A 144,179-nucleotide genomic window follows, 5' to 3' on the forward strand; every position below is an offset into this window, starting at 1 on the left:
CCAACTGCTACCAATGAATCATCTTTGATACTTCACACCATCACTGAATCGGGAAGGAACTCAACCTTATGACCATCTCCAAGGTGAGTGATTTGGTAAAATAAGAGGATATTGGAGCTTAGATTTGGAACATAGAGTACATTTTTGAATTCCCCATCTTCCATTTCGACATGTCCTTTCCCTTCAACTTCCATCTTTGCATCATCTCTGACGAAGATGTGTGGTACCTGGGACTGCTTCAATGAAGAAAAGTCTTCCCTTGAAGAACCCATGTGGTAAGAGGCACCTGAGTCAAGTAACCATTCCGAAGAAGAATTTGTGTTGGCCATAAGTGCTTGACCTTTACCCTTTCAAGAGTTAGGAGTAGAATCCTTGGAAGTACTTGGCACTTGAATCTTATTCTTCTTGAGTAGATTTTCTAACTCGTCAATTCTTTTTGTTTTGCAATGATGCTCGTCATGATTTGGCTTTTTTCTAGTATGCACAAAAGAGTTTGTCCTTCTTGTCATTAGTTCCTTTCTTATTTGAAGAAGAACTGCCTTGTTGAGAGGAGTCATGTTGTGTCTTAGATTGTGTTTTCTACTTCCACTGCTTCTTCTTCTTATTGCCTTTTCCCCCTTGACTAGATTTATGATCATCACAAGCCACTAAGGCTTTGGTCTTAGATGACTTGAGAAGGCCAAAATCCACCAAGTAAGATTGTACAACAATCAACATGTCTGCAAATCCATCAAAGGAAGGTTTTTGGTAAGCAGATCCCATGGTTAACTTGTGAGTATTAAAACTTGAAACAAAGTTGGCATACTCAATAGGTAGCTTCTTCGGGATGTGATGTATCAACCTATCATACTTTATGAGATTTCCACAATCATTTAGAAGTGCCCTATACTCATTGACTTTGATGATATAATATTGAATTGTGTCATAATTCTTAGGATCTAAGAGAAGTAGATCATCCTCAATCTGAAATCCCTTTTCTTCATCCACTTTACCATACAACTGTTCAAGTTTATCCCAAGCTTCCTTAGATTCTGAACAATTTTTAATGTGAAAGAGAAGATCGCCATGTACAAAACTCTTAATTACACCTAAAGCTTGTTGATCTTGACTTGTCCAATCAATGAGTTCTTTAGCATCGGTAGGTTTGGTAATTGTACCATCAACATACAAACTATATCCTTTTTCCATTAATCTACTCCATGCAATATCTTTCCATGTAGAATAGTTACGTGAAGTTAGAGGAGGACATTTAAAACCCATGATGCAAAAATGAAAGAGCACAATAGAGAGACACAAAAACACTGTACACACCCCCCCTTTTCAATCAATCAAAAGACCCCCCCAAAAGAGATGCTTTGGCAGTTTATAAGTAGTGCGTTTACAATGGGCCACTTGTCAAAATGAACAAAGTAGACTTTCTAATTTTTCTTTTACAACTGCCTTATGAGGCTTAAATCTGTCACTTAAGAACTGTAGCTTAGTTTTACAACAATTCTAAAAAAGAATGAAAGCTTAAAATGCCAAAGAAGGCCTAATTCTGAAAGTGAGAAATTTGTCCACACAACCCTAGAATCTAACTTCAAATCTGGAAATTAGATGAAAAAATGCGCACTTTCAAAAAAAATGAAACCTGAAAAGGTGACCAAATGTGCCTGTACGGAGCTTCTGAAGTTGCAAAATGCAAGATTATGTAGGTACAGTCACCAAAAAATGCAAATTCTTCAAAATTGGTTCACCAAAACTAGAAAAAAACAACACAACTAGAAAATTCAAAAAATTCTACCTAATTTCAAAAAAAATTGTACCTAAATTGGAGTTCGGATGTCCAAGTTACGACCTCACGAAGTTAGGCTCCAAACTGAAAAGCAATCTAGAGACGGATCTAGAGGAGAAACTGTGTAGTTAAATTTGATGGTCAAATGGTCATCAATGCAGTTGAAAAATGCCCTAGAATGACATCTAGATGGGCATCAAATTTAGGCTCTTAAGATGATGACATTAGCAAGAAAAAGTCTGCATGTGCTGACATGGCAAGCTGACTAGGACTATCGTGCTATATAGATATGATGATGTGTTAGTCCTTTGATGATGTGTCAATGTGAGGCTGATTTCCATTGGATGACATGGCACTACTAAATTGGTTGACATGGCGAAGCTTGTACTGCCAGAAAAGGGTTGCGTGTCAAGGTGGGACATGCGCAGATTTCTACAAATTTTGCCACATGGCACCATAATATGTTGACAAAGATCAAACTTTTGTTGCTAAGATTTTGCCACAAAATGTTTTAGCGCGCCAAATTCGGTGGTTGATGTTGGGATTCTGCAGAATGATCCCACATGCAATGGGTAAGCGGTGAAGGGGCCATTTATAAAATAGTCCACCACAACACCAATAGAAAATGAGCTCTGACTGGTTGAGGTTTATGCAGCACTAGTGAAAAGAACCGTCGATTGAAGAGTTTGTCTGCTGGCTGCCCAAATTTTACCTGTTACTGGGCTGATTTTGTGGGATTCTCCAAAAATGATGTATTTCATAGGTACGACCTCTGATGATCGGTAGAGGTACAGCTCATGCTTTCAAATTTAAATTAAACCCTGTGAAAATGAATTAAATAATCCACTGTGCAGGGCGGGAGCTCATAGCTTGATACTGCACAAAAATGGCCGAAGGGCTTAAAAAAATTTTGAAAAAATATATTTGAAATAATGACGGAAAAAAATATTCCAAAAATTAGCAGAGAAATTCAGATTCCAAAATAAATTCATAAAATCTACAAGAGATCATACCCATATCGCAAATTGGACCTCCGAGTTTCGATTTGCAAAAAAAATTTCCTCAAGATCGACTTTGAGCCAAGGTAGGCGTGCTTATAGTCAATTTTCATCGGTTCAGTGTTCTGGATGCAATGGAGAGGTTAAATCTGGTGTTGGACGCTCCTAATTTTTGTAGCACTCCGAATGCGAGCTAAGGTGATGAAACAAGCAAGAGGACTCGAACAGCTTGTGAAGAGAAAGTCTCCAAGTTGCTTTGATACCATGTAAGAATTTTCCTAAGGGCAAAATTCACCCAAGAACTAAGAACTCAAACATAAGCACACAGTAGACCAAGAGAGAGTATGATCAGAATAACAATGGTTAAAATCATTTTAGGGACTTAGGGTAAAATTAGACTATGCAAACAAATTTTTAGAAGGTACCCAACAAGTAATAAAAGAGGATTTTAAAAGGATTTTCCTACATATTCATTTTTTAGAAAGGGGCATGCTATGCAAACATAAACCCAATGCTTTCTAGGGCAACACTTAGTGAAGTAGATATTAGGGTGACTCTAGGGATAATAGAAATTCAAAACACCAAAACCTAATTTTCACAAAAGGAACCTAGAACATTCACTTAGAGATATATTTAGATAAACCTAAAGTGAAAACAAGACCAATGGTAAGAATGGAAATTTTGATGCTAAAAGTGAAGAAGGTATTGTCCTAGGCTATTCCACAAGGAGAAAAGCTTATAAATGTTTAAATACTAAAACTAACAAAGTTTTGAAAAGTGAAAATGTGAAATTTGATTAATATACAAAAGTACATGAAGCTAAACCTACAAAAGAACCTAAAGATTATAAATCTTTTTTATACTATCGATAGTGAATGTCAAGCTACATTCAAGAACTAAGTTATAGTCAGGAGTTGAGTTGTAGAATGAAGCAAAGATGCTAAATCACCCTCATAGAGAAGCACATGATGATTATGAAGTTGAAAGCACTATTGAAGAAAATAGAGTGGAACCAAGATTGTCAAAGTATGTTAAACGACATCACCCTGCAACACATATTATTGGAGATAAAGAGGCTAGAACTATGATAAGAAATAAGTTGATAAATGATATATGTTTGTTGAACATGCATGAACATAAAATAGTTAGGGATGCACTACAGAGTGATGACTGGGATAAAGCCATGCCATAAAAAATTGAGAAAATAGAGAAGAACAAAACTTGGTCACTTGTACCCAGACCAGAGAACAAGAATGTTATTGGTACCAAGTGGGTGTTCAGAGATAAGTTAGATGAAAATGGTGAAGTCACAAGAAATAAGGCAAGACTAGTTGGCAAAGGGTATGCTCAAGAAGAAGGAATAGACTATGGAGAAACATTTTCCCCTATTGCAAGACTAAAAGGAGTAATAACTCTAATTTCTTACTCTATACACAAAGGTTTCAAAGTTTACCAAATGGATGTAAAATTTGCATCTTTGAATGGTATATTAGAGAAATAGGTTTACATTGAATGTAATATCCAGATCACTATAACTAATCTTAAAATTGTCACGTTTGAAGTTTTTTGGGTAGTATAGATAAGCCAAATTAGTGGATGGATGTTTGGCATCATAGTATTGAAAAAGGGGACATCATTCAATATAAGTCATACTATGTAGTATGGTGAAACAAGTTATATTGTATGGTGATTGTAGAGGGTGGTATGAGGTATAGCTATGGTTTTATGGTGACCTAGGAGGTCATGCAGTGAATGACTAAGTTGGTCATATGGTGGACTAAATGAGATGTGGGAAGTTGTACGGTAGGTGTAGACACTAAAATAAGAATGCTATATCATAGAATAAAGATGGCCATATGGTGGTAGTAATGGAGGTCATATAGTAGGAGGGTGGAGGCCATCTAGAATTAGGTACTAAATTTGTAGATGATAGAATGTGTAGAAAATGCAAGAGAAACACAAAATACTTTATTCATTCAACACAAGAGACTTGATCATATTAAACATAACAACTCCAATTTTCAATATTATAGTTCTCTAATTTTCTAGATCTGAGTGAAGTGTTACAAGCAACAAAATAGGGTGAAGATTGAATACCACCAAAACTAGAATAGCCAAGTAGGGAAGATCTTCCACTTTCGGAATGGAAAACAAAAGAGAATTCCAACTAGAATTTGCAATACAAAGAAATAATCCAAAATGCATATGTAAAGACTACCTACAAGCCATATTTAACTACCCATTAGGAAAAAAATTTGACGGTGTACAAAGATGGTTGACGGTGATACAATTTACAGAAATAAAATTAAAATGGGTTTGACATATATTAAATCAATTAGCCCATTAACAATAGTTCGATAAATAATTTATTTTATAATGGGAACATCACAATCCTCTCATTCCAAATTTTTTTGGAGAATGTACTTGCCCTCCCACATCACATTGGCCAATGGAAAAAAATTTTAATGCACCAAATATTCCTTCACTATACAATTCTAAAGGGTCTTCTCACATACTTCAATGATCTCAACTAGTTCCAATATGAGCTTTCCTTCTTCAATGAGTGGTGAAAGGTTTGTTGCTACCATGACATTTTACCCCATAGCCTTCTTTAGGCATGAAACATGAAAGAAATTATGAATATGACTTCCCTTTAGAAGTTCCAACTCCTAAGAAAGTTCACCAATGCAACAAACTATGCGATAGGGGCCATAAAATCATGGCTTCAACTTTATTTTTTCTTTTTTTTCAATGAGCATTGTAAATATGGCTAGAGGCTAAGATAAACCAAGTCCTCTACTTCAAAACTCCTCTCCATTTTGTGTTTTTTGGCATACATCTATTATTGATTCTTTTCCCATTATAAGTTTTCCTTTAGGTATCATAGTATGTCTTATCCCTCCTAAAGCCAATCCCTTGTCCTTGGTGCATGATTGTCTCCCTGAACTATGTTGATGAAGGAGATGGTTTTGTATCCATACAGAGCTTTGAATGCTACCATCCAAATGGACATGTGATATGTGGTATTGTAACAATATTCTCCTAGTTGTATCCACTTAACCCACACCTTTTGTTGTATCAAAACATAGTTTCATAGGTAACCTTTGAGCCACTTGTTCACAATCTCCATTTGTCCATTTGTCTAAGGGTGACAACTAGTTCTTGGTGACAATTTTGTCTTAACAATCAAAATAGTTCTATCTAGAAGATACTAATGAATCACCCATCCTAATCACTAACAATGTTTTGGGGCAACTTGTCCAAATGAAAGACTTCTCTTTAATATAGATGGACAACTTGTGTGGCCTAAAAATCTATAGGGATGGTAAAGAAATGTGCATACTTTTTCAATCTGTCAACCACCATGAAAATAAAATAATTTCCATTCACCTTGGGAAGTCTTGTTATGGAATCCATCGAGATACTTTCGCACTTATGTTATGAAATTAGCAGAGGTTGCAGTAACCCAATAGGTAGAGTATGTTCAAATTTGTTCTATTGGTAGACCACACACTATCTTACATACTACAATATGTCTCCTTTAAATCCATTCCATGAAAACCTCTCCCAAAGACTTTTGTAAGTTTTGAGAAAGCTCAAGTGTCCTGCCAAGGGTGAGTCATGCACTTCCTTCAATATTTTCTACTTCAATTTGCAGTCTGGCACTAAAAATATTTGATTCTTATAGTAGATCATGTCATCCACCACTTTGTACTGATCATCCTAGGTGTTTCCATACATTAGCTAATAGAAAAATATGTTTTTAGAATATTCTACCAATAAATGTTCCTTCTAGTCAGTTGAAATCTATTCTAGTGAGAATATGGCAGGTTTCCTGGACAAGGCATCTGCAACCACATTGTTCTTTCTTTTCACATATTCAATGTCAAAATCAAAAGCCTAAACCTTTCTTTCCCATTTTTTTCCCTCTCACTCAAGTCTTGTTACTCTAGAAAATATCTCAAACTATTGTGATCCATACAGATAACAAACTTAGCACCCACCAGATACTATCGAAGCTTGGTTAGTGCATGTACGATGGTGAACATTTCTTTATCATAGATGGAATATAAGCATTATATTTGTGTAATCTTCCTACTCTCACAAGCTATGGGGTATCTATCTTGCATAAATACTGTGCTAATGCCTTCTCTATATGCATTACACTCTAGAATGAAGGGTAGAATGAAATCAAGTAATGTAAGTACAAGACAAGTGCTCATTGCCTCTTTCATCTTATCAAAAGTGATTTGTTCCTTTTCATACCATTGGAAAGACCTCTTCCTTGTCAGATCTATTAAGGGTACATTGAGCTTAGAGATTCCTTTAATAAACCTCTAGTAATAATTGTACACTCCAAAAAATCCTCACAAATCCATGAGTGATTTTGGGGGAGGCCAATCAGGGATAGCTTGAATCTTCTCCTGATGAACTTGAACTCCATATTTACTAACAACATGCCCTAGGTACAATATTCTTGTCATACTCAATTCACACTTGAATTTCTTGGTGAACAAAGACTACTCCTCCATGATCCTTAGGACTTCATCCAGATGCTTCATGTGCTCCTCCCATATCCTACTATAGATAAGATCATAAAAAATGACCAATTAGCACTTATGAAAATGTTTGTTGAACATGTGATTCATGTATGATTGGAACGTAGCAAGTGTATTTGTAAATCTAAACAACATGACCAAAAACTCATAATGCTTGTAGTGACAACAAAAGGCCATCATTTCCATGTCTTCCTCCCTCATGTAGATCTAATAGTATCTAGAATGGAATCTATTTCTCAAAAATAGACTACACCATGTAATTCATCTAGCAACTCATCTATCCTTGGATTGAGATATCTATTCTTTATTATTTTTTTGTTCAATGCATGGTATTCCACAAACATACACATTTTCCCATACTTCTTTTTCACTAAAACCTCTAATGACACAAAGGGTCTTGAACTGCAAAGGATCCATCCTTTCTCAAGAAATTCTTGAATCATTTTTTAATTTCTTGGGATGATGATAAGGTGTGGTTATGACTGGCTTGGCTCTTTCTTCTAACTCAATAGTGTGTTCAAATCCTTGATGAGATAGTATGCTAGGAGGAGTGTCTATAAAAACATTATCATGTTTACATAAAATATTTTATAGATCATCATCTTGGGGAGGTGTCTAATGTCATTGTACAGGTTCTATCAAATCAAAATAATGTGCATCCCAAGCAACATCATCACACCGAAAAACTACCTCCACTTGATGCACAAAATTTCCTTTAGATCCTCATTTTTGATTTCATGGAGAAAACCTTCTTTCCATCAACAAAAAAAGTCAAATTTATCAGCTTGAAGTTCTAAGTGTATTCATCAAGTGTCTCCATCCACTGTATGCCCAAAATAACCTCCATGTCATCAAGGTCCACTATGCAAACATCCTAGATCACTATGCGATTGGCCATTGTGATCTTAGCTAAGGAACAAGGTGTGTATATGGCAGAAAAGTCCCTCTAGAAACATTGACCTAAAATCCTATGTGTGTCTCCATAGGTAGACCTCTTCACTTCACTAGAGATGAGTTTATGAAGTTTAGAGTGGCTCTTCTATTGAAAATAACCATAGCTCTTTATCCTTGAAGGATTCCTTGTACATGAAAAAATGTGCACCCTAGGCTACTAGCTAGAGTGATAGTTCCCCTAAAGTGTACCAATGAAGAAATTTGTCTGTGTAGTTCAAACTAACCATGTTCGTGTCATCATAATGTTGGTTGTCTTTGGTGGATATTTATTCCTATTTGTCCTCATCATCAAATGCAACCTCAATGTACTAGATCCCCTCTTTTCTGATGCATTTTTAGCCCTATTCCCAAGGTCCCTTGCAACTAAAACATATTTTCTTCCTTTGAATCTCTTGTCTTATGGCTTCATCCAATGAAAGCTTCTTGGGGAGAGGTTTATTATCTTTTCCCCTCGAAAACACTGGCAGTTTGGAATGTGAGTAGCTTCACAAGGATGATGTCGATGATGATTCCATACTTCATGTCTTCTTAATGGCCTTTGAAAGGGTGGTAGGGTTGAACCCCTTTACCCAATATTTTAGTGGTTCTATTAGTTCATCCATGAAGAGAACTAGTCATGTTCTTTTAGAAGTGTCTTTGAGCAAAACAAAGAGTTTCTAAAATTTTGTAATGTATATGTCAATGAATCTAGTTTGTCTCGGCTATGCCAAATCTTTGAAGTTGAGTTCCATATCTTTACTGTCAAATTGATCTATCAATCTCTCAATGAATTTTTCATAAGTATTTATTTGATCATGCCCTAGTGTGATGGTGTTGTGATGCCAACATTCATGCGCAACTCCCTCCAAGTGCAATGCAACAAATTTAATTGCTTCTTCTTCTAGTATGGGATTAAGCTAGAAGTAAGTATCAACCTTCATTACCCATGCTTGCATAGATATGGATTTGGATCTATCAAATGGAGAAAAATTTACTTTACTCAACTTCCTTTTGAGATCATCATTAAAGTTTTCTCTGTTTCCACCCTCAAACATCTCATTCTTATATTTGCATAATATTTGTAGGACATATCTTCCTCAAAATACCCATCCTTATAATCTTCCTTCAATTTTTCTTGCATTTCTTCAAAGGTTTGTTGTTTCCCTACATGTGGTGGAAATGATGGCATGGAAGGTCAAGAGCATATTAGACGAGGATTTTCTTTACTTGATACTGAGTCCACATTGTGTCTATTTTGTTAGTCAAATATTTTATTATTTGCCAACTTCTTGAGAGTTTCCTCTATGATTTGTTGAGTATCATTAATATATTTTTGATTCCTTGCAAGATCCCTTAGTTGTGCATTGAGTTCAAAAACTTAGTGTTCTAGTTTGATAGTCATTCTATCAACAAAATGGGTTCTTCTTCTATTTTGGCTTAAACTCTCATTCAGTATCCATAGGCTAGCAGAATCAAAGCTCTGATACCACTGTAATATCCCAATCATTTCAACCACTTTTAAAATTGTCACATCTAAAGTTGTTGTAGGTTGTACAAATAGGCAAAATTGGTGTATGGATACTAGTAGTCATAGTATAGGCAAACGGGAGGCCATATGGTACAGGTTGTTTGGTGTAGTGTGTGGCAACAAGTGGTGTCATATGGTTATTATAGAGGGTAGTACAAGGTGTAGCTATGGTCATACAATGATTGTGGAGGTCGTAAGGTGAATGACCAAGGTGGTCATATAGTAGATGAAAGGAGATGTGGGAAGTTGTATAGTAGGTATAGACACCAAAATGAGAAAATTGTATGGTAGAATGAAGATGTTCATACAATGGTAGTAATGTAGGTCATACAATAGGAGGGTGGAGGCCATATGGAATGAGGTACTAAATTTGTAGATGAAAGAATGTATGAAAAATGCAAGAGAAACACATAATACCTTATTTGTTCAACACATGAGACTTGATTAGATTAAACATAATGACTTCTCCAATTTGCAAGCTAATAGTGCTTTGATTTGTTAGATTCAAGTGAAGTGTTGATGGCCAAAAATAGAGTGAGGGGTTGAATCCCACTAAAACTAGAATAGCCAAGTAGGGAAATCTTTCCCCTTTGAAATGAAAAACAACAAAGAATCCCAACTAGAATTCACTGTACAAAGAAATAATCCAAAATGTATGCCTAAAGACTACCTATAGGCCATGCTTAAATACACATTAGGAAATCTTTCTGAGGTTGTACAAAGATAGCCATAGATGACACAAACTATGAAAACAAAACAAAAATTGGTCTAAGATATATTAAATCAATCAGCCCATTAACAATAGTTTGATAAATAATTTATTTTATAACAAGGATATTACATTGAATAATCTGAAGGATTTGTTGATGCTAATAACAATAAAATGGTATGTAGATTTCAAAAATCTTTGCATGGTTTAAAGAAAGCACCTAGAGCATGGTATGACAAACTTCATACTTATCTTGTGAAAATTAGTTTTGAGAGAATTGATGATAACAACAATTTATACTTGAAGATTGAAGGCGGTAAAGGTATTTTACTAGCTAAATTTTTTGTTAATGATATCATAATTTTGGAGGACAAAATGTAATTTGCAAGATATTTTTTGATCAAATGGAGCAAGAATATGAGATGTCCATCTTTGGAGAAATTAAATTATTTGTTGGCCTTCAAGTGTATCAAATATAATATAAAATTTACATTACTCAGTCTAAGTCTGTGAAGGAAATATTGAAAACTTTTGGATTATGAAATGTCCCTTTACTGATTTTGTATGATATTTCACATCTCTAATCAGATTTTCAAGATCAAACAACTAATATCACAAAGATCCACCAAATTTCTCAAGAAACCCCAAATCGGGTATGCCAGAAATAGTGCCAAAAGCTTCACAGCTTCACCTATTATTAATAAATCTGAAAGTGGACATTTTTTTAAAAATTTGAGCAGCATAATAGCCTATAAAATGAAATTTTCAGATCTGTATAACATGCACACAATAGCTCCCAAATGGAGGACAAAAGCAATGCTCATCGGGCTCCCGAAAATAGCACAAAATAGCCCAGAATCACCACAAAAACTTAATAATCTATCACAGAAGTATAATCATATTCAAATACATATATTCAGCTCTATTTTAATATTTAAAAGTCTTATATACAGCAGCAACCCAAACTGATATGAAATACTCAACTGGAAACACCAAACTCTTACAAAATATACACCCGAAAACCCACAAATCTGCACTGTTTAGCACAAAGGCAAACTCTGCATGAGAATGCACATGGAATGGCTTCAAACTCCCATCCTTAGCCTTCCTAGAAACCTGAAAACTCCCGTTCTTGGGTCTCCCTAAAAACCTACAAACTCTCGTTCTTGGGTCTCCTTCTCCACAAGTTTGGCAGCCTCTGAAGAATAACAAGAAATGAGCAAAAATCAAGTTCTGGAATGAGCCCAAAATGCTTCCAAACCCATTAAAAGAGGGCATAACCCTAACTCAAATCCAAGAGGGGTTAATAAAACATATTTTAATAATAATTTTCATTTATTAGTCCATTCACTTCTAAAGATTATCCCCTTTTGCTAAAACTTCACCTTTTTGGGTCTGCCTGCCTTAGCAAAGATTATTATTTTTGATTATTTGAAAAGGGGACATGACAAGTCCTCCCCTCCCAAATATTGCTTGTCCTCAAGCAATGGCTGAAAAATAAACCAATAAATCCACCTGGATCCCAACTGTAGTCATGAACTATACTACTGCCAATTAACACAAGCTCCTGCAATATCCTCTGCAATATGACTAAGAGGAATCCATAATCAAACTGACAATTACAGCTCAACCAATCTCCAAAATCACCACTGCCATAGTCAGAAACCCATGAGACACAAACTCTTAGAACATCAAAACCTAAGTAAAGTGGACAAATCAAACTACCAACACAGTAAATACCATCAACACATCCCACTGGCCTATACGGAATGTACAATCCAACTCTGCAACAATGGTGAACACTCTCGAATGAAACGGTACCAAGTATGGAGAATCCACACACTGTACAACTCCTGCAATCAACACAACTCTACAAATCACCAGCCACTATCTCATAACCATAACTCCCATGCACTGCTGATGGTGAAAAGACATTACAAGATAAAGAGTAAGAAATGGAACCCAAACCAAATTTGCCATGAACAAGTGATATAGCCCACTGTGATTGACTACCAGCTAAGTTAGGAGATGTCATAGCCAAAGGAGTAGAATCAATAACAACAACTACTAAAGCATCACTCCCAAACTCCTGCTCTAAGTCATGTATTATCAAGCTGTCAACTGTAGAACCTATCACCATGTCATGCCCATCACAACTCTCATCCCAAGGCGTCAAACTATCCCATAACTGATGACAAGCACTAGGAACCAAAGTACATCTTTGTATCATCATCTCATCAACATGGTCATCAAAGGTAAATTAATGCGCGTACCTCATAGTGTACTGTTGATAGAATGTGCCAATCTCAGTCAGTGGCTCAGACTGTAATCCAGATGAAACTAACTGCAATTGATCATTAACCATGTTGGAACTAACTACTACCTCTGAAGATATCACCAAGGGAGTAGTATTACTAGTAGGAACCATGCCAACTGCCAACTCACCAACATCACACATGATCTTTGATACATCTCTAGTCTTCATGCCATCAGTACTAGAGGCCACCACCATGTCAAGCATACAACAATCTGCTACAACACCCAAATCAACTGAACCTAACTCTAGTGGGAATGAACCTGATATGCCAATGTTAGTATCAAGGATGGATGCATCCCCATCTCCACTGTCTCTGACAATCTAGGCCATGGACATCCTCGGATCACCAAACACCACAGCTTGTGACTGTATAGAATTAGGTAAAGACTGTAGTCATTCTAACTCCATGGTCACCTTAGCCAAATCCAACCGTGACTCCTTGAAAGCCAACTGTGTACTCTCAAGAATCTCAAAAGTCACCTTAAGCTACTCAGTAAGCTCACTCACCTCATCTTCCTTGGCCAACAATGCATCATATGTTGTACTGCCCCACTCCATAAGATAATCTCTATCAGCTACCAACTGCATATAATTCTGTCTCAAAATCCAAATAACCTCCCATAAAGAGTGGATCTCTATCAAGGAAAGATAACTAACTTCCTGCTCATCACTAGTAGGAGAACCCCATCCATAAACTGCTAACAACTGATGAGCAGCATCAAAATGCTGGCAAGTGATAGCAATGTCTCAGTCACTAACTCTCAACTAATTAGACACATGATGGAACTAGCTTGACTTTCTCCTACAAACCTCCTCTGATGCACTGTTTAAAGGAGTATCCTCAAAGTTACTAGTCTCTAGAGTATTACCATACATATCCTGTGAATCAAATCTAAAGCTCATATCAACATACTGAGTGTCAAAAACATTAGCACTACTGTCCAACTCCTCTATACCCAAGGAAACTAAGTCTTCAAAACTGCCCACTACTTCCTCCTAGATGTCATCAATGCCAATATGATCCTGGGACTCATCTGTACACACTGCCAAATATGAAATATCATCAACACATTCCAGCTAGTATGGTTGACTGGATATATGAACAAAGCCCAACACCAGTGTATAAAAACTAATGCCAACATCAAATAAGCTCCTAGCACAAGAAAATACAACACCGTGCAATCTGCTAATCAAATCCATGATAGCACCCAAACAATCACTGCTACCAAAAAGTGTTAAAGATTTCCAGTCAACTGAATCCCAAATGCCAATATAACAATCTCGAGTCCATATTCATAAACTATAATCAGGTGGTAACTCAAGAAAAATCCTCACCTGAGTAATATGACCAATACCAACTAATTCCACATACCTGTCTGACATTATCCCTATATCCTGGATATGAATGCAAGATGAACTCGCAACATTATCAATGTCAACATATGATCTACCATTCACAGAAAGCTAAGTATTAGGAGTGCAAGATGAAACTAAACTCAATTCCATGCCATGCTTATCCCCATGTCTCTCCTAGTCTTGTAATGCCAATGGAGTATTCACCAAAGAAGCTTGAGTGTCCTCAAGATCGTGAGAAAGCCTGTCAACTTCCTCCTCCTTCCTCCTCAAGGCATCTCAATAGTCTCTGACAAGGCTAAGAAGATGGTCACAATCTGATAGAAGATGTAAATAACTCAACTTCATCATTCCCATTCCTTCCCTAATCACTTGTAAGTTAACACAAGGAGACTTTGCCTGAACTCCCTTATATCTACCCTATAATTGAAACATCTGAATGTGATCCTCTATCATATCTCGCATCTAGTCATGATGAGATATTGAAGTCACAATACTATTTTTGTTCACCTTTAGCTGGCTAGACAAATCATGTGAAGTACTACCTGCCTCAACCTCATGTGATGAAGCATCTAACTGTGCCTGGTACTCTTTCTCAGCAAAGTCATGAATGCTCAATGTCTGTTCATCTCTACCAGGTATCTCGACATCATGCACAACAACATCCTCATAATCATCATCTAAACCCACTACCTCTTATGGCAGAGTAGAATCTGAGACCTTTGCCTGGCTATAAGCTATTTTCTCAAACTCCTCATGCAAGTTCTTGGTAATTGTGTCATCTACCCAGTGAGAAAATCTGCCAAATAGAAATCTAGTCAACTTATCCACCTTAGCTGGGTCGGACAACATGTCATTCATCATATGGTGGTGCTCAACCAACTATTTAGACATGTCATGGCTTATTTTCATAATTTTATCTCGAATGTCTAAATAACCATCCTTTCTACTGTTTTGACTCTGGATATCAATTGTCCAAGATCGTGTCCTCTGAGACTCTGTTCTATACCTGTCCATTCTGGATAAAGTAGAGTGTAACCCCAATAGGTTATAACTTCTTCAAACACTAAGAACTAACATGCAAATGATTAGAAGTATCATGCAACCATAGATTTTGACATGCAGCTGATTAGAAGCAACATGCAACCACCAAATTCACCAAGAACTAACATGCAAATGATTAGAAGTAGCATGCAACCATAAATTTTGACATCTAACTAATTGGAAGCAACATGCAACCATAAATTATGACATGCAAGATTTGGGTAGCTATCAAAACTGACATGCAAGATTTGGGTAGTTGTCAAAACTGACATGCAAGATCTAGGTAGTTGTCAAAACTGACATGCAAGATCTAGGTAGTTGTCAAAACTGACATGCAAGATCTAGGTAGTGTCAAAACTAACATGCAAGATCTAGTTAGTTGTCAAAACTAACATGCAAGATCTGGGTAGTTGTCAAAACTGACATGCAAGATCTAGGTAGTTGTCAAAACTGACATGCAAACTTCTACAAACCCTCAAGCTGGAAAGATCATGGCTCTGATACCACTGAAATGTCCCTTTACTAATTGTGTATGATATTTCATGCCTCTAATCATATTTTCAAGATCAAACAACTAATATCACAAAGATCCACCAAATTTCTCAAGAAACCCCAAATTGGGTATACCAAAAATAGTGCCAAAAGCTTCACGGCTTCACCTATTATTAATAAATCTGAAAGTAGACATTTTTACAAAAATTTGAGCAGAGTAAAATCCTATAAAATTAAATTTATATATCTATATAACATGCACACAATAGCTTCCAAACGGAGGATAAAAACAATGCTCATCGGGCTCCCGAAAATAGCACAAAATAGCCCAGAATCACCACAAAAACTTAATAATCTATCATAGAAGTATAATCATATTCAAATACATATATTCAGATCTATTTTAATATTTAAAAGTCTGATATACAGCAGCAACCCAAACTGATATGAAATACTCAACTGGAAACACCAAACTCTTACAAAATATACACCTGAAAACCCACAAATCTGCACTATTCAGCACAAAGGAAAACTCTGCATGAGAATGCACATGGAATGGCTTCAAACTCCCATACTTAGCCTTCATAGAAACCTACAAACTCTTGTTCTTGGGTCTCCCTAGAAACCTGCAAACTCCCGTTCTTGGGTCTTCTTCTCCATAGGTTTGGCAGCCTCTGAAGAATAACAAGAAATGAGCAAAAATCAAGTTCTGGAATGAGCCCAAAATGCCTCCAAACCCCTTAAAAGAGGGCATAAACCTAACTCACGTCCAAGAGGGGTTAATAAAACATATTTTAATAATAATTTTTATTTATTAGTCCATTCTCTTCCAAAGATTATCCCCTTTTGTTGAAACTTCACCTTTTTGGGCCTGCCTACCTTAGCAAAGATTATTATTTTTAATTATTTAAAAAGGGGACATGACAGATTAGAAGATTCAAAGCATGTTAGTATACCTATGGTCAAAAGAAATAAACTTTCAAAGAATGATGATTCTTCTAATGTGAACCAAACTTTTTACAAGTTTATGACTAGAAAATTGCAATATGTAGTGCATAGCAGACCTAACATTGCATTAGATCTTGGGATTTTTGAAAGATTCTTTGTAAATCCTAAGGAGAATTATTTGATGTTTGTTAAGAGAATAATGAGATATCTTAAAGGAATATAGGACTTTGGTCTATACTACAAGAAAAATGAGAAATTTTGATTGAGGACCTATAAAAATGTTGATTGGGATAGAAATGTTGATGACAAAAAAAGTACAAGTGGTGGAGTGCTTTTCTTAGGAAAGAGACTAGTTACTAGGACTAGTACAAAACAAAACTACATATCTCAATCTACTATTGAAGCTTAATATGTTGCTGCTATAGTAAATTGTAAAAATAGTATATGGATCAAATATGTACTCAAAGGAATGAAGAAGGAAATCATAGAACCTATTATACTTTACTCTGATAACACAAGAGCTATAAATATATCTAAGAACCCTGTGATGCACACAAAGACAAAACATATAGCTATCAAGTATAATTACTTGATATAGTTGGTTCAAGACAAAGAAGTAAAGATGAAATATGTGAATATCAAAGAATAGATTGTTGATATATTCACAAAATCTTTACATAAGGATGCTCATGAGTCTCTACGAGGTAAACTAGGGGTGATACCCCCTATCTCAAGTTGTTTAAAAATCTAGAGTTGTACCTTACATCAACTGAGATGAATGACATATGTTACACACTGATGCAAAGGACCTTACTATGGGAGCTTCCTAAAGTAATCAAGAGTTGGAATAGAAGAACAGACACAAGCTAGGTGATAGAGGGAGAACCTAAAATTGTTAAATATCTAGATATTGAGATGACAAGTGTTTGGCATTGTTTTCAAAGAGGGAGATATACTTAGAGGGAGATATTATAAAGAATACCAACTTAGAGGGAGAAATACTTCAAGATATAAATCTAATATATCTACTTAGAGGGAGAAATTATTGGTCTCAAATTGGTTTGGCCAATTGAGTGTGAACACAATTCAAAAAATTCTAAAGTTAATGCTGAGTATAATATAGATGTTGAGCTACAATATGAGCCAAGTCAAAAATTTAATAGGTGCCAGGTGAAATTTAGGTTCTAAGAAAGTTTCAAGTGCCAAGTGATAAGAGATGCCAAGTCACTATAGGTTTTGAGCAAAGTATAGGAGTCGAGCAAGATAGAGTTACTATAGGAGCCAAGTGAGACAAAAATCCTATATGTGTCGAGCATCAACAATCAGTAAGTGTCGAGTAACACAGAATCAACAGATGAGTTTGTGCCCTCACAAACTCATATGTAAACCATTTTTGAGTTGACTCAAGATGAATCTCAAAGAATCTAAAAGATAAGATCAAATCTATTAAATTTCCTATCTAATCAACATGAAACCAATCAAAAAAATGTAGAAAGCATGTAACCAATAGGAAAAGTGTCAATATTTGATCAAGAAAGATGGATGAATACCAATTGTGGATTCATACCTAATCCTAAGTCTTTGAAGTCTTTAGAAGGAGGTCAAAACCCCATAATTCATGCATGTGAGATTTTTATGGAATGTATGAGAGTATGCTAGTGAAGTTTGAAGGGGTGTAAAAACTTAGAGGAGAAGAAGCATTACAGAATCAAGTTGATTAGAATAGAGTACCAGCACTATGAATAGAAAGTTATTAGATCAGGACAGATCAAATTAGATTGAGTAGAACAAGGGTCTACAATCAACAATTGAAGATTGGTGTATAGCTTTTGACAAGTTAGGCCTTTCATAGGGCAGACCATTGGAAGTGGTCAAACTTTGTAACCTTAATCAGTTACGTATTGCTATAGTGATAACTTGCGGGTGTCATCCCCACCATATTTTTACCTTCTCATTTTGGAGGGATTTTGGGTGACCAAAATCTTGTGTTATCTATTTTCATGCATGTCTTTACTTGCATGTTTATTAAATGTGTTAGATGCATGGATTAATCTCAATTAATATTTTTAAGGGTTAAAATATTATTACTTGTAAGAATTTCCAACATGCAGCTAGACACCCTAAGCTAGATGATAAATGCATACCATGAGCTGAATGTCAAGGACATTGAGATCTCCACACTAAAGATGCAAAATGAAAAACTACAAAATGACATGAAAAGAGAAATGAATATTATAGAGAGCTTCAAAAAACCTAATGAGACTATCAAGTACTTTGAATAGCTACTAAAATCACCAAGAGCTAGCAAAGGCACTTCAAGACTAGGATACACCAACACTGAAAATGGAGAGTCATCCAAGACTGCAAAAGAAAGAAGTGAAAAAGGTAAGAACACTAAACCCACTTGTTATTTTTGTGCTAAAAAGGGATATACCTATAATGTGTGTAGGAGTAACAATGCTCATCAGCATGACAAATCTAAGAATATGGGTCAATGTCACAAGTGCAACAAGTAAGGACATCAGGCACATGACTACAAGAAAAGAACTATTAGGACACCAAGATTTGGAGATCACTACTACAATTGTAAGAAGTATGAACATAGAGCTTTTGAGTGTAGATCAAAGCCTATGTGGAAACCTAATCAACCAAGAAGGGAAAATAATCATGAACATCACTACAGTTGGGACTACAACACCAAACTAAGCTATCACTACTGTCAAGAATATGGACACATCCATAAAAATTGCATAAGAACACATTTCAATGGAAAATACAATAGATGGTTGAGAAAAATTGCATGCTTTAGTTGTTTGAAGACTGGACACATTAGAAAAAATTGTCCAACAAGGTAAAAAGAACCCAACTCAAAGTTCAACAATAAAAAAGGGAAGGTACATGTTGAACATGTTAAAGGAGAAAAGAATAAGACATGGAAGAAGAAAGATGGAGGTAGCACATCCAATGGAGAGATCACTTCACCTAAAAGGTCAATTGGTCACACTTCATCCAACTAAACAAAAGAAGGCATGTGGAACTAATATACAAAGCTTTATCATACATCAATTCCAAGTAAAGAAAGTAGTGAAAAGGAGAGATCAGCATGGATAGAGATGCGAAGTTAAAACTTCAAGTTTTCAATAGTGTTGCCAAGTGAGAAAAGTTGCCCTCAGATGCCAAGTAAAGATCTAGTACATGCTGAGTTGTTTTCCAAGGTTAATAAAATCCAAGTGGTTAGTTGTAGCCAAGATGGTAATGGAAGTTGAGTAAAGTAGAATTGCTTAAGAAGCTGAGTGGACAATTGTAAATGCACTAAGCATTAATTGCTATGAAATAAGGCTATATGATTGCATTTTGAATCATTTTTTGCCATTGTGAGCAAAGAGAAAAGATGAAGAAGAGTGAAAAATGATTTCCAAGAAAATTTTGGAGTTTTTTAGTAGATTTTTATAGAGATTCAACACAGTTTCATCGATTTCAAGGTATTTATACTAGTGTTGAGCTATGCAGTTTCAAAATTTCTTCGTGTTTAAACCCTAGATTGTACAAATGGCCTCAAATTCTAGGAAAACTTATGAGAAAGAGTCATTTGAAGTTCAATTATTTTCAAATGAACTTAAGCAACCTAATTTTTGGCCTATCCCTAAAGTTGCCTATAAAAATTACCTAGTTGGAGCCCTATCCATAATTCCTCCTAAGGTAGTAATGGTGCAAGATGTTAGGAGATGTTGTAACTATAAGATAAGACCCATTGAAGACATGTAAATTAGAGAATCTTATGATAGATTGTGTGAGAATGGAGTCTTGAAGGAAGAGTTTCAAATTGTTGAAAAGAAGGGTTAAACTCATGCCCTAGAATTTCCTACTATTTTCAATACCAAATGGATAAAAATTGTGTTGAGTAGGATTCATGATGGTAGTTTTTATTTAGAAGATGGCCCAATTAAGATATCAAAGAGGATTTCTCATAGGGTAACACGGTATCCAACCCTAGATGGGCCCAAAACCCTAAGTGACTCTAAGAAAGCTATTGAGAAGAATATAAGAGCAAAATGGAATTAGAGAGGCATGAAAATAGATACTATTAAGGATCCTCTTGTTGATTTTTCTGTCAGAGTCATATCTGACAAGTTTTATCAACCTAGGAGACTCAACAATGTTCCATGTATTGTAGTGGATGTTGGTTATAAACATGTTAGAAAGGACCATACCTATGACTTAGAAGAATTGCAATTGTAGCAAATCAATGAAAATCTTGGAGCTACAAGAAGAACAAAGGGAGCCCAATATAAATTTGGTGCAATTTTGATTTGTATATTTTTCTATGTACAGAATGAATTTCCATCTTTTGGAAAAGTTAGCTAGAAAAAAAATAGGCCCATTGTGGTCCATGTGAATGAATATATTGAATAGATGGGAGAAAATTTTGAGACATTAATGACCAATTACTTTGAAGATTTTAAGAATTCAATGAAACAGAGACTTAGGATTACAATCTCACTTGTGGAGTAGCACACTAATGACATTTTCTTTCTTGTTGACATTGATTACACTTACATTCAAGTAGCCATACCAAGGGTAAGATGGCCTAGATCTCTTGGGTATGAGATAAACATTAATGAGGCATCTACCAACATAATAGCTCTATTAGAGAAGGAAGTGGATAAGAGTGCACCACATTTTGGCACATATTATGTGGTGAGATCCAAAGTGGATATGGAGTTAAAGACAACTTCTACACTTAAGAAAAATGATAACTTAGTAAAGAAGCTCAACGCCAAATTTGGAGAGGGTACAATAGAGGCAGAGAAAGAAGATGATGAAGAGGTAGATGATGATGAAGATGAACAAGGGAAAGGATCACTAGCATTACCCAAAGTCATGAGTGAGGATGTTGAGGAAGAAGAAGGTGTTGAGCAAGAAAAAGAACCACCTAAGGCAGAACCCAAAAAGAGGAAAGCACAAAGGCAGCCTATTACATAGTCTAAAGGCAAAAAGAAAACAACTAAGTCAAGCCTAGAAAAGCCTACCACAAGGGTAGATACAAGGGAAACAACTAAGGTTGCAGAAGAAATAGAAAAGAAGAAAGCTACTAAGCAAGGAAGGCTAGCAAAGAAAAAGAGAACAAAATATGTGGCACCTCCACAATCAGATGAGGAGAGGATAGAGTCAGATGACAATAAGTAATTTAGAGTAGTATGTCATACCACTAAACTTGACAAAAAATGTTTGTGATAGTATTGTTAGAGTAAATAATTAATTTATTAATTATTTATTCTATTTACTTAAGCTTACTTAGGTAAATATATTTTATTTATTAGTTGTAGTCTAGGAGTTTGCTATAAGTTGTTGACAATATGGGAGTTTTTTCTCTCCTAAGTCATACTTATCCTCTCACTTTGTTCAAGGACTTTCCACCTCATGTGGATGTATGCTTAGTTGTCACACTTATCTCCTAGCATCTTCTAGCTTGTTCTAGGAGATTCTTTGAGCTCTTTATATTCAAGATCCGTCATTGTATTTTCATCAACACTTTCACCATATTGTAAATACATATTTTCTTGTGTTTTCATATCTTTATCTCTCGTGTCTATTTAAGGTTTTTCGCTTGCTCCATGCTCTTCCTTCCTTGGCTTCCCTTTGACAAGTTTTCACATGTAGGTGATCTTGGGCATCTTCGGAGTTGGATTTCATCAACTCCAACATGGTATGATGGCATACCATGTGGTAGGTCCACATGGTAGCCACATGGCAGATAGGATGGTGTGGTAGGTGACATGGCAGTGGCCAAGTGGTGCAGGCGTTTTTAGGTTTTGACGCATTTTTGTTGCTTGTTTTTGTAGTTTAGTCCAAAGTTGTGTTTTTGACTCCAACATGCATATCTTTTGCATCCCATGTTAGTTTTTTGAAAATTTTATATTTCTAAGAAGATGGTTCTATGTACTTCTCAAAAAGGCTATCATTTCCTTTAGATTCTGCCCCATGATGTTTCTATCATTGTTTTGGTGTTTTCAGTCCATGGTTGATATCTTGGATGTTTTAGGTCTGAGGATCATTTTCCTAGCATGGTTTCCTTTGTTTTGGGTTGTACTATGTTTTGTTGTATCTTTTTTTAAGTTTTGATCATTGTAGCTATCATTTTGAAGCCCTTTTATGAATCACACTAAGATAAAGTGTCACTCTTGCATCTCGAGTTCATGAACGTTGTTTTGAGTCAATTGTACATGCACTATTTTTATAACGCACCATGGGAGGATAGTTGTTTTCTATTTTAGTCATTCTACCTTTTTCAAGTGAGTTTCCCTTCCATAACATTAGCCCCATGTAGCATTAGTTTGACCATGTCTTTATAGGTGTCTATACCTCTTCCTCTCTCGTCGTTCTTGGTTCGTTTGGAGGAGACTTTGGCCCATCTTCTTAGTTGCCTATCATCTCACCCTGTCTTCATCAAGGGGGGGGGGGGGTTATGTTTTTGTTCTAATGCATCCTTTGTTTGATGGTTTATTTCTGTGAGCTATGTATTTAGTGGTTGATCCTATATACAAGGCGATTGTAGTGGCTAGTGACCTATGGATTTTGGTGAGATGGATCATCTACCATATAGACACACTCGATTTGTGCCTTCTTCTTCCATGGAGGTTCTTTAGGTTAGTAATTTCTTTTAGATGGTAGAGTTTTTGTAGCTTCTTCATGCTTTACTGATGCTCTTTATGATCACTTTTTGTTCTTGTTCAGGGGACAATTCCCTCATTGGAGGCTTCTTCAATTCTTCACTAAGTCCTTAACTCTTTTTGGGGGAGGGTTTTTCCCATGTGGTTTTTTCTCTTTCCCCATTTTCAAAGGTTGCATCTCTTTGCATTTGTACATGGGTACCTAACATGGCCTCATTGCTGGGACCCATTTTGCATTTCATCTTAGTTTTGTGAGCTTAAGGCATTTGCCTCAGTTGCACTTAAGGGGGGGGGGGGGGGTTGGTTGTTAGAGTAAATAATTTATTTATTAATTATTTTTCTATTTACTTAAGCTTACTTAGGTAGATGCATTTTATTTATTAGTTGTAGTCTGGGAGTTTGTTATAAGTTGTTGACAATATGGGAGTTTTTTCTCTCCTAAGTCATACTTATCCTCACTTTGTTCGAGGACTTTCCACCTCATGTGGAGGTATGCTTAGTTGTCACACATATCTCCTAGCATCTTCTAGCTTGTTCTAGGAGATTCCTTGAGCTCTTTATATTTGAGCTCCCTCATTGTATTTTCATCAACACTGTCACCATATTGTAAATACATATTTTCTTGTGTTTGCATATCTTTCTCTCTCATGTCTGTTTAGGGTTTTTCCCTTGCTCCACACTCTTCCTTCCTTGGCTTCCCTTTGATAAGTTTTTGCATGTAGGTGATCTTGGGCATCTTCAGAGTTGGATTTCATCAACTCCAAAAAATATTAGGGATAATGCAAATTTGATTGGATTGAAAACTATTGATTTTAATAAGCTGAAAATAGAAGAGCAAAACATAGTGGAAGAATCAGTCTACACTATGATGGCCAAGTTCAAGAATACTCCACTTAAACTGGACAATACTATGCCTAAGGAGCTATATACAATTCTATAAAATAAATGGCATTATTGCCTAAAAATGGAGAAATAAATAAGGGAGTCAACTTTGGCTTGTGTAATGCTTGACCTCACAAAAGGTCAAATAACCAAGGCAAGCAAGAAACATGGGAGCAAATTTGCACCCAAAATATAGAGCCTTCAACATTCTATAAAATCAAATTTAGAATGTTGTGAAAAAGTCCACACAAATGTAGAAATTGATTTATGGGCTGACTATAGTGAAGGAAGGACAAGAAGATCCCTTTGAGAGAAGAAACAATGATGAGGAAGAAGAGGAAAATGAAAAGGAGGAAGAAGGAGAGAAAGAAAAGGAAGAAATCATAGTGGATAAGGAAACACAGAAGGGTGATATGGCAATAAATCAAAAGAAATTATAGGAATAGAGTGTGCAAGACACACAACTGCTACCACCTAGTCCTCCGCATGCAACACCTACACCTACAAAAATTGTAACTATGAAGGATGTTCTTGATACATCAAGTCAGAACATTAACCCATTGACTTCAGAGGATCTTAGAAAGATAATTCACCAAAAAACTTTACAATTACAGTTGTGTACAAATCTAGTTTTGGTGAGTGTAGAAGAACTATAGAAGGTAGTAGCTAAGATAACCAAGGAGAAGGTAAATCCACAAGAACCACCTTCACAAACTCCAACAGCTACAAGTGAATAACCACAAGAGCAACAAGCACAAGATACATATGCTAAGGTTGATTCCACAATGATGGTAACTTCAATGGCTAAGGAGCAAGGAAAGGAGAAAATAGGACAAAAGGATACCTCTACTCCTATAATACAAATTCATGTTGCACCTCCTCTAATCACTATAATTGGTCAAGGAAGAACTAAAAAAGACAAGGAAGAGGAGAAGACCCCTAATGAGAGAGAAGAAGAGGCAATACAAACATTGGTCAATTTTCCTACTACAGGGACTCCTACTAAGCAAACAGGCACTGATGTAGTAAAATTGCAAATATTAGCACTAGGTTCAAGTTCTACCAAGGTAGCAAGGGTAATTCACTATGGAGACCCTATACTTGATGAGGAGATAGTCATATCAAGCTATGACTATAAAACAATAAACATAGCATAGATCAATGAAGTGCAAGAGGCATTGGAGAAGAAGAACAAGCAAGAAATGCTTAGGAATGAGTATAGGTAGAGGCAAGCATTGATAAAAATCAAAGACTTCTTTCTAGATGCTTTCAACCTACAAGTACTAGATGAGACAAAGACCATCATTGAGCAACTATCCAACATAGTGGACTAGGTACAAAATGAATTACTTGAATGTTCTAAAAAGAAATTTTAGATGAAGGTAAATGATGAGATATCTAGTGAAATAGCACTTTCTCAAGTTGAACTAGCTAAAAAGGTTGAAAAGGTGAAAGTAGTACTTGAGAACATATTGTCATTGTACTCCAAATTGTGTGATTTCTCATACTTCACACAAGAAACAAGCCAGATGATATTGAGATTGGAAAGGAACCTCAAAATGTCTAGTACACAACTACCCAAGGATTTAGCTCAAAGTGAGAAGCATTTTTCTATAATGCTTCACACACAAAAGGAATTAGCTATACTCATAGTATATGAGGCTAACATCAAGGCCAAGTTGATACAAATATAGTCTACAATAACCCCTCACATGGAAGTATTGCACAAAGAGATGGCCTATGTGGAGAACATTTTAAAGAAAGATCATAATCTTTCTACATTGGAATGCTTGGTACACCTTGCAACAGAGATAGCCATCTAGCTTAAAGCACTGGAAATTGTCTTAAACATTTGGGATGCTACTTTGAAGATCATTATGGAGGTAAATAAATCCTTTTTTTTTAAATATTCAATTCATTCATAGAACCCTTTGACATAAGTGTCAAAAAGGGGGAGATTTAATAAATTTGATGAGTGAATTCATTATGGAGATAATAAATGAAACCCAAAGGGGAGCTACCCAATAGGGGGAGATATAATAATTTGGGGGAGATAATAAAATTTTGAGTTTTGAGGAGAAGTAAGGAGATATCAAGGAGATATAGTCAAAAGGATACAAAATTGCAAGGAAGATGTGTAAAAGGGGGAGTAGAAAAAGAGCAGATAGAAATAGAGTAGACAAGGAAAGAAATGAAAGGGCAGAGATAAGAAGTATCAGAATAATCAGCATGAGACAAATCCAGCTTAAGAAGTTTTGGAGTATAGAAATGTCACATTGGCTTAGGAGGACTTACAAGTTTTTGAGGTATATAGTCTTCTACAAAATTTTGAACAAGTTTTTGAAATTTTTTTACATACGCACAAGTTGTATATTATATTCATAGAGATAAAATTCATAATGCTTAGTTAAGTGTTTTTGACACTCATATCAAAGGGGAAAATTATTGGTCTCAGATTGGTTTTGATAGTTGAGTGTCATCATACCTAAGAAAATTCTAAAGTTGATGTCGAGTATAATATCTATGTCGGGCTATAGAATGAGCCGAGACAAAAATTTAATAGCTACCAAGTGAACTTTAGGTGTCAAGAAGGTTTCAAGTGTTGAGTGATAAGTGATGCCGAGTTAGTATAGTTGTCAAGAAAAATATAGGAGCTGAGCAAGATAGAGTTACTATAGGAGTTGAGCAAGATAGAAATATTGTATGTGTCAAGCATAAGAAATTAGTTAGTTTTGAGTAACATAGAATAAAAATATGAGTTTGTGCCCTCACAAACTTAGATGTAAACATTTTTGAGATGATTCAAGATGAATCTCAAAGAATCTAAAAGATAAGATCAAATCTATTACATTTCCTATGTAATCAACATACAACCAATCAGAAAAATGGAGAAAGCATGTAACCAATAGGAAACATGTAAAGATTTGAGTAGGAGAGATGGATGAATATCGATCATGGATTCATACCTAACCCTATGTCTTTAAAGCCTTTATAAGGAGGTCAAAACTCCATAATTCATGTATGTGAGAGTTGTATGGAATGTATGAGAGTATGCTAGTGAAGTTCAAAGGGGTGTAAAAACTTAGAGGAGGAGAAGTATTGTAGAATCAAGTTTATTAGAATAGAGTACCAGCACTATGAACAAATAGTTATTAGATTAGGAAGGATTAGGTCAAATTAAGTAGAACAAGGATCTAGAATAAGCAATTGAAGATTGGTGTAGAGCTTTTAACAAGGCAGGCCTTTCACAAGGTAGACCATTGGAAGTGGTCAAACTTTGTAACCTTAATCAGTTACATATTGCTGCAATGATCATTTGTGGTGTCATCCCCACCCCAATTTTACCTTCTCATTTTGGAGGGTTTCTAGGTGACCAAAATCTTGTACTATCTATTTTCATGCATGTCTTTACTTTCATGTTTATTAAATGTGTTAGATGCATGGATTGATCTGAGTTAAAAGTTTTAAAGGTTAAAATATTGTTACTTTTGATTCAGCCCGCCCCTCCCTCTCAAAAGTAAATCTTCCCACTTGTAAATTATAATAGAAATAAGTACATACAAAGAGAAAGATACCTAAATATCAAAAAGAGAGAGTGATCAAAGAATGTCAAAAGGAGAAGCCCTACAAGATGATAGTTAAGGGATTCATAAGGAAGAATTGATTTCAATTAATCATAATAGAGTTTTGTAGCCTATATAGAAGATTGAAGCTATTGATAGAGGGAGAGATATCAATAAAAGGAGTTATTTTAGTTTTGGTATTGTTGTTGGTATTGGTTTTCCATCAATGCCAAAGATGGGGATTGTTGAGAAAAGATTGATACAAATATGAGAATGTGTTTCAATCATTATTTTATCACTAATCTCAAACTTGCTACCTACTAGTAAGATAACTACTTAGTGTATTTGAGAACTATCATTTTTTTGATTCATGAAGAGGATTTGATCAAATGTGATAACAAGAGAACCTAGAGGAAAGTTTAAGTTGTGATATGAAAAAGGAGTAAAAATATTAGTTGAGTCAGTGATGATATAGTGTATTGATTATCTACTTAAGGCTTCAAATGATGGATACACTTATTAAGCCTAGAAGAACAATTAAGAAGAATTGAGTCTGCCAAGCTTGATTGAGTGCATAGCAAGTGTCGAGAAATGTTAGTGCAAGCTAAATAGAAATCTAGTTGGAGCTGAATAAAGTGAAGTTTCATTGTATGTCGAGTGAACATAGTATAAACCAAGAAAAGTTTAGTTGGTTTTGAGGACCAATAAACTTTAGTGCGTGGAGAGTGAATTGTTAGTGGATATCGAGAAACACAGTACATTTTGAGCATCAGAAGTAAGTTAAATACTAAGTGGCATAATTATGAGAAAGATCATGAATTAAAAAAATCTAAGCTAACAAGGTTGATTTCATGGATTGTGTGAACATGTGGAAGATAAGCTTGATGATCTAGTTGCACAAAATTCAAGGTAAATAATTTTGAGTCAAATTCAAGGAGGACTAAGATGGAGGTTTCTAGATGAAGCTAAAATAGAAAGATGGTTAGATTCAATTAATCCTACCTAAAAAAGGAATGAATGATTGAGATAAAGCAAAAAAAGATATAAATTATCTTATAAGGGGATACAAGGCATGAAGCAAAGCTTAGAGCTATAGGAGATCATTATCTATGTACAAAAAACCCAAGGAAGACAAGAAGTCTAGGCTATTGCTTCATATGGAGGCTAAACTATAGAGTTTGCAATTGGCATGCAAAGTAAGAAGACTTAAGAGGATGAATTCTTGAAGGGAAAATAAGCTATTAGAGATGAAGTGAATTAACCCAAGTAGAATGGAAGACTAAATAGAGATCTATAATAAGCAAAGTGAGTTATATATTGTTATCAAATCAAGCCTTAATTTTACTCTCTAATAGTTGTATTAGTTTATGGTAGAATCCTTTGGATTAAGGTTTACCTAAAAATCATTTGTAAATCATTTAACTAGGTGTCATTCTAATGAAATGTCCTAAAGTCCTCTAACAAGGCTCACTCCTAACAAGGTGATTGAAATCCTTTAACCAAGTCACCTTTAATAGTATATATTAGAACCTTGAATAGGGTTTTCCTTTCATAGGGCATCACTTCAAAAGAGTGAGAATTAGTAGCATGTTACTGTTGAATTTTTCAAAATTGGGTTTCCATGTAAAATCCTCATGTCATGTAAGTGTGTGATTTTGTTGTGTTTCATGTTTACATTTTAGCAAAGTGATTTTAACCTAGGATAGTTATCTACAAGTTTAAGTTTTGATTGATATGATGAATGCATGCAAGATACATGATAAGGAGTTATATGAATGAGTTTTGTTAAGCACTAAAAATTTTAAGTTAGAGTTTTGGACCTTGGATAATTGGTTCATCCCCCTTCTCAATTATTCTAAAATATTCCAATAATTGGTATTAGAGCCTTGGTTTTTTTCGAGAGATAGATTCAAGGTACTATAAGTCAAAGATCAAAATTCTTAAGAGAGAGGTACCTAGGCTTAACAAGATGATCTTTCCTACATGGAAAAGTTTGATGAAGTTACACCTAGGAAGATTTGGAGATCATGCATAGCCTATCATTTATGTTGAACATGTTGACACTCTTGGAGCCCTCATTGCTAAAGATCTAGAAAAGAACAAAAAACACAACCAAGCAATGTTGGAGATTGTATCTACCCTAAGTTACTTAGAGTTCAATGACATAAAGGGTTATGATACTATAAAGAAGATGTAGGATGCTCTTTAGACCATCTATGGAGGAGACAAAAAAATTTTGAGAGCCAAATATGAATGTCTCAAATTTAAGTTCAATGATATTAGAATGGAAGAAAGTAAATGACATCTTCAACAAAGTGAATTGACCTAGGACAGTAATCTACAAGTTTAAGTTTTGATTGATATGATGAATGAATACAAGATACATGATTAGGAGTAATATGTATGAGTTATGTTAAGCACTAAAAATTTTAAGTATGATTTTTGGACCTTGGATAATTGATTAACCCCCCCTCTCAATTATTCTAAACTATTCCAAAAATTACAAGCTCCTATGATTGACATAATAAGTAGAAATCCTTTAGAAAAAATATGATGAAGGGTGCTCCCCTTAATATCATAAAACATAACAGAAAATAAAGAAATAATAGCAAATGTGAGAAAAAACTATGGACTTCTTATTTGCACTACAAATGCAAAATTATAGAATGAACACGTACAATATGCTAACCCACATGGGTGCCTTCATTACAATAATTTGCAAGACAAGTTGTGAACCATCACCCATAGCTGTCTTAGACAATGTTTGGGCCTTTCTTAAATAGGCAACTTTATGTCACTCAAAAGGTCCTAGACATTGAAACTTAATACATAGGGCCGAAAGACCCTAACAATACATATAGAGTCAGCCAAATACATCTTTGACAATTATTTTAGATATTTTGGGTAGCCCAACTTTGAAATGCCATAACTCACAAGCCATTGCTCTGATTGGCTATTATAACCACTTTTTAGAAATGCTAGATCTTGATCTATAGTGTTGAAACCACACAAGTGCCCTTCTATTGAGTTTTTGGACCTCATATGGGCACTCTAATGCCTCCAATGGTGAGCTTGAAGATTTTTCTACAATTTGTTTCATCAAAAATATATAATAACTTCTCTAACACTTAAGATGGAGCAATGAGATTTTTATGGTAGGCTTATAACTCTAAAATAAACCTTCATGTAGAAACTGAGGATATTCTAAGCTCATATGAAAAACATACTAAAAATAGCAAGATCCCATTAATAGTAACTACCCTTTATACTAGTTCTTATTAAAATAGAAAAGACTGAAAATGAAATATTTTTGGATGATGCAAGATTACTCTTACAACCAAGATGCTCCTACATTAGGCACCTAGGGTATTTTGATAAGTGACTCTATCATGTCTCAAGTGTTTAGAGGAATACCAAGATGGTTAACCTCCTCCCTTGCTAGCCATGATGAATCCTCTACTAGCCTCCATTTTCATTTGACTAGGTATTACTCATAAGTATATGATTGTCCAATATCTCCTCAATCTCCTTTGCAACAAAATTGGCTACTAGAATACTCCACTATGCTTCTACAACTTCATCTCCATCACCTCCTTCATAATACTCTATCAAATTTGAAATATTAAATATTGGTGAAATATTCAACTTAGCATGCAACTCTACTTTATAAGCATTTCTAGAATCATGTATTTTCATGATCTTGCATGGTCCTAACTTCTTCATCTTTAGCTTTTTATATATATCCACTGGAAAATTCTCCTTTCACAAATGAACCATGACTTCATCTCCAACCTAAAATTCCTTATAGCTCCTTTCCACATCTTCCTTAGCCTGATACTTTGTATTCATCTATTTGATGCGTCGCCTTACCTCCTCATGGATATTTTTCAAATGTTTAACAAATTCTTCTACTTTAGCTCTACTTATCTCTCCTTTTTCCAACTATCTCAACTCAGAAGCATTTATATGACCACTCCCACATACAATCTAGAATGGTGATTTACTAGTACTCCTATTGAGAGAATTGTTATATACAAATTTCACTTGTTGTAAAATCATATCCCATCATTTTGGCTTGTCTCCAACTATAAATCTCAACAAATTTCCCAAATTGTGATTCACAGCTTCTTTTTATCCATCAGTCTATGGATGATGTGATGAACTAAACTTCAAATATTTCTTCAATTTTTTCCACAATGTATGCCAAAAATACCCATAAAATTTGGTGTCTCAATTTGAAACTATACTCTTTTTGAAGACCATTTAGTCTTACCACTTCTCTGAAAAACAATTCTACTACATGAACATTATCACTAGCGTTCTTGTAAGGAATAAAATGTCTCATCCTTGAAAATCTATCAACCACCACAAAAATAGAATCATGCCCATGCTAAGTAATCAGTAATCCAAGATTAAAATCCATGTTGAGATCCTCCCATAACTTCTCTATTTTTCTTCACTTCTTTCTCCATCCAAGATAATCTATAACTTTGTACAAACTTCTTCACATCATGTTGCAACTATGGCAAGTAATAATTCTCAGCAACCAAAGCTATGGTTTTATCTTCACTAAAATGTCTAGCCAATCCTCCACTATGCTTCTCCTTAATGAGATTCTCTCTCATTGAACTTCTAGGAATGCACAACTAGCTTCCTTTAAATAACATACTATCCTGGATCATGAGATCTAGCCACTTTGTCTTGTCAAGTGTAACAAGTTCTGTACAGGCCTTTGATGCTTCACTAAAATCATGATCATTTAGATACAAAGTACTGAGTTCTTTGAACTCAACCACCTCTATCTACATTTATGTTAACAAAAATTTTCTTCTACTAAGAGCATCTACAACTTTGTTAGACTTCCCACTCCTATGTTTCAAAATAAATGTATATCTCTATAAAATTTCAACCCACTTCAAATGCCTTTGGATCAATTTTCATTAACTATTTAAATATTAAAAAGCTTGATGATCAATATACAAAAAAAAATCGTTAGGAGGAAAATAGTGTCTTCATTTCTTAAATGCTTGAACTATAGCATAAAATTCCTAATAATAAACAAAATATTTTCTTTTTGCATCATTCAACTTCTCATTAAAATAAGCAATAGGTCTACCTTGCTGGCTCATAACAGCTCCTATTGTAGTATTACTAGCACTGTAATCTACTTGAAACTCCTTCTTAAAAATAGGAAGTGCCAAAATAGGCTACTCAATAATTTTCTATTTTAACAAATTAAAACTCTTATCTACTCCTACAGTCCACTTAAATTCTTTCCTATCCCCTCTCATTGTTTTAGTCAAGGGTCCACGAATACTGCTAAAACCTCTTATGAGCTTTCTATAAAAACTAGCCAGTCCATGAAAAGATCTTTCCTCTGTCATACTCCTTAGACTAGGTCATTCAATGATAGCCTTCACTTTCTCTACGTCCATTTTTTGACCTTTACTAAGACTACAAATACTAGGTACACCAACTCCTTTACAAAATTTCATTTCTTTAGGTTTACCAGCAACTTTTCTTCCCTCAGCTTATCAAACACCTTGCAAATATGAATTAAATGCTCCTCCAATGTCTTACTAAAGATCAAAATATTTTCTAGGTAAACAATGACAAACATACACAAAATCTCCTACAGTACCTCATTCATGAGCCTCATGAAAGTGCTTGGTACATTGGTTAGCCCAAAAGGCATGACTAACAACTTATCTAGTTCTTTTGTCTTGAAAGAAATCTTCCACTCATGACCTTCTCTAATATGAATCCGATGGTATCTACTCTTTAGATACATCTTTTTGAAAGACTCAACTCCACTCAAACAGTCTATAATATCATCCATCCTTAGCTATGGAAATCTATACTTGATTGTGCTATTGTTGGTAGCATGAGAATCTATTCACATCCTCCATTCTCCATTCTTCTTTGGTGCTAATACTATTGGTGTAGCACATGGAATTTGACTCTCTCAAACCAACCCTTTCTATAATAACTCATGAACTTGCATTTTCAACTCTTTACTTTCTTCTAGTGTCATTCTATGTGTTTTCTTTCTTAGAAAATTGGCTCCTAGAACCAAATCCATCTGGTGGCTGATCTTCCACATTGGGGGCAATCTATCAAGTACATTATCTAATGCAATACCCAAAAACTCTCCCAACATATCTACAACTTCTATAGACACCTCCTCTACTTCTTCTTTACTATCTTTTTGAATTATAGAAAAACACATATGCTTATCCTTCATGCCTTTGAGAAACTCTTTTCCATCAACAAAACATATTCTTGCATTACTACATACATTTGTTAGGATAAACCATAGATAGAAATAAAAACTAAATGCAAATATAACCAATAATAGAAAAATAAATAGATCACATAGAAATGAATACAAGGCACCAAGATTTAATGTGGTTCACCCAATCCGTGGGCTACGTCCACCAAATAGCAAGTCTAGTCTTATTACAATCCAGTGATTACAACCTTATTACAGTCCATAATCCCTTACAGCTCAATACCAACACAAGAAGCAATTTTTCATCACAACATAATGAAAAATACCTAACCCTAAACCCTTTTATATAAGTATTTTATCCATTTTAGTGTTAGAACCTGTCAGCCATATGTTAGCTACAACATCGGCCACAACCCAAAATTTTTTTTGAACCTCGCTAATTATGAAGTATGTATAATACTTTCCTAAAAAATCACCATAATCTAACAATATCCCACTTGGAGACTGATCAGGCTCCACACTAAACAACAATCTCCCACTTGGAGACTGATCCTATAGGAATACCACTACCACATGGGGCTCCCATTGGATCAAACCACCCTAGACTCTACTATTCTTTGATTCATGTTCAATCTAAAAGACCAACTGAAGCTGAAGAGGAGTTTAGCTTCTTCCTTGTTACAACCTTTGTCAACATATCTATTGGATTGTCATTTGTATGGATCTTCTCCAGCTTTAACTATCCATCCTCCAAAACTGACCGAATGAAATGGTACCACAATTGTATGTGTTTGGTCTTAGAATGCAGAGCTGAATTCTTTGCAAGATGAATGGCACTTTGACTATCTGTGAACAAATAATTATCCTTCTGAGGATGTCCCAATTCTTCCAAGAATAATTGAAGTTATATCATTTCTTTGGCTACCTCTATAGCAACAACATACTTTGCCTCTGTAGTGGATAGAGCATTAATCTTCTGTAACCTAGAAACCCAGCTCACAGTTGCCCCACCAATAGTAAAGACATAACCTGTAGTACTTTGCCTAGTATTAATATCCCATACCAAATTTGAGTCAACATAGCCCTGTAAATCAATAGTAGAGCCCCCAAAGTGTAAACACTTATTAGATGTTCCTCTCAAATATCCGAGAATCCAATTGACAGCATTCCAATGCTCAAATCTTGGATGACTCATATACCTGCTAATGACTCCCACTACATGGGCAATATTTGGCCTAGTGCATACCATAGCATACATCAAGCTTCCTATAGTTGAAGCATAGGGTACCTTGGACATCTTATCCTCCTCTTCCTATGTCTTAAGACACATCTCCTTAGTCAATTTCAAATGACCAGGTAAAGGTGTGCTGATAGCTTTAGCATTCTCCATAGAGAAACATTACAACACCTTCTCAACATAATCAGCCTGAGATAGCATCAATGTTCTATTCTTCCTATCTTTGCAAATATTCATACCAAGGATTTTTTTTTTCTGCCCCCAAATCCTTTATAGCAAATGCATGTGCTAACTGGCATTTCAGCCCCTTAATATGATCCATGTTATACCTAGCTACAAGCATATCATCAACATATAAACATAAAATAATCTAGCTATCATCATCTAACCTCTTAAAATAAACACAATAATCTAAATGACACCTGTTATAGCCATGCTCATGCATAAACTGATCAAATTTCAGATACCATTGCTAAGGTGCTTCTTTCAAGCCATATAAACTTTTCTTCAATTTGCATACTAAGTTCTCCTTACCTTTGACCTCAAATCCCTGTGGCTGAGCCATATAGATTTCTTCATCCAAATCACCATGAAGGAAGGCTATTTTAACATCCAGCTGCTTTAAATGCAAATCTTCAGTAGCCACAACAGAGGATAACTGAAAAATAACCTAGCTCTGATACCACTTGTTAGGATAAACCACAAACAGAAATAAAAACTACATGCAAATATAACCAATAACAGAAAAAATAATATATCACATAGAAATGAACACAAGGCACCAAAATTTAACGTGGTTCACCCAATCTGTAGGCTACGTCCACCAAACAATAAGTATGATCTTATTACAATCCAGTGATTACAGTCCGTAATCCCTTACAGCTCAATATTGCTGCAAGAAGCAATTTTGTATCACAACATAATGTGTTAGATTGTGGTGACTGATCAGGAAAGTACTGTACATACTTCATAAATAGTGGGGTTCGGGGAATTGCCCCAAAATTTTTTTTATTTGGAAGTAGCCGACATGGTTGTTAGATTGTGGTGACTGATCAGGAAAGTACTATACATACTTCATAAAATAATTTTTTTTATTTGGAAGTAGCCGACATGTTATAACCCTAAAGCGGTTTAATACTTGTATAAAAAGGGCTTAGGGTTGGGTGTTTATATATGTGGTGATATGAAATTGGTTCTTGCGGCAGTATTGAGCTGTAAGGGATTACGGATTGTAATCAGGTTGTAATCACTGGATTGTAATAAGATCGGACTTGCTGTTTGGTGGATGTAGCCTAGGGATTGGGTGAACCACGTTAAATCTTGGTGCCTTGTGTTCATTTCTGCGTGTTCTATTATTTTCTTTTATTGGTTATATTTTCATGTAGTTTTTATTTTTGTCTGTGGTTTATCCTAACATAATGAAAAATACCTAACCCTAAACCCTTTTATACAAGTATTTTATCCATTTTAGGGTTACAACATGTCGGCCATAATATGTTGGCTACAACATCAGCCATGGCCCAAAAATTTTTTTTGAACCTTGCTAATTATGAAGTATGTACAGTACTTTCCTGATCAGTCACCATAATCTAACAACATTTTCTTCTTTATCCTTCAACATCTTCAACTTATGTTTCACTCCATTCTTGGTTCGAGTGTAGGTATTTGCTCACCAATTATGTATAGCATGTCTATCAAACTACCATAGCCTACCCAAAGACATATGGCATATGTCCATGGATATGATATCACATAGTACCTCATCCTAGTAGCTTCCAATCTTGAACTTCACTGAGCATTGCTCATTGACCATGACCTTGTGGTCATCTTGCACCCAAGAAATATGATATAGACATGAGTGTTTCTATATTTTTAGCTTCAACTTTGTGACCATCATTTTTTACACTAGATTGTTAGTACTTCCACCATCAATGATCACATCACAACACTTATCTTCACATTTGCACCTTTTGTGAAACAAGCTCCTTCTTTGATTAGGCCCATTCTCACCACTCAACATGACTCTTCTATTAAGTAGGACTTCTCCTCTTTCAACATCTTTAGAATGTGATGATTTGGAATCTTCATTAATATATAAAACTCTATCCTAATCTTCAATTTTTTGATCCATTCTTCCTTTGCACTGGGGACATTCAAATGCTCTATGCCCTTCTTCTCTACAATGAAAAAATTTCTCATAGATGCTTCCTTTTCCAAATCCTTTTCCTCTACCTCTTCTCCTTAGATCTCTATTATTCTAATCATGGAAATGATTGAAATTTTTCCTTCTAGTTCTAACTGATACTTCTAGCCTCATCCTTATTCTTTTGATCATCATTTCGACCTCCATAAGATCATTTGCTAGATATTCTTTTGGGACCTCTTTCACTATTCTTGTTATCATACTTCATGCTTGGTTTCTCCTCAACCCTTAGGGAAAACTGTAATGCCTCCTAAATAATGGTCACAAAAACAAGACTCATATTATCATGAATGCTTAGTCGAAACCCATGAAGATAATGGAAAACTTTCTCCTTATCACCTTCTGCATGGCCAGTTCTAATGAGAACTCAATAGAACTCTTCAGTACATACTCTTGAACAATTTTTTTTGCTTGCTTCAACCCTTTCATTTTTTTCAATAGATCAAGCTCTTAATCTACAAGAATGAACTATCACTTCATTATAGCTACCATCTAGTCCCATGTAGTGATTTCATCCTTTCCTCTTTTATTTCAATCCAACTATATCTCCTTCCACCATATCTTTGCATGACCCTTTATTTTGGCCTTTGTAAACTTGACTCTATTTGGATCTTTAATATCTTCATATTCAAAGTACTCTTCCAATTCATTAGTTCAATCAATCAATTCCTTTGGTTTAGATTTCATAAAAATGTGAGAAAATCAAACTTAGGTCTTTTTCTAATAATAGAAATGGCCCTAAAAATATTGGCCTCCTCTGGGTTAAGAACTTCCTCTACTATGTTTGGGTCTATGTTTCCTTCTTCTTCTCTTTCATCCTCACTTTCCTCATCTCCTAAGGTAAGATTCATTCCTCTTTGAATCTATTCTGGCATCACTTGCATTTTCCTCTAGAGGGTTCTAAAATCCTCAGGTGTAACACCTTTGACTCTTCCACAATGCACTATTCATGAAGGCATTTTAATGCTTTTGCTAAAACCCTAGTGCAAACTTCCTCACAATTAGCAATCTATCTACATTCTTAGCCCAAACCATGGTCTTAGTGAAAATTGCCTCACAATCAATGATCTATCCACACACTCAAGAACTAGCTCTAATACCACTTGATGAAGGATGCTCCTCTTAATACCATAAACTATAGCAAAAATAAAGAAACAACAACAAATGCGAGAATAAAATATGGATTTATTATTTACACCACAAATGCAAAATTGCAGAATTCACAAGTATAATATGCTAACACACATGGGTTCCTTCATTACAATAATCTAAAAGACAAGCTATGAACCATCACCTAGAGCTATCCTAGACAATGTTTGGGCCTTTCTTATATAGGTAATTTTATGTCACCCAAGAAGGTTCTAGACATTGAAACTTAGTACCTAGGGCCGATAGACCCTAACAACCCATATAGAGTCATCCAAATACAACACTAAAAATTATTTTAGATATGTCAAGTAGGCCAACTTTGGAAGACCATAACTCACAAATTGTTGCTTTGATTGGCTATTATAACCACTTTATAGATATGCCAACTCTTGATCTACAGGCTTGAAACCATGCAAGTACACTTCTGTCAAGTTTTTGGACCTCATCCAAGCACTCTAATGCCTCCAACAATGAACCTAAAGATTTTTCTATAAAATTTTCCACCAAAAATCAGCAATAAATTTTTTGATACTTAAGTAGGAACAATGAGATTTTTATGGTAGGCTTATAACTCTAAAGTGAACCTTCATGTAGAAAATGAGAACCTTATGAGCTCCTATAAAAAACTTACTAAAAATAGAAAACACCCATAAATAGTAACCACCCTATCGATTAGTCCTTATTAAAATAGAAAGGATTGAAAAGGAAATATTTTTTGGGTGATACAAGATTTCTCTTACACTAGGATGCTCCTGCATCAAAATAACTTTTTATTGAGATAGTCCTTATTCAAGAAACAAAAATGAAATATTTTTGGGTAATGCAAGGTTTCTCTTATACCCAAGATGCTCTTGCATCAACTACAATGGTAGTAGAACAAATACCTAAGGTCACAGTTAATCAAGAAATAGAGGAGGAAACTCTTAAAAGTTCTAAGAGAATCAAGAAAATATAAAGTGGACCTAGACCTAGGAAACATTTGAAGGTATTAGCTATGTATATTAGAAAAATAAGTACAGGAAAAAAAGAGGAAGAGACACAAGTTAAGAATATGAGAGGATGAATCCCTCCACATAAGTATAAACCATAATAAGAACAAGGTACTGAAAAGAAGAAGAAAACTTGGAAGCCTAAAATAGGCATAATGGATCAAATGATCATCAAATATGGTAACTTGACACAAGTAATCAAATATTAGTTATTATATGATAATTTTTAGAAGAGAAAATTAGAGAATTCAATGATTATATATATGATAGACTTTAAAAAATACTTCATACACATTCATAGAAATATACCAAATAAAATCTATGAAAGTTTGAAGGCAAAGAAGAAGAGAATGCATAAAGAGGACAAAAGGATGAGAGAAAATTTTATACATAATCTTTGTGCTATAGAAAATGAAAATAAACTTCAATATATTAAGGGTAGATTGGAGCCTCTTATGAGAAATAAGACAAGAATCATATAGATAATGGGAGGTATAAATGAATAATTAATCAAAAGAAATAGATGACACTAATACATTTGGCATCAATTTTTGATGGCTATGTGTCACAATTACGATAGCAATGTGTCACCACTGTGACAGTAATAGACATCATTGTTTTTTAGTCACAAATTATGACATCTATCCTTTACCGTTGTAATTATGATGCCTATCTATCACTATGCAACCACTTTATTGTGACATCAACCCCATCACAATTCTCGTGTCTGACATCGCAATTGCGATAGACACCTTGTTAATTGCGACAGTAGTTGGTGTCACCGCTATAACAACCCCATCACAATGCTTGTGGCTGATGTCATAATTGTGATAGACACCTTGGTAATTGTGATGGTAGTTAGCATCGCTGCTACAACAACCCCATCGTAATGCTTGTGGCTGATGTCACAATTGCGACAGGCACCTTGGTAATTGCAATGATAGTTGGCATCACTGCTATAGCAACCCTATCACAATTCTTGTGGCTAACATCACAATTGTGATAGATACCCTAGAAATTGTGATGGTAGTTGGCATTGCCATTACAACAATCTCGTCACAATGCTTGTGGCTGACAATGCAATTGCAATGGATACAAAGTAAAACAAAAATAAAATTTGCTAGCTTCTATCTATGTCAAACCAAATCAAACCTCCTAAACCCTGTGTAACTTCATTTAGTCAAATCTTATATTTGAGTAGGATGGTGTCTTATTAGTGCTCCTTCCATTATTTCATGATATATTATTATTAGGCCATCCAATTGGCTATAGGACAAAGATGATTTCTAAACAATCGAATTAGCAATATGGTCGATCTGCATTATATTTGGACACTTGGTTTGAGGTTCATCTCATTGATTCCCATTCATCACAAGATCTTTATCTAATTATGTAGGCTTCAATCTCCACATATCATAAAGCTATATATAGAGTAGCTCTTGGATGGTGTGAGAATGCTCAGCTCTATATACAAGCTTTATGATATGTGGAGATTGAAGCTTGCATGATTTGGCCTTGGGGCTCGAGAAATATCAATGTTTTCTATCAAGGTCTAATCAGATAAAGATCTTGTGATGAATGGGAATCAATGAGATGAACCTCAAACCAAGTGTCCAAATGCAATGCAGATTGACCCTATTGCTAATTTTATTGTTCAAGAATCATCTTTCTCCTATAGTCGATTGGATGGCATGATAATAATATATCATGAAATAATGGAAGGAGCATCAATATGATACCATCCTGCTCAAATATAAGATGTGACCAAATGAAGTTATATAGGGTTTAAGAGTCTTGATTTGGTTTGATGTTGGAGGTAGTTGAGAATGATGTAGCTGGAAGCTTCACCTCCCTTGTCTCCTCCCTTTGCCTCACTCCTTTTTAGGCCTTAATATGTCATACTTATGTTACTTAAATCATTGAGTATAGTCAATTTTGCTAAAAATGATTCCTTACATTTCTCTTTTCAGAAGCTTTCTTATAAAGATAAACTATGATAGAAACAATCTCTTGAACATGCACACACTTTTTTGGCTATGGTGGACTAGGAATGTGCAATATATATTTTGTGCACTACAATATCATGTAGTGAAACCAATTATACAAATATAGAAGTAGTGAAACCATGGAAGCAAAAGACAATAAAATTGGGAAGGTTCAATGAAAACAAATATTATGAAGAAAGATTGCAATGATGTGGCATTAGATTGATTACATTGATATATGTAATTGGATCAAAAATATCTCTGGATATTAATGCCAGTAAAGCAACATCATAATTTTCTGAGGTGTGCGTATTGATCTCATCATTTTTTATATAATTAGCATTACTTGAATGATTTGAACAAAAACTTACACAAAAACTTATTAGGAAAGATGCCTACTATGTAAATATATTGCATGCATACACATATGAAGTTCTTATAGAGTGAAAGGCTACAAGTTTCCTCCCTCTAGTAACAAATGCTTAGCTATCCTTTATGCAAGATATTACCAACATGCATCAAGCAATTTTTTGTGCTCCACTAGCCATGGAGGTCATCTTGAGATGTCCTTGATACAATGGTTAAGATCACTCAAAATTTAAAATCTTAAAAATAAAGCTACTTACTCAATTTCATTAAGCATTAAAGTGCCTAAACTTTTAGGCCATGTTTTACAATGTTGTAAATAATCATGATCTAAGATGGATTACTATCAAGCATGGGAATCGCATGAAACTGATTGTCAGTTTATAAACATACTTCAGTTATTTTGTATCATGTGCATGTGTACTACCCATATGTTGCTTCTCTTGCCAATGTAATGATGAGAAGAGTTCACTAACATGGGGAGTCAAACTTACAAAGAGAAATGACCCCTGATAGATATATACTACACCCAAGGTAAGGTCCCTAAAGATGGAAATCAAATATTTGAGACATACTGCTTCAATTGGAAGTCTTCCAAATAGGGAAAAACTAAAATATATACTTAAGTATTATAAACAAGATAAAAATATCTCACACCCTAGTAAATTCTAATATAGATTGTATGAGGAAGATTTTGTAGGAGACAACCATTAATGTCAGTACATTTACACCAAAGTTTAGGGGAATGTGCATTATGTAGAAAATTCATGACTTCTTGAGTAGAGTCAAAAAATCCTTATGTACGAATAAGAATAGCTAAAGAATTTCTAAGCATTTGAGAGTCATTCAAAGTATTCCATACTTCAAAATTTTAATTAGAGAAGGAAAAAATGTTTAATACTTGATAAAGCCTATGCTATAAATAATCAAACAGATACAATCAACAATTCTAAAAGATGAGATAGGTAAATATTCTGCCTAATGAATACATTATTTCTAGAGCTATGTAATTAGATTGGAAATTTTAAAAAACAATATACTTTTCTACTTGGATAAGGAAAATTGAGCATGAAGATAATACTTACCTTATCCATAATATTGTGTTGTCGACTTATTCCCACCCATTCATAAGTTTTCCCATCAAAATAGCACATAGTTTTCATACTTGCCCATATACCTTCACAAGAAAAAACAATAATGACATTACGACTAGATTTGTATACTGCTTAAACAATCCATGATAACAAAAAGTGGAAATCAAAGTAAGGTTTGTGATTTTTTTTGAAGATTGAACTCTCCAATTTAGGCTCAGTTACAATCAGGTGAGACACTGAGTATGACATTTGTGGCCTTGATTATATTATTCATAAGCTTTCTTGTCTTTTCCACATTCCATGAGCATTCCATATTATTTGTCACAATCCATTTTATTAACTCATTATGTGAATAAAAAAATTGATTACTAACTAACTATTTATCTATGTGCATTTGATATTTCGATACAATGAACCAAATGTGATGACACTAAATACAAATTATGTCAATTAGTATTTTATTATTTTATGAATATCCATGACTTGATATCATGTTAGTCTAAATCTTTTCCATAGGTCCTCCTATTCGAATAATTTATAAATAAGATTGATAAAATTGATTATGTTTTGCAAATCATATATAGACAATATTTTAATTATTTCTATTGACTTGAATTATGATCTTTTGATTATGACATTGTCTAACTACAATCTATTGGCATGAGGTGGATGCTGGTCAGTCTTTTTCCCCTCTTGCTTGTTGAGTTAGGCATCATCTAGAAAAGGGAGGCTGATCATGATAGTGAGGAAATTGTACTGTAAATTTTAAGAACTTGTCCACATGCATCAATCCTAAGTTGATTGTATGATAATGCAAGGTAGACATGCAAAGTTTTTCTCAAGTGTCATCACAAGTATCTGTACTCTCATTGCCTTTCTATCATTGCATGAGATCCAATGAAACATAGGGACTCATTGTTTCCCTAGTTAATTATGACAATCATATCATTGGTGATAACACAGTCCCAAGATAGTGCTAAGATCCAAGGATGCAATAAAAAAGATACAAGTTTAGAACTTCATGATAGTTCAAAGCATGAAACCTTAGATGCATAGGACAAAAATCTAAACATAGGACAAAATAGAGAAATATTTAGTATCCTATTGAGCTTCACTTTGTTTCAAGAATAGTTTAATATTCTCTACTAAAAAGGGCCAACCACATGAAGGTGGAAGCTCATTTGGCCCCACCCCCTTCCCCTAACATCACTCTACTTTCCCCGTTAACATCTAACATTCATTCATTCTTTCAACCATTAATAAAATGTAACATTCAATCAATATCACATGATAACATTCATTAACAGATTAGATTCATTAACATGCAACATTCATCAATATTCTACATTAACACATAATTCATGAGCATTCATTAGCACATAATGAAATTCATTGAGACATAAAATTCATTCATTATCAATTAAGGTATGTAGATAACAATCATTTCTTTTTTTTCTTTCTATTTCTTTTTTCTTTGTAAGCTCTAAGAGGAGCATCAGTGTTATCATCAATTCCCCCCTCATTAGTTGTTTTTTTTCTCTATTCTTGATGATCTTAAATTCCTATGTTGTTGCAAAGGGGGGATTCTCTGCAATAACAAATAAAAGAGTTAAATTAAAAAATAATTTATTATAATTGTTTTTGATAAGATAAATAGGTTTTAAGGGATCCTGAAACCCATAAGTTTTACAAAAACAAGGCTAATAATAAACCAAAGAAGCCCAGCCAAAATAGAGGTCCAACAGCTAAAAAAAAGCCCGAGGGCCCAACCCAAAACAAAGGCCCACAAAAAGGCCAGAAAACAAACAAACTAAAATAGACTACAAAAAGCTTGTCGAAAAGACAAAAGCCAGGAGGATGAAAAGACAAAAGACAAGAAAACTAGTCTTCAGTTATCTTCTCCATTTCCTGCATAGTCTGAGCTGCCTCGACTATCTTTTGTTGCTCCTTTGCCATTTGATCCTAGACCTTCTCCATGCCCTGATCCATACTGGTGAGTGTACTAATTGTGGCCTTATCATCATTCAACCTAGCCTTATCCCTGTTCTTCCCTCCCTCCTCCACTAGCAAGCCCCTATCCTTAAGTTTACCAACAAGGGATTGGATATTGTCATTCATCAAACTCAGGAGAGAAATCATCTGACTTGCCAAGTTGTGGTTGTAGTTTTCAAGATTTCTTAATCTCCTTTCATATAAGCTTTCTCTATTTTCCTGGTCATCCTGGCTATCATTACCTATCTTATTCTTAATACTTTCCATCTGGGATACCCTTTCTCTAACTTCCTCCAGCTCATGGAAGAGCCATTTGATTGATCTGAAGTTGTCAATCATACTACTGTAGGCATTATTCAGAAGGTTCATTCCAGTCTCCCTTGCATTTTCAGAGATGGCTAGGATAGTTGGGTCTATGAGCTCATTGAGCCTAGGGTACTCCAGGTTGTCCACGAGGATCTGAGGGTTCATAGCTTCCCTAAAAATCCCCATAGTAGCAGTCCTCACATTGAAATTTTTCTAGGCCTTTATCCTATTTTTGACCTGCACTTCCCCCTCATTCTAACTAGTGATGACATTCACTTTTTCCTCCAAAAGAGGCTGAGACTGGACAGGGGAGAGGGGAAGAGGAATAGCATCCATCCTTTGATTTGTAGTCTCCTCAACTCTCACAACCTCCCTCTTCAATTTTTTGCTAGGTTTCTCCTCTTCCAACTCCTCCTCCGACACTTTTTTAGAATCTTTCGTATCCATTTCCTCCTCCTCCTTAGCATAACCCTCTTTTTCTTGAGCTTGGCTATGATCCCTAGGGCTTTTCCTGCTAGGAGTTGTAGCAGTGGATAGTTTCCTAGCTTGATCTTTTTTCTTCTTTGTTGAGGAAACATTCTCCTCCTCTGAGATAATGCTCTCAATGTCATCAGAGTCAGAAGAAAAGCTAGACCTACCTTCACCAACATCCTCAACTTGAGGAGGGTTCTTGCATATAGACTGAGCTTTGAAATGCTCATGGATGAGGAGAAATAATCCCTCATGCAAAGCAGGGTTAACAGTGGCTTTCTTCTTGAAACTAGAGATTTCCTTGTTCATAGAAGTGAGAAGGTAAAAGGGAATGGAAATTATTTTCTTATGGCAAAAATGATTTAAAATCACAAAATGGTGACTTCTGACCCAATCAAACCTAGCGTCCAGGGTAACATAATCAATGAGGGCATATAAAACATACCTCTAGAACTTCTTTATAGTCTCTGTCACATAGAAAGACTCTTTCTTTTCTAGCTTGTTCATCTCTGCAAAAAATTTCATAAACTCCTTGACTGTATTGGATTAAAGTTTCTTGTCCTTGTAGAATTTAAAACCCTCCATAGGGATACTAGTGACCTCTGCAACCACCTCCTCTATGATTTGGAAAGAAACCCCATTCACCTTGACCTTGCCATTGTTCCATGAGTTCACCCTACTGTTGGTGACCTCAGGGTCAAAACCATGGAGTTTCTCGAAAAAATTCACAACACCACTCTTTTCCAATTTTTTCCAAACTTTGCCCATATTCTTCAACTTCTCCACTTCACCCACTGGCTCCTTTCTTCTCCATTCTCCAGTCATGATGTCCATTTTTTCTTCAACAATTCTCATGAGCCCCAATCTTTGCAAATTTTTTCCAGCAAAGATTTTGGCTCTGTTTCTATTATTGGGTTCGTGATCGTTCACCTCTTTGATACAATAGTGAGTGGAAATGATAACGATCCTCCAAACATGTTGAAAAGGTAGAGAAAATCCCTTGAGATTATGAAAACCAAGAAACATATTATTGCTCGTACCAACATCTATTCTTTCTTTATTAAACATGATTATAGTTAGATTGACCTATACTTCCATGGATTTTCTCCAGCTCAATTAGTGACTTAGCCTCCATTAGAATATCTTTTTTGGAATGCCAGATTATCTCTTTGTCTACTCCCACCCCTTTGTTAGCAAACCAGTCAGCAACTGGGTTTTCCTCTCTAAACGCATGAGTGACGTGGACCTTCTCAAATTTTGTGAGGGCGGCACATGTCTCATCAATTATATTTGCAATCAACCATGAGGGAGGGGAGATACCATTAATATTGTTAATTATGTTTTTGGAGTCCCCTTCAAGCCAAAGTTTGGAAACTCCAGCTTCAAAAGCCAGCTTTACAACACTGCACGCAGCTCTGGCTTCAGCTAAATGGTTGGTCTGGGTTCCAAGCGGCAGAGCAAAGGCCGCAATCCCCTCCCCAAAACTATTCCTTATAATTTTGCTACTTCCAGAGGGGCCAGGGTTGCCCTTAGAAGTGCCATCAAAGTTTTCTTTTGACCATCCTTCCAGGGGTAGAATCCATCTGGCATCCTATCTTTTAGGATCCCTGGTCTTTTTCTTTAACCGTCTTCCTGTCCCCTATATCAACTTCCCCCTCCTTCATCACTTGAAGGTTTTCTTTTATGTTTTTCAAAATCTTCCTTCCCAGAATTATAGTTGGCTCCTCTCTATCCCTGAAAATTCTATTGTTCCTTTCCTTCTAGATACTCCAGCAGAAGTGAGGCAAAAACTAGGCATAATTATCCTGTCGACCTGCAATTTTACAGAGGCTTTTCCAATGACTGAAAAAGTTGATAAAGTTATTCTGCCTACACCAAAGAATCTCCATTTCCTAATTAAGAGAATTCCACACCTCCCTAGCAAAGTCACATTGAATGGAGATATGATTACCTAACTCAGACTAGTTTTTACAGAGCGGGCATCTGCTGGGCATAACATGGCCTCTCTTCATGAGGTTATCTTGCATTAGAATTTTGTTCTAAAGGGCCAGCCAATAATATATGTTGATCTTAGGAGTGAGGCCCGTGAGCCAGGCATCCGCCCAAGGGGGTTTCTCCTTTAAACCCTAGAGAGAGTTGTAGTCAAAAGCAATGGAATAACTTCCATTGGGATTATCCCTCCAGACCATCTCATCCTTATTATTACTAGGGATCAAAGTGTTAAGCATAGTCATTATTGGTTTCAAGTCCTTAGAAATGAGGGAAAGGTCTCTCCATTCCTAACCAACCCTATAATTGCTTACTTTTAACCCATATAGTTCCATGCATTCTTGCACCCATCTCTCAAAAATTGGGTTGCTAGAAAGTGGGCCTTGACATAACCACCTGTCAGACCAAAACTAAATATCCTCCCCATTGCCTAGTTTTCAAGAGACCCTAGCCTTAGCCAGGTCCTTGGCCTTCATGATACCATTCCAAATAGTCAACCCTTTAGGGATATCCTCATTGAATAAATTAAAATGAAGAGAGGCTCTTCTGAGGTATTTATTTTCTAAAATGTCTCTCCATTCACTAGTGTTATTGAAGATATGGCAGATTTTTTTTGCAAGAAGTGCCTTATTTAGATGGGTAAGATTTCTAATGCCTAGACCTCCATACCTCTTGGGGAGGCAGACCTTCTCCCATGCAACAAGAGGGTACCTTTTCTTTCCTTCAAGTTCGGTCCATAGAAAGTCTCTTTGGATTTTCTCCATTTTCTCTGCAAATTTCACAGGAATTCCAAAAAGGCTCAAAGCATAAATGGGAAGGTTCTTAAGAGTGGATTTGACCAGTAGACATTTCCTAGCCTAGCTGAGAGATGCACCTTTCCATCCAACCATCTTCTTGTTGAATCTATCCAGAACACCATTCCAGAAAGAGTCAACACCATTCCAGAAAGAGTCAGGGGGAGAAGAGTCCAAGGGGAGTCCTAGATAGGTTGAAGGGAGAGAGCCCACCCCACAACCAAGGATTTTGGAAATTTTCCTTTCTCTTACTTTAGGGGTGTTAACAAAGAAGGTCAAGCTTTTGTTCTAGTTAATCAATTGACCAGTCCCTCTGGAGTAAGTATCAAAAACCTCTTTCAAAGTCTTAGCTTCTTTCATAGAAGCTTCCCACCCCCCCCCCCCCCCCCCCCCACCATTATAGTGTTATCCACAAATTACTGGTGACTGAAGGGGTCATTTCTCAAAGAAGGCTTAATCCTTATAAGACTTCCGTTAGACTTTTTACATTCAATAAGCCTCCCAATGCAGTTAGCTAAAATAATGAAGAGGATAGGTGATAGGGGGTCTCCCTGCCTGAGACCTCTAGAAGGTTTAAAGAACTCAGAGGGGGCTCCATTAATCAGAATAGCAAGAGAAGAGGTAGACACAAATTGAGAAATGAGTTTACATACTATATTGTCAAAACCAAAGGCCTAAAGGACCTTTCCAAGAAAGGACCAGTCCACCCGATCATAGGCTTTTGAAAGACCCAGTTTGAGCAACATACCTTCCCACTTGGAAGCTTCTAAAGAATGAATAACCTTATGAACCATCAACATCGAGTCCAAGATTTGTCTCCTAGGAACAAAGCCTGATTGTTTCTACAAAATGATCAGATGCAAGATTTTAAGCATTCTGGAAGTGAGAACTTTAGAGATAATCTTGTAGAAAGAGTTGCACAAACTGATCGGCCTGAACTACCTTTACCACATCCCCCATGATCACCAGCCTATACATTTGGAAGAAAAAGGTGGGAAATCTGTCCAAACCAAGTGATTTATCACCAGGTAGGGAGAAAAGGGCCTCTCTAACTTCCAATGCATTAGGAATAGCATAGAGAAGTTTATTATGGTGGGGTTGAATAATCTAAGGAATACAAGAGATGATATTCTATTGATCCACCTTGGAAAGCAGGGGGTCCTCGGAGAGAAGAGAAGAGAAGAAGGAGACCACTTCAGTTGAGATAACAGGATCTTCAGACAACAACACCTACCCCTTCCTGATTCCAGAGATCCTATTGTTAGCCCTATGTTTTAGGGTGGAGAGATGAAAGAACTTCGTGTTCTAATCTCCATCCTTAAACCATGAGATTCAAGATTTTTGCCTCCAAAACTTTTCCTCCCTGTTGATGATGTTATGAAGATTAGACAGGATCAATAGCTTAGCCTCCCTGTTACTCTCATTATATCCTTCATTCTGAATACTATCTTGGATGATAGATAGATTGTCTGACAACTCCTCCTTGTCATGGAAAATATGGCCAAAATTAGACTTGTTCCAAATTTTTACCATCCTCTTCACATTTTTGAGCTTTCTGGTGACTCTGAACATGGCTGAGCCATCAACACCAATCCCCCACCATCTTTTGACATTATCCAATAGGTCTGGGTGAGTGGTCCACATTTTCTCAAACCTAAAAGGGTAGTTTCTCCTGGGCTCAAGAGGTGATACCGAAAGAGAAATGAGAGAGTGGTCAGAACCAACTCTAGGAAGCAGAGATAATTTATAGCTAAAAGAGTGCAACCAATCTAAGGAGATTAAAGTTGTGTCCAATCTGACTTGAATGCAGTCCTAACCAACTCTCTTGTTAGACCAGGTAAAGGTACCCCCCGACAGCTCCAAATCCATTAGGGCCAGGTCATTGATGAAATTGGAAAGATCTTGCTTGCTTTCCCAATCCAAGGGCATTGCTCCCATCTTCTCCTTGTCCTCTTGTGGAGAGTTGGAGTCTCCCAAGATAATGCCTTTATTAATGTCATTGGCTTGCACCAACTTTCCAACTTTGACCCAGTATTTTTTTCTATCTTTCTTGTTGTTGGGAGCATAAATGTTCACTAAAAACCAGCATTCATTAGTTAGAAAATGTTGTACTCTATATAAAATGATGTTATCCTCATCATACTCGGGCACAATATTGAAATGTCTATTATTGAATAATAGCAGCAGCCCTCCAGATGCTCTTTCTAAGTTTGAGGCAATTCCATTCATGTTGTTGTTGAATCTAATATTTTCTAGATTTTCTTTCTTCATTTTCATTTCTTGAATAAGAAATAAATCAGGCCTATGATCCCTTATCATATTCCTTACAACTTCTTGCTTGTGGATTCCATTGAGTCCACAAATATTCCATGAGAGGATCTTCATGCTTTAATTGATGAGCAGGCTTACTGGATGGTGCACTACATTCCATCCATGATGTTTCTTCTTGCTTCCTCCTTCTTGATTTCATTCTTGTTTTTCCTTCCCACCGAGTTGGTTTTATGACCAAGATCTACCTTGGCCTTGCTTCTAGTTGAAGTAGGAGAGGCAGGAGAGGGGTCCCATCTATTCTTCTTCTTTCTTCTTCTGACTTCTGTCCAAGGTGGCTCTTCTTCTTCTTTACATAAATCAAACAAAGCATGTAGCCTGGCTAGTTGTTCTGATGTTGAGGTAGATAGCTGTTCTAAGATTCTATTCACTATTATAGGGGGTTCCCTACTAATCAGGTTTGTGGAGTTTTGAGACAATGGTTCCCCTTCCTTTTGTTCCTCCATAGAGTCTAGGATAGAGGAAAGGTTCGGATCAACCTCCTCAAAACTCACAGGGATTTGAGACTCCAAAATACTTGCCTCTTCGAGATTATCCTTGGATTCCTTCATTTGGGAAGGGTTGGTTTTTTCCTCAGTTGTCTCATTCCCTTCTCCTTCCACTGCATCCACTACAACCTAGAGGTCCCGGGGTTAAGCTTGGAGGTCAGTAATAGAATCATTAGCTTTTTCTTCAACCTCTCCATTTTTCTTGACTTGCGTTTCTTTCTTCTTCCAAGTCTTTTTGGGAGCATGAGCAGCTTTCTTCCCACCATAAAGATGGGCCTTTCCCCCCATTCCCTTTCCTTTGAATACTGGGCAGAATCCAGCCTTGTGGTCTGCCTTCTTACAATGGAAGCACGTAAAGGGCACACTTTCATAGTCAATCATTTGGAATCTGCTTCCCAAACAAGATTGAAATTCAATAACTTGAGGCATATCCTGTCCTTCGATCACTCCTACACATATCCTTGCATAGGTAAGTCTCTTCTTAGCTGCAGTTACAAGATCAATGGAAAGAAGCTCTCCAAAAGACCTGGCAATGCCATCAAAGACATCCTCATGCCAGTATTCCATGGGCAATTCTAGGAGTCTAATCCATACTGGAGCCTGGGATAGGAAATCATTATTCAAGTCCAGATTGGAAGACCATTTCTGCAAGATTAAAGTAGATCTCCCCAGAGACCAGTTCCTTGCGCACAGGATTCTAGAAAATTCTTCCAAGCAAGAAAACTCAAAATTCATGAAACCTTTTGCCATTGCTGTCACATCTACATGCCCCTTTAAATCCCATTTATTTTTGGTAAAAACCCTCACAACACCAATGTTGGTCCTTGGCCCTAAAAATTTTCCCACTAAGGTATTCGCCATACTAAGGATATTGTGGTTTATAATTTCTTGAGGAACTTCCAAAGCAAAGATACCCTTCTCCTTGTTTGATTTATCAATGACTTTCAAGAATGTCAACTTACCTGATGGTTTGACTCCAAATAGGTTCGACCAGCACCCCCAGGCCCCAGGCGGCCCACTACCCGAGAGAAGGGGAGGAATCTTCTCACCTAGATGAGGCAGAAACTCTCATGGGTCCCCATCCTTTGAGGCATCCACATCATTCACCTCTGATTCTTTCCCTACACCTACATATTGCCCCCCAATGCCTGTGTTCTCCTGATTCCTGCCTAGCTATTGATTCAAAATTCCATTCCTGCCTTGCTACTGATAAGAAAACCCATTCCCGCTCATGCCACATGCTCCAGTCATTGTAAAATTAGACTCCCATTTATTATAATTGTTACAATTATTTAATTATTTTAAATAACATAACTGTGGCACTCTTTACCTGATTTGACCATATCATTTTGTCTAGACTCAATGTCAACACACTCATGAACATTGACTCCTCGATCCTCTATAGTTGCTATACAAAATGTTACATTAATCCAAACACCAATTGCAATTACATATAAAAAATTTAATAGCAAATGTATACCTCCACCAGTGGGATGCACATCATGCAAACCTTCAGCATCCATAGATTGTGTAGAAGGATTGTCATGCTACATTCCAACATCCTATGCATTGTTATCATTGCTTGCTTAAAACATATATACTCACTTTATATTGGAACTTATCATCAAATAAACTAATTGGTAAAGTATCTAATTTGAAATAAGTTGTATTTAGCTTATTTACCTGTGGCTTTGATGCATCATTATTAGAACCTTCTACACTAATTTCAGCTTGTAGCCATTCAACCATAGCTCTATAGCCTTGTTGGAAGCCAATTTTCTTATCCTCTTCTATGAGGCATCTCTTGAACTCTGAGCCCTACAATTTTGAGTGGTATGGTGAATTTTACTTGCACTTTTTCATCAACCAATGGAGGGTAGTTAAAATATCAAAAGGAAATACAAAAGTCTCCAAAACACTTGGTGTCAAGGTTGGGTGTATGAGGCCTTGAATGGTACAAGGGAGAAGTAACTAGTATGCAGCCTTATGTGATGAGTTGGGTCCATGAATTAAAGGAGCAGTTGTAATAGCATATTAGTTCCTTATTTGAAGGTGAATCAAGCCTTGAATGTTCTTGTGGAGAACAGAGGATTGGGGTGATAACTTGAATTTCTTAGTTGTTCCAAGGTGCTAGGAGTTTGTTGGTGCTTCCAAAGTGTGTTACTCTACATCATATATTGGTGTGGAGGAACACTAAGATCCAAGTTGAGGATCAGTAGCATAGACAAGCTACTCTATCCTAGCATTTCCCATCACAATATATAAAAAAATTTGATACATTTTTTCATTTACTAATACTTACAACTCGTGCTTGAAGTTTTGAAAAACTACCAGAGCTGAGCTTGTGTGTCCTATGCTTTTCTAGTCTTGCATTTGTTGCCTTTGATGTGTCAAGCAATCTATGAAAAGTTTGAAATATGTTAGATAGTATAAATATAGAGGTTAATTAGTACATAATTACATTCTCAATAGTATCACATACCCTGTTGTACTCTCCACTGGTGTAATATTATTTTTCTTGTCAGCTTTATACTTTCCATCCAAAATCAAAGCCTACCACTCAGCCTCAGGAACATAGGGCGGATGCTTGTACCTTGGGTTATCCTGTAAATTTTTTTTATACTGGTCCCTAATATACTTCAAATATGAACCAGCTTTTTCAAGGAGCTTGTTTCTCTAGAATGCACGATGTCCAAAGAGTTGGGTCATGCTCTCTATAAGATCATCTTTCAACAGTTTTTCTTGGTTATTCCACCTTTTAAGTTAAAAAAACATGTTAGACTCATAAATGAAGTGAAGCTACCTTTAATATAGTTCAAGAAATGGATGAAAAGGAAAACTATTGTAGCAATGATATGAAATCAAAATAGTGGTTTGGGGTTTTAGTTAGGATATGATGTTCCACCAGGTACGTAGGGTGGGCCCAAATATTCACAAACACTCATCACCAAGTTTTTTCCAAAAAAAATCATTCCCTACAAAAAAATCATGGGATCATAAGTCAATGAAGAGTGATCAAAAACTATATTACTATTATATTACTATAGAATAATAATAACTTTAAAGTACCTGGAACTTTGGCTACTTTTAATGGATTTCCTTCATCATCACTGATGATCAATATGACATCCTTCACTGTTCCCATACTAGGAACATAGGAACATCTAGGAAATGATGTTTTAGCTCGTATTAGACAATTATTTCATCAATAAAAGAAATATTTATTCACATCTCATGACATGATCAAGCACATGAATATGGTGCAAGGCACCTAACCTAAGAGGCAGGGGAACAAGTAGGGAATAAGTACCTAGGAGGCAAGACACCTACCCACTCCATGCAAGGGTAGATTCAAGAAATTTAGGAAGTTTTAACAAGGTTTGGTCCATACTTTAGTAAGTTGGCCCATGTTTGGTAATATTTTGTAATAAAGGCACATGTAAGGCCCATTAGCACTTTGGTGTGGTTATAAACCGAGTGACTCAAATGGGACCAAAAGGCCTTAGAATAGGGTGTTTGAGTCAATATAGACCTAGAGAAATGACCATGCACTTGTTAAGTTCATTAGACTTACCAATTTGCAAAAAATGCAAAAATTGCCTAAAAGTTGCTGACAACTTTTAAAATGCTGATCGGTAATTACAAAAAGTTGTTGTTTGTTTGTGTCATGGTTGGAAATGGCTATTTGGCTGTTCCAATGGTCATATAGGCCTACAAATATGTCATTTGAGGTCTCAGTTGGAGGGAGAGATCAGGTTGTAGCAAATGCTTGGAGAAAATGAATAAAAATCTCTAGTTTACTGGTAAAATTGTTGTTACAATGGGTTGTACGAGTCTGTACAGTACTTTCATGATTACTCTACAAGTGGATTAGTGATGGATGTGTGTTTAGAAGGTTTTGGCTTTGATTTGATTCAATTTTCAACTGTGGTTTGTGAGTTATTAGCATTTTTGTCCTCAAAGGTCTGAATAGCCCTATTTTCTAGGGCCTTGTACAAATGCAGCCCTAACTTGCAAATCCACTAGTGGAAATCTCTAAAACTGAGGGATATGCAAGTTAAGGGACCTATCTACATGATTCCAGGAGTTGGAGGCATGGTGAGCTGGGCAAGTATTTTTCCAAGCCGGCCCTAGGTCAAGCAAGACCATGTGCTTGACTGGTTTTTGTTGTTATTGTGGTGACAGTCATGTTTGGATGCACTTATGATTTGTCTGAGTGCTGAAGTTAGATGCATTGAATGTTTTTAGGATTTCCATAAGTGATTGGGGTCTTGGGAACCCACCTAGTTCATCCTTCCTTGAAGCCCTAGCCTAACTTGATCAACTAGGCCTAGGTACCAAGTAGTAGTTTGGAGGGTGCTGGAGCAAGATCATCCTAGAAGATTTTAGGATTCTAGCAAGTGTCTTAAGAGGTGCCTAAAATAGTGGATAAGTCCCTATGCCATAGAGGGATAGTTGGTGATAATATAAGAAAATGATTGGAAAGGCTACAAGGATTGTAGGTGTACAAGTGCAAAGGATTGTTGTGGATTTGGTAGATTCCAAACCAACTGAGGATTGTGGTTGGACTAAAGGTCCTAGTTGCTATCACCATTTCTTGTGTTAGTGAGTGAAGTTTTTGAAGTGGATTGCCTCATATGGGCTCAACAGTTGTGTATACCCAGTGTGGGTAAGGGGACTTATACCAATTCCTAGATCTGAAAATTGGATTGTGAAAGCCTTCTGAAGGCTAGTAGAAGAAGTTCCTGCTAGACTCTACATCAGAATATAATTGCAATAATATACTACAAGAGAAGATGATCTTCAATATTATAATCTTTCATAACTAAAGACGGCTAATTGAAGTTTGACCTATAACATAACCTTGTATATCCAAGCTATGAATGGAGTCGAGTTCTTATGGTTTGGAATCATAAAATTGTGAAAAGGTTTAAATGTTGAGTGACTACCAAAGGGGGGTCATTAAAATCTACATCATAAACACATAACACTTCAACACATAAAAAAGAGAGAGAAAAAGAGGGATTTGTGTACCAGTAGATGGTGCAATAGTCGATGCATGTAAGCTGTGTGTTCTCAACTCAGCAGTCGAAAAGAGATTTGTGGTTGTCCTAGATGGAGGCAGCATTGTCATAGGATATAATTGATTTGAAGCTGAAGAATAAAATTGTTAGAGCATGCATAAATATAGAACAAGTGGACTAGCATGGACAAGATTGTTAGAGCATTAAAAAAAAGGATTGTTTGAGAATGTATTGTCAATGATTATGATCATTCCTATATATATATTCAGTGGAAAACACGAGTGGGGAATTGAACATGTGATCTACCTGAACCACCTACAACACCCTCATCATGGGAATGGGGCCTAAAATCACACAAAAAACTCTGTAAAGACAATGCATCCATATTTTAATTAATGCCATAAAAGAGAATAACATAGAAACCATTATTGAACTCTTGTTATAATTAAAAATTTCATTAATACTTACTTTTAAGGTTGTAGAGGTGTGCAAAAATTTAGATCCCCTATCTTTTCTTTTCTGATTAGTAGGCTTTATGGTTGCCAAACGTATAATTTCTCTACCAATTTTCTTTAGGACCATTTTAATTGAACTGATCAAGTCATTGGTCTCTGCTAAATCAATATAGAAAGGGTCCACCTCAAGGGGAAGCTACTAAGGGACTGTAGGTTCTTTTCCCTCCCTCTGACCACTAGCCCTCTGTGACCACAATAGTATTAGTATTATCAAAATTAATCCAAAACAATGAAGAAAACAACATTAAAAAAATAACATTTTTCTTCTATCTAGTTTGCACAATTACAATGAGTTTTACTTGCTCATGTGTAAATGAGCTGGGAACATAGCCAGCATACCCTCTAGGCAGTTGCTTCATATTGTGCCCATGTATCAAAGATCAAGTATAAAAATGTTAGCCAAAAATTTATTGACTAAATGGTATGTTGGAGTCATTGATTAGAAGTTGGTTTAATAGTATGTACCATGCCCATGATAGTAGCCTCATTTTTATCTATTTAGTTCAAATTATAATCAATAAGAAGCTCTTCCCCTACACATATTGATTTTATTGCATAGATGAATACGCGATTTCCCTTGCGCACCTCAAATATGCAATTGGGTTGCTTTATAGTAGACCCAAGTTGTGTACTATTTATAAAACCTGCAATATTCCCCATTTCTTTTGGCCTTCCATCAATGTATATAGCCACACTTTTACTTTGATTATTGTCTTGTTGTTGTATATAATTTGCCGAGAGGGCATACCTATGCATACTTTTTTAATATTGAACAATATGCATCCAACTTTTGTAATTGTAACATGGTCCAACATACTCCATAAATTTAGAAACTTTTTTGTAAGACACCTTTATGTTGTCCATAGAAAATAGGCCCAAACCATGTAATGATGATGGTGCTATACAATATATCCTCTCATTAACACAATAATTAGTGTTTATTGGAGGAAGTTCCTTGGGTACCCAATGTTTCTGTAGATGTCGGTACCTCAAGGGTGCCTCACTTCCATCTCATCATCATAATAACATGACCCCCCTTGAGCAAGGAAAAATTTCATGCATTTATTGAATTTCCTTCTAGTCCTTTGACCTCTAGTTAATCTCCATGTTCTAGATAAATTGCATGTCTCACTTTTCTCTTCTATTCCTATATTTCCCTCACTCGAGGAAGACACTTCTAAAAAATACCTATTCATTGGTACCTGAAAATGGGAGAGATCTTAGAAGACATCAATCTTACTATCAATAAGTGTATTAAATATACTTTCTATAAGGAGTATTGACTTATACCTGTCGATCCATGAGACTATGCAGGATGCTCCTTAAAGGGGTTCAATTTCCTAGAAATGTAATTCAATTATTGTGAGAATAATCATGTCATAATCATAATTACATTTGTCATAAGCATCACATAAAAATTAAAAACATTAAAAGGTACACAATATAACACTTAAATCAAGCTCACATTATAAGCATACTAGGGAAGTAGGCCTAGTGAAGGGCTAAAACTGGCTTTTTGTATTAGCTGATGAGTTGAGGGCTTAGTCACCTTGGGGACATGCTATTTGAAGTTGTTTGATGTGTGTGGAGGTAGAGGAAACACCTAGTTAAGGTGAAGTCAAGTTTGGCACCTATTGAGGCATTGTGAGCATTTGATAGTTTGTTGATTAGATTGCTTGGATGAATCCATTGGATGGATTGAGGGAGATTCATGGGATCATTCCAAAGATGTAGAACCTAAGGTGGCATAAGGATTTGGTGTGCACTCTGATAGTCTATGGAGTTGGCTTGGATCAAGGAGAGGGATCTTATAAAGATGCTTGGTTGGTGTTGTGAGAACACTATGGAAGTCCCTCTTGTTATGAATGATTGCAAGTCCACCTAGGGTCTCTACATCACCTATAGAGGTAGAATTATTAACCAAAAAATTGGGTAAGCACTTATATTATGTTTTCCCTATGAATTTTATTCTAGGTACAACTCCCTTTTATAGATATTTAATGAATTCCCTTTTCTAAACTAAACACTTACAAATGCTTTTGACTTGAAAGAAAATAAGGTTCAATAAATTCATGCATCAATATGTGTTTTAAATAGTTTTATTTAATTAATTTAGTTTAATAGTTAATTTAAATTAGCAGTATTCTATTTGTAGTTGAAACTTGTAGCTTTTAAATAGATAATGAATAAACTATGTAACCATATAAGACAAATATATTTCTATCAAGAAATGAATATTAAATAGATTAAGGATTGATGGCATACCTCTATATTTCGTCATCATCATCCTCATCATCATCATCATCATCATCATCCTCACCATCATCATCATCATCATTGTCATCATCATTGTCATCGTTATCATCATCATCAACATCATCATCATCAACATCAACATCATCTTCATCATCATCATCAGTAGCAACATCATCATCATCATCTTCTTCTTCTTCTTCATGAAAATTTCTATTAGGAACATCATTCAATAACTGTCGATCATGATCACCATCTACATCATCTTTTACTTCTTCTTCCATTGCATTATACTTTATTGGCCTTCCTCTTGGTTCATGTCTAACAACTAATGACCAAACCGGTTTATGTAGAACCTCTGAGTAAAATACCTACTCACATTGGCTTGGAAGAACATAGGGTTCATCCCCAACTGACTCAAACAACCTTGTATTAACCATTGTAAATCCATTATCATGTTCAATAATAGTTCTATCAAGATCATTTGGATTAAGTCGTAGCATATACCATTTGACAATGAACAATACTAATTTGAAGGAACTAAAGTCACACTCAAGTATATCATCCAAAATGCCATAATATCAATTTTAAGAATCTTGAGGATGTAAGTTGTTTCTAGATGAAATATTAGTCACTTGAAAGATTGAAGTTATTCCTAATTCACAAGTTTTCTTTGTGTCACCCAACACTTTGACGCAAAATTTTTGACCATTACAAAACATAGCCTTGTGGTGTTTAACCTGCAATAATATGTGAAACATGTTAAAATTATTGTATTGTGAGTTGATAAACATATGGGTGTTTAATAAATTTGTACGTACCTAGAAATCTCTTAAACCATGTGCTAAATATATTTCCCTTTGCATAACATTGGAATCTCCATTACAATGAGCTTCTTTAACCAATGAAGATACACCTTCCCATGTTAATGTGCAACCAGAATGTTGACATCATTCAATCCATATTGTCATCTAATCAAGATTGTTTGCAATATACAAATATAGTGCATCCCACTCTCGAGCACCTATAAAAAAAAATAGACAACTTACAATCGATTTATTTTGAGGATTAAAAAATAATTTATTACAATAACATCTTATAATTTATTACCTCTCACTTTCCTCAATGTACCTTTCCCCATCAAGTAATCCCCTTCTAATTTTTTAAAAGGCTCGAGATCCCAAATGCGATCTACATGGATATTTGATGGAAACTTAGGAAGATATTCAGTAATGTACACCATAGTCTAGTATACCATATATCCCTCTACCATAGAACCCTCAAGATGTGCTCTTTGTCAAACCAAAGCCTTAAAAGATTTCAAGTGCCTGTCAACGATTCACATTGACCTAGTGTGTATAGGTCCACACAATTCAATCTCCTCAACTAGGTGTATGAGGTAGTGTTCTTGTGCATTGAAAAAAGTTGGGGTAGACACTTTTGCATTTCACACAGTAAATGAGGAATTCTTCTCTTCCAATAGTTTATATCTTCTTTATGGATTTCTTTAGATGACAACCACCTACATTAAGAGATTCAAGTCACAAAAAATATATAGATATGAGACTTTACAAAATATTATACAATAGATTACATAGCAAGAAAAACAAATCATGAATATAATCAATATATACAACAAATTGAACAGATATTACTACTTACCTCATGTATTTTCCAAGATCGTATATCACATGTTTGATGTTATTGTTGAAGTGCTCTGGGAGAGATAGAGGAAGCACGTACTATAATAATTATAAACCAATCATTTCATTTCTTTCTAGCATAACATAACAAATAGTACATGTATTTTATGAATATATTGTAAACACAAAAGAGCATAACTTACCTTGATAAAAGTATGCCAATCATGTGTTTTGAGCCCTGGCCCAAGTTCACTTTTTTTTAATATGAGATTATTTATGTTAACAGCAAATCCTATGTGAAATCAATTTTTTTGTATGACTTATTTTATGGCATCACTTTGCTGCTCCATTAATAACCAAGGAAGGGCACTTATATTACTCTGATCTCTGTTTCTATTTGAGTGAATGAAATTCTTCAATGCATGATTGGATTCATGAATATCATTACAAATTTTGACAATTTTTTCTTTGTCACGCCTTCCATCCAATATTCTCCACAATGTCTCTATTATATTCTTTCTGATATGCATAGTATCAAACAAATGCACAATTTGTAAGTGCTTGTAGTAGGGAAACCTACTAAATTGTCTAGGATAGCTTTTTAGTCCCTTTGGAAGGTTGTCAGTACTACCTTGACAACCTTCATGATCATCAATTACACAATTAGTAAACAAAAATCACAATAGAAATATATAAATTAAAAACATAAACCATTAGGTGGAACAACATTACCTCGATGATTAATTCTATTATATTTCAACTTCCATAGGTGAGGTGTCATTCTTCGCGACTTTGATGTAGTCTCTTCTTTCTCATTGTGTTGGTAAACAGATTGTCCTTTTAAATAAACTCTCCAAATGCCCAATTCTGAAAGAACAATTAGATGCCAACAGTTGGATAATCTATCATGAGATTGATAGATTTTCTCTGAATTGGAAGGTACAACTCCCTTATGAAATGATATGCAATGAATTTGTTTTATCTCTAATTCCTATTGTGGGGTATGTTCTTAACCAGAGAACAATAGAGGAAAATCGAGTTCCACCCAGGCAAGTGAAATCTCAGGAAAAAATTAGATGCAAAAATGTTGTGTTGTGATCTTCACACTCTTATGAATTTCTCAACAAAGCAATCATGATAGATGCAAATATGAAATGCAATGCAAGCTTAACTATGTAGATGAAACAACTAACAAATACTTGTTGTGTTTGAACCCTCACAGTTTTATGACTTCTGACGCACCACAAAATATCACAATGATTACGAAGAAATAGGATGGAATGCATACAAATGAAACACTTAATGGAAATATTTCCCACAACTAGTTTCAACTCTCTGATTGATTTACCAATTCTATTAAAATGAAATAAAAAAAAGAAACTCTATTCACTTAATTAATTCAACTTAATATTTATGGAAATATAACATACAAAAGAAGAAAGCGGACAGTAAAGAAATGGCACAAAACTCAGTTGTCTCTGCAACAAGATTCACACCAAAAATTTGCTGACCCTTCATTAATCATTTAGCCCTATACATATAGAGATGAGAGATGACTATTACAATAGGAATACCAATCGGTTCATCTCCTCAGAAGACAAATGACAAGAAGTTAATTTGTCATTTAAAAAACCAAAATAAAATGAAAAAGAGACATTATTTTGACCTCTTCCCCTTTTCCATTTTCGCTCTATATGCCCTAGTAGCAACTATAATAGGAATTAGCTCATCATTGCTAGACACGTGTACATTGGTGAATCTTAAGAGCCACTTTGAATGCTCTCGAGCTAATTCTTTTACAGAATTCATCTAACTTTTTAATTCTTCAGCTACCACATGTATGCATCCGCTCAAAGTCTGTAACTCTATTATTCTATTTTGATTATTAGGAGTGATGCTTGACAGGTTACTCAAATATACAGAGAAGTTATTTTTCATTACTTCTATTCCAATCAAATCCTTTCCTTGAACACTAGTTTGCAGTTTAGAATGTAGTCCTTTCATCAACTTGAAAGCTTTGTCCTGATTCTTCTTTACATTATCTTTCATTTCCTTTAGCCCATTTTCTACTTCTTGAATCATTTCCTATTTGAATTGCATACCTTGAAGCCATTCAAACAGTGACTCATTACCCTTCTTCAGAATCTTTGCTTCAACTGCTTCTTTCGCCTTCATTTGAATAATCATCTTTAGAAGGGAAACACACTCTTCACATCTTCCTCTCTCAGTGGCCAGAGTATGTTGATTAGATATGAGGTTATCTTTCGCAGTCTCTACTTGAATGATAACATTTCCAATTTGATCAATCAACATAACTCCATCCGAATTGAGCTTGTCAATCCATTCGTTTCTGATCTGATCAAAATGTCGGTCTTTTTGTAGTTGTGAGATGAGGGCTTGTACTTCCTCTACCATGGGATTTTCAACTACAAGTACACCAATAATAGTTGCCAATGGGACAACTAACTGCCTGATGAACCTCTTAAGCTCTTCTATCTCAGATTTCATTTTGATTTTTGACAACTTGAGATCCTCCGATTGATTTTCTATGATCTCATTACCTGATCTCCATAGGCCCACCTTTGTATCGTTCCTGGCCTCTCCATGATCAATGGAATGCTGAGTAAAATCTCCAGGAGTTAGGTCTTCAATTTTCCCTGCCTTACTGGGTTTGGCAATCTCCATGGTCAGATGTCATGTTTCTAGATCTTGCCCCAGAATTGACAAAGTTTTCTACTTCTTGACCTTCACCATGGTAGAACTAGAGCGAACTACCTGAGATACAATGTCCCTTGAAGGAACATGTTCATCTTTCCTTTTCCTTTTTCTTTCCAGTGAGTCTTCAAGCTAGGACTCTGTTCCAATTACCTTAGAAGTTGCTCCTAATGATTCGATGCTAAACATCTTGTTCTTCACTAGAGTCTTCACCATTTTTTCCACAGAGAAAGGATTCTTTGAATCTCTTGAAAGAAGTCTAGATGAGCTTGGAGATTTTTCCTCCCCTTGTGTTCCTCCTTTAGCCTTGTCCAATTCAGTGGATTCACTACTACTAGAGTCTTCATCTCCAACCTCTACTACCTGAATTGGAGAACCAGATGGCTACAAAATGGGAGTCTTCTTAGATAGAATAGGACTATGATGAGGAGATGGAAGTAGTGTAGTATGCGGAGAAGGGACAGGTGTATTCTATGGAGATGGAGATGGGGAAACGTGATCAATGAATATTGGGGGAGCACCACTATCATTTTCCTTATCAGTCTCTTTTTCTTCAGCAGTAGACTAGGTCCCAATATCTGGCAGAGAGCCACCTTGACATGTCAGAGATATGGGAATATTCTTCTCAGATTGGGTGTGGCACTATGGGAAGAAGTGGGAGTGGCAGTGATTGGAGATTGCTGAGAAGCTTTTCACTTACTTTGGCCCTTCTTGTCTGTCCAGTCTACCCATTTTCCTATTCTTTTGACGATCCTAGCCACCATAACATCAAGATCTTCATCTATATTAGTGTAGGGCTCTAAACTGACTGGGACATTTCTCAACCTTGTTAAAAATGTATTGTTATACATATTCTTGCCATCATCCTCTAGCCCTTCTACATCCAAATTGATACCATAAGTTCTTACTTGATCCACCATGAATCTAGCAAAGGCACAATCTCTACTCTCAAGCTCATCTTTACAATTTGCCCAGTAGTCTTCTATGGTGGTGATATGTTTGATCGTGCCTCCAATCTGAAGCACATATTGAGCATACCCATTCGGGTCAAACATGGGTCTCAAAACTTCATACTCTTGTAATTTGAATCTTCCTTCAAACGCTTTCACCATGTTCTTAGCATCTGACTTGGATTCGCAACTGTAAGCTCCAACCTTCACAGCGAATTCATATCCCTTCTTTTAGAGTCTGGCACTTAACGTGTTCACCTGGAGAGCCTGTCTCATGATCTCCATCAACACGATCATGTCATCCCGGTATCTGTGCATCCTCAAGGGAAAACCATCGAATGCTACAAGACGCAAATAGGAGAAAGATGAGAATTGTATAAAAAAGAAACCAAACTGACTAATTATTGCCATTGCTTCTGGGCTGAATCTCCACTCCGGACACCCTTGAAGTTCCCTACAAATTCTCATAGTGAATGCATCATTAACTTTGATAAAATCTATATAGCTATTTTTTAGTTGCAAGCACGGATAAAATTCATAACTTTTAACATTTTCTAGCGCATCCTCAATTCTAGGGAGGCCTGGCCATAACTGTAAGGAGGCCAGCATATATATCAGGAAGGAAGACATATAAAATGAATTATAAAACTTGGTTGCACTGAGAGCCCTAGATAATTTCTCACTGACCTCAAATTCCCAGTCAATATACTACGAATCTGAGCAAATAATTTGCACCAAGAAAAAATATTGCTCTACAAAATTAAAGGCATCTACCTCACCTTTGAGTCAATGCAAAAGAACCATAATATCCACAATCTCTAGCTTAAGATCAGTGCCAAAAATGGTTTTAGGAACCTTACTCTTGACTCCTCTCGATTTCTGGAACCAAGACTTCATGATTTCTTTCCTCCATACCATCTTTTTCAAAGAGAATTCTGATATGGCTCCTCCAACTGTCAGTGTAGAGAACTCCTCATGTTTTGGGATTTGCAAACAGTTCACCACTGCTTGCCTATCAACTGAAATTAATACACTCTGATCAAGCAATAGAATCTATTTAGTGTCTAGATTGTAATGATTGATACACTCTACAATCAACTCCTAAGCTTGAACTACCATAGGAAATCTAGCTGCCTCCACCAATCCACTCCCACAGAACTTCTTAGTAATAGGATGAATTGGTTCAGTCCTTATCCTTCTCTGAAAATCTAGAATATCATAAAAGTGGAGTGAAGTATTTGTGATGTTCTACCATGTTGATCGGACTCCACCCAAACCATCAAATCTAGAGAAACGAGCCATTTAATCAAACATATGTAGACTATGAAACTTGAGAATTTAAATGATTGTGAGAAATAGCTTTGTGAGTACTGTATTAGCAATGTTCAATTTAACAACATAACGATTCAAAGAAAGAAAATGGTAATTTGAAAATAGGTTATACTGTTCTTTATATAGAAACCACAATTTACCCATTAAGTTTTCAGGATCCGCGCCACACAAGCGAAATAAATGATCAATCTATTAGATTGATGATTATAATAGGTTCCTCCATGTATTTTCACTTTTTCATTGGCTTAACGGTAACTTCCTTTATTACTAACTTACTTCCCCATTTTAACATTGTTTCAGAAAAACCAAAACGGAGTACTCCCTAGGGTGAAATCTGCTCAGCTTGATTCTGCATTTAGAATCCTTTTCAAATGTGAATATTCACTTCCCTTGTATCCTTTAGGCTTCTTGTGATTAATTTGTTACATAACCAAGTCTGCAAGATTAATTTTCTAGACAATGCAGAAAATCGCCTCTGAAGGTAGAAACTCTGCAAAGAAGGCAATTTCCAATTTTTCGCGAAGCCTCTGTTTAGTCTTTTCTATCTTAACTATTTTGCTTTAAGCCTTTGGAGAATAGAAAAAGTACTTTTCCAACAGAAGTGGGGCCCACTAACTTCCTTTACTTTCTTTAGCTATGCCTGTTCAGAAAATTGACTTCTTGGTGCGAAAGCTTGTAAAAGGAGAAGCTATTTTTCAATTTTCCGCAAATCTTCCTTTTACTCATCTCAATATGTTTTAAATCACTCACATCACTGAAACATCCTGAACTTTAGATGATCTTAAGCAAAACATAACTCTTCTTTCTGAATTCATCCAGTAGACTGCATTTACATTTCTGGCAAAATTTCACCTTCCAGCTACGAAAGTCCGCAGGATGAGAAGTCAGTTCTGAGTTTTCCGCCAATGCCTTTTCTGAACACTTTGGCAATTTCTGAATGATTCCCATGCTAGAATATGATGATAATCAAATGTCTCATCTATGACTTCACTCACCTTTCCATTTTGAAATCTACAAATTGTATTTAAAACTCATTGCGGAATTTTACCTTCAAAGTGTGAAAATCCACAAAAGGAGAAGGCAAAACTGAAATTTCTGCCCCTTCATCTTTCTTCATATTTATTTTGTATAATCTACAAGTAAATTTATCTTAAGTAGTATCCTTTGAGAATCTCCATTGAGTAAGGATCTAGACTACCCAAATGAACTATGCCCATGAGGAAAACCCACCCGGCTATACAATGTGCGAGAAGGGAGAAAGATGGAAACTTGATGGAGACAATCATCGCCTAAAGAGGAAAGACTTATTGACTTGACAAGACCAAATATGATGAAACATCTACTTTGCCAAATTACTACAGGACTAAAAAGTGGGGCAACAGCTGGCTCTGACTGGGGACTTGGGTAGAGAATACCCAAGCAAGGGACTCAGAATCTCTAGTTTTGCAAAAAGGAAATAAAAGGCGGCAGCACAACAAAACTTAAAGCAAAACAAAGAACAAAGGAAAGGAAAAGCAAAAAAGGGAAAGACTAACTAAAGCACACATAAAACACTAAACCTACTATATTACAATATAGGGGTTACCCATTTTCAATTCAAAATTTGATAGAGCTTCAAATCCTGACCATTGTAGGTCAGGGGTAGTACTTCACCATCTTCATAGGCCAATTTGAAAGAATTGTTCTCAAATGCTTGATGAATTGTGCAAGGACCTTTCCATATAGTGTTGAACTTTTATGCATTCCTTTAGGAGCATTTCTATTATCCTAGAGCAATACGCTGTCTCCCACCATAAATTTTTGTGGTCTTGTTCTTTTATCAAATAGTTCTTTGACTCACCTCTGGTGTTGCGTAATATGGTCAACAATTTCTTCTCTTTCCTCTTCAAGTTTACTTAAATATAGGATTCTCTTTTCCAGGCCATCTTTATAAATATCATCTTCAATCATTGTTCTGAGTTTGTTTGTGGCCAGCTCTAGAGGTAGAGGCAAATTTGCTTCTGTTCCATACACCAATTCAAAAGGAGATACACCAATTGCTCTCTTGGGTCTCACCCTATCCACCCAAGTTGCTTCAAAAAATTTCTTGTGCCAGTTCTTTTGATTATCTGAAACTATCTTTTTAATAATATTTACTAAATTTTTGTTGCTAGACTCAGCCTGGCCATTCCCTTGAGGAAAATAATCTAATGAATGACCAACACTTATTCCATACTTGAAACAGAAATCCATAATTTCAATTGAAGAAAAATAGAAAGCATTATCTGTTACTAATTTGATAGGAACCCCAAACCTAACTAAAATATTCTCCTTTATGAATTCACATACAACTTCAGAAGTGGTGTTCTTTGTAGCTTTGGCCTCCACCCACTTAGTGAAGTAGTCAGTCGCAGTTATTATGTATTGGTGACCAGCACTGGATACTGGATTGATAGGACCAACAAAATCAAGGCCCCATTGCTGAAAAGGTCCTTCAATTACAACAGGCCTCAACGGTAAGGCTGCTAGCTGAGGATGCTTAGAGAAAATTTTACATTTTTCACACTTTGAAACCCAAGCATATGCATCTTTAAACATTCCGAGCCAATAGCAACATTGTATTAATATCTTAAAAGCTATGACTGAAGAAGAAAAATGTCCACCACAAGCCTCATCATGAAAGTTCTTCAACAGCTTTTGTTGTTGTTGTTTATCCACACATCTAAGAAAGGTGCCATCAATAGCTCTTTTGAAGATTCTACCATCCCAGATTACATATTTGGCTGTCTTTAGTTTAAGGTCTCTCCTTTTTTTTGCATTGAGCCCTTCGGGACATTCACCATATGTTAAGAAATAGGAGATGTTTTCAAACCATGGGTCATAGAGACTTACAGCTAACACTATTTGTTTTCCACTTGGTTCCTTTGACTCACCAGCAATTTTATTTTCTGCAATTGCTTTACATAAACCATTCCCTCTTACTAGCTTAGTAGGCTTAATCTCTATGTCATATTCTTGTATCTTTGCTATCCATGATACCCTGACATTACAACCTATATCTTGTTGAGTCAATACACTCTTAACTGCTATGTCTGGGACAAAAACTATTGAACGTGAATGCAGGTTATAGAACCAAAAAAATTTAAGGGCTTTAACCATTGAAAAAGCATGTTTTTCGATCTGGGAATATTTGAGTTCATGATTCTTTAGGGGAATGCTCATGAAATCAATGGGAGCTTGTATTCCTTCCTCATTTTCCTGTACGAGGATAGCTGACAATGTATGTTCAGAAGCATAACAATAAATAATAATGTCTCTTTTATAACTTGGATGACACAATACAGGGGCACTGGCAATAGCAATTTTTATATCTTGGAATGCCTATTTTCCTACCTCATTCCATTTGAAGTTTGAATTTCCTTTCATCATATCCACTATGTGTTTAGTGGTTTCCCCAAAATTAGGTACGAATCTTCTAATAAAATCCACCTAACCAAAGAAAGATTTAACCCCCATTTTACTTGAGGGTAGGCTTAATCTCTGAATAGCTTTCACTCTTTTAGGGTCAATCTTAATACCTTCCTGAGAAACTATATGACCAAGGATTTTTCCTTCTGTCACACAGAAAAATGACTTCTTAGGATTAAGGGATATCCTATGTTCTCTGCATCTCTATAACACCTTCCTTAGATCTTCCATATGATTTTTCCTTTTCTTTGAAAACACAGTGAGATCATCTAAATATATAACTATGATTCGATATTTCATATCTACAAAGGTTTTACTCATACATCTTTGGAAAGTTGCTCCAACATTGATCAACCCAAAAGGCATCCTGTGATTTGCGAATGTACCTCAAGGAGTAGTAAACATTGTTTTATGTTGATCTTTCTCTTCCACTTCAACCTAGTTATAACCCAAAAAACCATCAAGCATAGACATCATTTTTGAGCTCACTACCATTTGCAATAAATAGTCCATATTAGGAAGAGCAAAATTATCTTTTAGAGACACTTGGTTCAAATTGCAAAAATCAACACATATCCTTATCTCTCCATTCTTCTTCTTGATGGGCACTATATTAGCTATCCAAGTGGATTGATGGATGGGATATATTATTCTTGCTTTTAACATTTTATCTACCTCCCAAAAAATGGCATTTGCAACCTTGGGGTTATAATTCCTTTGTTTCTGTCTAAATGGGATTGCATCTGGCTTAAGTGGGATTTGATGTTTTACTTTCCCATCTTTGTAACTCTTCAAGTCTTCATAACTCCATGCAAAGACATCTTTGTATTCTTCAAATAGTTGTTTTGCAACTTCTCTTTCTTCAAGAGTACAACATTTTCCAAGATTAATCATTTTAGGATCATCACCCTCTCCAATGTTCACTCCTTCGTATTCACCTGTAGTAGGTCCCTTTTTCTATTCTCTTTTGTTTTATATAAGCATCATGTCTATTGAATAGTTTTTCCAAAGCCACAAAATATGGGGGAACGATATTACCTTTCAACTGAACTTCACCGTTTTGATGTTGTTTCATATTTTCATGCTCAAAGCTAAGCTCATCATTCTCAAGGAACAACTGCAAACTTTTATCATCATTGAAGACTTTCCATGATTCTATGTTATCTGGGACAGCAAACCGTACACAATTTCAATTTGATACTTTTTGTCTTTGAAATCTAGATGAGGAAGTAATAGAGAAGCTGAGACTGCTAATAAATCAGCTTTAGAATTCATTTCTCTCAGTACCACTTCAATAGAAAAAGCCTCCAGGCCTTCAATTTCATCCCATACTCTATTTCTATAATTTTTCAATTTGTGATTTTTAACAGAGTATTGTCTTTTTACCTATTTCACAATAAGCTTTGCATCACCTCGAGCTTTTAAAATCTTTACTCCTTTGTCCTTTGCTGACATGATTCCCAGAAGTAAGGCCTCATTTTCCATAGTGTTATTTATATTCCCAAATTCTAATTTGAAAGCTAAAGGTTCAATTTCTCCTTCTGGGGATATCAATACCACACCCACTCCAGATCCTGCAGAAGCACAGCTTCCATCGAATTCCAGTGTCCAAATGCCTAACACATCTTTACTTTCATTAGAAACCTTAGCAATGTACTCTTCATTTATTTGTTCATCTAGGTCTCTTTCAATAAAGAGCATGTAATTACCAAATTCAAGCTCTTGGTACAAAATCTGGGCTTTAGGATCGTCTGACTTTAAAACTGTGAATTTAGCCTTTTCTTCAAGTTCCAATTTGATTTTCTTATTTCCAATGGGTATCACAGCTTGAGACCAGTCTAACTTTATTTCACCCCCTAAGTCTTGACAGAAACTTCTACTCAATAATAGTCCATAACTAGCCGGGATGCCAGCTACCAGGATAGTCAACAAGAGCTTCTTCGCGGGATGTGCAACTAAGGCTACTTGAGCATCTTTGATTTGCCCAACTAAGGGAACCTGTTTGACATCCATGGAGTAACACCTACGATGTACCTTAGTGAGATTGAGTCCTAAGGCTTTGGCTATAGACTGAGGCATAACGTTATTTGAGGCACCTGAATCTATTATGCAGTTACTTAGCTTGCATCCATTGATATACAGTGAGATATAAAAAGGTTCAAGTTTTTGTCCTGGAAATGTTGCTAAGGTGGTAGAATCTTCCTAATTGAATAATTTAGATGTTAAGGTCTCCTCTTCTTTCTCAACCATCACATTATGATTAAGATTTGGGACATCATTTTTACATCTATCTACTAGCTTTTTTAACTCAGCAGGGTGAGATTTCAAATAATCGATACTAGAAATTTGAACCTTTGATTCTTCACAGAATTGAATAAAATCAAAAGATGTCTTGTCTTTACCCATTAAAGTGGAGGATATCCCTTGATCAGTATGTGCCTTGTTCAAAGAAGGATTGGAATTATCTTTGTGAGGGTGAGTAGAGGACTGATTCTTCATCCTCTGCTCATGAGTCAACACTATGTATGAAGTCCCATCGATGGTTGCATAACGTTCAGCCTTAGATTTAGAATCTAATTCATATTCTAATAATAAATTTCTAGAGTCGCCATTTGAGTATGGATCAGGCTCTGAACTAGGACTTGCACTATTCAATTCCTCAGTGGATAACAACTACATCATGCGTGCAATTTTTGGACAACTAGTACTATCATGGTCTATAGTCAGATGAAAAACACACATATTTCCCTTTTTGTCTGCGGCCTCAATTTTTAACCTAGGTTGTGCACCTTGAAGCTGTGGGAATTTTCCATATTTGTTCCTTCCTGGTGGATTCTAATAATTCCTCTGATAAGGCTGGTTAAACCTAGGCAATTATCTCTTCATGGCTGTCAGTTCATTTGATAATTTTTGTATCATTTCTTCAGATGAAGTAATATTGCTAGAGCTTCCTTTCGTTTGAATTTCTTGCTTCCATTTTCCCGCAGAAATAAGATCATCCTCAAATTCTATGGCCTTCCTTTGCACATCTGCTAAATCTATGGGATGAGCTCTCCTTAGATCATAATTGATATCCGGAGGCATAGCACTAATGAAGAAAGTCTTCAGGTTATCGGCTATGGGTCTATTAGCAGCAGAAATTCTACTATTAATCTTATTAAACTTAGCCACAAAATCCCTCATGCTTATAGCTGGTTGCTTCTTAATCAAAGTCAATTGTGTCAGTAAGGCATGTTCATCTTCCACAGTTTTGAACCTTGCCTCACATTTGGTTCTCATCGAGTCCTATTCAGTGATGGAATTATCAGGTAATTGGTATAACTAGTCTGATGCATCCTTCATAAGGGTCTCTACGAATAATCTCATAGCAACATCTTCATGTCCCACCCCTAATATATGGGTAGCTACAAAGAAGGCTTTAATGTGTTCATCTGTAGTAACTTTCCTGTCACCTAAGAATTTAGGAAAATTCTTCCTTGAACCCGATGGAAGTGGGTGATAAGAATTTAATGCTAATGGTCCTATCACTATGGCCCATGGAGTAGCCATGATTTTTCTGGCAACAAACGGAGGAAAATTAACAATAGAGGGAGTGGTGATTCTGTGTAAGGCCAATACCTGACAGGTAGACTGAGAAGCACTAGTGTTCTGATTCTGAATAGGGGAAGGTGGTCTATTTTGACTCTTATGTTAACCTTTCCACTTTAAAACTTCTAGGATGGGAAATCCAAGTTCTATAAGCTTATCAAAAATGGGGTCTCGCCCACCTTGTTCCTTGCTACTTCTTAAGAACTTTTCCAGGATGCTAGGTTTAGTTTATCTCTGAGCCTATTGTTTGAGTTATCTTTCTACTCTCCAGATCTCTCTCCTTTGAATAGGTCATTCCAAGTCTTCAGCTCTTCTTTCTTCTTCCTCTAATACCTGGCTAGTGTTTTGATAGTGTTCAATATTTCTTCTGTGTCTCCAAACAAAAGTATTCAGGGATGAAATAATATCCTCTTGGTCGTCTTGAAAACCAAGGTTATGTTGGAGCACTGGAACTATGTTTTCATGAGGTAGTACCATTTTTCCTCATGACATAGGTTTTTTTGATCAAGCGACTGTTCGTTTCCCCAATAGAGTCACCAAAAATCTGTTGGTAAACATATTGTCCTTTTAAATAAACTCTCCAAATGCCCAATTCTGAAAGAAAAATTAGATGCCAACAGTTGGATAATCTATCATGAGATTGATAGATTTCCTCTGAATTGGAAGGTACAACTCCCTTATGAAATGATATGCAATGAATTTTTTTTATCTCTAATTCCTATTGCGGGGTATGTTCTTAACCAGAGAACAGTAGAGGAAAACCAAGTTCCACCCAGGCAAGTGAAATCTCAGGCAGAAATTAGATGCAAAAATGTTGCGTTGTGATCTTCACACTCTTATGAATTTCTCAACAAAGCAATCATGATAGATGCAAATATGAAATGCAATGCAAGCTTAACTATGTAGATGAAACAACTAACAGATACTTGTTGTGTTTGAACCCTCACAATCTTATGACTTCTGACACACCACCAAATATTACAACAATTAAGAAGAAATAGGATGGAATGCATACAAATGAAACACTTAACATAAATATTTCCAACAACTAGTTTCAACTCTCTGATTGATTTACTAGTTCTATTAAAATGAAATAACAAAATGAAACTCTGTTCACTTAATTACTTCAACTTAATATTTATGGAAATATAACATACAAAAGAAGAAAGCGGACAATAGAGAAATGGCACAAAACTCAGTTGTCTCTACAACAAGATTCACACCAAAAAATTTTCGACCCTTCATTAATCATTTAGCCCTATACATATAGAGATGAGAGATGACCGTTACAATAGGAATACCAATCAGTTCATCTCCTCAGAAGACAAATGACAAGAAGTTAATTTGTCATTTACAAAATCAAAAGAAAATGAAAAAGAGACATTATTTTGACCTCTTCCCCTTTTCCATTTTCACTCTATATGCCCTGGCATCAACTACAATAGGAATTATCTCATCATTGCTAGACACGTGTACATTGGTGATTCTTAAGAGCCATTTTGAATGCTCTCGAGCTAATTCTTTTACAAAATTCATCTAACTTTTTAATTCTCTAGCTGCCACATGTATGCATCTGCTCAAAGTCTGTAAATTTGTTATTCTGTTTTGATTATTAGGAGTGATGCTTGATAGGTTACTCAAATATATAGAGAAGTTATTTTTCATTACTTCTATTCCAATCAAAGCTTTTCCTTGACAACTAGTCTGCGGTTTAGAATGCATTCCTTTCATCAACTCAAAAGCTCTGTCCTGAGTCTTCTTTACTTTATCTTCCGTTTGCTTTAGCCCCTTTTCTGCTTCTTGAATCATTTCTTATTTGAATTGCATACCTTGAAGCCATTCAAATAGGGGATCATTACCCTTCTTCAGAATCTTTGCTTCAACTGCTTCTTTTGCCTTCATCTGAATAATCATCTTCAGAAGGGAAAAACACTCTTCACATCTTCCTCTCTCAATGGCTAGAGTATGTTGATTAGATATGAGGTTATCTTTCTCATTCTCTAGTTGAATGATAACATTTCCAATTTGATCAATCAACATAACTCCATCCGAATTGAGCTTGTCAATCCATTCCTTTTCGATCTGACCAAAATGTCCATCTTTTTGCAGCTAGGAGATGAAGGCTTGTACTTCCTCTACCATGGGATTTTCAGCAGTAGGTACACCAATAATAGTTGCCAATGGGACAACTAACTGCCTGATGAACCTCTTAAGCTCTTCTATCTCAAATTTCATTCTGATTTTTGACAACTTGAGATCCTCCAATTGATTTTCTATGATCTCATTACCCGATCTCCATAGCCCCAGCTTTGTATCGTGCCTGGCCTCTCCAAGATCAATGGAATGCAGAGTAAAATCTCTAGGAGTCAGGTCTTCAATTTGCCCTACCTTACTAGATTTGGCAATCTCCATGGTCAGATGTCCTGTTTTTGGATCTTGCCCCAGAATTGACAACGTTTTTTGCTTCTTGACCTTCACCATGGCAGAACCAGAGTGAACTGCCTGAGATACAATGTCCCTTGTAGGAACATGTTCATCTTTCCTTTTCCTTTTTCTTTCCAGTGAGTCTTCAAGCCAGGACTCTATTCCAATTACCTTAGAAGCTGCTCCTAATGATTCGATGTTAAACATCTTCTTCTTCACGGGACTCTTCACCATTGTTTCCACAGAAAAAGGATTCTTTGAATCTCTTGAAAGAAGTCTAGATGAGCTTGGAGCTTTTTCCTCCCCTTGTGTTCCTCCTTTCACCTTGTGAAATTCAGTGGATTCACTACTACTAGAGTCTTCATATCCAACCTCTACTACCTAAATTGGAGAACCAGATGGCTGCAAAATGGGAGTCTTCTTAGATAGAATAGGACTATGATAAGGAGATGGAAGTGGTGTAGTATAAGGAGAAGGGATAGGTGTATTCTGTGGAGATGGAGATGGGGAAATGTGAGGAATGAAGATTGGGGGAGCACCACTATCTTTTTCCTTATCAGTCTCTTTTTCTTCAGTAGTAGATTGGGTCCCAAAAACTGGCAGAGAGCCACCTTGACATGTCAGAGATATGGGAATGTTCTTCTTAGGTGGTTGATCTCCTCCTCCTATGAGCATAGCTGGTCCTTGAGTGGCTGATATTGATACATTGGGTGTGGCACTATGAGAAGAAGTGGGAGTGGCAGCGACTAGAGATTGCTGAGAAGCTTTTCCCTTACTTCGGCCCTTCTTGGCTATCCACTCTACCCATTTTCCTATTCTTTTGATGATCCTAGCCACCATAACATCGAGATCTTCATCTATATTAGTGTAGGGCTCTAAACTGACTGGGACATTTCTCAACCTTGTTAAATATGTATTGTATACATATTCTGGCCATCATCCTCTAACCCTTCTACATCCAAATTGATACCATAAGTTCTTACTCGATCCACTGTGAATCTAGCAAAGGCACGATCTCTACTCTCAAGCTCATCTTTACAATTTGCCCAGTAGTCTTTTATGGTGGTGATATGTTTGATCGTGCCTCCAATCTAAAGCACATCTCAAGCATACCCATTCTAGTCAAACATGGGTCTCAAAACTTCATACTCTTGTAATTTGAATCTTCCTTCAAACGCTTTCACCATGTTCTTAGCATCTGACCTGGATTTGCAACTATAAGCTCCAACCTTCATAGCGAATTCATATCCTTTCTTTCGCATTCTAGCACTTAACGTGTTCACCTAGATAGCCTGTCTCATGATCTCCATCAACACAATCATGTCATCCGGGTATCTGGGCATCTTCAAGGGAAAACCATAATGCTACAAGATGAAAATAGGAGAAAGATAAGAATTGTATAAAAAAACAACCAAACTGACTAATTATTGCCATTGCTTCTGGGCTGAATCTCCACTCCATACACCCTTGAAGTTCCCTACAAATTCTCATAGTGAATGCATCATTAACTTTGATAAAATCTGTATAGTTGTTTTGTAGCTGCAAGTACGGATAAAATTCATAACTTTTAACATTTTCTAGCGCATCCTCAATTCTAGGGAGGCCTGGCCATAACTGTAAGGAGGCCAGCATATATATCAGGAAGGAAGACATATAAAATGAATTATAAAACTTGGCTGCACTGAGAGCCCTAGATAATTTCTCATTGACCTCAAATGCCCAGTCAATATATTGCGAATCCAAGCAAATAATTTGCACCAAGAAAAAATATTTCTCTACAAAATTAAAGGCATCTGCCTCACCTTTGAGTCGATGCAAAAGAGCCATAATATCCACAATCTTTGGCTTAAGATCAATTCCAAAAATGGTCTTAGGAACCTTACTCTTGTCTCCCCTCAGTTTCTGGAACCAAGACTTCATGATTTCTTTCCTCTATACCATCTTTTTCAAAGACAATTCTCATATGGCTCCTCCAACTGTCAGTGTGGAGAACTCCTCATGTTTTGGGATTCACAAACAGTTCACCACTGCTTGCTTATCAACTAAAATTAATACACTCTGATCAGGCAACAAAATCTATTTAGTGTCTGGATTGTAATGATTGATACACTCTACAATCAACTCCTGAGCTTGAACTACCATAGAAAATACAACTGCCTCCACCAATCCATTCCTGTGGAGCTTCTCAGTAATAGGATGAATTGGTTCAGTTCTTATCCTTCTCTGAAAATCTAGAATATCATAAAAGTGGAGTGAAGTATCTGTGATGTTCTGCCATGTTGATCAGACTCCACCCAAACCATCAAATCCAGAGAAATGGGCCATTTAATCAAACAGATGTAGACTATGAAACTTGAGAATGTAAATGATTGTGAGAAATAGCTTTGCGAGTACTGTATTAGCAATTTTCAATTTAACAACATAACAATTCAAAGCAAGAAAGTAGTAATTTGAAAATTGGTTATACTGTTCTTTATATAGAAACCACAATTTACCCGTTAAGTTTTCAAGATCCGCGCCACACAAGTGAAATAAATGATCAATCCATTAGACTGATGATTATAACGGGTTCCTCCATGTCTTTTCAATTTTCCATTGGCTTAACAGTAACTTCCTTTATTACTGACTTACTTCCCCATTTTAACCTTGTTTTGAAAAAACCAAAATGGAGTACTTCCTAGGGTGAAATCTGCTCAGCTCGATTCTGCATTTAGAATCCTTTTCATATGTGAGTATTCACTTCCCTTGTATCCCTTAGGCTTCTTGTGATTAATTTTTTACATAACCAAGTCTGCAAGATTAATTTTCTGGACAATGCGGAAAATCGCCTTTGAAAGTAGAAACTCCGGAAAGGAGAAGGCAATTTCCAATTTTCTGCAAAGCCTCTGTTTAGTCTTTTCTGTCTTAATAATTTCACTTTAAGCCTTTGGAGAATAGAAAAAGTACTTCTCCAATGGAAGTGGGGCCCATTGACTTCCTTTACTTTTTTTAGCTATGCCTGTTCAAAAAATTGACTTCTTGGTGCGAAAGCTTGTAAAAGGAGAAGCTATTTTTCGGTTTTCCGCAAATCTTCCTTTTACTCATCTCAATAGGTTTTAAATCACTCACATCATTGAAACATCCTGAACTTTAGATGATCTTAAGAAAAACATAACTCTTCTTTCTGAATTCATCCAGTAGACTGCATTTACATTTCTGGTAGAATTTCACCTTCCGGCTACGAAAGTCCGCAAGATGAGAAGTCAGTTCTGAGTTTTCTGCCAATGCCTTTTCTGAACACTTTGGCAATTTTTGAATGATTCCATGCTAGAATATAATGATAATCAACTGACTCATCTATAACTTCACTCACCTTTCCATTTTGAAATTTGCAAATCGTATTTAAAACTCATTGCGGAATTTTACCTTCAAAGTGAGAAAATCCACAAAACAAGAAGGCAAAACTGAAATTTTTGCCCCTTCATCTTTCTTCATATTCGGTTCATATAATCTACAAGTAAATTTATCTGAAGTAGTATCCTCTGAGAATCTCCATCGAGTAAAGATCTAGACTACCCAAATGAACTATGACCATGAGGAAAACCCACCCGGCTATACAATGTGCGAGAAGGGAGAAAGATGGAAACCCGATGGAGACAATCATCACCTAAAGAGGAAAGACTTATTGACTTGACAAGACCAAATATGACAAAACATCTACTTTTCCAAATTACTATGGGACTAAAAAGTGGGGCAACACATTGAAAAGATACTTTTTCGTACTTCGATACTTATGATTCCTATGGAGGAAGTGTCTACACTCATCAAACACCTGCTTTCCTAAATTTTTTGAATGAAAAAATTTCATCTTTGGACCACAAACAAGACATGCAAATTTTCCCTTTTTTTGAAGACCTACAAGATAATGATATAATTGGATTATTAAATATGTTAATCTTTATAATTAGAATTATCATGCACAACTTGAATTCACTATAACATACCAGAAAAATGTGTTAGCCCTAGGGCATCATGTATTGTCCATGCAAGTATTGCATGGAATTGAAATTTTCTTTGTCCTATTGGTCTAGACACATCATACATAGTGACACCATTCCATAACTCCACCAACTTTTTGATAAGAGGCTCAATATATACATTCATATCTTTTACTTGATATTTACCTGCTTGAATGAACAGTAACATTACATAATTATTGTGACCATTTTACTGCAAGATTTGTAAATACATGTAAATTAATAACTATCAAATGATAAGATACTTGAAACAATCATTACCAACATAATGTGCTCCCTCTTGTTTGACATACACGGAGGAATATTATTATTGATAACAAAAATAGGCGACACTGAGTAAACAGATCTCATCTCTCCAAATGAATTGACACCATCATCTGCCAATGAAAGCATGAGATTAAAAGGTTCTTCTTTGAAGTGGTTCCACTTTTCCTCTATGTGCATAAATTCAAAACCATCCATAGGGATTCAAATAATTTCATCTTGACTTCTATTGCATGCATGATAATCCATAAATTGAGCCAACCTACTACACCTGAATAATCATCGCATTTGTGGAATAATTAGGATGTAACAAAGAACCTTTTGAGGCACCTTTTGAGTTAGTCGATCTATTCTATATCTACTCATATGACATACATGGCATTGTGTTGCAAATTCATGTTCTTTATAATATATAATATGATCATTGGGACAAGCATGTATTGCTTCATACTCCATTCCAATATCTTTCATAACAGTAGATAATTCTCAATATGAGTGAGGTAGAATATTTGATGGTGGTAATAGAAACTCACATATCAATCTATAGCAAAAAATATAAGTTGTTAATATAAACAATATTAGTGGTACATTATTCACCCTTTGTTAACTATAAAGACATCTATGAAATACCTTAACATACGTGACATTGTTATGTTGGATAAACTATTCATAACCTTCAAGTTCAACAACAACAATATAGCAAAGAGAAGAGTTGTTTGGGAGTCTTTGTATAGGGGCTTGTATGCCTTCTCAAGTAGAGGTACATCGAGGCTATCATCATCATCATGATCAGATACACTTGGACTAAATGTGTCATGGATCAATGTATTCATACGATCATCTTCAATTGTGTTTTCTAGGGCATGATCATCATCTTCCATGGGATCAATATCTTCACCTTGGATATTCGCACCTCCATGTTCCTCCACTTTGAAAACCATATTCTTTGAATTGTTTTAGTTCATATCATGTACTTCCCTCGGAAGATTAACATAAATAAACCATGATCATCAACTCATCATCAAGTGATTTCATATGTATATAAATTGTTAAAATAATATAATGAACAACTTACCAGGGGGATGATAGTCATGCCCCCCTTCAATGTGACCATTCTCCCTACAATGCCTCTTAACTATTTTGATTAGCAGTCTTCTATGGTTTAAGCCCTTACAAATTTTGCAAGGACAATAACATTTTCCATCACCTTTTCTTTTCAAGTTAGACCACAATCTAGTGATTGTCTCCCTATTTTGTTCTTCACTTATATTATTTGACATGATCATTCTTCACAGGAAGCAAAAATTGGGCTATGAAAACTTCAGTCTACAACTTCCACAAACTAAGCAAAACTATTGAAAGTACACAAATCTTCTTAGACCTAGTTAAATACTTTAATATTTCAAAAATACTTTCTTTGACTTTATTCCTAAGTCATTTAACCCCATCACCTTTTATAACATTCAGTCAATTTCTCTAGGCAAATTTGTGGATAAGATTATTTGTAAAACTTTGACCAACCACCTGAAGGTCTTATTTCAAGAGACCTTACAACATTAAGCCACTAAAAGAAATTTCAAAACATATAAGCTAAAAGTCTAGTTAAAATATACATTAGATTAAAAAATATACAATTTTCATACTTGAGCACGCTGCTATAACTCGTGCAACGGCCTTCTTGCTTAGTTGTAGAAGATCTCTAGCAATAAAATTATACAAGCTACAAGGCCTAACGGTAATTTCAAAACATATAAGCTACAAGGCAAGACATATTACATGACATGGAAAAATTTACAAGCTTTAGCAAGACATATTAAATGACATCATAGTGCTAAAGAGATCACAATTATATGAGTCAAACATAGTCATGAAAAAACACATAAATTAGTTATTATATGAAATTAAAAGATATATAGTTAGATAGGGACATCCATAGGGCATATTGAAAAAATGAAATGGTCATATAGATTTCATATAAGATTTTGAAGATGATAGTGTTCTAAGTAAAAGAATCCATTCATATAACCATAATGGCATTAAATGTTTAAGCATGGACAATCATCAAATACCAAAATAGAGAACTAATAAATCATTAGCAATAGTATTTTCTTGAAAGTTTCTAAAGCCTTTTCAAAAAATCCATTTTGTACATATCATGCAATCATGGCATTCCATGATACCACATTTCTTAGATGAATTTGTTCAAAGAGTTCATGTGCCTTGTCTATATTTCCACATTTTGCATACATATCGCAATTGGTTTTGGTTCTATAATGACTACTAAGGGGGATGTTGGTCTTAATACAAGAACTAGAGGTACCATAAAGAAAAATAATAAGTGTGGTTATAAAAAATGTCAAGACCATTAGGAACTTTAACAAAACTTCTTCCAAGTGGAATTGCAAGCTAGTAGTACTCTCAATAGAGTTAATATGTGATCAAAATCTTTTAATTATTCTCATGTGATCAATGCATACTTATGTAGCTTTTATTTGATTATTTTATTGTGTTTTCAAAGTTTATTTGGTAAAAGGTGCTTGAGACAAATTTTACATCCTTAGAAATCTAAAGATTTCTATAAAGGAAATGTTGACAGTATCATATGTTTATTTTCTAATGTACCGCTCCTTATATGCTACACTCATTCTTCTTTATCCATCTGATCATAATATAAACATTGTTGTATATGTTTATTTGCTGATGTACTGCTCCTTATATGTTGCACTCATTCTTCTTTATCTATCTAATCATAATATAAACATTGTTGTATATGTTTTGGTTATCCAGTTGGGGTTTATTTGAAGTAGCTAATGTAGAAAGACTCAAATTCAACATATATTTTGAGTTTTAGCAACATGATTAAGGCATGTTGCTAAAACTCAAAACACAAATGTTACAATGCATATCAGTGTACTCTATCAAAAATGTTCCAAAGAAGCATAAGTATTTGTTTATGGGAAATAACACATGTATCAATTAGCTTTTTCATGAACTAGAAACAAAAATATAAATTTATGTTGTCTTGTCCCTTAATTGTTAAATCCAACACTGATATAGTTAACAGTCAAATTATTTGAGGCCAATGTCAGCAACATTTCCATGTTTGTTGTAAATTTCACAAATTTCTTTAGAAAATAATACTGTTTTCATTTTTAAAAATACATCATGTTGGTGTGAACAACTACCTAATGTGTGAGATACATTTAAAGTATGTCAATTTTTATAATATAACATAGAGCCAATATACCTGGAAAGAGATATACAATTTGTAATGGCATAAATTTTACACCCCTATGTAGAATGCCTTTTTCACATCTAGCCAAACACAAAAACTCACCAACCCATGATCCTTGTCATTTACCAACTCATTGCTCAACTCAAAGTCCTATGATGAAGCCCTAGCAGGGATACATTCATGCAATGTGCTCTTGTCTGCAAATCTATAAATATGTAAAGGGTTATTAAAATTAGTAGTTTACATCATTATTTTTCAGGCATTCATTTGTCTCTATATCTTTATTTATAAATGGAAAAAATGGATTACATCAGCCAAGAGTTTTTAAAAATATGGTATTCCAGATAAATGTGTAAAATAAATTGAGTCAAAAAAAGGAATAAAACAATATACTATATTCTTTTTACGAAAATTAGTAGTTTTTAAGAAATCAATTTGGAGGTTTTCAATTACCATGAATTGGATTGAGAAAGCCTAAACACCTATATCTTATGAGACTACATATAAAAGGTGTCAGGAATCTACCTCCAGTAAAAAAAATTAGAGGTTCCTACAGGATCTTGGGAAAGAATGGAGAAATTTTTTACAAGTTTTTTTAATCACCTTATATAGGTCTTTCTCCTATATTCAATATCTAAGATTTGACCATGTTCAAAGATTTTATGGATGAAGGTGTTAAACAAACATATTCAACTCTAAATGACGAAGACTAGGTGTTTGAATTACCATTGACAAAGGAAACATAGATTAAAGCTATTGTGGATACTAGAGAATCCAAAATGATAAGGCACAAGGTGTAATGGGAAAAAATAATTGATAATAGATCATACTATAAAACTTGGAAGCCACATGGATGCTAGAGGAAGAAATTAGGAAGAAATGTATCGATTTGGATCAATTTTTCTCTAAGAGGACTTTAGACTTCTTCTCTTGAATAGGGAGGAGATCAATGCAACAAATATTGGAGAGGTTGTCTTGGAGAACAAGGAATATGTTACAGAGCTTTGAGATGATTCTATGATTATACATGTAGCTACTAAGGATAAGAAGTGTGGAATGAAAGTGACAAAACAACATTCTTTGCTTACATATTTTGAGCTTTGTAATGAAGATGAAGCTAATAGCAATAGAACCAAATGTTTACTGCCTCTAGGTAAAGGTAATAAATGCATACTATAGAATCATAGATAGAGAATTATAATGGATACAAGTGAGTACAATGTAACATCAGAAAAACTATCATATCCCTCATTAATGTCAAACTAAGTTTACATCCAAGCGATCAGCATAACAGTAGTGATACAAATGATAATGATATCTTTCATCCAAGAGAATGTACATATAACCCCCAAGGGTGCATGAGATGCATAGTCATGACCATAACTACCTACCCCTTAGTCATAGTAATGACCAATGGCATAATTAATGCTTAATAACATATTTGATGACACATATGATTATACCCAAAAAACAAATGATGGAATTGTTGAGATCATTAATATATTATCCGATGGTGGGCATATTGAGAGAAGATATGATGATGCTCTCCAATTAGCTAATGATAATAGATATATTATGTCAGCAGTGATTTTTATGATGCGTTAAGCACATATGAGTTGGAGAATAATTTATTCATAGAGGCGAACAAACATGAGGAGTACAATGAGCACTTTTTTACTGAATAGAGCAATTAGCCCTTTATCACTAGGAATTTGGGTGCAATGGAACTTAAGAATGATGAGGATCCTGTTTAGGATGAATTTCCTTTTGGCTGTAGTTCTTCTCTAACTTTATCTCTATAGTTACACATGGAGGATGGTATTGAGTCTTGATGATGTTGTCCTTAGTCTTCAAACAAAATCTTATTTCACATTGCATGTAGTTGATCTTAAGCAGATACCTTCTAACCTTGTTGATTTGGATTCATTTTTCAAGATGAAAAGGAAGGGGTGCATTATTTAGGACAGCCTTGGAGACTTTGATGAAAGGTAGAAAAGTTCTGATTTTGGTATGCAACATAATAGTAGTTCACTGCCCTTGACTGAACAAGATTGGAAATCTCTTTTTTTGGTGCCTATGGAAATTGAATTGCGCATTTTATCTAAATTTTACAACATTAGAAGTCTAGTTGAAAAAATCATCTTAAAGAAACCAAGAGACCAATGTGAAAAAAATATTACCCTTGCCAACTTGCGAATGAACAAGAACACTTTGGAGGAACTAAAAGCAGTTTTCTTATACATGATACATAATAGAGACGTACCCATCAACTTTGCAGATGACACTTTTTGTTTAACCAAGCAGTTATGGGGAGAGGTTGGTAAGCTGACCATTGAGCTTGATTCAACTAGGCTTTGTTTGGAAAGTGTCCATGAGGTAAGAAAATGAACAACTCTGTGAGGCCAAACAATTGAAAGAGTGAGAGAAAAAAGAAAGGGCAACAGAGATCAAATAGGTGATGGACTAACTTGATTGCATTCAAGAGGAGAGTGATTTCACACACTAACCCTTCCTAAATAGCTTTCTAATCCTCAAAAATTGTAGAAACCTAAACTAACAAACCTCATTTCATTAGCTGATAGGCTTTCACCTGGGCGATAGCCCACCGGCTTTTCCTCATGCTAGTGCTTGTGATAGATGGATTCCTATTTTTTTGATAATAGAATTGTCTTCATCATTAAGAAATATTATACAAGATCAGAGAGTTTGTGACTGTTTTTCCTCAGAGTGGACACTATCTTGCTTTCCACTATGTGGTCAAATTGCAGAGGACATGTGCCCCTTTATGAGACACAGAGATGTTTGCTGCTATCGTGGTACACTAAATAGATAATGACCATGGTTGGCCATCGAGGGTAAAGTAAAAATAATTGCAAAAAATGAATCAAGTGCCTGAGTGCTTGAATTTGGGTGAGTTGAGGCAGAGAAAATAGAAGTGAGCCTGAACATGCCAAATTTGGGTGGAGATTTAGATGGCTCAAAAAGTTTTCCCATCTTGGACGAGGCGGCAGCAAAGGTAGCAAAACAATAGAAGAAGAAAAATAGGCAAAGGATTTTATTTTCTAAATTTGTAGTGGGCATTGACGTTGAACCCAATGGAAGAAGTTGCTCGGTTGTAGAGCAATTGATAATGATGGTAGGAGTTGTAAGAGCCATGCCATTTCATTTTTTTTCTTTCTCCTTTTCAATGATTGTATATATGGCTTATGTGACAAATATGTGAATCTTGAGAGATCCACTAAACTATAAGTTTTAGACAGCTTGTCACATAAGGAAGTTCACATAATGTTTGATGAAATGCCTATTTTGTGAATTACTAACTTGCATTAATTTTGATATAATTTTGAGTTCAATTCTTGCAAGAGTTTTTTATTTTCTGGACTTTTGAAAAACAAAAATGAAGCTAGAACCACTTCGAGTTGAAATTTTACCATAGATTTTTGATATAATTTTTAGAGTATATTGATGGTTCTAGTTTTTTCAAGGAAGAAAATAAGACTGACCTGTCCAAAACCACATAAAGAGCCTAAAGTTAGTGCTTACAAGCATGACTCATGGTAGTTTTAGACTTAATCAAACTACACACAATGCAGTTTCCTCCTCTTCATCTTTATATTTGTCTATGGCTAGTAGACAATGTATAATGACACCTTCCAGCTATAGGCTATATTGTGACCCTTTTCTCTCTTTTATTACCACCACTATGATATTCTTCTCTATGGGAGTTGCAACAAATGTATGCTCTCGTTAGCATTTTATTGTGGTTTTGTAGAGTGGAAACTCTTAAATTTAGGAGAGTTTTGATGGGGGTTTCAATGGGATTGTAGTAAGTTGATAATAATGAATTCTTTTGTTCAATTTAAAATATTTTAAGGCATTTCTTTTTTATTGCTTCTGATTTCTACACTAACTGATTCTACATAATTTATCAGGGTGACACAAATTATTTTAAACTTTATGATTGTTGCAGATTATAAATCCATGCATATAACACCAATATTATGAAATATATTTTCAATGTCACATGCAAATGTATTGTCAATTTTTGTGCCTTTCACACTCAAATCTATTTTTTGGTAAATTTACCAGCAACCAATCCAGCTGCCCAATTGAGGTTGCCCAAGAGATGCAGGATAGAATCTTACCTCTTATTTGAGTTGCAACACAATTTTCTCTACCTTCCAAATGGTTCATTTGACTTTGAAACATGCAAGATTTATTCCTATTCGAATAATCTCCTCACTTCTTTGAGTTTTTGGACTAAAATTGCATGCATGTTGTATCTCAAAAATGGCCCAATAACACTTGCTGAGAAAGATTGGTGGGAAGGCAAGTAGCATCATAAGCAATGTAGCTCTTAAATACCTCAGTAGAAAATAAATATCCAAAACTGAATTTTTTGAATTCATTTTTTGACTCGTGGCTTCGAAAAACCTGTAACACAATGTTTATCACAATTTTTGTAGACAACTATAGATATACACATGCAGTGCTAGATTCATTTTGACAAAGCCAATATATTTATAGACTTTACAATGTGAGGTAAAAGTTGCACAACTATCAAATAACCAGCTATTTCCATTATCCATTATCTTATTTAATGAATCAATTAATCCCACATTTTGAACCTTACCCTATCAACTGCACACTTGCACCCTACCTTGGTGAAAGTGCTAGTTACTATGAATCACAAAAGAAAAGAGAAAAAGGAAACAGAAAACCTCACCTAAACTCTGAAAACCTTCTGAAACCCTTGTGTGCTCTAGAGGACATAATGACCAAACATGCTTTTTGTTCCCTTCTCATATCCCGTTAACATTGCAATTGCGACATTGTCGAGTTATAATTGAAAAAAAAAGCCAAAAACACATTACATTTTCCCATCATCGCAAATTCACCCCTAATGTATTAGTGGGAAATAGTAAAAGTGATAAATTATCTTACTATAGCAATGGATTGAAAAACTCATTATAGCCTATCTCAAAGTGATGGATGTTTACATTCATGGGAAGCATAAATGGGTGAGTAAAGGAAGATGAGGAAGAAATATATTTTGTATTCATAGTACTTATATGTTTTGCATCTATGTTTCCATAAATGTCAAAGAGGGAAAATTTTAGCATGAATTCTAATGATATTCTTGTGGGGTAGTATGTTAGAGTTGCTATTTAGACATAATTTATTACTTATGTAATACATTCATAATAGTGTTTTTTATTGATGTCAACATCCATCTTATTTTATGAAAATATTAGAGTTTCTAAGGGATATGCATTTGGTATAGTTAATGGTCAATGAGTTTTCTTACACATGATTAGGAGTATACTCAGTGATGTATATGAATACTAAAATAATTAGAATAGATAGAAATATGAAGAAATGATAGAGTTATGTGATGTTTTTTGGATGTAGCATTTATAGAGAGTTTATGGAAAGTGGATACTGGTAAATTGATTATATCTTTGAGAAGAGATAAAACTTGGTTAAGAGATTGTAGAGGATAGAGATATGTTTTGGATTATATTTCCTAGATGGGCAAAAATAGTTTTTCATTCTATGAGGTTTGGTAAAGATTGTTCAGAAGATGTTTCCTGTTAGCCGACTATTGTATATATCTTTGAAGAAAGAGTATATTTTAATATAATGTGTAATGTAATATCTTAATGATGTCCTATATTATTATTATAAATTGTGAAAGCCTCAAGGACAACTCAATAGTTTTTTTAGGACTTGGTATACAGTGAAGATTATTTCATTGGTTATAAGTGTGAAGTGTATCATTAGTTAGATCACAAGTTCTTTTTAATGTGCAATTTTGATGCGAACAATGTTTTATTATAGCAAATATTGATGTTGAGGATGCATTTTAAGCTTCAAAGGATCTATATTGACAAAGGATGAGTTGTTTAGTCAATTCAAATATTTTTGATACACTTATCTAGAAGATTTTCTAATGTGTTAGGAATAAGATGTCTCAACCTTGTATAATTCCTATTCTTATTATTTGTTTTGTAAATTGTATTTCTTGCAAATAATGTTGATGTGTCGACATCTTGAATTGTGTGTAAGGAGATCATGACTAAAACGGTTATGAAAAATTCTTATGACATGTAAGATCTATGTTAGGAAGATTCAATGACAGGTGAAGACATGTGGCAACTAAGATATTTGAGTACTATACACTCTACCCCAATATTGGGGTTCGGGGCATCGCCCCAAAAAAAAATTTGGGGTTCCTATTTTCTCTAAGAATGGTAAAACCCTAATACGGTTTACCTTTGGGAGTAGCCCTAAAGTGAAGCACATGTTATAAGAATTTTAAGGGTTGCGAAGAGATGTGATGTGAAAAGGGTGTATTGTTGGTACTACAAGTAGCTACTAGAGTCTATTGTTGATGTTGAACTTGCATTGCAAGTGTATTGTAACCTTGTGTTGAAGATAATACATTGTGTAGGTTGTGAAGGGGTGGGGTTGTTTTACCGAAAGGTTTTTCCCCACTAGAAAATTATTGTGTTATGTGTTTCTTTCTCTGTCTATTTTCTTTATGCTTTCTTGGCTAAAATATTGTTGTTTACATGATATTGAATTTGTAAGTGCAAAAGATTTCAAGAGGATTTGCACCATACTTCTCTTAAGAGAATAGTGTAGGAAGTTGTTTCTGCACCTGAGTTTCCTTACATAATGAAGACTATTTTGAGGCTATTTGGATAGTGAATTCATGTGTCCTCCTTTTAAATTTTAATAGGGTTGGAACAAATCCTATTAGTGTTGTAATCTTCTAACAAGGATTCAAAGTCTCTTAATAGGGGCTCTATGTATTGATTGTATTTCATTGACTCCTAACATGATCTATCCTTTCACAAAGAAATTTAATATTAGCACATTATTTTGTGAGCATCATCCCCACTAGGGTTTCCCTAGTTAACATATCAGGTATAATTTTACATGGTTATCTTTTTATGGTTATTTCATTTATTGTTTACATATTTAAGATTTAATGAAGAATTATACATTGATTGGCATTGGTACAAGAATAAGTACTATATTTCAATTGAACCTTATTGAAATGACATATTTGGTTGCTAAACTGGATGACAATTGGCTATGGCATAAGAGGTTTTGTTGAATCGACTTTGATAACATTGTGAAGGTTAGTACTATATTTGTTCTTATAGACTTTGCTAAGATTGTTAAACCTACTAATATAATGTGCAAAGAATGTTTGTTGGAAAAATAGATGATAAGTTCTTTTCCAAGTAAAATTTCTATTACTTTAACAAATTTTGTGATTGCACATATATATCTAAGTTTTCATAAAAAGACAGGAGCCTTTTATGGTGAAAGGTATTTTATGCTTTTGATTGATGATTTCACTAGAATGATGTGGGTTGTATTTCTTAGAAGTAAATATAAAGATTTTGAGAAATTTGAGATAGTTAAAATTAGAGTTGAGAATGGATTTGATTTAAAGATTAAATTATTGAGATTTGATAGAGGTGGAGAATTTATTCAAATGAGTTTAACAATTTATGTGATGATAATAGAACAAAAAGATAACTTTCAACCCTTAAGAATTTGTGGAAGAATGGGATAGTTGAAAGAAGTAAGATATTATTGATAGAAGTAGCTAGAGAAATGATGTTTGAGAGCATGGTATCACATATCTTTTGGAGAAAAGTTGTGAATACTATTGTATACACTATGAAAAGAGTGTAGATTAGACAAGACAATGGTAAGAGACCTTGTTAACTTTGGTTTGGCCATACACCTACTATGAAATACTTTAGAATATTTGCAATGCTATATTAAGAGAGATGATGATATTGGAAAGTTTTATCCTAGAAGTGATGAAGAAATGTTTCGTGGATATTCCTTGCAAATCAAGGAACATGGATATTTTAATAAAAGATTGAAGACTATTATTTAAAGTACTAATCTAAGAATTCCATACAAGATTTAGAATTTGAAAGAGAGAATATTGTATTATGATTCTAATGAAGAGACTAATCAAAAAACTAAAAATTATAATTTTTATAAGGAACAATTTTATGAAATTGACACTAAATTACATAGATAAAGAGAAGAAAGGAGAGAAGAACCAAAATGAAAATCTGGAGAAGAAATCATAATCGAGCAAGTGAGACCAAACAAGAATGTGCCAAAGAATCACCCTTTTAAATAGATCATTGGAAGTGTGAAAAATATTTTATAACAAAAAAAAAAGGTTATTGAATATTTGTGTTTAATTTCTAAAGTTGAGCCTAAGATTATTGATGGTGCTTGTAAATATAACTATTGGATTAAAGCTTTGCAAGACTTGGGAATCATTTCCTAGACCTAAATAAATGAATGTTATCGATGTTGGAAATATATGATAGGCTAAGTTACTAAGAGGGGAGGGGTGAATCAGTAACTTATAAAACTTAATCTTTATTTACCAATTAATTCTTCAGGTATATTTTAATCTAATTGCATACATGAAAAACTAAAACCATTAATACATTAATAACACTTTCACACAAAACATGGTAAGCCAAAAACCTTCCAAATAGAAAGTAAAATTGGGGTGGGGATGATACCCACAAGCTTTAGTACTATAGTATAAAGTTGGCTTATTAAGGCATACAATGATCACTTCTAATGATCTTTCCTAGTAGGATCAATAAGAACTACTAGGTCCACCTTGCAAAAGGATTTACAAATATACAACAAAGTATGAACTCAATAAAGAGATTTATGAAAGACTATTAATTCTACCTTGTGAAAGGACTTAATATTGATTGGTTGAATGAGATTTCTTTGAGTGTAATGATCACCTTGCTATGATAGATAAATCTTTGCTTTGTGTTATACTATTGTATTCTTTTACTTTGCACTTCTACTTAAGAATTTTCTTATCATGCTCTCTATCCTTTTTTTTTGGATGTGATACAATACATTACATATATACCACTTCAAGTTACAATTCAAAAAATTTAGCTACTATAAAATTTTCACCAAAATAAATAAAGTTGGCCTAGTTGTAGGTACTCAAGTTGTAAAGACAAACTCAATGAGGTTTTGATACTTGGTAACCATTGTCAACACTTAGCATCATCATGTCCTCAGTAGACATAGAATCTTAGCTCATACTAATCACTTCAAAGTAGTCTAAACTTGGTCTATATTGGTGACTCAATGAACACTGTGGAACTCGACATATAAACTAAATCACTTGATTATAACTACATAGCTTGGTCAACACTATCACCATGAGCTTGGTATAAACTGGATCACTTGGTTGACACTGTATAGCTTGATCAATAATGGATTCACATCACTGATGCTACAAAATTGGTAAGCAATGCATAACTTAGTTTTCATCGAGAAACTTGCTAAACATTACGAAGCTTGGTGTACACTGATAATCACCAACTTGGTAGAAATTGCTCAGAGAAAACTGAATGATTCTATTGTACTTTGTAGAAACTATAGAACTTGGTAGAGCCTAAAGTTCTTGGTTAATACTATTAACTATACAATAAGATCAATAATTGCTAGCTATCTAAATAAGTGTGTGTGTCACTAATAAACAAAATTGACTAAAATGTCAACAATTTCCCCCCTTTGTCATTAGAGTCAAAAATAGTTATCAATCACAACTAAATTCAAAAAGTTCCAAACAATTTTAGTCTCCATCTTGTGTCCTCAAGTTAGTGACATACTATATTTTTGAGATTTTTCAAAATTTCTTTTGTAAGAGATGATTATGTGAATGTATGTACATGTATAATATTATGATGCTCCCCATACATATATATTCAATATACTTTACTTATTATATACATCTTCTCATCTTATATTACATCTTCTCCCCCTTTTTGATATAAATGCCAAAGGTGTATGCTACATTATTATTCCAAAATATGATAAGAAGTCAGAATGTACCTTTAGAGTTAGTAACAATGTCTTGTCACAATTTTCTTGCAACATCTTGCTTGCATGCAATACAATTTGAACTTCTGCTAATAATTCCATCATGTAATCAACAATAGAGAAGTTGTTGTCATGGATGAGAGTTTTAGCATGTGAAATATGTTTCTACAATGCATCCATGTTTGGAAGAATCATGTCTTGTATATCTACAAGTGTACCCCTTATCCTAGCTTCTTCCCTTAGCAATGTTGCTTTCATATTAATCAAAAATCTGATCTTTGTATAGTGAGAAAATTTGTAACTCAAATCAAGTGAAAATTGGTGTGCACTTGCCTTTAGATCTTCATCTATTTTGAAGAGTTTACTTTTGACTCCCTCTATAATTATGGATGAATTACAGAGTTTACCAAATAAAGAGGTCATATTGTGGATAGAGGTTTCTAGTGAACTTAGAATAGTAGACACATCTACTTGGTATATTGCAATCTTTTGTACTACTAGCTCCAATACTTTTATGTTAGAATTTATTCTCTACTCTTTGCAACAACTTCTCGTGTCCATTAAAATATTAATTGAATTTCTAGACCAATTCTACTAATTGAGCTAAAATAGGTTGAGAAATATAAACCTCAATGTTGAGTGCCTCTGCAAGAATGGTCTTTGCATCTTCAAGCATTGAAATTCATTATTTCTTTCTTTTCTAAGCCTATGTTTCTTATCTTTCTTCTTTAGAAGCTCTCCTATTATATGAATTTGATTAGGATTTAGAGTAGAGATTTCCCAATTCAGAATAACTATATCTTCATCAAGATCAATGTCTTCTTCCTTATCTTTACCTTTCCTAGAAACTTTTATATTTGATAGAGGCTTGCTCTCAACTATCTTTGTAGTTATTATTTGTATGCTTGGAATAGAAACAAGAGTTGAAATGGAAGGATTAGCAGTAAAATTAGATATTGTACTTATTGAAGGAATACCTCATTGCTAAGTGTGGTTCCTTTGAGTGTAATGATCACCTTACTACGACAGATAAATATTTGCTACTCCTTATACTAGTATAGCCTTTTACTTTGCACTTCTTCTTAAAAATATTCTTGTCATACTCTATATCCCTCTTTTTTGGTTGTGATCCAATATATTACATATATACCACTTCAAATTAAAATTCAACAAAGTCGGGTAACTTACAAGTTTCATGAAAATACACAAAGTTGACCTAATTGTAAGTACTTAGGTTATGAAGACAAACTTGGTGAGGTTCTGATACTTGATAACCATTGTCAATGTTTGGCATCATCATGCCCTCGATAGATATAGAATCTCAACTCATACTAATAACTTCCAAGTAGTCTGAACTTAGTCTATACTAGTGACATAGTGAACACTATGAAACTTAGCATATAAACTAAATCACTTGATTTGATTGCATAGCTCAGTCAACATTACCACTATGAGCTCAGTATAAACTAAATCAATTGGTTGACACTGCATAGCTCAATCAACATAGGATTCAAGTCACTGATGCTATAAAATCAATAAGAACTAAACAACTCAGTTTGCACTAAGAAACTTGGTAAACATTATGAAGCTTGGTTTACACTGATTATCACCAATTTGATAGAAACTACTTAGCACAAATTGTATGATGTTCCTTATACTTGGAAGAAAATGTAGAACTTGGTAGAGCCTAAAATACTTTGTTAATATTTTTAAATATATAATAAGCTTGGTAACTCCTAGCTATCTGAATAAGTGTGTGTGTCACCAATAAACAAACTTGACTAAAATGTCAACAATTAGAACTAAATGGGCATTTAGAAAAAAAACTAATGTACATTGTGAAATTGTGAAATTGTGAGAAACAAACCAAGACTAGTTTGTAGGGGATATTCATAAAAAGAGGGAATTGATGTCGATGAAAATTTTGCACCTATTTCTAGAATAGAGGTAGTGAGAATATTTTTGGTATATGCAGCTAACAAGAACTTTATAGTTTATCAAATGGATACTATATCATCATTTCTAAGTGGATAACTTGAAGATGAGGTGTATATTAAATAACTTGAAGCTTTTCCCTCGATATATGAAGAAGATATGGTTTACACATTGAAGAAAGAATTATATGGATTGAAACAACCTAAAGGATTAGATAATGACATAGTGAAAGGCCCAAATAATCCCCAAATGAGATGTCCAATCCCCCAACACACGACACAAGATAAATTATTCATAAATAATTGATTACATGCAATGTGCTGAGTTTTAATGCCTTCCTAGTTATGGCCAAACACAAATAAAGTAATAGTTCTACAAAATCCCTTAAGATCCAAATCATTGTAGCTAGCCTAGATCAAAGAAATCATGAAGGGGCCTCAAGAAATATCTAAACTTGTGCTCACATGCCACCAGGAAATCTTCTTTTTTCCTAAACTATAGCTACTAGCTCTTCTTGCAAATTCTCAACTCCAAATTCCTTCCTTGAATCTCTGATCCCCTCTCTTTGATGCCTATTACACTACCCAAGCCTTCCCTAAATACTTGCATGACCACAAGTCAGCATGTTGCTAATATAATAATCTTGATCGAATAAACCCGATATTCCACAAGTTGTCTTACAAAATTCATAAATAAGCATATGATAAATAATGAAGATCAATCCACATCACAATCACATACTACATGCATACACCAATTTAGTTGATCAATCCTTAAGAATGCCATTCAATGAGCTAAAATATCAAGCATTAGAAAAAACCAATGAGGAAGCCAAGCATTACCAATAAACAAACTTGACTAAAATGTCAATAATTAGAACTAAATGGGCATTTAGAAAAAAATTAATGCACATGGTGAAGTTGTTAGAAACAAAGAAAGACTAGTTTGTAGAGGATATTTGTAGAAAGAAGGAATTGATGTTGATGAGAATTTTGCACCTATTTCTAGAATAGAGGTAGTGAGAATGTTTTTGGTATATGTAGCTAACAAGAACTTTAAAGTTTATCAAATGGATACTATATCATCATTCCTATTGGTATCTAAAACTACTAAACAACAAAATGCTCAATACCAAAGTGATAATACTCACATAACCTAAGGCTTAGCCAATTCCTATTAACAACTACATGTGCAAACCACTTGGACCCAACTTCAACAAAACCAAGAAAGGTTTTCTACTCTTTGGGACCTACAAAACCAAGGTGGGTATACCTAGGGATGATTCAAATGAAAACTACTATATGAAAAACTACCTTAGTTTCATTCTGATTCTCATCTTCTATCTTCAAACAAATACACAGTTTATCCAATTTTTAAATATTCTCAGAGTTATATACATCCCTCATAAGAAGATCTGGTTATAGTTCTCCTAGGGTTTACAAATATTCCTAGAAGTAGTAGCTACCTATGACTCAAAAACTAGATATAAATGAGTGGTGACAATTATTTGTTATTTTGAACAAAATGGAATGAAAATGATTTTGAAATTATAATTGATTTGATATTTAGAGCTAGAATTTACTCTCAATCATTTCTAATTTATGTGACCAATGCCTTATCTATGGGGGCAAAGAGTCAACTATTGGTAGGAGATCTAGTTCAAACAACCTGTAAATGATTCATCAACTATAATCACCCATTTCCATTCTTATGAAATATCCTTTTCATAAACTCATGAATTCTACTAATTTTACTTAAGCATTTGCATAATCCCTTGAATTAAAAGAAACAATAAAACCAATATACAACCCATACATACTACATTTAATCAATTGAACCTTATTCAAATGACCTAAAAGTTAACAAACTCATGAAATGGAGACCAAAAATGGTGACACGGATCTAGTGTAAATACCCTTCTACATCGTCCTTTTAGATGACTAATACAATAACCAATAGAAATTCAATGAGAAAATCTAGAATATTTTGTTCATTCTATAATTTCTATATATCATCAGAGAGTACATAATTAGAAGTAAACTCAAAATAACTACATATAACTGCACCTACTGTATCTTTCTTGAAAGTTGAAAAATATCAAGTATTTGGACCATCACAATTCCTTGAAAACACATTTATATAAGCATGAGTTGCAACAAGCAAAGGGAAATTGTGATTAATAGGTGTCCTTTTACAACAAGAAATACAAAAGACCTTTTCAAAATATTTATGAATCATAACATAAATAGAAAAAGGTGAAATCATTTGCACATGATAGCTGGAGCATCAAATCTTCAATTTTGTCTTTTTCTTCAATTGCCCCCTAATGGTAAAGCTATTGTCTCCGCAATTGCCTCTCACATAATTTTGAAAAGACTATGAATGAGTTCATTGAAATAAAACTCATTAAGGTCACCTTCAAAAATGGATGCCACTTGTGGAAAACTTGTAATGTGGTTAAAAGAACCAAACCACTCATTCCAATATTTCAATTGGCCATCAAAATTAAGGATTGAAAGAATTTAAGAATAAAAGCCATTTTTTAACACTTTCATCTTATTTTGCATAATTGTTAACTTTCCTATAAAGAATTGTAACAAATCTTTCACTTTGTCTATGCCTTCTTTAATAGAAATAACCTTATTAGGAAGGTCTAGCTTCTTAGCTAGCAATGGTATCAATCTATTAAAAAATTGCATATAAGATCCATATTGCTAAAAAATTAGATCAAGCCAACCTATTGCTTCTTTGCACATTTATTCTACTACTTGCAAGTTGGTGAATGCATTATATGCATCTAGAGAGATCCTCTTCAAGATGCTTACCTTGTGATTTTTCATATTTATCATCACACCCTTCTTTTTTGCATTATTAGATTAGGGAACCTCTACTTCCATATTCACCACTAGCATAGGCATTGTCACCCCTATGGGTATGTCTTCTATTTGGGACTCTATTTCAACAAAGTACCTTACCTTTTCAACATTTCTTTTTGCATGCTTAGCATCTAGTGTAGTCTTGAGTTGGTCTTTTAGGGATGCCACTTCTGATCCTTAGCTCTGTATTTTTCCCTCCAACTCTTCTATCATTTGTTTTTGCACATAGCTAGTCTTCAGCTCTTCCTCATATAATCTTTTCACATCTAAACACTCATCATATGCTGCACCAAGCCTATCTTCAATCTGATCCACCTTTGCCTCATTCATGAGTGCAAAGTGTTTAACTAGGCTGGATATTTCTTTGCAATGGTAGTATCCAATGTCTAGACAATCATGTTTCCCTAAGTAATCTCCTTGATATCCATCATTCTAAATTTATTGGTGTTAGGGGCAACACTCCATACTACTAGGATCTTTGTATCTACATTAAAACCTAACCCTCTCTTTAGGCCTTCACTACTACTAGCTTTATAGCTAATTGCCTTATCTTTCCTTCTCATTTGGTCTAGAACAAAGGCTTTCTCTATATCCCATCTTGGCACTAAAATCATGCCACTCCTATGAACCAACTCCTTGGCTTTTGTAGGGGTCATTATCTCACTATCTAGATCATATTCCAATAGCTTATCAACCAATTCCTTATTCTTTTCAAGATCCTCTCTTGGCATGAGGCTCAATGTAAGCTCATTTTGCTTAATTTTGTATAAAAAGATTTTAAATTTAGATGATTTGATATAATCATCATCTTCCATAAATTTCTTAGATTGGATGCATCTATCATCCAATCTAGAAGCTATAATTTGTAGATTAGTTGAGGCTCTTCTTTATTTTTTTGCCCTTTACTACAAATAATTATGCCTGATATGAACAAAATATTGATCATTTCTTGGCATCACCTGCAAGACCCTACTTACCACCCTCTCTAGGATTTGCATTGTTTTCTACCTCTTGTTTCCTTTTGGAACCCATATTGAAGATGATAGTTGTTCCTCCTCAACGGCAACCTCTAACTACACATCTGGCTCAGGGGATTCTCTGTTCACAGTTGCTTCCTCTCCCTCTAGCTCATTTGGCATTTGAGACATGATATAATCAAATTTTTCTACCATCTTTCTCAAATTTTCCTACAATATTTTCCTAGTAGCTCATCAGTGTGCCCTATTGGTACTATGTTAGCAATCAAATCTTCTACAAGGATTGGTTTGCTAGGATGTAGAAAAACCTGTTATGACTTTTACCTCATTTGTTATGTAATTCTATGGGTCATACATTCTATAAGGTCTAGTAGAAAACTTATACTCACCTAGGTATTCACTTAGTTCTTCATATGCATTCTTACCAATTTCAAAATCTCCTACCTTAAAACTTCTATAGACAAATGTGGGCTTGTATAGGGAAGGAGGAATCATCTCTTTGTTCATCAATAAAAATTGCCAAAAGAATTCAAGTATAGCTAACCTATGAGGAAGATACTTAGGAAATAAATGGGGTGGTTGTGGGCATGCATAGACTCTCATCAAAGTACATTCCTTAAACAAAAATATGTCACCTCAATTATGATCTAATTTCACTTTATCATCCACATCAGAAGGTCTAAGTAATGTTCTCAAAACATTGGGGGTCCTTAAAAAAGTATAAACTACCATTCTCATGATAACAGAACTAACCAAATTGAAAAACACAATTGCATTTGAATAATGAAAATTCTTATCCCAAATGCAAGTGCATACTTGCACAGGTAACTTACCAAATTCATAAAAAGTTTAATCAATGAAATCTTGACTGATGTGGCTAATGTTCTTTTATAGGATTAGGTGCATGAGCAATGAAGAATTGTGGAATTTGAAGTACTTCATCTCTCCTTTCTTGGCATTGACAATTTGATGATGCATGTTGTCCATGATCAATGTCAAATAATCATATTCTTTGTTGTGGAAAGGGTCTTGTGTGTCATATGCCATCAAAAATAATGAACCACAGACACAATCCTCTACCCCATCACTTCCCAAAACCTTATGTATTCCATACATTGTGTTCTTGAAGTAGGTTTTGAATCTACTCAATGGTAAATGATCATGCACTTTCTTTGGAATCAGCCCTGCGTTTTTTACACTATAAGGAATGTGGAGTAGCATCACATTGTTCATAAAATAATTTTTATTCCTCCCAAATTTATGCTATAAATCCTCAATATCTATGGGCACATCCATTTGTCCCTCCAAACCAAAATCTTCTATAAAAGATGTCCTGTCAAGAGTGCATAGAATACTCCCATTGTGCTTGTGGAATGACCTTGTAACTAGATTGTAAGAATTCATCAGAGCCTTCAATAGTCCACATTAACAAATACCACAAGGAATATCAATTTTACCATATTTCTATTTCATGGTTTACACACTGGCACATTGATAGAAACACAAAAAAAAATTAAAACCATTGACCTTAGGGTCTTTTGCATCCCTACATAGGAAGTAATGGTCTTTGAAAATATGGTCATTTTCTGAAATTGCATTGGATGACCCTGGAAGAATTTTTAACCCATCCTCTACATGCTTGTTCAGCTTTCTAACCCTTGACTTCTTCTCTATTTTTACTGCACCCTTCTTCTTTTTTCCTCGACTATAACCTCTATGACATCATCACCTTCATCTTTAACTTCCACCTCCTTAGTAGGGACCTCTTCAACATCCATTGCAGCCATTTTTTTTGCAAAATTTATCTCAAATTCTTGCAACTTTAATATAGAGGTCACAAAGCTATGGACACCTAAAATTCTTAGAATAGAAAAAATGATCTCTTTGGAATGGAAAATATTCTAAACGTTCAATCAAATCTTTTTATTTTATTCATGCAATCTACTAGCATTAACAAATTCTACATGCATGAGTTTTATTAACACCCTTAGAGGTTGTCAGCAAAGAATATTAGTTGTGTAATTTGACCTTGAATTACTTTTCTGTGCTTCATTTTACTTGGCCCTAGTGAATTTCTTCTTTCTTGTTATCTAGCATGATGCCTCAGATGCTCTCTTATTCAAATTCCATCTTCCACTTTTACACTGAGTCAAAACCCTTCAATCTTCATAACCCCAGAGATAAAGCTAGCAAACCTTTAGGTCTTTTTGGTGATTCTTTCAAAAAAATCCAAGCATAGAAGCATTAGGGCTCTTTAAAAATGATTTTGTAATTCCTTTTATGCTCTTACACGATCTCTTATACTATAGAATCTCAAGCCTTCTTAACATGCCTCTTTGTGCTTATGCTTTAACAAATCTTGTATCAACATAAAGCCTTGGCTACATTTTTCATTTTACCTTTTATGCTCATACGCACACATACCACCAGAGCCTTTTAAAACTTTCTTTATGCTCTTATGCTTGCTTCAATTTTGAAAACATCATAATGCTTTACAAATCCCTCCTCTGGTCAAATGCTTGGAGATTTCCCCATGTCATCGTAATGCCTTTTTCCTTTTGTTTATTCTCCCTTATGCCCACACAGGTTACCTCATTCTTCATAGCATTGGAAAACCCTTACAATCTACATCTTGTTCTTATGCTTCACCCTTCTCATACCCATGTAAAGCCTTCTTTTCATTCACCTATCTATCTTTTATGCTCCTACACTTAGACCAATCTTGTAACCATAGAGAAAGGGATGAAACAACTCTTCATTCATATGATATTTATGCAATCATAAGGATGTAATGAGATGAGTTTCTTTTCAACAAATCAATGACCCAGATCAAATCTCAGGAAAATAGAAAAAGAACATCACCATTAATTTAAGCATATGCAAAATGAAAAACTTAAGTCATCTACCTATGGGATAGGCCTATATAACATGTATGACATGTCATCATTTGATTTCTTCTCATCAAGGCCAATCTGACAACTCAATAGGTCACACACAACATTGTCTTCTTTATAATATTGCTTTACAATTGCCTGCAAGTCAAAGTAGCAAAGGCATTAGATAAAATTAAGCCTTACTTCACTCTTATGAGTCCCCCTTATACGTAGAACCATAAAACCACTTTATGTCTTCTTATGAGACATCCTTTATGCCATCATGGGCCTTTATGCTTTTATAGCATTCAATGAAATGTGAGTGCATGAAACAAAGAAATCCACCCTTCTACTTGTCTACTCATTACATTACTCATACCCCCATAAAACAACAAACATGGTGATGTTTAAACTTGTTATTCTCATATGCTTAAAAGAACAATGTATGATCAGAAATACTTTAATGAACTCCTTTTGCTCACCTACTTGGCTTATCATTTTGGAATCGTAAGACCATCTCCAAATCATAACAACCCTTTACGCCTCTCCACTCGAGGGTCAATCATATAACTAGAGAACCCCAAAGTGGATTTCTTTTCTATTATAGAATACATAACCATATCCCTATGAGACATGAATTCCTTTATGCCTCTACACCACTTGGTGAAGCATGACCACAAAAATATAAGCAAGAAAGCATTTCATTCTTACATGAAACCCAAACACTATAAGACTGTAAAGAGAGGAACTTAAGAATTTTGCAAACCCTTTCAAAAATTTAAAAAATAACCTAGGGTTTTAATATACTTAAGGCATTTTAATGACTGTGTTGATGACAAACCTTGATAATTTAAAAAAATTTAAGCAACAAATAAATCAAGGCAAGACTAGGGTAACATAAAATTTGAAAAATTATAAGAAAAGAAACCCTAATCTACAAGATTCAAGAATTATATATTTTTTCACCAAATTTTTGGAACTTCTTTGTACTATGAAAAATTAGATCAGCAATGGCTCTATCAGGGGATGATAGACTACTTGAGTCTATGCAAGAATTTAGAATTTATGGAACAACAAACCACACACTTGATACATGAATGACAACTTCATCAGAGAGCACAAAATAGAACAACATAAATAGGGAACTAGACTATAAAAAGATATTTATAGGGATTTACAAAAATATACATAATGTACAGGGACACAAAACACCTTAAAACTATTGTTCATGGAAAATAGATACTTTAGGAAAAGTATCTTTTCAAGAATTTTCCATGAATTGGCGATTCAAGAATATCTCTAGTTAAATCCCTCAAAAAATATGAGTCTTCACCATTTGTATCACAAATGTTGTATGGGCCAAGCCAAATTGGGTAAAATTTTCAATGTTTTCCTTTATCTTCGATTCTAGCATTTCACATTAATACCATGTGCCTATTTCAAATTTCCTCTCAATGACACTTTTTTCATATCTGTGATTGTAACTTGGCATTTTGAATAGAAGACTCTCTTCTTGTTTCTTCTAATTGCATGATATCATCCATCTTGAGTTGCATCTCATCAATGATATCAGCTTCATAAAGTTGAACAAATTTATGCATTTCCTTTAAATTATTTTGTAGAAGTCTAGCTTGTATACCATAGACCAAATCAAAAGGAGCACATCCAATGGCCTTTTTCATAGTAACCTTATTAGCCCATAGAGCTAATGGTAGTTTTCAATCCCACGCCTTCTTGTTCTCTCCTAAAATCCTCTTAATGATTTTTAGCATACTTTTATTGCTTGATTATGCCTGACCATTCCCTTGGGGGTCATAAGGTGATGATGTGTATTTTGTAATTCCATACTTCTTACAAAAAAAATATATTCCTTAGATCTGAAACACATAGCATTATCATTGAAAATATTTTGTGGGCATCCAAACTTGGTCACAATATTATTTATAATGAAATTAATCACTACTTTACATGTTGCATTCCTAGTAGGAATTTCTTCAACCCACTTAGTGAAGTAATTAGTAGCTACCAGGGTCCAAGAATGTCCACCTTTAGACTTATTTGAAATCTCACCAATGAAATCAATTTCCTATTGTTGAAATGGTGCCTACACTTCAAAAAGTCTTAATGGTAAATTCCCAAAAAAAATTAACTTTCCACTAAACCTTTTACAAGCATCACATATCTTGACAAACTCATGAGCATCTCTAAAAAGTGTTGGCCACCAAAAGCCAACCTTGAGGATTTTATGAGTAGTTGTTTTAACCATATAATGACCCCTACACATACCTTCATGCATATCTATTAAGATCCTTTTAGACTCAATTTCATCTACACACTTCAAAAGGAACCCTTCCATATTTCTCCACCACAACTACCCTTGCACTATAACATACCTTATAGCCTACAACTTCAGAGATCTTTCTGGTTGTCTGTTAATCCTAGTGGGGATTTCATATTCTACAAATAATAAATCACATCTCTATACCAGTCAAAAGTATCCATATCAAAAAGGTTGTCCCTGCAACCATCATCAAGCTAATTGATTTGGTTTGCCTCTAAATTGGCTTTTGCCATTGATTTGACTAGGTCTTGACCTCTAACTAGTTTGGTAATCTAAATATCAATATTAAATTCTTGTATTCTATTGATCCACCTACATCTTCTACCAGATACCTCTTATTGTGAAAAGATGTCCTTTACATCAATAGTAGGGAAAAATGCAATAATAGTGGCCCTCATTAGGTAACATCTAAAAGATTTTACCCCTTTCACCAATGTATATGCTTGTTTTAGCTTTGACGCATGCAAAGATTTTCGAAAAAATGCAATGGACTTCTCATAACCTTCCTTATTTTTCTGTAACAATACTCCAACAATCGTGTGAAATGAAGAAAAGGAAAATATACGCATTAGCTTATCATAATTAGGTGCTCTAAGAATAGGAGCAACCTTAATAGCTTTCTTGATCTTTTGGAATGCAATGTTAGGCTCACCATCCTATTTTAACTCAAATCCTTTCTTTAACATTCTTGATATAGGCCAACTAATCTCTGCAAAATTAGTCACAAATCTTCTCAAAAAGTTAATCTACCCAAAGAATGATTAAATACCTTTAACACTTTTGGGCTTTTAAATTTTTTCTATTGCTTCTACCATTTTAGGGTCAATCCTCACTCCATGCTTACCAACTAGATGCCCTAACAACTTTTATTCAGTAACACCAAAACTATATTTCCTTGGATTTAAGGAGATACCATACTTAAGGGCTCTAATAAATACCTTTTCTAGATGTATGAAATAATCGTTCTCATCCTTAGAATAAGTAGTTAGGTCATCCTGATATACAACCAAAAATTTATCAATAATATTAGCAAAAGCCACATCCATAGCCCTTTGAAAAGTAGCCCCAACATTAGTAAGCTAAAAAGGCATCCTGACATATACATAAGTATCCCATGGAGTGGTGAAAGCAGTCTTAAATTGTTCTTATTCTTTAACAACCACTTGATTATAACCTGAAAATCCATCCATCATAGATATAAGTTCAAAACCAGTGACCCTTTGCAACATGGCTTCCATATTTGGCAATCCATAATTATCCTCTAATGAAGATATATTCAAATTCCTAAAATCAACACATAACCTTATGTCTCCATTTTTCTTCCTAATAGGTACTAAATTAGACACCCAAGATGAATGTATAATAGGCTTTATGATCCCTACATCTTTTAACTTGATTAATTCATCTTGCATTTTGGTAGCCAAAGTTGGATTTATTGGCCTTTGTTTTTTCCTAAAAGATTTAGTATCTGGTTTCAAAGGGATTTCATGCTAAAAAAGATCTTCCCTATAAGCTTTTAAGTCATCATATGACCATGCAAACACATGTGTATACTTCTTTCCTTAGAAAATCTATTAGGTCTTGCCTAATTTTAGGAGGCAATTTCTTACCAATATATACCTTCTTAGGTGTTTCCTTAGTTCCCAAATTTACCTCTTCTAGATCTTTAGCATCATACTTATTGGTATCAACTTGTTATTTGTCTTGGTTGTCAAAGATAGTTTCTAAAACAACTAAACCCTTTGGGATTTTATTTGTCTTTGATTGAAAAACCTTCTGCCCAAAAATGGTATCTTTTCCATTTATATTCTCTACATAGGTTGCACAATCAATTTCTTGTCTGACAACATATTCTCATAGTCCAAAAGTCTTAGAATATCCTTATCATCTTCAAATACTTGCCAATTTTGGACATTATTAGGAAAAGAGGGCCTAGTTTTAGTCTCAATTTTAGATATACTAGCAAATGTAATATCATCAGGTTTTATTGCTATATTTGCTAGTAAGTCTTCCATCTTGTTATTAGTCCTATCTTTCAAAACTATCCCAAATGCATCAAAGTGTTCAATCATATCCCATACACCATTCGTATATTGTTTTAATCTTTTATTTTTTGAAAAATAGTCATTTCTTACTTGGGACACAACTAATTCAAAATCTCCTACAACATGCAAACATTTTATCCCATGCTTGTGAGCTAATCTAAGTCCCAATATCAAAGCCTCATATTCTACTATATTGATGGTACAAGGGAAAATCAATGTAAAAGAGAATTTGTGATGGGGACACAACTCAAGTATAGAATGGACACAATAGGAAAGGGAAAATTTTATTAACTATCAAAATATGCTAGTACACTTAGTGCAAAGAAACAGACTCCAAAACATGCCCTATGGGCTTACAATAGCATAAATCTGGAGATAAATTCTTCTCCCAGTACCTTCTCTCAAACTCAACTCTGAAATACCATTTACAATGCTAGAAATGTTCTTTAAATAGACCTCAGAGGGTTAAGGATTAGGAATACATTGTAGAAAGTGCTAGTAGGCATCCACCAACTAAATAGAAGGCTCTAAAAGTTGCATTAGAAGTCAGCACAAAATTAGAAGAATCCAAAAACGATAACCAAACTTTTGAACTGTACCTTTGATTGATAAATTGTTTACATTTCCAAAAAGCTCTTGAAGTTCTTTATAGCCCTATGGACCAGCTTCTCTCATCCCCCATTTTTTGGCTTGGTTTGAGGTCATTTAATTCCCCTAACCTGACTTTGAAGCATTCTTAGGATGTCTCCAAAAACTGAAAAATTGCAATAACTTTCAAACCATGGGGCCTTTTGACCTGATTCTTTTTCTGGAATGCTCTAAATTAAAATTACAATCATCCGACCAATTTACACCTTCTAGTTCACCAAAATGATGGCTCAATTACATACTCCTATTTTTTCAACATTTACATGTATCCCAAGGTGATTAAAAACTCTAACCTAGAACACTAATAATGGAACTATGAGAGTTGAAACTTTTATTTGACCCAAATGGGTATCTAGAAATGAAAACACATGAAACAAAAACTAAGTCTAAGTACTTTTTTTGGGAGACACAGGATTGCCCTTATACCTCTGGATGCTCCTACATTAGACACCCAGGGTAGATTAAAAAGTCACCCTGTCACTTTATGAATGGTAGAGGAAGTCCCAAATGGGAAACTTCAGCTACTGAAATCCAAGTTGATTCCTCTATTGACCATCCTCTCCACTAAATCAAATACTCTTCATAATGCCTATGTCTGGTACTCCTACCCACATGATGATCTAGAATGTCTTCTATCTCCTCCTTCTTAGAAGTAGGAATTGGACATGGCTCTAACATCGGCTCCTCATCTGCACCGTCATCATGATACTCTGTTAAGTCTGTAATGTTGAAAATAGGAGAAATGTGAATACCATCTGCCAACCCACCTCATATGCATTTCCTGAGTCATGTTTCTTCAAAATATTGCAAGGGCCAAATTTTTTCATTTTCATCTTGTTCTAAGTGCTGGCTAGAAATCTTTCTTTTCTTAAGTGTACCATGACTAGATCCCCTACTTGGAATTCCTTATGTCTTCTCCTTTGTTCAACCCTAGCTTTATACTATTGGTTCATGTTGGTAATGTGTGCCTGGACCTCCTCATGTAGATGCTTGATATGTTCAACAAATTCTTCAGCTTCAGCACTTGTCCTCTCCCCTTGCTCTATCTTCCTCAATTTTGGTGCAGTCCTTGGGCTACTTCCATATACAATTATAAATGGTGATCTACCAGTACTCCTGTATATAGAGTTATTATAAGAAAAATCTGCTTGTGGTAGAATCAAATCCCACCCCTTGGGCTTATTCCCAACTAAACATCTCAACAAATTTCCCAAACTTCTATTTACCACTTTTGTTTGGCCGTCAGTTTGCAAGTGATGTGTGGAACTGAATTTCAAGTCTGTTCTCAACTTCTTCCACAATGTTCTCTAGAAATACCCCACAAATTTATTATCTCTGTCAGAAACTATACTCCTTGGGAGGCCATGTAGTCTTACCACCTCTCTGAAAAACAAGTCTGCAATACGGACAACATCATGAGTTTTGTGGCATGGAATGAAATGTGCCATTTTGGAGAACTTATCAACCACCATAAATACTGATTCATTACCCCGTTGTGTCTTCGGTAATCCAAGAACAAAATCCATACTTATGTCCTTCCATGGCTTTGATGGAATAGGCAACGGCTGATATAGCCCAGTATTGTACTATATCCCTTGGCAACTTGACAAATCTGACAACTCTGTACAAAATTCTTCACATCTTGTGAAATTTGAGGCCAAAAATAATGTTCTCTAAGAATGGCAATGGTCTTATCTCGACCAAAATGTCCTACCATCCCTCCATTGTGTTTCTCCTTAATCAGATTTTCCCTTGTGGAACTCCTTGGAATGCATAATTAACTGCCCTTGAATAACATTACATCCTGAATTAGATAGTCTAACCACTTAGTTCTATATATAGCAACAGGCTCTTTACAAGCTTTCCACACTTCAGAAAAATCAAGATCCTTAGGGTACAGGTTCTTGAGTTCATCAAACCCAACTACTTCAACCTACATTACTATTAGCAACAACTGCCTCCTACTTAATGCATCTGCAACCCTATTAGATTTTCCACTTATATGCTTCAACACAAATGTATAGCTCTGCAAGAACTCTACCCACTTCATATGCCTCTTATTCAATTTTCCTCAGCTATTTAGGTATTGTAATGCCAAGTGATTAGTATACAAAGCAAATTCCTTTGGTAATAAATAATGCCTCCATTTCTTTAAGGCCTAAACTATTGCATAGAACTCTTGATCATAAACATAATACTTCCTTTTTGCATCATTCAATTTTTCACTAAAATATACAATAGGCTTACCTTCTTGGCTTAATACAGCCCCAATAGCACTGCCACTAGCATCACAATCCACCTGGAAAACCTTTCTAAAATTTGGAAGTGCCAACCTAGGTTGTTCTATCACCTTCTTCTTTAGCAATTCAAAACTTCTCGTAGTTGCCACAGTCCATTTCAACTCTTTTCTATCCCCTCTTATTGTGTCAGTCAGGGGTGCACATATGCCACTGAAATTCTTAATGAACTTCCTGTAAAAACTAACCAGACCATGAAATGATCTTACCTCAGTAGCAGACCTTGGAGTAGGCCATTCCAAGATGGCTTTTACCTTCTTTGGATCCATTTTGAGACCTTCAGGTGATATAAAAAACCCCAAGTAGACTAACTCCCTTTTTGCAAAGATACACTTCTTCAAATAAATTAACAGTTTCTCTTCCCTTAACCTATCAAGAACACTACGAATATGCAATAAATGTTCTTCCAAAGTCTTGCTAAAAATTAAAATATCATCCAAATAGACAATAACAAATTTTCCCAAGAACTTCTTAAGTACCTCATTCATAAGCTGCATGAAGGTGCTTGGGGCGTTCATCAATCCAAAGGGCATGACTAACCACTCATAAAGACCCTCCTTGGTCTTGAAGGCTATTTTCCACTCATCTCCTTCTTGTATCTATATTTGATTATAGCCACTCTTGAGATCTATCTTTGTGAAGTACTGAGCTCCACTCAAGCAGTCCATAAGATCATCCATTCTTGGCAAAGGAAATAGATACTTGATGGTTATCCTATTTATAGCTCGAGAGTCTATACACATCCTTCACTCTCCATCCTTCTTTGGTGCCAGTACTGGAGGTACTTTACATGGACTTAGGCTCTCTTGAATCAAGCCCTTCCTTAATAGCTGCTGAACCTGTCTATTTATCTTCTCAATTTTAGTAGGAGTCATCCTCTGAGCAACCTTGTTAGGAAAAATAGCTCCTAGAGTTAAATCTATCTGATGACTAATTTTCCTTACCAATGGAAATCCTTCTAGAACATTATCAGAGATGATATCTCCAAACTCACCTAGTAAATCTAAACCTTCAAGTGGTATTTCACTACTACCTTCTTTATCTTTCCTAGGGATCAAAGCATAGCACATATACTGATGTTTCATTCCATCTAGAAACTTTCTACAAATCCTAGCATTGCTACATACCTTTTTGCCTTCCTTTTACATGGGCTTTAGTTTGTGGAAAACTCCATCCTTGGTCAAAGAATATGTGTTTGCATAACCATCATGTACTACATGCCTATCAAACTACCATGGTCTTCCCAACAATAGATGGCAAACATCCATTGGAATAACATCACAGAGAACTTCATCATGGTAACTCCAAATTTTGAACTTCACTAAACATTGTTCACTTACTAGGACCTTATTATCATCCTTCACCCAAGAAATCCAATAGGGCTGGGGTGTTTCTCCCTCATGAGCTTCAGCTTAGAGACCATCTCTTCTGACACCAAGTTGTCAGTGCTACCGCTATCAATGATCACATCACAACATTTATCCTCACACTTGCACTTGGTACATAATAGACTCCTTCTTTGTCCTAGTTCAATCTCACCACTTAGTAGGACCCTTTTATTTACCAAACTCTCTCCTCTTTCTACATCCTCTAAATGTGATGATTATGCATCCTAATCCACATGAGCAACCCTAGCTTGACCCTCAGCTCTCTTGTCTATCCTTTCTTGTTGTTGAGGGAATTCAAAGGCACGATGACCTTCTTCATTACAATGGAAATAGGTACCATGAAAGCCTCCTCTTCTTTGTCCATGTCCTCTACCTCTTCCTCTCTGATTTTAAAACTCTTGATCATGGGAGCGGTTGAAACCCTCGTTCCTCTAGTTCCTGCTAGTACCCACATCTTCATTTTTCTTTTGGGTTTCATTTTGGCCTCCAGATGACCTACCACTACCCCTTCTTCCTTGATCGCGCCCCCTTTGTCTTGCTTCAAACCTCTTACTTAGCTTCTCTTGAACTCATAGGGAAAACTGGTATGCCTCTTCAATACTGGTCATTTTTACCAGACTTAATTCCTCCTAGATGCTAGGTCACAACCAATTGATATAATGAGAAACCTTCTCCTTATTTGCTTCTGCATGCCCTACTCTAATCAAAAGTTGATAAAACTCCTCTGTATATTCTTAGACTGATTTCCCTGCTTGCTTTATCCCATGTATCTTCTTAAACAAATCAAGCTTGTAGTCAATAGGAATGAACTGCTTCTTTAGTTCATCCACCATGTGATCCCACCTTGTGATCTTATCATTTCGTCTTCTATTTATTTCCAATTGAACCTCTTGCCACAAAATTTTGGCATGGCCTTTTAGTTTGGCCTTTCAAAACTTAACCTTATCTGGATCCCTGATATCCTCATACTCAAAGTACTCTTCCAGTTCATTGATCCAGTCGATCAACTCATCTAGTTTCACATTTCCTAAAAATACACCCACATCAATTGTACGTCTTTTCCCAAACTTTGTAATGGCCCTAAAAATCCTCTCCTCTACCGAATTCAGAACTTCCTTGTCAACTTCCCCTTCTAGTCCAATTTCTTCTTCTTCATTGTTGTCCTCACTTTTGTCACCTACAGTAACATTTGTTCCCCTACGGAGCTCCTCCTGCAAAGCTTATACCTGAATTTGGAGGGCTCTAACCTCCTCAAGATTAATAGCTCTATCCCTTCCACCATGCTCTCTTCATGGAGGCATTTTCTTAACTCAAACCCACAAGCACACAGTCCTGGTGCAAACTACCTCATAGTCAGCACTCTGTCTACACACTTACGAAAACCAGCTCTGATACCACTTGATGGGGACACAACCCAAGTATAGAATGGAGACAATAGGAAAGGGAAAATTTTATTAACTATGAAAATATGCTAGTACACTTACTGCAAAGAAAAAGACTCCAAAACATGCCCTATGGGCTTACAATAGCATAAATCTGAAGATAAATTCTTGTCCCAGTACCTTCTCTCAAACTCCACTCCGAACTGACTTTTATAATGCTAGAAATGTTCTTTAAATAGACCCCAGAGGGTTAAGGATTAGGAATACATTCTAAAAATTTCTAGTAGGCATCCACTGACCAAATAGAAGGCTCTAGAAGTAGCATTAGAAGTTGGCACAAAATTAGAAGAATCCAGAAATGGTAATCGAACTTTCGAGACGCATAAATTTTGAATCGTAGCTCTAATTGACGAACTATTTACATTTTTGAAAAGATCTCAAAGAACTCTATAGCCCTACGGACCAGCTTTGCACATCCTCCATTTTTGGCCCTATTTGAGGTCATTTAATGCCCCTAACCTAACTTTGAAGCATTCTTAGGATGTCTCCAGAAATTAAAACACTATGATAACTTTCAAACCATGGGGCCTTTTGACCTAATTCTTTTTCTGGAATGCTCCAAATTATAATTACAATCATCTAACCAATTTACACCTTCTAGTTCACCAAAATGATGGCTCAATTACATACTCTTATTTTTCTGGCATTTACATGTATCCCAAGGTGATTAAAAACTCTAACCGAGAACACCAATAGTGGAACTGTGAGAATTGAAACTTTTATTTGACCCAAATGGGTATCTAGAAATGAAAACACATGAAACATAAACTAAGTCTAAGTACATTTTTTTAGGTGACACAAGATTGCCCTTATACCTCTGGATGCTCCTGCATCAATTTGTATGTTACCCCTACTAGAGATTTCAACAAAATACCTACACCAGATCCATCCTTAAAACATGCACCATTAGAAAACATAGTCCATAGATCACCTTTGTCTATTTTTGTGTCAGCTTCTACTACCATCTAGGATTTATGCTTGGATTTCTTCAAAGTCTAAACCTCAACTTAGAATGCATTAATATTTGTATCCAAAATGTTTCTCATATCATCCTCTATTCCTCTTCTATTATATATATATACTTTTAGGCTCCCTATTTACTTTTATTAAATTCCTCTCAATGTTGAAGGTAGAAAATGATAAATCACATTATAAACTCCCTACCATGGTAGAACTCCACTTTCTAGATAACAACATACCATACTAAGGTGAAATATCAATAACCAACACACTCATAGTAAGTTCCTTGTCAGGACATGTTGTTAGTCTATATGGTAAAGAATTAATAGTACCTATGACTATCACTTCTCTTTTATCCATAACACAACATCTTCCCTAAGTATTATCTATATTCACACCTAATTCCTTCACTATTTCAAAAGGCATCACCAGAGTCAATTATGAAATTTTTTAATGTCTTACCATTCACTAAAATACTCAAGAAAAATAGCTCAGCATTTCCCAAACATTGGTTTATAGAGTTATCCAAAAATGTCTGAGGAATTTGAGACATAACTACTTCAGCTTCTTTATCCTTCACCCTTTCTTTACTACTTTCCTTGGGATTGTGATTTTCATTACACTCATGTCTTATCTTTATATCTATATCTCCCAACCATGTTATGGCTTTATTTCTATCTTCAGGGATTCTTAACAATTCAAACAAAGGGACTTTGATAGTGATTTTTGATAACACAGCAGTCATATCTATAGAAGAATTAGATGAGTCATCAATAACCATATTGCTTTTTTCATTATGTTTATCTAAAGTGTTTACAACACCTTGGTGATTCTTGTCACTTATAGTGATTGCCTTTGGTATCTTCTCATATAGCTTCTTTGGAGCATTATTTGTGAACTCAAAAACCTTGGGATTATCCATCTTCTTTGGTTCCCATTCCTTATTAGTAATTTAAACCTTCTCAGTAGGGATTTATTTAAACTTCACATCTTTACCCCTTTTTAGATTAGCTCATTTTATAAACATACTAGCCACCTTGTCATTACCCTCCTTTTGAGCCATGTTTCTAGTCAACACTTGAGCTATCATGTTAGTAGTAATTTGATCAATCTCTTCCCTAGAAGGATTCCTCAATGTCACTTCTTCTTTGGCATTTACCATGTTACAAACATTGTCTTCAACATCACTCTCATTAGAAAAGACTTGTTATTGCATTTCATTTTGAAACTGACTTTGTTCATTTACATCTCTATCATAATCTTCATAATTAGAATAATCATAATTTGACTCAAACATATTACATCCTACATCATCATTATTTTCTTCATGTTTTTGAAAATTTTCGACTATAGTCTAATTTCCAAGGAAGGACAAGGCTACTGCACAAGATTGAGGAGCATGGGGTAATTGACATACAAAGCACCATGTAGGCTTAGTAGTGAATTTAGGATCATCAACTAAATTTATAGAGTTTTTTGAGAAGGGATTAGGGGTGACCTTACCGTTGGTATTCTTAGGGGGAGGAACATTAGGTTGACCATCTTTCCAAGTGGTGTTATAGGGGAAATTTTGAAACCTATTTTGTCTATTGAAATTTGATTGATAAGGATCCTATTTTCAATGGGACTCCAACCATTCTTTACCTGAGGGAGATTCAGACTCTTTATAGCATTTAGAACTTGACTTATCTCACTAGGGTCTTGCTTTTTTCCACTTCCACTTTTGTGATCTTCGTTTCTATTTCCTTTATTCCCAAACAACCTAGGATCATCTCTTTTACTTTCTAGTCTCCCTAAAAATCTCAAGTTATTCTCTACATTCATAGCAATTCTAAAAGCATCTCTTAAAGTCCCAGGTTCTTTGCCTCTAAGCTGATATGCCATTTTTTCATCAAAAGCATTCAATTAGGCAATCAAACAGATATTGTCATCAACTCACATGGCTTACATGAGCTTATACATCCTTTTTTTGAACTAATTATTTAATTTAGTGATAGACTCATTAGGCAACCTCTTAATATTACTAAATTCACTTAAGATATAGCTTTGATTCTACTTATCACCATATTTCTCTTTGAAACAATAGTCAATATCTTTGTAATCAAAAATAGATAATTTGGGAAGTATCTTGAACCATTCTGTAGCATCTTCAGTTAATGACTAAACAATTTTTTTTATAATAACATCTTCAACCTTAACCTCATAATCACTCATCATATCAAGAAAACACTTCAAATGGTCCTCACATACGATAGCATTGTTCCTAGAAAATTTAGATTTTTTCCTTATTTCTTGTAGGATGGGCTTAAGGTAACTAGGGATTCCATCAAAACATATTTGTCTATAACCCTCTAATTGGGTGGGTCTCCTTTGTAAATCAATCTTAGGATGATGGTCAATATATTTCTTAGTGTTATCCACAATATTACTAGTGCTAGCATCACCAATAGATTTATTAAGATCTATTTTAAGTGAAAATGAAGATAAGAAAGAAATAGTTACCTTAGTAGTATTTTGATTTGCATCATTAGATCCACCATCACCTTTAAGCATAACTGTAGACTACCTCATAGCATTTTCCTAGAATTTAATCTTGTTTCTTATCTCAGCTATGGCTACTTCATTTTCTACAATTTGCAACCTCTTAACCAAAGCATCCTTTTCTTTCCTTTTCTTCTCCAAGTCAATATCAAAAGGTGACATGGAATCATGGATCTGAACAATTTTTGTTGGTTCCTTGAATTTAACACCAATCTTCTTCTATTTCCTTTTATATTTAGCATCAATAGCATGCCCTACATCTTTTGGTTTATTGTTATTAGCTTCTAGAGCACTATATTTCTTAATTTATTGTATTATAGGTCCATCTAAGTTCATATTCTGAGTTTCCAAAAACTTTTGTTCTTATATCTTAAGCTATTCAACTTGATCTATAATCTCTAGTTGCCATGCATTGGTTACTATTTCATTTTTATTCTTTAGGGCAGCAATTCTCCTAAGTAATCTCTACTTTTCTTCAAAATCTTTTGTAATTTTTTCTCCCTTCTCCTTTTGCAATTTCTTATTTATAGCTTCTTTCTCAGCAAGCTGCATTCTCAGGACCTCAATCTCATCAGGATCAGGGATGGTAAACTTAGTACTAGCAATTTTTTCATCATTAAAACTCTCAGGATCTAAGTGTTTTGGTCCTATTTATTCTTGAGAATAATCAAATAGGAAAGGGTTCGTACTTTGTTGAAAAAGATTTCTGCTATTTCTTTCATCTAAACTAGGTGTATTGTACTATTTAATAGTCTCTTCATTTATTACATTAAGAGTGCTAGAAAGGTCATTACCAAATAATCTGGGATGGGATCTAGAACTTTGGCAAGATGATTCCCTTTCCATAATAGAAAAATGAACATTCTCTCCCCTCATTAATTTGTAATGTCTCTTTTCTGATTTTTTCATGATATTTCCAACCTCTAATCAGATCTTTAAAATCAAACAGCTAATATCCCAAAGATCCACCAAATTCCTCAAGAAACCCCAAATCGGGTATGTTGAAAATAGTGCTAAAAGCTTCACAACTTCACAAATTATTAATGAATCTGAAAATGGAAATTTTTACAGAGCTTTCAGCAGCATAACAGCCTACAAATTGACATTTCCAGATCTGTATAGCCTTTACACAACAGCTCGAAAATGTAGGACCAAAACTATGCTCATCAGGCTCCCGAAATAGCACAAAATATGCCCAGAAACACCACAAGAACACTAATAATCTATCTCAGAAGTTTAATCACATTCCAATATATATATTCAGATCTATTTTAACAGCTTAAAGTATAAAATACAGCAGCAACCAAAACTGATATGGAATACTCAACCGGAAACACCAAACTCTTACAAAAATACACCCGGAAACTCACAAATCTGCACTGTTCAGCACAAAGGCAAACTCTGTATGAGCATGCACATGGAATGGCTTCAAACTCCCATCCTTAGCCTTCCTGGAAACCTACAAACTCCCGTTCTTGGGTCTCCCTAGAAATCTGCAAACTCCCGTTCTTGGGTCTCCTTCTCCACAGGTTTGGCAGCCTCTGAAGAATAACAAAGAATGAGCCAAAAATCAAGTTCTGGAATGAGCCCAAAATGCCTCCAAAACCCCTTAAAAGAGGGCATAACTGTAACTCACGTCCAAGAGAGGTTAATGAAACATATTTTAATAATAATTTTCATTTATTAGTCCAACGGTTTCCAAAGATTAACCCCCTTTTTCCGAAACTTCACTTTCTTGGGCCTGCCTGCCTTAGCAAAGATTATTATTTTTTAATTATTTGAAAAGGGGACATGACAAGTCCTCCCCTCCCAAACATTGCTTGTCCTCAAGCAATGGATAAACAATAAACCAATCAATCCACCTGGATCCCAAATGTAGTCATGAACTATACTACTACCAATTAACATAGGCTCCTGAAATATCCTCTGCAATATGAGCAAGATGAATCCATAATCAAACTGACAATTATAGCTCAACCAAAATCCAAAATCACCACTACCACAGTCAAAAACCCATGAGGCACAAACTCTTAGAACATCAGAACCTAAGCAAAGTGGACAAATCAAACTACCAACACAGTAAATACCATCAACGCATCCCACTGGCCTATACGGAATGCACAATCCAACTCTGCAACAATGGTGAATGCTCTCAAATGAAACTGTACCAAGTATGGAGAATCCACACACTGTACAACTCCTGTATTCAACACAACTTTGCAAATCATTGGCCACTATCTCATAACCATAACTACCATGCACCCCTGATGGTGAAAAGCCATCACAAGATAAATAGCAAGAATTGGAACCCAAACCAAATCTTCCTGCCATCAACTCCTCAACACAAGGATCAAATGCTAACTGATGTACATACCTTGCAATATAATGTTGATAAAAAAAACCAACCTTAGTCAACAACTCACCATGAACAAGTGATACAACCCACTGTGACTGATCACCGGCTAAGTCAGGAGATGTCATAGCCAAAGGAGTAGAATCAATAACAACACCTGCTGAAGCATCACTCTGAAACTCTTGCTCTAAGTCATGTATTATCAAGCTTTCAACTGTAGAACCTATTGCCATGTCATGCCCATCACAACTCTCATCTTGAGGCATCAAATTGTCCCATAGCTGATGATAAGTACTAGGAACCAAAGTACATCTCTGTATCATTATCTCATCAACATGGTCATCAAAGGTAAATTGATGAGCATACCTCATAGTGTAATGCCGATAGAATGCGCCAATCTCAGTCAGTGGCTTAGACTGTAATCCAGATGAAACTAACTGCAATTGATCATTAACCATGTTGGAACTAACTACTACCTCCAAAGATATCACCAAGGGAGTAGTATTACTAGCAGGAACCATGCCAACTGCCGACTCACCAATATCACACATGATCTTTGATACATCTCTAGTCTCTATGCCTTCAGTACTAGATGCCACCACCATGTCAGGCATACAACAATCTGCTACAATACCCAACTCAACTAAACCTAACTCTAGTTGGAATGAACCTGATATTCCAATGTTAGTATCAAGAATGGATGCATCCCCATCTCCACTGTCTTTGACAATCTCGGCCATGGACATCCTCGGATCAGCAAACACCACTGCTTGTGACTGTATAGAATCAGGTGAAGACTGTAGTCGCTCTAACTCCATGGTCACCTTAGCCAAATGAAATTGTGACTCCTTGAAAGCCAACTGAGTACTCTCAAGAATCTCAGAAGTCACCACAAGCTGCTCAGTAAGCTCACTCACCTCATCTTCCTTGGCCAACAATGCATCATATGCTGTACTGCCCCACTTCATAAGATAATCTCTGTCAGCTACCAACTGCATATAATCCTGTCTCAGAATCTGGATAGCCTCCCATAAAGAGTGGATCTCTATCAAGGAAAGATAACTACCTTCCTGCTCATCACTAGTAGGAGAACCCCATCCGTAAACTGCTAACAACTGACGAGCAGCATCAAAATGCTGGCAAGCGATAACAATGTCTCAGTCACTAACTCTTAACTGATTAGGCACATGATGGCACTGGCTTGACTGTCTCCTACAATCCTCCTCTGATGCACTGTCTAAAGGAGTATCCTCAAAGTCACTAGTCTCTAGAGTATTACAATCCATACCTTGTGAATTAAATCTAAAGCTCATATCAACATACGAAGTATCAAAAACATTAGCACTGCTGTCCAACTCCTCTGTACCCAAGGAAACTAAGTCTTCAAAACTGCCCACTACATCCTCCTGGATGTCATCAATGCCAATATGATCCTGGGACTCATCTGTACACACTGCCAAATATGAAATATCATCAACACATTCCAGCAAGTATGGTCGACTAGATATATGAACAAAGCCCAACACCGATGTATAAAACCTAATACAAACATCGGATAAGCTCCTGGCACAAGAAAAGACAACACCGTGCAATCTGCTAATCAAATCCATGGTAGCACCCAAACAATCACTGCTACCAAAAAGTGTTAATGGTCAACTGAACCCCAAATGCCAATATAAGAATCTCGAGTCCATATCTGTAAACTAGAATTAGCTGGTAACTCAAGCAAAATCCTGACTTGAGTAATATGACCAATACCAACTAACTCCACATACCTGTCATGATGAGATAATGTAGTGACAATACTGTCTTCACACACCTTCAGCTAGTGGGATAAATCATGTGAAGTACTACTAGCCTCAACCTCATGTGATGAAGCATCTAACTGTGCCTAGTACTCTTTCTCAGAAAAGTCATGAATGCTCAATGTCTTCTCATCTACACCAGGTATCTCACCATCATGCACAACAACACCCTCATAATCATCATCCTTGAGGTCAAATCTATCTATCACTCTTTGACTAAAATCATCAAATGTAGTTACCTGATCATGACCTTGAGTAGTCATTCCATGATACCACCAATCATAGGCTGCATCTTCCAAGTGTAGACTTGCAATTTGAACAAAATCACTCTCCTTCATGGGGTTAAGTGTGAAGAAGGTCTGTAATTTTTGTAGCCATGCTCTAGCTGAAATTTTATTTGTTCCATCAAAAGTAGGTGCTATAAACTTGCTTATTTTATTTTTGAGCTCTCTTCCACTTATGTCATGCTCCCTTCTGTATTCTTTCTTGGGCATCAAAGTGTTCATCATATCCACATATTCTCTAAAAGGAACTGAACTACGAAAGTCATCATCTAAGCCATTATAAGTAGCTCTTAATGTAATCAAGTTACCTGTAACCTCTTCCATAGGATTAATGGCTGGATTTGGTACTGGTGGCTCATCTGCAGGCAAGAAAATAGTTTTGGTTGATTTAGATGGTGTGGATTTCAGATTTCTTGGCTCCTCTAAAGTGCTCCCTTTCTCATTAATAGATGCAACTCCTTGTAGTTTTTCTGTCAATATTCGCAAAGCCTCTCTAGTTTCTGCCAAACTATCCACTGTTTGCTTCTGAGTGTTTTGGATGTCTTGGAAGAATTTCTTTGCCATCTCATCTGGATCAGCCATACTTTTCCCTTCCTTGGATTTTTTACTTTTACTTTCAACTGGAGGTTTGATCAAAATTTCTTTATTCTTTTCTCGCTGCAAATATCTTTTTTCTCTTTTACTTAGTTGCATGCAACCATAAATTTTGACATGCAGCTGATTAGAAGCAACATGCAACCACCAAATTCACCAAGAACTAACATGAAAATGATTAGAAGTAGAATGTAACCATAAATTTTAACATGCATCTGATTAGAAGAAACATGAAACCATAAATTATGACATGCAAAATCTGGGTAGTTGTCAAAACTGACATGCAAGATCTGGGTAGTTGTCAAAACTGACCTGCAACTTCTACAAACCCTCAGGCTGGCAAGATCATGGCTCTGATACCACTGTAATGTCCCTTTTCTGATTTTTTCATGATATTTCCAACCTCTAATCAGATCTTTAAAATCAAACAGCTAATATCCCAAAGATCCACCAAATTCCTCAAGAAACCCCAAATCGGGTATGTTGAAAATAGTGCTAAAAGCTTCACAACTTCACAAATTATTAATGAATCTGAAAATGGAAATTTTTACAGAACTTTCAGCAGCATAACAGCCTACAAATTGACATTTCCAGATCCGTATAGCCTTTACACAACAGCTCAAAAATGTAGGACCAAAACTATGCTCATCAGGCTCTCGAAATAGCACAAAATATGCCCGAAAACACCACAAGAACACTAATAATCTATCTCAGAAGCTTAATCACATCCCAATATATATATTCAAATCTATTTTAACAGCTTAAAGTATAAAATACAGCAGCAACCAAAACTGATATGGAATACTCAACCGGAAACACCAAACTCTTACAAAAATACACCCGGAAACTCACAAATCTGCACTGTTCAGCACAAAGGAAAACTCTGTATGAGCATGCACATGGAATGGCTTCAAACTCCCATCCTTAGCCTTCCTGGAAACCTACAAACTCCCGTTCTTGGGTCTCCCTGGAAACCTGCAAACTCCCGTTCTTGGGTCTCCTTCTCCACAGGTTTGGCAGCCTCTGAAGAATAACAAAGAATGAGCCAAAAATCAAGTTCTGGAATGAGCCCAAAATGCCTCCAAAACCCCTTAAAAGAGGGCATAACTGTAACTCACGTCCAAGAGAGGTTAATGAAACATATTTTAATAATAATTTTCATTTATTAGTCCAACGGTTTCCAAAGATTAACCCCCTTTTTCCGAAACTTCACTTTCTTGGGCCTGCCTGCCTTAGCAAAGATTATTATTTTTTAATTATTTGAAAAGGGGACATGACACTCTCCCCTCATTAATTTCTCTTGGGGATGGTCTTCTTTATGCATCTAAGATATTTTCACAACCCAATTTTGTCTTCCCCTAAGAGGAAGATCAGTTTGTAATTTGATTCCTGGGTTATTTTTCACATTTGCCTATGTGTTCTTCTTATTCTCCATGATTTGAGAGAGCAAACTTCTAAATGTTGACACTAGTGAAAACCTTTTGAGTTGTCACCCACCCTATCAAAATGGGAATAATTTCTGAATAGATCACAATTACTTCACTAATAATCTTAGATAGAATGCAAATAACTCTCAAGATCACAAAAAAGTTGACATGAAAATGCCTACCTTAGACTCTACCCAAGGGAAACATAGATCTTGAATGATACAGTAGTTCATGACAACATAAAGTGTTATTTCCCAAATAGAGTCACCATTTTGTTGGTGTCTAAAACTACTAAATAACAAAATGCTCAATACTAAAGTGATAATACTCACATAACCTAAGGATCAACCAATTCCTATTAACAATTACATGTGTAAACCACTTGGACCCAACTTCAACAAAATCAAGGATGGTTTTCTACTCTCTAGGCTCTACAAAACCAAGGTGGGTATACCTAGGGATGATTCAAATCCAAAACTACTGTGTGAAAAACCATCTTATTTTCATTCTAATTCTCATCTTCTATTTTCAAACACATACATAGTTTATCCAATTTTTTAATATTTTTAGCGTTATTTACATCCCTTATAAGCATATCTGGTCATATTTCTCCTAGGGTTTACAAATATTCCTAGAAATAGCAACTACCTATGACTCAAAAACTAGATATAAATTAGTGGTGGTCAGTATTTGTTACTTTGGACAAAATGGAAAGAAAATGATTTGAAATTATAATTGATTTGATATCTAGAGCTAAAATTTACTCTCAATCATTTCTAACTTATGTGACCAATACCTTATCCATGGGGGTAAAGATTAAACTATTGGTCAGAGATTTGGTTCAAATAATTTGTAAATCAATTCATCAACTGTAATCATCCATTTCTATTCTTATGAAATATCCTTTTCATAAACTCATGAACTCTACTAAATTTACTGAAGCATTTACATAATCCCTTGAATTAAAAGAAACAATAAAACCAATATACAACCCATCCAAACTGCATTCAATCAATTGAACCTTATTCAAATGACCTCAAAATTAACAAACTCATGAAATGGAGGCATAAAATGGTGATAAAGATCTAGTGTAAATACTCTTATGCATTATACTTTTAGATGACTAATACAATAACCAATAGAAATTCAATCAGAAAACCCATAATATTTTATTGATTTTGTAATTTCTATATATCATCAGAGAGTACATAATTGAAATTAAACTCAAAATAACTACATATAACTGGACTATTTGTATCTTCCTTGAAAGTTGAAAAATATCAAGTATTCAGATCATCATAATGCCTTGAAAACTCATTTATATAAGCATGAGTTGCCACAAGCAAAGGGAAAATGTGATTGACAGGTGTCCTTTTACAACAAGAAATACAACAGACCTTTTAAAAATATTTATGAATCATAACATAAATAGAAAAAGGTAAAATCAATTACACAAGATAGTTGGAGCATCAAATCTTCAACTTTGTCTTTTTCTTTAAATGTCCCCTGATGGTAAAGCTTTTGTCTCTGCAACTACCTCTCACATAATGACCTCTCTTTTGGTTGGCCAGTCACATGTCTTATCTATTGCCAACCTACCATCAGACTTTTGCCACCTAGCACCTATGATTTCTTTTCCTTCTATTGTCAATTTATTCATTTTAGTTTCAATATTGAAAAGAGTATCAATGAATTCATTGAAAGCAAACTCATTAAGGTCAACTTAAAAAATGGATGTCACCTATGGAAAACTTGTAATGTGGTCAAAAGAACTAGACCACTCATTCCAATCTTTCAATTGGCCATTAGAATTAAGGATTGAAAGAATTAAAGAATAAAATCCATTTGTCAACACTTTCATCTTATTTTGCATAATTGTCAACTTTGTTGTAAAGAATTGTAACAAATCTTTCACTTTTTCTATGCCTTCTTTAATAAAAATGGAAGGTCTTGCTTCTTAGCTAGCAATGATATCAATCTGTTAAAAAATTGCATATAAGGTCCGCATTGCTGAAAATTTGGATCAAGCCAACCTACTACTTCTTTGCACATTTGTTTTGTTGCTTGCAAGATGGTGAATGCATTATATGCATCTTGAGAGAAACTCTTCAAGATGCTTACCCTATGATTCGGCATATTTATCATCACACCCTTCATTGTTGCATTATCAGATTAGGGAACCTCTTCTTCCATACTCACCATAAGCACAAGCGCTATCACCCTTATGGGTATGTCTTTTGTTTGGGCCTCTATTTCCACAGTGTGCCTTACCTTTTCTACATTTCTTTTTGCATGCTCTATGTCTAGTGTAGTCTTGAGTTGGTCTTTTAGGGATGCCACTTCTACTTCTAAGCTGTGTATTTTTCCCTCCAACTCTTCTATCCTTTATATCTACACATAGTTGGTCTTCAGCTCTTCCTCATACAATCGTCTCATATCTAAACACTCATTATATGCTACAAAAAGCCTATTTTCAATATGATCCACCTTTGTCTCATTCATGAGTGCAAAGTGATTAACTAGGCTAGATATTTCTTTGCTAGTGGTAGTATCCAGTGTCCAAACAATCATATTTCCTTGAGCAGTCTCCTTGATATCCATCATTTTGGGTTTGTTGGTGTTAGGGGTAACACTCTATACTACTAAGGTCTTTGTATATACACTAAAACCTAACCCTCTCTTCAAGCCTTCACTGCTACTATCTTCATAGCTAATTGCCTTATCTTGCCTTTTCATTTGGTCTAGAACAAAGGCTTTCTCTATATCCCATCCTCATACTAAAATCATGCCACTCCTATGAACCAACTCTCTGGCTTCTATAGGGGTCATGGTCTCACTATCTTGATCATATGCCATCAACTTATCAACCAATTCCTTATTCTTGTCAAGATCCTCTCCTAGTATGAGGTTCAATGTGAGCTCATTTTTCTTAATTTTGTATAAAAAGCTTTTAAATTTAGATGACTTGATAAAATCATCATCTTCCATAAATTTCTTAGATTGGATGAGTCTATCATCCAATCTGGAAGCTACAATTTGTAGATTAGTTGAGGCTCTTCCTACTTCTGTAGCCCTTTGCTACAAGTAACTTTTCCTAATATTAGCAAAATATTGATCATTTCCTGGCATTAGCTGTAAGGCCCTACTTACCACCCTCTCTGAGATCTGAATTATTTTCTACCTCTTCTTTCCTTTTGGTACCCATGTTGAAGTTTATGGTTGTTCCTCCTCAACATCAACCTCTAACTACACATCTAGCTTAGGGAATTCTCTATTCATAGTTGGTTGCTTTCCCTATGGCTCATTTGGCACTTGAGACATGATATAATCAAAGTTTTCTACCATTTTTCTCAAATTACCAAGATATGGGATCTTTGTATAGAAATATTTAAAATATGGGTTGGTCCTCTTTAAGGCTTCCTCCACTTTCCTTATTTCACAATATTTCTCTAGTAGCTCATTAGTGTCCCCTATTGCTACTTTGTTAGCAATCAAATCTTCTATAGGGATTGGTTTGCTAGGAGGTAGAATCTAACCCCTAATGGCTTTGACCTCATTTTTTATGTAATTCTCTTGGTCATACATTTTATAAGGTCTAGTAGAAAACTTATGCTAACCTAGGTATTGACTCAGTTCTTCATATGCATTCTTCCCAATTTCAAAATCTCCTACCTTAAAACTTCTATAAAAAAATGTGGGCTTGTGTAGGGAAGGAGGAATCATCTCTTTTTTCATCAATAAAAATTGCCAAAACAACTCAATTATAGCTAACCTAGGAGGAAGATACTTAGGCAAAAAATGAGGTGATTATGGGCATAAACAAACTCTCATTAAATTAAATTCCTTAAACAAAAATATGTCAGCCCAATTATGATTGAATTTCACTTTATCATCCAAATAGGAATGTCTAGTTAATGTTCTGAAAACATTAGTGGCCCTAAAAAAAAGTATGATCTACCATTCTCATGATAACAAAACTAAAAAAATTGAACAACAAAATTGCATTTGAATAATGAAAATTCTTATCACAAATGTGAGTCCATGGTTGCACAGGTAACTCACCAAAGTCAACAGAAGTTTGATTAATGAAATCTTGACTTACGTAGCCAATGTTCTTGTATAGGATCAAGTGCATGAGCAATGAATAATGGTGGAATTTGAAATCCTTCATCTCTCCTTTCTTGGCATTGACAATTTTATGATGCATGTCATCCATGATAAATGCCACATAATCATATTCTTTGTTGTGGAATGATTATGACAATTGTCTACCATTCTCATGATAACAAAACTAAACAAATTGAAAAATACAATTGCATTTGAATGATAAAAATTCCTATCCCAAATGCAAGTCTATAGTTGCATAGGTAACTCACCGAATTTGTTAGAAGTTTGATCAATAAAATCTTGACTGATGTAGCCAATGTTCTTGTATAGGATCAGGTGCATGAGCAATGAATAATGGTAGAATTTGAAGTCCTTCATCTCTCCTTTCCTAGTATTGACAATTTGATGATACATGATGTCCATGATGAATTCCACATAATCATATTCTTTATTGTGGATAGGGTCTTTTGTGTTACATGCCATCAAAAATAATGAACCATAGACACAATCCTCTACCCCATCACTTACCAGAACCTTATGTAGTCCATACGTTGTGTTCTTGAAGTAGTTTTTGAATCGTCTCAATGATAAATGATCCTATACTTTCTTTGGAATCAACCTTGCCTTTTTGACATTGTAATGGATGTGGGGTAGCATCACATTGTTCATTAAATAAGTTTCATTCCTCCCAAATTTACCCTACAAATCCATAATGTCTATGGGCACATCCATTTGTCCCTCCAAACAAAAAGCTTCTATAAAAGATGTCCTGTCAAGTGTGTATAGAATACTCCCATTGTGCCTATTGAATAAACTTGTAACTAGATTGTAAGAATTTATCAAAGCCTTCAAGAGGTCCACATCAAAAAATACCTTAGGGAATATCAATTTTTCCATATTTTTGTTCCACTGGTTGGACACTGGCACATTTTTTATTTTGTTCTAATAGAAATACAAAAATATATTAAAACCATCGAACTTAGGGCATTTTGCATCCCTGCATGGGAAGTAATATTTTTTGAAAATATGGTCATTCATTGAAATTGCATTGGATGACCATAGAAGAATTTTTAACCATTCCTCTATGTGCTTGTTTAGCTTTTTGACCCTTGACTTCTTCTTTATTTTTACTGCACCCTTCTTCTTTTCCTTCAGCTATAACCTCTACAACAACATCACCTTCATATTCAACTTCCACCTCCTTAGATGGGATCTCTTCAACATCCATGTCAGCCATTTATTCTACAAATTTTATCTCAAATTCCCACAACAATAACACAGAGGTCACAAAGCTATGGACACCTGAAATTCTCAAAATAGAAAACATGATCTCTTTAGAATGGAAAATACCTTGAACATTCAATCAAATATTTGTATTTTATTCATGCAATCTATCAGCTTTAATAAATTCTACATGCATGAACTTTAATACCACCCTTGTAGGTTGTCAGAAAAGAAAATCAGCCATGTAATTCAATCTTGAAGTACTTTTCTATGTTTTATTTTACTTGGCCCTGGTGAATTTGTCCTTTCTTCTTCTCTAGCATGACACCTTAGCCACTCTCTTTTTCAAATTTAGTCTTTTTCTTTTACATTGAGTCAAAACCCTTCAATCTTCATAGCCCTAGAGATAAAGCTAACAAACCTTTACATCTATTCAATGATGCTTTCAGAAAACTCCAAGCATAGAAGTGTTAGAGCTCTTTAAGCATGATTTTGCATTTCTTTTTACACTCTTATGAAAACCCTTATATTGTAGAATCTCAAGCCTTCTTAATATGCCTCTTTGTGCTTACGCTTTAATAGATCTCATACCAGTGTAAAGCCTTGGCTACAATTTTCATTTTACCTTTTATGCTCATACACACATGTAGCACTAGAGCCCTTTAAAACATTCTTTATGCTCTTATGCTTGCTTCAATTTTTGAAACATTGTAATTCTTTGCAAATCCCTCCTTCGATCAAATGCTTGGAGCTTTCCCCATGTCATCATAATACCTTTTTCCTTTTTTTATTCTCCCTTATACCCACATAGGTTACCTCATTCTTTGTAGCATTAGAAACCCCTTACAATCTGCATCCTGTTCTTATGCTTCACCCTTCTCGTACTAGCATAAAGCCTTCTTTTCATTCCCCCATCTATCTTGTATGTTTCTATGCTTAGACCAATCTTGTAACCATAGAGAAAGGGATGAAACAACTATTTATTCATGCAATATTCATGCAATTGTAAGGATGTAATGAGAATATTTTCTTTTCAACAAATCAACGACCTAGATCATATCTCAAGAAAATAGAAAAAGAACATCGATGTTAATTTAAGCACATGCCAAATGAAAAACTTAAGTCATCTACCATGTGAGATGAGCCCATCTGACATGTATGACATGTCCTCATTTAATTTGTTCTCATTAGGGCCAATCTGACAACTCAATAGGTCCCACACAACATGGTCTTCTTTATAATATTTCTTTATAGTTACCTAGAAGTCAAAGCAGCGAAGGCACATAGGCAAAATTAAACTTTATTTTTCTCATATGAGTCCCCCTTATATGTAGAACCATAAAACCACTTTATGTCTTCTTATGAGACATCCTATACAATATCATATGTCTTTACATTGTTAAGGCATTCAATGAAATGTGAGTGCATGAAACAAAGCAATCCACCCTTCTGCTTGTTCACTCAACAAATTACTCATACCCTCGTAAAACAACAAAAATGGTTACATTTAAACTTATTATGGTCATACACTTAAAATAACAATGTATGACCAAAAATACTTTAATGAACTCCTTTCACTCACTTGCTTCACTTATCATGTGGAATCGTAAGACCATCTCCAAAGCATAAAAACCCTTTATGCCTCTCTGCTCAAGGGTCAATCATATAACTAGAGGACCCCAAAGTGGACCACTCCACTCTAATAGAATACATAGTCATATCCCCATGAGACATGAATTTATTTATGAATTTACACCCCTTTGTGAAGTCTGACCATGGAAATACAAGCAAGAAAGCATTTTGTTCTTATGGGAAACTCGAACACTATATGACTGTAAAGAGAGGAACTTAAATTTTACAAACCCTTTTGAAAATTTGAAAAATAACCTAGGGTTTTAATAGACTTAGAGCATTTTAATGACTATGTTGATGACAAACCTTGAGAATTTTAAAAAATTTAAGCAACACATAAACTAGGGCATGACTAGGGTAACATAAAAATAAAAAATTATAAGAAAAGAAACCCTAATCTATAGGACACAAGAATTATATGATTTTTTCACCAAAATTTTTGGAACTTCTTTGCACTGCGAAAAATTAGACCAACAATTTCTAAATGGAGAACTTGAAGATGAGGTGTATATTAAATAACTTGAATCTTTTCCCTTGATATATGAAGAAGATATGGTTTACACATTGAAGAAGGAATTTTATGGATTGAAACAACCTAAAAGATTAGATAATGACATAGTACAAGGCCCAAAGAATCCCCAAATGAGATGTCCAAGCCCCCAACACACAACACAAGGTAAATTATTCATAAATAATTAATTACAATCAATGTGTTGAGTTGTAAGGCCTTCTTAGTTATGGCCAAATACAAAGAAAGTAATAGTTCTACAAAATCCCTTAAGATCCAAACCAATATAGCTAGCCTAGATCAAAGAAATCATGAAGGAACCTGAAGAAAAATCTAAACATGTGCTTACATTGTACCAAGAAATCTTCTTTTTTTCTAAACTATAGCTACTAGCTCTTCTTGAAAATTCTCAACTTCAGATTCCTTCCTTGAGTCTTTGATAGCCTCTCTTTGTTTCCTATAACACTACCGAAGCCTTCCCTAAATATTTGCATGACCACAAGTTGGCATGTTGCTAATATAATAATCTAGATCAAATAAACCCAATATACCACAAATTGTCTTACAACAATCATTAAATAAACATGCGATAAATAACCAAGATCAATCCACATCATGATCACATACTACATGCATTAAATACACCAAGTTAGTTGATTAATCCTCAAGAATGCCATTCAAAGAGATAAACTATCAAGCATAAAAAAAAGAAAATGAGAAAGCCAAGCATTACCATGAAAGAACATTCACTAAGCTCCCACAAGAATAACCAAGTATAGGTTCGATTGATAATAATATCAACTTATTTCCACAATTTTCATCGAGATCCTTTAGTCATTGAGTTTCTCAAGCAATACCCAAGAACTTCCCCTTAATGACTAAGCAACACCCTTTCTTTGATCGATATCTCAAACTCCAAGATGTAAACCCACTCCAATATGCATGACTTCCAACTACCATAGGATTCTCTTACATCAAGCATCCCAGGTGCAAAAGATATGTTCTTAAAATCTAGAAGAATGTATTTTGAGATTTAGCACATAAAACCTATACTATTTCTTCACATACATGTTTAACATGTACACTCTTTCCTCTATCCTACTTTTGGAAATCTTTTCACATCCCTTATTTGTGTTCCATGGATTTTTTTTCCATGTTGATATCTAACCCTTTTAGAATCCTTCAACTCAACTTTCCTACCAAAACTTAGGTTACTTCTATCAAATTTTTCATTCTACAAAGGAATTACAAAATGCTTTATGCCACCCCTCTCAACAATAAGCACATTCTTGACACAATCATGTATTTCCTTGAGTAGAAGTACAAAGTTGTGTCATCTTTCAGTTTGACTAATTAGAATGACTAAATTTGAGTATTTCTATCTAAAAATTAATTTTTTTCAAAGATATGATCTAGATAAATTTATTCTAGCTAAGTTATATATGGTATCACACTTTTCCAATTGGAAATGTCTATTAAATTAATGTTTTATACTAGTTTATATCCAATTACTAGAGAAATTTAATTATTTTAGAAAAATAACATTTCAATAACTCTTACAAAGTTTTATGATATACTTTTAATAACATATAGACACTAAAAAAGATGTCAATTTTGAGAAAGAAAAAAATAGTAACTCATATCATAAAAATTTAAAACTTATATGATGTTCTACAGGAGAGAGTCCCCTTCTAGAATGTATAATTTTTATTTTGGTTAGAATAGGTTTGTTTTGAAAAATGTAGTGGGAAATAAAAACTATCAATTTTAGGTGAGTTAAACTTTGAATGATTATAAAAGTGAAAATATAAATCTAAAGACAATTCTTATTTTTGAATGTTCTATATATATGTTATCTATAACATAGTCTGAGATCAAAGGGAAATACATTTACTTCAATATAGTTGTGTGGTGGGAACTAGACCACTAATTTTTATCATTTTTTAACAACTAAAAAATTATCTATAAAAAATATAAAAATATATCAATTCTTAATCCAAATAATTGTTAAAATTTATAATCCTAAACTTGATCAATTTCTACACATTTCATTACTTTCTTTCATTTTCTAATTCTAAATAATAATACCAGTTTTATACCATTGGAGGTGAACAATTGTACTTTTGTTAGCCTTTCCTTTTGTTCGTGAACAATTTTTCCCATGGATGTTCATGTATCAAAACTGAGAAAAGAATGTAAACTAACAAATGAATTCTTAATTGAATAATTTAGGAATTCTTTGCTTAAAATTTCTTCAAATGAAATAGGTGCAGCTACCTTTATTGCATTGAAAGTTTTAACTAAATAAATTCAATGAAATAACTCTCTAAGAATGTAATCTGCTGGAGATGTTGGAACAACTTATTTTATCTCATCAATACGAAACAAACTATGATGCAGAAGAACCACTTGACTTTAATTATCAAAATGATCCACATAGCTGAATAATTAAATTATCGAGCAGGCAAATTTCATGAAATCATTTCCCACAGAATTTCCAGATTCAGAATTTGCATTTTCAAAATCGATAATAGATGTGGCTAAAATCTTAAATAGTATCTATAGAAATACTAAAAATAAGTAGAGAACAGTACCCACTTACAAAGCTTTCAACCCAAAATCAAACTATAGAGTTTGAAGTATCTGTTGAAGTTCTGAAATGTTACTTATAAACTAGAAATAAAACTATAAACAAAAGTAGTTCTATCTACCAACCTATTGGAGAAATTTGAACCCCTCAAACAATATTAATTATTACATTTATAGGCATGGGGCTGGACTTGAGCCAAAAATTACCCTGCCAGGAGTTAATTGTCTTTTGGAATACCTAATAACTGAAAATTCAAGAAAACCAAATAGTAAAGAAACTACAGCTAAGCAGTTCTTGATTAGTTTGAACTGTCGGCACCAACCGCTCCTCTTGCCAGCTTCCACGTTTCGTAGACAGTTGAAAAAGTGAAAATAATGGATTGATGTGGAAGACCAATGTAGACAAGCCTTTGTTTCCAAATTTCCTTCATCTTTTTCAATTCAGAAAACTTTTCTTCATGCACCTCCAAGTGCTTCAGGTTGATATTTAACATAGCTTCAGTGTGAGCCACGTTGGAGAAATCCTGCTTGACTGGTGTCTTTTTGTCCTGCCATTCTTATCCTGCTTGAGTAATATTTGATATCTCCTTTGAGGCATGATCTAAATGTCCACTGTGTTTTATAGTTAAAAGAAGAACATCTTGTACCCATTCACCTGCTACTTTGGCTACTGCTTTGTACTTGCATAAATTCTCCAATGATTGTTGGTTGGTTGCAGAGGATACATCAACAATGGCTAACATCTCATGGATCGGCTTGGCTTAGGGATGCAACATAGCATTAATATACTGTGCCATGTTCTTAATTGTTTCCTTCATCTCCTTCTTATCTTGCCCATCTTTCCACACCCTTTCTACGATCTTCTTGCTGGATACTTCGAAGAATTTCATATCCGTCTCACAGTTTTCCTTTCCAAGGTCGACCTTGGTTATCTGATAATCTTGAGGACATATGGAGTCTTGAGCACTTCCATCAGGTGGTGTGGCTATCTCAACCACCCATCACCCTAAAGTTTTGTCAAAGTTGATCCTCGACTCTATTCTTTCTTTTTTCACTTTAGGCGTCTTACCAAGGCACTTGCTAACTAGATCATCAATTGGCATCGATATGGGAAAAATGCTTCTTTTCCTTTCCATTGATGTCTCCAGCCATTTGGGAGTTGCCTATTCTTTTTTTGTAGTGGAGGAAATATTGACTATAGTGAGGTTACCCTGTTGATTATCGATGGTCGCTGACAAGCTCTGAGTCTCTGGTACATTGTCTGCCATGGGTGGATTTTATGTTGCCTCAAGGTCCACAGTTATAGTGCTCTTACTTTTAGTAATCAATTCCTTCTTCGTACTCGAGCGAATTATCCTTTTACTCTTCGGAGTCTCCTCTTGAACCTGAAGTTGAAGTGTTTCTGAAACTGCTTCAACTTTGACTTCAAGTCGACCTGCAACAAATTCAGGGACACTTTGATTAGTTTTCTTTTGGGCAACTCTTTTATCTCTGCTCCTTGAAGATTTCTCAAAAAAGCTTGGAGTAACTGTTGCCCTTGATTTTATCCATTTGGCAGTTTTGGCTATCACATCCTTGGTACGAGCATACACATCATTCTCTTCTCTTTTCTCCCAGTCAATTTTTGGAATAGGCATGCATTCAATTTGATCTATGTAAAATTGATCAACTATTTCCTTAGAGTCATCATCCTTCAACCCATAGGTATCCAGTTCCATGTTGAACATGATGACCTACTTAATGGTTAAGCATCACCAAAGCCTCTTCCTCGCCTCAAATTCATTGTGGCAATTCGCCCAAAAATCCTCTAGCTATGGGGAGTGAAACAGAGAAATGCATTTTTGACATTATTTCTGGTAAAGCCGGTGTAATCAAAATCTAGCCGAGAGGTGAAAGGTTTAAGACACAAGCAGGTCAATGACTTGGCTAATAATAGAGCTTCTTTCACACTAGGGCATCTATAATGTCCAATTTCAATCTAAAAGAATACTAAAGAGCATTTTTTAGAAATTTGGAAGGACTCAACAAGAGAGGCAAACTGTCTACACATTTCTGATAACACCATAGAGTCTAAACAGTAGTGTGGTAGTTTCAAGGGTTCACTAGGAAAATCACCTACTCTAATATAGGTAAATCTGGGAAACTGAATAAAATAGCAACCATAAATTTGAATAGCTTGTTTGGCTTCCTCTGACATCCTATCATTCTCTCGACCTTATATTTCAAAAGCCAATTTCCCTAAAAAGACATCATTGATTTTCTTAAATTCTTTACATACTGTGTCTTCTTGGAGATCACTGTAATACTGATATATAGGCATTTCATCTATCCAAGGTGAATGTGGGAGAAAATCCCAATATTTTTATGCTACTAGGATGTAGATCAGGTAAGAAGACAAGAAGAACGGACCGTAGTTGGTCACATTAATTAGGCCCTTGTGCAAGTTCTCAGCTATGCGGTCTGACCAATCAATGAACTTGACTCCCTCCACTATCTTCTGTATAAAGAAATACATCCAGGATTCCTAGTGGAAAGCATGTTCATTTCCTTTAATTCTATTCAACAGGAGGACAATATCTGCAATTTCTTTGATGAAATGCTCGATAGTTAGTGGTTTGGGTAATCTAGAACCTCCCTCTGCAGGCTTCAAGAGCCAGGACTGAGCAATCTTGGTGTCATAGCTGGCTTTATTTTCTGCATATAGGCACTCAGCCTCTCGAATGTCCAAGGCTCATAGGATTCTTTATGAGGGATTTTGAGGGCATAATTTACACTGGTTCTATTGATTTTGACAACTACTTCTCCTGAGGCTTTCTTAACACACCCCGAAATAGGGTCGAAATGATTTGCACACTCAAGGATACATTCAGGGTATTGGATAGCAGCGAGAAAAGTGGCAACTTCTAATAAACCACTATCAACTAGCATCTAGTAAATGGGACTTGACAGAGAACTTTTGGCTCTTTCGACGACTTCAGGAAAATTTTTATTAACCAAAAACGTATCACAAATTTTAGGCAAGGAACTGAGTAATGGAGGCTTCTCCAATTTGGGCATTTTTGGCCAAAAAAGTGTCATGATTATTATGACAAAAAATCTACAAAACTAGGTTTAAAATAATTTTCAAAAAAAAGCAAAGCACAACCAAAATGCAAGGGAGAAATGGAGATGCACTTACAGTTTGACAAGGACATAGCCCAAAATTTGCCTTTTTCACCCAAAAGCACCGAGATTTTTCTTGGAGAAAATGAGATGAGTGGGAAAGGGTAATTACATGCATTTAAAGAATGACATGGACAGAGGATCACAGGATGGATTTAGCAAGTAAAAATCATGATTGCTCATTCGTGTGACATTCATCAAAAAAGGTGTTGCGGGTGTTCTTGCTTTAAATAACCTGTCAAATCTGCATGCACCTTCCCATAACAAGTAATCATTAAATGACACCATTAATACTCCATAAGTATTTCTTAGAGAGAATACATGTTGCTTTAGATTTCTTTGCATATGACTTCAGGTGCTTGGGAAAACATTATGCTGGGACCCACCTTGGAATGGCTCGAAAATCTTTAATCTACATACAAAAATTGTTAGTGGACAAAATCAACACTGAAATTGAAGTTGAAGTTTTAAGTGATCGGTTTCAACATCAACTTGGACTTCAAGCTTATAAAGGTTGACTTGATAAACCTATTGTGCTTATTACATGGTAGACCAACAAGACTTTGAACTTGAAGTTGAAGTAAATTACGACTTCAAGTTCAACTTCAGAGGGATGACTTGGGACCAAAATTTGATAGGTGACAACTAAAATTACAAGCTCTAACAATTGGTTCCTGTTGGGGAATGAGACTGAAAGGATCAAGAATGAACCCAAGGTCTAAGGCTTGCAAACTAACTCAAAAGACAATGACACAACACACCAAACTCAACAAGAAAGGAAAGAAAGCCAGAAGACAGTATTTACAATGAGACGCGACACAGACCTAAAGATGATACAGTTTGAGATCTTTCCCATTGAAGGACAAGGGAAGTTCATCACCATTTGGATATTGCAGCTTGAAGGCATTTGAACCTAGTTCCTTAGATATTTCAAAAGGTCCTTTCCATAAGCTTTCAAACTTAGAATAAGCTCCCTTAGGTTCTTTCCTTTTATCCCATAGTAGGACTTGATCTCCTTTCATGAGTTTCTAGGGGCTTGCTTTTTGATCAAAAATATTTTTGACTCTTGCCTGGTGATTTGTGATATGATCTACTAGCTCCCTCCTCTCTTCTTCTATATTTTAGAGATATAATATTCTCTTCTCAATGGAAGACTGAAATACTTCTCCTTCGATTGCCTTTTGTAAATTCAAAGTGGCTAACTCTAGAGGCAGGGATAGTTGTGCTTCAACTCCATAAACTAGTTTGAAAGGTGTCATACCTATGGCTCTTTTAGAAGAGGTTCTGTCAGCCCAAACTGCTTCATACAACTTCTTGTGCCAGTCTTTTCCTTTTTCATCCACCAATTTATTCATAATGCTGACCAGGTTTTTAATTGTGGACTCTTCTTGTCCATTACCTTGAGGAAAGTTATTCGAAGAATGTGACAAATGGATTCCATGATCATAGTAGCATAACTGGATCTCTCTGGATGAAAAATTTTGTGCATTATCTATCACTATTTTGCTGGGAGTGCCAAAACGGGTCAAAATATTTTCAATCAAAAATTTGTACACCACTTGTGAAGTTGTTGCTTTAACAGGAACGACCTCTACCCATTTTGTAAAATAATTAGTAGCAGTGAGTATGTGTGTATGTCCCGCATTTTAAGCTGGATTAATGGGTCCCATAAAATCCAACCCCCATTGTTGAAATGGTTCTTCTATGATCATTGGTTTCAAAGGCAAGGTAGCTAACTGTGGTTTCCCAGTAAACAATTCACACTTTTCACAATTTCTAACCTAATGATAAGCAGCCTTAAACATACCTGGCCAATAATATCCACTTCTTAATATCTTGAATGCTATCACTATTGACGAAAAATGGTCCCCACAAGCTCCATCATGGAAAGTTCTCAGCAACTTATCCTGTTGATCAATGTCAACGCATCTTAGAAACATGCCATCTAGCCCTCTCTTATATAAGGTATCATCAATTATAATAAATTTAGCTGCTCTAAGTTGAAGTGTGTGTCGATCTTTCCCTTTGAGGTGATCAAGACACCTTCTGTATGTCAGGAAATACGCAATATATGAATACCATTCATCCTTGAGACCTACAAACAAACAAGAGAGATATGATTCTTCTTTCTCTCCTTCTGCAATGAGTTTACATAGGCCTTGTCCTTAGACTAATTTAGTTGGGTGGTTATCCAAGTCAAATTCCTAGACTTTTGCTACCCATGTTGCTTGATCATTGACTGCTACATCTTGTTGTGTGAGAATGCTTTTTACTGCTATGAATGGAACATATACTATAGAATGAGAGTGCAAAATGTAATATCTAAAGTACTTTACTGCTTTTACAACAGCAAATGCTTGTTTTTTAGATAATGAGTAGTTGAGTTTGTGTTTCTTTAGAGGTATGCTCATAAAAGAGATGGGTGTCTCTTCCCTTTTATCATTCTTCTGAAGTAGCATGCCTGACAATGTGTGTTCAGAAGCATAACAGTAAATTATAAAATCTCTTTTAAAATCAGGATGAAATAGCATTGGGGCTTTCGCAATAGCTTATTTTACATTTTTGAATGCTTTTGATGCTAGTTCATCCCACTTGAAGTTTTTCTTCTCACTAAGTAACTTAGCCATAGGTTTGACAACCTCTGAAAAGTTTGGCATGAATTTTCTCAGAAAATTGGTCTATCCAAAGAAATATTTTCCACCATTTCTATTGACAGGGAGGCATAATTGTTGAATGGCTTTCACTCTTTCTAGGTCGATTTTGATTCCTTCTTTTGAGACCATGTGTCCAAGTAACTTCCCTTCGGTTACAACAAATATTGATTTCTTGGGATTTAATGAGATTCCATGATCCCTGCATTGTTGGAGCACTTTCCTCAAGTCTTTCAGGTGTTTCTTCTATCTCCTAGAAAACACTTTCATATCATCCAAATATATTGTAATACATCTATCCAATAAATTACCAAAGTTTGAACTCATAGCTCGTTGGAAAGTGGCACCAGCATTTATTAAGCCAAAAGGCATTCTTTTGTAAGAAAAAGTTCCCCATGGTGTTGTAAATGTCATTTTGTGTTGATCTTATTCAGCAACTTCTATCTGGTTATAACCTGAGAAGCCATCTAGGAAAGACATCATTTCTAAACCAGCAACTGTTTGAAAAACTTGATCCATTATTGGTAAGGTGAAGTTGTCTTTCAAACTAGCTTGATTAAGATTTTTGAAATCAACACAAATCCTTATTTCTCCATTTTTCTTTCTGACTAGCACTATGTTCACCACCCATGTGGAATGGTGGATTGGAAAAATAATTCGAGCTTTAAGCATCTTATCTATTTCCCTGAATATGGCATCAGAAACCTTTGGATTATATGTTCTCAATTTTTTCCTAAAAGGAGAAGTTCCTGGTTTCAGAGTAATATGGTGTTTGTATTTACCATTTCTAAAAGTTTTCAAATCATCATAAGACTAGGCAAAAATGTCTATATATTCTGATAGGAGCTTTATGAATCTAGCTTTCTCACCTTCATCACAACAGGTTCCTAGATTAATGATTTTGGGGTTATGCTTATCACCTAGATTCACTTTTTCATAATCAGCATTTGGATCTTCTCTAGGTGTTAAATCTTGAGCTAGGAAGGTATCTTTCCTATCAAAAATCTTTTCAAGCTCAACTAAGCCTTTAGGTATAATATTCCGTTTTAATTGCACCATATTACCTTCTTCATGTGGATCAGGACAAAACTCTCTGCATCCTACATCTGAATCTTCAAAGTAATTCATAGAAAATTTTTCAACACTTTGCAAAAAGGAAATAATATGAGTGTCATCTTTGAATACTTGCCAATTGCTATTATTATCAGGAACACTTGGTTTGTGGATGATCTCTACTGAATACTTCTGATCTATGAAATCAGGATGAGGAGTTAACAAGGAAGCTAAAACTACTAAGGAGTCTGCTTTGTCATTTAGCTCTCAAGGATTGGCTTCAATTCCAAAGGAATCAAAACCTTCAATTTCATCCCACACGCGGTTCCTATAATGTTTCAATCTCTAATTTTTCACTATAAACATGCCTTTCACTTATTTTACAATTAGCTCTGCATCTCCTCTAGCTTTCAACAACTTGATGTTCTTCCTTTGGGCCTCTTTGATGCCGAGGAGTAGGGCTTCATACTCAGTTGTGTTATTAGTATTTTCAAAGGCAAGCTTATAAGAAAAAGGAAATTTTTGATTATCAGGTGATATGAGGACTATACCAGCTCTAGATCCATTCAAACAACAGCTTCCATCAAACTCGAGGGTCCACAACAAGTCTTCACCCAATGGCTTCTCACCTATTTTCTCATCTTTAGACATAATTAAATAGTTAGCAAAATCTATCTCTTGATAAAGGATTTGAGATTTGGGTTCATCAGATGGGAAGACTGTATATTTAGATTTGGTTTCAGGTAATAGGGTTACTTTCTCTTTCCCAATAGGCACCACAACTTAAGACCAATCCATCTTAATTTCCCCTCCTAGGTCTCAACAGAAAGTTTGACTAAGAAGCATGCCATAACTCATGGGGATATCCGCTACTAGGATGGTGAGTTTAACCCTTTTCTCTGGGTAAGTAGCTAATGCCACTTGGGCATCTTTAATTTGACCCACCAATGGTACCTGTTTGGAATCCATGGAATAACATTTTCCAAATGTTTTGGTTAAAGGCAGATCTAAAGCTTTTGCTACTGCTGCTGGAATTATATTATCAGAAGCCCCTAAATCTATGATGCAGTTACTCAATTTAAACCCATGAAGAAAGAGGGAAACATAAAATGGATTAGGCTTATGGTTATAAGAAGGTTTAGGACTAATGGAGTCTGGTTGAATTACCTCTTCCTGATCATGAGACTTTTGTGCTTCTGGTTTCTTTCTTTTGGAGAGATCTTTTTTGTGTTCAGCAACTACTTCACTACCTTGTGAGACCTTGACTTTGTTGATTTTCTTAGCTGCTTTATCAAGGAATGACTGGTTAACATATTCAATCAGCTTATCAAGTTCATTAGGATTCATTCTTAAATATTCTGTAGGAGAAATTTGTATCTTGGATGTTTTACAAAACTCCACGATGTCAAACGAGGAATCGAGATTAGATACCCTTTTTAGTATTTGAGGAGTAGTTGTAAATATAGGTGATGACTTATTCTCATTACCCCCTTTTACTTTTTTCTCTTTAGCCTAAGTTGGAATTGAAATACCTTTGCCATGAATATCAGCTGCTACAGTTCATTTCCCTCGGGTTAAGACCAAACATGAAGCTTCTTCTAAGGTTAATAAGATATCATCACCTCTATCAAAATCAAATTCCTACTCAAGGTAGTAATTTACGGAGTTGCCAGGTTCCTCAGAAGATTCTTCTTCTATTATCACATTAGTGGAAGCCACCCTTTCTACTTCTAGTTGCTGATATCTGATATTTTCAAGGCAAGAAGTTCCCTCATGGTCATTTGTAAGATGGAAGACACACATGTTGTTTTTGCCAGGTGGAGCTTCAATCTGTAATCTTTGTTGACTTGAGGGTAATGTAAATTATCTCCCCTAATAACTTCTTTGGCTTGGATATTTTCTTGGGATATCTTGGTATGGTGTGTTCATTTTAGGGAGTTGTTTCTTGAGAGTCATCACATCGTTGATTAACTTTTGAACTAATGGGTCTAACTTTTCTGAGGAAGGTGATTGAGTTTTAGAACCTTGCATTTCTTTCTTCCATTTTTTTGCAACTAAAAGATCATCTTCTAGTTCAACAGCTAATCTTTGAGCTGCCTCAACATCTGCTACTCTATTTCTCCTCAAATGAAAACTAATGTCCGGAGGCATTGCATTAACAAAGAATCCTTTACAGTTTTCATCATTGGGTGTCTTGGTAGTAGGAATCTTATGAATTATCTTTTTGAATTTTGCTATGAAATCCCTCATGGGTTCATGTACCTCCTTTTTCAATTGAGTCAGTTGAAGTAGCAAGGTATGTTCATCTTCAGAGGATTTCAATCTATCCTCAAAAGCAGTACGCATATGATTCCAGTCGGTAATAGATCCTTGAGGTAGATGATGAAACCAGTTTGTCGCATCATCAATTAGAGTTTGCACAAATAATCTCACAGCTACATCTTCATGAGCCACAACAAGGACATCACATGAGGTATTAAAGGCGTTAAGGTGCTCATCGGTTGATTTCTTTCCATCACCATAGAATTTAGGCAATACATCTTTAGCACCTTTACGAAGTGGGTGTAGGTTACCTCCAAGAGCTAAGGGACCCACTTGCATGCCCCAAGGATTAGCAGCCATCGTAGGGAAAATGAGGTGCAAAGGCTGGATGTTTAAATGAGAAGGTATTAATGTCCTAGGTAAAATTAATGCTTGAAGGTTTACGGTTACAGGAGTAGGTTTCCTAGGAGAAGTTGGCCTAATTTTACTCTTGATGGACTTCTTTCACTTTTGAGAGAGATCAGGGGAAAAATTGAGACTTTTTACAAACTCATAAGATTCATCAATGAATCCCTTCCTTTCTTCGCTTCGAGTATACCTTTTGCTAGCTAGCTTATCACTGTATAGGTTAATGTGTAATACTCAGAATGCTCTTGGAACTAGTCTATCCACTATTTCTTCCTCATTATCAATAGGTATACCCCTAATGAGTTTGATTCTTTCTTCCTCTCTTTCAAGCACTTAATTAACTTGTGTAAATTTCTGTACACTTGTTCTGAGTTTCTAGGCTAGTGCACTTAAGTCAGAAATGATATCTTCTTGTGTGTTATCGAACCCTAAGCCTGGTTGAAGTACTGGGAAGACTTCATGATGTGGTAACACCATTTTATCATTCCCCAGCAGAGTCGCCAAAAATTTTTAGTGAACAATTTTTCCCATGGATGTTCATGTATTGAAATTGAGAAAAGAATGTAAACTAACAAATGAATTCCTACTTGAATAGTTTACGAATTCTCTGCTTAAAATTTCTTCAAATGAAACAGGTGCAGCTACCTTTATTGCATCGAAAGTTTTAACTAAATAAACTCAACAGAATAACTCTCTAAGAATGTAATCTGCTAGAGATGTCGAAACAACTTATTTTATCTAATTAATACAAAACAAACATTGATGCAGAAGAACCACTTGACTTTAATTATCAAAATGATCCACATGGATGAATAATTAAATTATTGAGTAGGCAAATTTCATGAACTCATTTCCCACAGAATTTCCAAATTTAGAATTCGCATTTTCAAAATTGATAACAGATGTAGCTAAAAGCTTAAATAGTATCTATAGAAGTACTAAAAATAAGTAGACAACAGTACCCACTTACAAAGCTTTCAACCCAAAATCAAACTATAGAGTTTGAAGTATCTGTTGAAGTTCTAAAATGTTACTTATAAACTGGAAATAAAACTGTAAACAAAAGCAGTTCTGTTTACCAGCCTATTGGAGAAATTTGAACCACTCAAACAATACTAATTATTACATTTATAGGCATGGGGCTGGACTTGAGCCAAAAATTACCTCGCCAGGAGTTAATTGTCTTTTGGAATACCTAATAACTAAAAATGCAAGAAAACCAAACGGTAAAGAAACTATAGCTAAGCAGTTCTTGATCAGTTTGAACTGTCACCACCAACCGCTCCTCTTGCCAGCTTCCACGTTCCATAGATAGTTGAAAAATAAAAATTAATGGATTGATGTGGAAGACCAATGTAGGTGAGCCTTTGTTTCCAAATTTCCTTCATCTTTTTCAATTCAGCAACCTTTTCTTCATGCATCTCCAAGTGCTTCAGGTTGATAATTAACATAGCTTCAGTGTGAGCCACGTTGGAGAAATCCTTCTTGACTGGTTTCTTTTTTTCCTTCCATTCCTAAAATTTCTTTTGCACTTCTTTGATTATCTCATCTCATTGGGCAACGGAGTCATCTTCTCTTTCCATGAATTGTTTTACAAACACTTAAGGTCATTCTGAATAATCTAATGTATAACCTTAAGTTCTTGCAATGCTTCTTTGATTTTAGATACCCCTTGTGCCAGTGCTTCATTTCACCATTTGATGCAATCTTTTATGACATACAAAGTTTTTTCATCAAGACCCGCTATAGGACATTCAACTTGAAATTTCTGCAACTCGAATTCCTGCACATCCTCTAGAAATATTACCACTTTTTCCTAGTTATTCTTCTCTTTTTCATATCCATCGTTACTCGCCTCCACCTTTTTAGTAATATTTTATATCTCCTTTGAGGAATGATCTAAATGTCCAATTTTTTTTATAGTATTAAGTAGAACATCTTGTACCCATTCACCTGCTACTTTGGCTACTGCTTTGCACTTGCGTAAATTCTCTAGTGATTGCTGGTTGGTTGCAGAGGATATGTCAACAATGGCTGACATCTCACATATCAGCTTGGCTTCGAGATGCAAGATAGCATTAATATACTGCACCATGTTCTTAATTTTTTCCTTCATCTCCTGCTTATCTTGCCTATCTTTCCACACCCTTTCTGTGATCTTCTTGCTAGATACTTTGGAGAATTTCATATCTGTCTCATGGTTTTCCTTTCCAAGGTCGACCATGCTTATCTGATAATCTTGAGGAGATATGGAGTCTTGAGCACTTCCATCAGGTGGTGTGGCTATCTCAACCACCCATCGCCCTAAAGTTTTGTCAAAGTTGATCCTCAACTCTGTTCTTTCTTTTTTCACTTTAGGCATCTTACTAAGGCACTTGCTAACTAGGTCATCAATTGGCATGGATATGGGAACAATGCTTCTTTTGCTTTCCATTGATCTCTCTAGCCATTTGGGAGTCGCCTGTTCTTTTTTTGTAGTGGAGGAAATATTGACTATAGTGAGGTTACCCTGTTGATTGTCGACAGTCGCTAACAAGCTCTGAGTCTATGGTAAATTGTCTGCCATGGGTGGATTTTCTATTGCCTCAAGGTCCACAGTTATAGTGCTCTTACTTTTAGTGATCAGTGCCTTCTTCGTAATCGAGCGAGTTATCCTTTTACTCTTCAAAGTCTCCTCTTGAACCTAAAGTTGAAATGTTTTTGGAACTGCTTCAACTTCAACTTCAAGTGGACCTGCAAAAAATTCAAGGACACTTTGATTAGCTTTCTTTTGGGCAACTCTTTTATCTCTGCTCCTATAACATTTCTCAGAAAAGCTTGGAGTAACTGTCGCCCTTGATTTTATCCATTTGGCAGTTCTAGCTATCACATCCTTGGTAGGAGCATACACATTATTCTCTTCTCTTTTCTCCCAGTTGATTTTCAGAATAGGCATGCATTCAATTTGATCTATGTAAAATTGATCAACTATTTCCTCGGAGTCATCATCCTTCAACCCATAGGTATCTAGCTCCATGTTGAACATGATGACCTTCTTAAAGGTTAAGCATGACCAAAGCCTCTTCCTCACCTCAAATTCATT

Source organism: Cupressus sempervirens, chromosome 7, assembly GCF_028749045.1.
Source record: "Cupressus sempervirens isolate cs-2001-9-10 chromosome 7, ASM2874904v1, whole genome shotgun sequence".
Taxonomy (NCBI): domain Eukaryota; kingdom Viridiplantae; phylum Streptophyta; class Pinopsida; order Cupressales; family Cupressaceae; genus Cupressus; species Cupressus sempervirens.